The 144,179-nt window shown below is 44.3% G+C and overlaps 2 protein-coding genes across 2 annotated transcripts in view; both read left to right on the top strand.

The window, feature by feature from the left end:
* Nucleotides 1-29,405: 29,405 nt before the first annotated feature.
* Nucleotides 29,406-87,394, top strand: mogat2 (monoacylglycerol O-acyltransferase 2). Its single transcript, XM_060826898.1, has 6 exons — nucleotides 29,406-29,499; nucleotides 38,706-38,884; nucleotides 77,625-77,829; nucleotides 79,674-79,848; nucleotides 84,842-85,041; nucleotides 87,240-87,394. The coding sequence occupies exons 1-6, from the start codon at nucleotides 29,406-29,408 to the stop codon at nucleotides 87,392-87,394; spliced, it is 1,008 nt and encodes a 335-aa protein (XP_060682881.1).
* Nucleotides 87,395-102,417: 15,023 nt separating this feature from the next.
* The window catches only part of dgat2 (diacylglycerol O-acyltransferase 2), a 64,587-nt gene continuing 22,825 nt past the window's right edge, over nucleotides 102,418-144,179 (top strand). Inside the window, exons 1-4 of the mRNA XM_060826325.1 lie at nucleotides 102,418-102,554; nucleotides 120,354-120,482; nucleotides 123,398-123,505; nucleotides 126,658-126,728. Coding sequence (XP_060682308.1) covers nucleotides 102,515-102,554; nucleotides 120,354-120,482; nucleotides 123,398-123,505; nucleotides 126,658-126,728 — 348 coding nt within the window. The 5' untranslated portion in view covers nucleotides 102,418-102,514. The remainder of the gene's footprint in view (nucleotides 102,555-120,353; nucleotides 120,483-123,397; nucleotides 123,506-126,657; nucleotides 126,729-144,179) is intronic.

Consider the following 144,179-nt stretch of genomic DNA (forward strand, 5'->3'; position numbering starts at 1 on the left):
ATTTGGAAGATCTGAAAATAGATAAGACCCCTGGGTTGGATGGGATTTATCCTCGGATTCTCTGGAAAGCCAGGGAGAAGATTGCAGACCCTCTGTCTTCAATGTCATCATTGTGTTCAGGAGTAGTGCCAGAAGACTGGAGGATAGCAAATGTTGTTCCCTTGTTTAAGAAGGGGAATCGGGATAATCCTGGTAATTCTAGGCCAGTGAGCCTCACTTCGGGTGTGGGTAAGGTGTTGTACAGATAGGATGTATAATCATCTGGGAAGGAATAATTTGATTAGGGATAGTCAACACGGTTTTGTGAAAGGTAGGTTGTACCTCACTAACCTTATTGAATTCTTCGAAAAGGTGACAAAACAGATGGATGGAGGTAAAGCGGTTGATGTGGTGTATATGCATTTCAGTAAGGCATTTGATAAGGGCTAATGCACAAAATATGGACTTTCGAAATTGAAGGTAATGTAGTGGTTTGGACCAGCAATTGGCTAGCTGAAAGAAGACAGAGGGTGGTAGTTGATGGAAATGGAGCTCAGTTACCAGTGGTGTGCCGCAAGGATCTGTTTTAGGGCCTCTGCTGTTTGTCATTCTTATAAATGATCTGAATGTGGGAATAGAAGGATGGGTTAGTAAATTTGCGGATGACACTAAGGTAGGCAGAGTTATGGATAGTGCCTAAGGATGTTGTGGGTTACAGAGGGACATAGATAAGATGCAGAGCTGGGCTGAGAAGTGGCAAATGGAATTTAACGTAGAAAAGTGTGAGGTAGTTCACTTCAGAAAAAGTAACAGGAATGCAGCATACTGGGCTAAAGGTAAAATTCTTGGCAGCGTGGATGAACAGAGAAATCTCCGTGTCTTGGTGCATAAATCCCTGAAAGTTGCCACCCGGGTTGATAGCGTTGTTAAGAAGGCATATGGTGTGTTGGCATTTATTGGTCAAGGAATTGAGTTTCGGAGCCACGAGATAATGTTTCAGCTGTACACGACACTGGTAATGCCGCACCTGGAGTATTGCATACAGTTCTGGTCACCACATTATAGAAGGATCTGGAAGCTTTGGAAAGGTTCAGAAGAGATTGACTAGGATGTTGCCGGATATAGAAGGAAGGAATTATGAGGAAAGGCTGAGGGAACTGAGGCTGTTTTCATTGAAGAGAAGGAGGTTGAGAGGTGAATTAATCAAGACGTATAAGATAATCAGAGGGTTAGATAGGGTGGACAGTGAGAGCCTTTTTCCTCGGATGGTGAAGGCTGACATGAGAGGACTTAGCTTTAAATTGAGGGGTGATAAATTTAGGACAGATATCAGGGGTAGTATCTTTACTCAGAGAGTAGTCGGGGCTTCGAAAGGCCTGCCTTTAACAGTAGTAGACTTGCCAACGTTAAGGATATTTAAATGGGCGTTGGATATACAACTGGATAATAATGGGATGGTGTAGGTTAGATGGACGTCAGATTATTTCCACAGGTCGGCACGACATTGAGGGCCGAAGGGCCTGTACTGCGCTGTAACATTTTATGTTCTATAACTTCAGGGCAAAAGTAAGGACTGCAGATGCTGGATATCAGAGTCTAGATTAGGATGGGGCTGGAAAAGCACAACATGTCAGGCAGCATCCGAGGAACTGAAAAATCAATGTTACGGGCAAAAGCCCTTCATCAGGAATTTCATCAGCCCTTGTATGACTTCAACCAGGAATCAAACCCATAATGTTAGCGTCACTCTGGATTGTGGAGTGGGCATTCACCCAACTGAGCACCAAAGCTGCACATCCAACACGTTTCAAACACAAACTGGGGTGTTGTCCTAAATATTCCAGTCAATATTTACCCCTCAACTCATATATAAACACATTACCTGGTTATTATCACATTGCTGTTTTTGGGAACTTGCTGTGCTCGAATTTACTGTTATTTCCCACAATTACAACAGTGGCAATACTTCAAAAAGTAGTTCTGAAGTAGTACTCGAAACGTTAATTCTGCTTTCTCTTCGCAGAAAATGCCAGACCTGCTGAGTTTTTCCAGCCATTCCTGTTTTTATTTCAGATTTCCAGCACCCTTGGTTCTTTGTTCCATTCATGTAGTATTTCATTCACTATAAAGTATTTTGGGACACCCTGGGATTGTGAATAAAACTATATAAATGCAATTTACAGTACAGTCCACCCTGGATGTGCAGGAGGGGATTTTAACAGAATCTTTGCACATTCTGGAAATGGAAGAAGGTGACTTGCAAATGCCTTGCCTCATGGTAAATAGCTTTTATATTTTCTGGGTTTAGGCAAATAGGATGTCTCTCTCCAGGGAGATACAGCATACTGCATTTCAGGCAAGCATTAAGCCTACTTAAGTGGATTTCTGAGTCCAATGGTTTCGGGGGTTCTTGAAACTGGCTGTGTTTATTCAGACTGCTCCCAGGAGAATTCCAATTACACTCATCACTCACATTCAGCTGTCACCCCTAGCAACGTGTGGCAACGATTAGCTCAGGGAAAAATAATTCCCCGTTAATTATTTGTTTTCCATCTGCTGCAGGCTGGATTGAGTGAGGTGAGGAAGGGGACTCTGACTTTCCAAGTCCCAAAACAGCTGCTCTCGTGTGCTTTAATTGTGTGTGAGAGAAAGATAAATGGGAGTGTGTGCCTGTGTGTGTAAGTGTATCCACGTGCATGCATGTGTGTCTGTCTTTGAGAACATGTATTCCTGTGTCTGTGTGTAAGTCGGAATGTGTGTATGAGAACATGCGTGTGTGTGTCACACATGAATTGGGTTAGCGTGCATACGTGTGCGTCAATAGTGGCGTTTCTGTGAGTGGGCATGTGTGAAAACGTGAGTGTTTGCATGTGAGTGAGTGCTAGTGTGAGTGTGTGTGTGTGTGTGTGCGACTGTGAAAATATGCAACTATTGTTTCTGTCTGGTAGCCTGCAGTCCCACCTGTTTCCTTTTCGTTTTCATTCTCTTTACAATGCCTGATTTTTCCCAACTCCTCCTTTCTAATCACTTTATATATTTCTTTACCTCAAATGTTTGATTTTCTCAATACTTTTGTCTCTCTCCTGCTTAATGTATCATATGTGTATATTTCTGGCTCTGTCTTTTGAACGGAGCCACATAAGGAGTTTTTAGGAGATAAGACTAAAGTTTACAGTGAGATTTAAGAGAGAGAGAGAAAGAGGAGGGATACGTAGAAACTAAGGTGTGGTCCAGCAGTAATGATAGATGGCACTAGTGGACTGACTGAAATCAGGGAAGAATTGAGGAAGTGCAAAGATCTCAATCTGAGAGAGTTGTTGGAGTAAAGGTGATAACCGAGATAAAGAGAAGTGAAGTTGCAGAGATATTTGGGTGTCGAATGATGCTTTTAAAGCAAGGGTATTCCTGTACGAGGAACCAATGTAGGTCAATGTGTGGAGTGAATGGTTTATCTCTTATAAGTTTCGGACCGAGGTTAGTTTATGCGCATAGTTGGGTTTTTCTTTATAATTTCTTCCACTTCACAGAACATCTACACTCTCTCTCCAAAAAAGACCCGGAGCTTCCAGTTGTCTGCCACTTTAACACCCCACCCTGCTTCCCTGGCCAACATCTCTGTCTCAGGTTTGCTGCAAGGGTCTAGTGCAGCTCAGCACAAGCTGGAAGAATAATGCTTCATTTTCCACTTGGGAATTCTACAGCCTTCTGGACTCAGTATTGAGTTCAACCATTTTAGGGCTTGAGAACCTTCTCCATGTCCTTACCCTAACCCTCACATGCCAGGCCTTGTTATCACATGGGGTGGGAGGATTCGAAAGAGAAATTGTTAAGGGTGAGGACCAGTTCAGCCAAATGAATGAGAGTGTCGGTGGAAGGGTACTGTTGGGGACGTCGGGAGTTGAAGAAACGGAGGGCTTGGAGGCCCTGGTCATGGCAGATGGAGGTGTAGGGGGATTGGAAGTCCATGGTGAAGATGAAATGTTAGGGGCCGGGGAAATGGAAGTCTTGGAGGTGGTGGAGGGCATGGGTGGTGTCTCGTACATATGTGGGGAGTTCCTGGACTTGGGGGGGATAGGACAGTATTGAGGTAGGAAGAGATGAGTTCGGTGGGACTGGAGCAGGCTGAGACAATGGGTCGGCCGGGGTGGTCAGGTTTGTGGATCTTGAGAAGGAAGCAGAATCAGGCAGTATGAGGTTCCCAGTCCTGATGAAGGACTTTTGCCTGAAACATCGACTTTCCTGCTCCTCGGATGCTGCCTGACCTGCTGTGCTTTTCCAGCACCACTCTAATCTAGACTCTGATTTCCAGCATCTGCAGTCCCCACTTCTGCTTTGTTATCACATGGTCTGCTATTACACACAAATTAGTGAGTAAAAAATGAGGTCTGCAGATGCTGGAGATCACAGCTGAAAATGTGTTGCTGGTTAAAGCACAGCAGGTTAGGCAGCATCTCAGGAATAGGGAATTCGACGTTTCGAGCATAAGCCCTTCATCAGGAATGAGAGAGAGTAGCCAAGCAGGCTAAGATAAAAGGTAGGGAGGACTGAAATCCTTGTAGAGGGAGGAAGAGAGCTTCTTCAAGGAAGGCATCCTTGCAAGAGGATTCGCAGTAGGTTAAAATCTTCGAGTAAAAAATGAGGTCTGCAGATGCTGGAGATCACAGCTGAAAATGTGTTGCTGGTTTCCCCCCAGACGTGATCGACGATGCCCTCCACCGCATCTCCTCCACTTCCCGCTCCTCTGCCCTTGAGCCCCGCTCCTCCAACTGCCACCAAGACAGAACCCCACTGGTTCTCACCTACCACCCCACCAACCTCCGCATACAACTCATCATCCGCCGTCATTTCCGCCACCTCCAAACGGACCCCACCACCAAGGATATATTTCCCTCCCCTCCCCTATCAGCGTTCCGCAAGGACCACTCCCTTTGTGACTCCCTCGTCAGATCCACACACCCCACCAACCCAACCTCTATCTCCGGCACCTTCCCCTGCAACCGCAGGAAATGTAAAACTTGTGCCCACACCTCCACACTCACTTCCCTCCAAGGCCCCAAGGGATCCTTCCATATCCGCCACAAGTTCACCTGTACCTCCACACACATCATCTATTGCATCCGCTGCACCCGATGTGGCCTCCTCTATATTGGGGAGACAGGCCGCTTTCTTGCGGAACGCTTCAGAGAACACCTCTGGGCCGCCCGGATCAACCAACCCAACCACCCCGTGGCTCAACACTTTAACTCTCCCTCCCACTCCACCGAGGACATGCAGGTCCTTGGACTCCTCCACCGGCAGAACATAACAACACGACGGCTGGAGGAGGAGCGCCTCATCTTCCGCCTGGGAACCCTCCAACCACAAGGTATGAATTCAGATTTCTCCAGTTTCCTCATTTCCCCTCCCCCACCTTGTCTCAGTCGGTTCCCTCAACTCAGCACCACCCTCCTAACCTGCAATCCTCTTCCTGACCTCTCCGCCCCCACCCCACTCCGGCCTATCACCCTCACCTTGACCTCCTTCCACCTATCCCACCTCCATCGCCCCTCCCCCAAGTTCCTCCTCCCTACCTTTTATCTTAGCCTGCTTGGCTACTCTCTCTCATTCCTGATGAAGGGCTTATGCTCGAAACGTCGAATTCCCTATTCCTGAGATGCTGCCTAACCTGCTGTGCTTTAACCATGCAACACATTTTCAGCTATTACACACAAATTGTTTGACACTAATAGTTCCCATTAGCTATTCACTCTTCCAGGCTGACCGTGATCCACTCCTTTGTCTGTCCAACTGTTCCTCTCTCTCTTTGGGCTCCATCTCCATCTATCAGTTACCCCTTACCCTCTTCACCCACCCTATCTTCTGCATAAAAAAACAACTTTTTCTAAGCTACCATCAGTTCTGGAAGAGTCACTGGACTCAAAATGTTAACTCTGATTTGACATAGAAACATAGAAGATAGGAGCAAGAGGAGGTCATTCAGCCCTTCGAACCTGGTCCGCCATTCATCACAATCATGGTTAATCATCCAATTCAATAGCCCAATCCTGCTTTCTCCCCATAACCTTTGATCCCAATCCCCCCCAAATGCTATACCTAGCCGCCTCTTGAATACATTCAATGTTTTGGCATCAACTACTTCCTGTGGTAATGAAATCTACAGGCTCATCACTCTCTGGGTGAACATCTGTCTCTCATCTCCATCCTAAATGGTCCACGCTGAATCCTTAGACTGTGATCCCTGGTTCTGGATACACCTATCATCAGGAACAATCTACCCTGCCTAGTCCTGTTAGAATTTTATGAGCCTCTATGAGATCCCGCCTCATTCATCTGAACTCCAGCGAAAATGATCCTAACCTAGCCAATCTCTCCTCATATGTTAGTCCCGCTATCCCTGGAATCAGCCTGGTATACCCTCACTGCGCTCCCTCAATAGCAAGAGTATCCTTCCTCAGAAAAAGAGACCAAAACTGCACCCAATGTTCTAGGTGTGGCCTCAGCAGGCCCCAATATAACTACAACAACACATCCCTGCTCCTGTACTCAAAACATCTCACAATGAAGGCCAACATTCCATTTGCCTTCTTTACCCAGATGCTGCCAGACCTGCAGAGTTTCTCCAGCAATTTCTAGTTTTGTTTCTGAATGCTGACATCTACAAGAAAATCTAACACAAAATGGGAGCTTCTTCCAAATAAGGACTCATCACGGCACAAGGCAAGCGTAGGGGGACTCCAGTCCTTGGGTTACAAGAATCCACTTGACTTCTGTTCTCCCAATCTACAAGATGTAAATGCTCAATCACAAAGCCTATGGTTGCTTGTGCTCATGGTGTTCCTGCACTGGCAGATCTCTATCATCATCCCTTAAACATTCTGCAGTTTGCCAATCCAAACAAGCACTGGACCGTTTTGACTCTCCAATTTACTTCCCCATTCAGTGAGATTGCGGCTGATGTGATTGTGGCTTCAACTCCATATTTGCCGGTAAATCAGTGCAGAAGGAGGCCATTTGGCTCATTTGGTAAGCACCAACCCTCCAACGAGGATCCCACCCAGATTGAGACCACTACTGTATCTCTGTAGCCCCACATTTACAATAATAAATCCACTTAGCTACACATCCCTGGTCATTATTGACAACTTGGGGAATTGAAGAACATTCCAGTTGGCTTAGGAATGCATGAAGATGGAAACAGCACCATACCAATGGTAGGAGTTGGAGGGTGGGCTGGTTTTGAGGGTATATGATGAAACCATCATTTGGGTACAGCACTGAAGGAGGCCAATCATCCCATCAGGGTCTTGCAGACTTCCCAAGGACCAGTCTTAGAGAGCTGAGTGGCCGACTATTTGACCAATCACTTGTTTGTATGTGTCAGTGATCCAGTCAATCCCAATCCCTGTTCCACACACCCTGTCCCCCTTGAACACCAGAGACCCTTCAAGTTGGTTCTCTTGAAAATATCCATAGAGGGAGATGATGGCCTGGTGATATTAATGCTGGACTGTTAATCCAGAAACCCAGAGAAATTTCTGGGGAGCCAGGTTCAATACCTGTCATGGCAGAAGATGGAATTTGAATTCAATAATTTTTTAAAAACCTTAAATTAATAGTCTAACGTTGACCATGAATTCATTGTTGATTGTTGGAAAAGCCCATCTGGTTCGCTAATGCACTTAAGGGAAGGAAACCGCCATCCTTACCTGGTCTGGTCTACGTTGACTCCAGATCCCCAGCAATGCGTTTGTCTCTTAACTACCCTCTGGGCAATAAATGCTGACCTAGCCAGTGATGTCCTCATCCCATGAATGAATAATAAAAAAAAATTATAATTATTAGGCAGTTAAGTCCTTCTTCCCTAGTGGGCTGTGAGTGGATGAAGTTAGACTTGTGAATCAATATGCCCCTACTCTACTGCCAATATCTTGATAAGGAATAAACGGAAAAATGTTTAAAAAAAAACAATTCCGTTCAATGATTCAATGGGTTTCAGTCACAGTAGAGCCCTGGAGATTAGTCTTTGACTCCTGGAGTCTTCAGGGTGTTCCTGGAGATGTTGGGAACCTGATCCTTTGGGAAATAGTGGAGACTTGCCCTAACCCAGGTGGCGCCAGGTCTCTGGATTCTGATTAACCTCCCACCTCTAATTCCAATGGGAGACCAGGAAAATGTCAATGGCTTGATGCTGGAATGAGATACCATTACCCCAATGCATAACACATCACAGCATAACACCGAATTCAGAATCTCCACTGAAGAATCCAACAAGAGGAATAACTATGTAGGAATACAATTGAGCAAATGCCAAAATGACTAAAGCACAGCAACTACAACTATAGGAACACAAGACCTAGGAGCACAAGTAGACCATTTGGCCCCTTGAGCATGCTACACCATTTAATGTAATATTTAAACATGCCATTTATCACATGCATTTGTTGTCTGTATCTGTTTTGGTTTGTACTCAGTACAATTCCAGTTAGTACAGAATTGCCCCTGGTTTCAAACTGCTATATCAGAGGAGATGGAAGAGGATTTACAAATATATAAGACAGATATCAGAGGCAGGTTCTTTACACAGAGAGTGGTAAGGGCGTGGAATGCCCTACCTGCTAGTGTGGTCAACTCAGCCACATTAGCGAGATTTAAACAATCCTTAGATAAGCACATGGATGATTTTGGGATAGTGTTGGGGGAACGAGCTGAGAATAGTTCACAGGACGGTGCAACATCGAGGGCCGAAGGGCCTGTTCTGCGCTGTATTGTTCTATGTTCCATGTTCTATAACATGGTGGGATCATATTTTTCCATGGCATCACCCCTCTCTATTTTGCCATTATCAGTCATGTCAGGCAGGTGCTGAGTTGGCAGTGCAGTATACAATCTAGAAGATGCCCTGACAATAAATATGTCTCAACTGACATCCAAAAAAACATAATCTGGTCATTAAGTTGTTGCTATTTCATGTGGGATCTTGCTGTGTGCACATTCATCATTGTGTTTCCTGCATCTCAGCAATTTCTACACTTCAAACAAACACTTCATTGGTCATCGAGCATCTTGAGATGTCCAGAAGTGTGGAAAGCATAACATAACTGCATTATTTATTTAATTAGCCCTCTCCAATGCCTTAATCCTCAAAATATTTGCCTCGTGAGCATCACCAGTTTCAGTCTCACCAACACTGATGGACAGGCCATTGGCCTCTAACATTCCGAAGGACAAGAGCAGCAGATACATGGGAACACCACCCCTTTCAAGATCCCCCCCAAGCCACTCACCATCCTGACTTGGAAATACAGGTATATCATTTTCCTTTAGAGTCATGCAACTCAGAAACAGACCATTCAGTCCAACTTGCCCATGCTAACTAGGTTACCCAAACTAGACTAGTCCCATTTACCTGCATTTGGCCCATATCCGTTTAAACCTTTCCTATTCATGTACATGTCCAAATGTCTTTTAAATGTTGTGACTGTACCTGCGTTTGGCTAAGTCCAAAATTATAGTACTCCCTCCACGTCAGGAGTTCCTATACTATAAAGAACTGCGATGGTTCAAGAATGCAGCTCATTTTCTCAAGGGCAGCTATGGATGGGCAATAAATGCATAAGATAGAGAGATTTAGAGAAGGAATTCAGGAATTTAGGTTCTTGCAACATTCCATGAACAATTTTTTTTCAAAAACTGATTGCACGTTGGAAATTGCTGTTGTTGTTAAGACTTCCTACTGGCGTGAATCCGAGATGCCATAAGGCCATTAGAGTTCCTGCACGAATGCAATTTCTTTCTTTCTTATCGAACCACTCATCACTCGTTTCTCATTGTCGCCTCTCCAGCTTTCCCAATGCATTTTCAAGTATTTTCCACTCCCTTGAGCACAGTGTCGTGTCACCCCCTGCTTCCGACCTGCCCTGACATCTCGTTGCTGAATTATTCAACTGCATCTGTTCCAGCCAGCGAGCATTCAGTGACAGGTTTTCTCCTAGACTATTCATTTTATGGTTCTGGTTTGACAAGATTCCCCACCCTCCCCTAGCACATGTTCTGCTAATGCAGTAGTAACACTTCAAGAAGTGTCAGGCAGACACTGCATTCAGTTCCCTGCTTTAAATAAGATGAAATGAAAGTAAAGGTTTTGAAGACAATTTCGTTTCAACTTTCCTGTTCCTCGTACATTATTAGATGAGCTATTAAACTCACAAACTTCAGTGAGAAAAGAGAATGTGATACTCAATCAGAATAAGATGGTGAGGAGAGAGTGATGGATCCCGCTGCTGGACAGGAAGTTCGGTCACTCATGCAATATGGGCTTCACCGGACTAGCAATTATTGCCCGTCCCTAGTTGCCCCTTGAGAAAATGGTGGTGAGCACCCTTCTTGAACCGCTGCAGTCCATGTGCTGTCGGTTGACCCACAATGCCCTTGGGGCGGGAATTCCATGATACAACCCAGCACCACTGAAGGAACAACAATATATTTCCAAGTCAGGATGGTGAGTGATTTGGAGGGAACTGGGAGGTGACTTAGTTCCCATGTGTCTGCTCCCTTTGTCCTTCTAGATGGAAGTGGTTGCTGGTTTGCAAGGTGCTGTCTGAAGATCTTCAGTGAATTTTTGCAGTGCGTCTTGTAGATGGTACACACTGCTGCTACTGAGCAGTGGTGGAGGGAGTGTATGTTCAAGGTGGTCAATAAGATGTTTATGAGAACAGTTTGTTTCAATTGAATAAGTTAGGGAAAATCAGAGATCTAAATGTTATAAAAGCAAAACACTACAGATGCTGGACGTTTGAAACAAACACAGAGGATGCTGAAGAAACTCAGCAGGTCAGGCAGCATTTGTGTAGAGAGAAACAGAGTTAATTTTTCAAATCTGGCATGACTCTTCTTCAGAACTGAGTTGACATGACAACAAATCAAGTTGTTTTCTCCAGTAGCATAAATTGTTGAGATTAGTTGAAACTTGACGTTCTTGAATTTGCCTTGATGTTAATCAGTACAGAAGTTAATCATTCCTGTCTGGTGCCCTGTGGAGCTATTTTGAAGTTTTGCTGTGTAGATCACGATTTGCTTTTGTTTATAATTACGCTCAGCAATAACTGTTTCCAAAATAGCCAGCAGGGATTGCAAGATCAGGGCCTGAGTATTCTCTTTTGATAAATCAAGCAACCAGCCCCCTCCAGTGGTTGAGTTTGATAAAGCAGCAAAAAAAGGATAAAAATTTAAGTAGGGCCTTTCACAAGTTCAGAAATGTGTGTTACTGCCAATGATATACTTTTGAAGTTTAGGCACTATTGTCATATCAAAGGTGCCGGTAATTTGTGTAAAGCAAGTTCCCTGGTTTATATTAATGATCTGGATCCGGGGGGGAAGGGGACAATTTCAAAGTTTGCAGATGAATCAAAATTTGGAAGAATTATAAACTGTGAAGATGACAGTGTGGAACTCGGGGAAAAAAAACATTGACAAGTTGGTGGTGTGGGCAGACAGCAGATGGGGTTCAATGCAGAGACATGAGGTGAAGCCCCTTGGAAGGAAGAATAGTGAAAGGCAAAATAAAATGGGAAGTACAATTTTATAGGGACTGCAAGTGCAATGGAACCTGGATGTATATGTGAACAGATCATTGGCAGGACAGGTAGAGAGCAATTATTACAACGTACAATATTCTCAACTTTATTGATAGGGGCGTTCAGTACAAGGGCAGGGACATGATGTTGAACCTGTGCAAGATCCGTGTTAGGCCTCAGCTGGAGTATTGTGTGCAGCTGTGGGCATTACATTCTAGGAAAGATGGGAAACCTCAGTTAGAAAGTTAGGTTGAAGGAGTTAGGACTGATCTCATTGGAGAGATGTGATAGAGGTTTTCAAAATCACAAGTGGGCTGGATAGAGTAGATCGGGGAAGCAAGAGCTTTATCTGCTCGAAAAGGAACAGGAACAAGAGGGCGTAGATTTGAGGCGTTGAGCCCAATGAAACAAGGGTGAAGGGAAGAAAAACTTTTTCACCCAGCGAGTAGTTAGGATCTGGAATGCACTCCTAAAAATTTGGTGGACGCCAGTTCAAGTGAAGCTTTCAAGAGGGGCATTGGACAGAGGGGCATTTAAATAAAAATAACGAGCAAGGGTGTAGGGGAAAGCAGGAGATTGGCACAAGGTAATGATGTTCGTTTGAAGAGTGTGTGCCAAAACAATAGGCCAATTGACCTTCAGCATTGTATCACTTCAATGATTCGGTGAACTTATTACAAAGAGAAATGATAAGATAACCTGTTTCTTTTGACAATGTAGTTTGGAGGGTAAATATTGTTTGAAATTTGGCACTCTTAAGTTTGTTCCGATGAGTGCAGAATGAAAAGATTCACGGCACATTGGGCTTTTGTTCTGGAAAGCAGAAGTGAATCGCTGCCTGATATCTTTTGAGTGTGCATGACCCAAAGGATAATTTTCCTTTTCTTCTTCAGAATAGAGCCATTGGGCCTTTTATGTAACCTGAGAGAGGCGGAGTGGGACATCAAGCAGGGTCTTGATTTAATAGTACATCCAGAAACAGCACCACTGATCATGTAGCTGTCCCCTCAGTACTGTACCTGACCAACTGACCCACAGCAGAGACTAAGATCCCAGAATGGGGTTCGTCATAGCTCATATTGAATAGCACTACTGAGGATCACATAATTCAACTCAAGCAGTTTGATCTAAGCAGGGAATAAAGCAAGCAAGATTCCTCTCATTGACCAGTGCCAATGATAAACTCTCTTTGATAGATATCTAGGTGAAAATGTCAGGGATGCATGATGTCAGGTTTAGCTGCTCCATTGACAAATTAGGCAGGCAGGAGGCTGGAAGAACACAGCAAACCAAGCAGTATCAGGAGGTAGGTGGCAACTGAAATTCAGCTACTTTGACCTGTGCTTGTGATAGTTGTCTCTCAATCCAGACACTCCATCTCAATGTCCTCTGAGGTGAAACAAATTTCTGCCTTCATGCTCTTTCAACCAAACTCAAAGATTTATGGGAAAATCAGATCAATATTTTCAAAATCATGAAGGATTCAGGCATAGTGGGGAGAGAGAAATTGTTCCCATAAGTGGATGAGAGACTACAATGAGATCACTGATATGTGAAAACTGCAAAGTGAACCCAACTCTGATTTCTCTCGACAGATGCTGCCAGACCTGTTGAGACTTTCCAGCAATTTCTGTGTTTGTTTCAGATTTCCAACATCTGCAGGTTTTTTAATCTCTTTCCTAAACTAATATTCATCTGTGTATAGTTGACTTGCTGACCAACAGATTGACTAGCTTTCTGCTTGCTGGCAGAATTATTAGCTGCCTAACCAAGTAACAACAGCAAAATTCAGAAGTTATATATTGCTATGACATGGCAGGAAACTCCTCTGCTAATTAAACCAATCCCACAGAAAAGCTCGCCTTACCTCATAATCTGTTAAAGTATGAGTGACAGCGATCTACCCAAATTCCACTATGTAAAGATAAAATGACAATTTTATTCTTTAACTTCAAAAGTGAACATTAAACAACAACTATTTACACTCCAAGCCTATTTTCTCTTTAAAAATTGTTATCTACCTCTCAATCTACTGACCAATAAAGCCCCTATTACATTTACTTAATGTCTTCAAAACCAGACAGTGGCTGTTGTCTCCAGTGTCAATCTCCCTCTGTTTGTACATCTCCCTGGGTCGTCTTCGGTCTTCTGCTGCAAATTAGTTTTCATTTGAAGAAAAGTACTTTTTACAGAGTACCTTGAATAGCAGTCTTCTGTTGGCAGAAGGTGCTCTTTGTCTGGCTAACTGTCCAAAATGCCGGCTTTTTATACCCCAATCATCTGATCATCTCATTGGTTCAATGTTGTCAAAACAGTAAAATTCAACTTTGATTAGCTTTAAGTAGGTTGGGACATAAGTTAAACTGATTGGTTCAATTCAAACTGCTGAGAAAACAACTCAAGTATCGAGGTTACAGCCCAAATGTTACATCTTCAAATTGTCCAGTACACTTCATGCCTGCTGGTCAGTCACATGACAGGTGTTTGCCAGCTTTTCAGCTCTCACTCTCTCTTAAAGGTACAGTGCACACCGTCAAATTCATAACACCACTTCAGTTAAGAAAAACTGAACCCTTATAATGAAAAGCTGGCTTCATTTATTTTTCTATTTCTTAACCCCATCACCATAAAATACAGAGGACATTAATCTAAATTCATACTAACGTTTGCACACTGTATATATATATATACACACACACACACACAAATATATATATATAAAAAACATTGTTATCTGTTCAATCTTATCTCTACTTTATCCATTAAATCCACAAAAACTCATCTGCTATCACATTCTTATGAGCCGCAACATGTACTATTTGTAAAGTAAAAGTCTGTAACATAAGACTCCAATGAAATAGTCTCATATTCTTATCTTAAAATCATTCCAAGAACATAACAGGACTGTGATCTGTGTACACAACCATCTCCAACACATTGTTCGTGACATAAACATGAAAATGTTGGAAGGCCAGTTGCAAACTCAATAATTCCTTTTCAATTGTAGAGTATTTTCTCTGGGGGATGTTGAGTTTCTTTGAAAAGTAGCCAACTGGCAGTTCAATTCCATCATCATTGTCCTGTAGCAATACAGCTCCAACTCCTATGTCGCTAGCATCGATTGTATCTTTGAAGGGTTTCAAAAAGTTTGATGTAGCTAAAACTGGTGCCGTGGTTGATAAATGCTTTTAAATTGTTAAATGCCTCCTGGTGTAGTTCTGTCCAATGACATTTTGTGTTCTTTTTTGGCAAATCTATTAATAGAACATAGAATGTTACAGCGGAGTACAGGTCCTTCAATCCTCGATGTTGCTCCAATTTGTGGAACCAATCTGAAGCCCATCTATCCTACACTATCCCATTCTCATCCATATGCCTATCCAATGACCATTTAAATGCCCTTAAAGTTAGTGAGTCTACAACTGTTGCAGGCAGTACGTTCCACGCCCATACTACTCTGTGAGTAAAAACACTACCTCTGACATCTGTTCTATATCTATCACCCCTCAATTTAAGGCAATGTTTACTCCTGCTAACCATCACCATCCAAGGAAAAAGGTTCTCCCTGTCCACCCTATCTAACCCTCTGATTATTTTGTATGTCTCTATTAAGTCACGTCTCAACCTTCTTCTCTCTAACAAAAACAGCCTCAAGTCCCTCAGCCTTTCCCCATAAGACCTTCCCTCCATACCAGGCAATATCCTAGTAAATCTTCTCTGAACCTTTCCAAAGCTTCCACATCCTTCCTACAGTGCAGTGACCAGAACTGCACACAATACCCCAAGTGCAGCCGCACCAGAGTTTTGTATAGCTGCAGCATGATCTTGTGGATCCGAAACTCAATCCTCAACTAATCAAAGCTAATACACCATATGCCTTCTTAACAACCCCATCAACCTGGATGGTAACTTTCAGGGATATATGTACATGGACACCGAGATCTGTCTGCTCATCTACACTATCAAGAATCTTACCATTAGCCCAGTACTCTGCATTCCTGCTACTCCTTCCAAAGTGAATCACCTCACACTTTTCTGCATTAAACTCCATTTGCCTCTCAGCCCAGCTCTGCAGCTTACCTATGTCCCTCCGTAACCTGCAACATCCTTCAGCACTATCCACAACTCCACCAGCCTTAGCGTCATCTACAAATTTGTCAACCAATCCTTCTACACTCTGATCCAGGTCATTTATAAAAATGACAAACAGCAGTGGACCCAAAACAGATCTTTGCGGTACACCACAAGTAACTGAACTCCAGGATGAACATTTCCCATTAATCACCACCCTCTGTCTTTTTACAGCTAGCCAATTTCAGATCCAAACCGCTAACTCACCCTCAATCCCATGTCTCTGTATATTGTGCAACAGCCTACCATGGGGAACCTTAACAAATGCCTTACTGAAATCCATATACACCACATCAATCACTTTGCCCTCATTCACCTGTTTGGTCACCTTCTCAAAGAACTCAATAAGGTTTGTGAGGCATGACCTACCCTTCACGAAGCCGTGTTGACTATCCCTAATCAACTTCTTCCTCTCTAGATGATTATATTTGTGTTACAAACACAGAAGTTCTTTTGCTTTCTCTGTTAAAGATATCTGCCAAGAACCACAAAGTAAGTCAACTGTGTGATGTAACTGGCTTGTTCAACATTCTGTACACAGTCCTGCAATCTTGGTATTGGGTATGAGTCTGATTTCATTATGGCGTTGGCCTTCCGATAGTCCACACAAAATCGTTGAGTCCCATCAGGTTTGGGAGCTAACATGATCGGCGAACTCGACTTGCCCTGACTTGGTTCGATGATATCTTTATTGAGCATCGCATCCACATCTTTCAGGATCTGTGTGACTTTGAAAGGATTAAGCCTGTAGGGGTGTTGTTTTATCAGAATAGCATTCCCTACTTCTACCTCATGTGCAATAGTATTAGCCCTCCCCATCTTATTCCTGCATATATCCTGCTGCAACAACATTTCAAGTGTGTTCTTTGCTCCTAAGATGGATAGTTTACTAACCTATCCCACTCCTCAATGACATTCTCATTGCTAGTGTATTTTGAGGCACATCAAACTTCACAGCATCTGGATTTGATTCCTCATTCTGCGGGGCAGTAACTAACATCTGTTTCTCCAGTTTCTTTACTCTATTGTAATAAGTTTCAACATATTCACATGACAAACTCAGTATAGTTTTTTCTTCTATCCAGCATATTTACCAGATAGTTTACCTGACAACTTTTTCTCAATTTGATATGTACCACTAAACATAGCTTTAAAGGGATCTCCTACCACTGGTAACAATACTAATACATCATCCCTATTGGAAAATCTCCAAATTTCGGAGTTTTTATCTGCCATCTACTTCATTCCATGCTGTGCACTCTTCAGGTGCTGTTTAGCTAACTCACCTACCCAATTTAATCTCTCCCTCACCTCCAATACATAGTCCAAGTGAGCGATTTCCAACTTCAGTCCTGTCAATTTCTCTTTAATTAATTTCAAAGGCCCTCTACCTCATGTTTGAATATTAACTCAAAGGGAGTGAACTGAGTAGATTTGTTTGGGACATCTCTAATGGCAAACAATACGAATGGACTACCTTTATCCCAATCATTCGGCTATTCCTGACAGAACGCTCTTAACATGGTCTTCAGGGTCTGATGCCACCTTTCTAAAGCTCCCTGGGATTCAGGGTGATAAGCACTGGATTTAAAGTGCCATATACCTAAGCTATCCATGACTTCCTTAACAGCCTAGCAGTAAAATTAGACTCTTGGGCTGACTGAATCTCTTTGGGTAGCCCATACTGTGTGAAGAAAGCTGTTACCACCTCTACCACCGTTTTTACCTTAATACTCCGTAATGGAATTGCCTTCAGAAATCTGGTAGACACATTCATCAAGAGTAGCAAGTACAGATTCCTTGGGCTTCTCCACAACAATGGGTGTCACTCCCACCTTGGATCCTGCTATATCGTTCCAGGAGCAAACTGTATTCCTGGAACTGACACTTTGTCAATCACTCCCACTGTTACTTCCCTAGTCTTGAGTTGGCACTCCAACCTGATCTTACATAGGGAAACGCTAAATATCTGTCCATCTATCCCACAAGTTACCACACTCTTGGGTAATAGGTCAGAAAGTGTGCAAATACATAAACCTCTTACTATTGGACACTGGTTAGATCCTGTATCTCTCAAAATTATAACTTCTTGCCCTTCTCCCCCTGTTCTTTCCGAGTAAACTTTACCCACAGAGGTGAATTCTTTGTAGAGATCAGGTACTAACTCCATCCCCAGCCCCCGCCTAGGCTGTGAACTCTCCTGCAACTCCTTGACTTTTCTTGTGGTTTCCTTTATTACTTTCACTAATGCCACTGGCTTAGCTTCTTTTACCACACCTTTTCCCACAATGCCTTTTTTCAATGACCAGCAACTGTGACTTTGTGTGTCCCACTTTACCCCAGTGAAAACATAGAATATGGAACATAGAAAAGTACAGCACAGAACAGGCCCTATGGCCCACGATGCTGTGCAGAGACTTAATCTGAATGTAAAATATAGAAACTTAACCTACGCACCCCTCAACTCACTGCTATCCATGTGCATGTCCAGCAGTCGCTTAAATGTCCCCAATTACTCTGCTTCCAGCACCTCAGCTTGCAATGCATTCCATGCATTCACAACTCTCTGTGTAAAGAACCTACCTCTGATGTCTCCTTTATATCTTCCTCCTAATATCTTCAAACTATGACATCTTGTACCAGTCAATCCTGCCCTGGGGAAAAGTCTCTGGCTATTGACTCTATCAATTCCTCTCATTATTTTGTACCCCTCGATCAGGTCTCCACTCTTGCTCCTCCTCTCCAGAAAGAAAAGTCCGAGCTTATTCAACCTTTCTTCATTAGGCAAGCCCTCCAGGCCAGGCAGCATCCTGGTTAACCTTCTTTGCACCCTCTCCAAAGCCTCTGTACCTTTCTTATAGTAGGGCGACCAGAACTGGGCACAATATTCCAAGTGTGGTCTCACCAGGGTCTTGTAGAGCTCTAGCCAAATCTCGCAGCTCTTAAACCCGAGCCCCCTGTTAATGAAAGTCAAAACACCATATGCTTTCTTAACAACCCTATCCACTTGGTGGCAACTTTGAAGGATTTATGTACTTGCACACCCAGATCCCTCTGTTCCTCCACACTGCCAAGAATCCTGTGTTTAATCCTATATTCAGCATTCGAGTTCGACCTTCCAAAATGTATCACTTCGCATTTATCCAGGTTGAACTCCATTTGCCATTTCTCAGCCTAACTCTGCATCCTGTCTATGTCGTGCTGCAGCCTACAGTAACCTTCTATACTATCGATGACACCTCCAACCTTTGTGTCATCTGCAAATTTACTAACCTCCTCATCCAAGTCATTTATAAAAACTACAAAGCACTGAGGACCAAGAACAGAGCCCTGCAGAATGCCACTCAATACTGATCACGAGGCAGAATACTTTCCATCTACAACCACTCTCTGCCTTCTGTCAGCCAGCCAATTCTGAATCCAGATAGCCAAATCTCCCTGTATCCCATATTTCCTGACTTTATGAATGAGCCCACCATGGGGAACCCTGTCAAATGCCTTGCTGAGATCCATATACACCACATCCACTGCTCGACCGTCTTGACACCTCCTCAAAGAACTCAATAAGATTTGTGAGGCATGACCTGCCCCTCACAAAGCCATGCTGACTGCCTTTAATCACACTATGCTTTGCCAAATAGTCATAAATCCTATCCCTCACGATTCTTTCCAAAACTTTGCTGACCACAGACGTAAGACTGACACCTGAGGCCTTTCACCTCCTTTCCATCGTCTTGGGCTTCTTTTTAACCAATGGTAAACAATCACCAGTGCTCTCTGCAATTTGTTTCATTGTGTGGGAACTCTCCTTCTCCCAATTTCTATCCCTCACAGGATGAAATTATGGCCAGAAGCTAAACTTTGCCTTTTGCACCAAAGCAGATTCATCTACCATCTCTGCTGCTCTTCTCACTTCTTGAACGTTCTGCTCTTCCACATCATAGAGTAATAGAGTCATAGAGATGTACTGAACGGAAACACCACCCATGCCCTCCACCTCCTCCAAGACTTCCGTTTCCCCGGCCCCCAACGCCTCATCTTCACCATGGATATCCAATCCCTCTACACCTCCATCTGCCATGACCAGGGCCTCCAAGCCCTCCACTTTTTCCTCTCCCAATGTCCCCAACAGTACCCTTCCACTGACACTTTCATTCATTTGGCTGAACTGGTCCTCACCCTTAACAATTTCTCCTTCGAATCCTCCCACTTCCTCCAAACCAAAGGGGTAACCATGGGCACCCGTATGGGCCCCAGCTATGCCTGTCTCTTTGTTGGCCACGTAGAACAGTCAATCTTCCGTAATTACACCGGCACCACTCCCCACCTCTTCCTCTGCTACATTGATGATTGCATTGGCGCCACCTCGTGCTCCTGCGAGGAGGTTGAGCAATTCATCAACTTCACCAACACATTCCACCCTGACCTTAAATTTATCTGGACCATCTCTGACACTTCCTTCCCCTTCCTGGATCTCTCCAGCTCCATTAATGACGACCGACTTGACACAGACATTTTTTACAAACCCACCGACTCCCACAGCTACCTGGATTACACCTCTTCCCACCCTACCTCCTGCAAAAATGTCAAACCATATTCCCAATTCCTCCACCTCCACCATATCTGCTCCCAGGAGGACCAGTTGGATCACAGAACACACTAGATGGCCTCCTTCTTTAGAGACTGCAATTTCCCTTCCCACGTGGTTAAGGATGCCCTCCAACGCATCACGACCATATCCCGCACCTCCGCCCTCAGACCCCACCCCTCAAACCGTAACAAGGACAGAACCCCCCTGGTGCTCACCTTCCACCCTACCAACCTTCGCATAAACCAAATCACCCGCAGACATTTATGTCACCTCCAAAAAGACCCCACCACCAGGGATACATTTTCCTCCCCACCCCTTTCCGCCTTCCACAAAGACGGTTCCCTCCGTGACTACCTGGTCAGGTCCACGCCCTCCAATAACCCACCCTCCCATCCTGGCACCTTCCCCTGCCACTGCAGGAATTGCAAAACCTGCGCCCACATCTCCTCCCTCACCTCCATCCAAGGCCCCAAAGGAGCCTTCCACATCCATTAAAGTTTTACCTGCACATCCACTAATATCATTTACTATATCCGTTGCTCCCGATGCGGTCTCTTCTACATTGGGGAGACTGGGCGCCTCCTAGCAGAGCGCTTTAGGGAACATCTCCGAGACACCTGCACCAATCAACCACACCGCCCCGTGGCTCAACATTTCAACTCCCCCTCCCACTCTGCCAAGGACATGGAGGTCCTGGGTCTCCTTCACCGCCACTCCCTCACCACCAGACACCTGGAGGAAGAACGCCTCAACTTCCGCCTCGGAACACTTCAACCCCAGGGCATCAATGTGGATTTCACCAGTTTCCTCATTTCCCCTTCCTCACCTCACCCCAGTTCCAACCTTCCAGCTCAGCACCATCCTCATGACCTGTCCTACCTGCCTATCTTCCTTTCCACCTATCCACTCCACCTACCTCTCTGACCTATCACCTTCATCCCCTCCCCCATTCACCCATTGTACTCTTTACTACCTTCCCCCACCCTCCTCCCTGACCTATCAGCTCCAGCTCCATCCCCACCCCCACTCACCTATTGTACTCTATGCTACTTTTTCCCTACCCTCACCCTCCTCTCATTTATCTCTCCACCGTTCAGGCACACTGTCTCTATTCCTGATGAAGGGCTTTTGCCGGAAACGTCGATTTTCCTGCTCCTCGGATGCTGCCTGAACTGCTGTGCTTTTCCAGCACCACTCTAATTGAGGATCTGGTTTCCAGCATCTGCAGTCATTGTTTTTATCTGTATGGAAACAAACACTTCGGTCCAACCCGTCCATGTCAACCAGAAATCCCAACCCAATCTAGTCCCACCTGCCAGCACCTGGCCCATATCCCTCCAAACCCTTCCTATTCATAAACCCATCCAAATGTCTCTTAAATGTTGCAATTGTACATGCCTCACCACTTCCTCTGGCAGCTCATTCCAAACACATACTACCCTTTGTGTGAAAACGTTGCTCCTTAGGTCTCTTTTATATCTTTCCCCTCTCACCCTAAACCTATGCCCTCTAGTTCTGGAGTCCCCCACCCCAGGGAAAAGACTTTGTCTATTTATCCTATCCATGCTCCTCATCATTTTGTAAACCTCAATAAGGTCACCCCTCAGCCTCCGACGCTCCAGGGAAAATAGCCCTTGCCTATTCAACCTCTCCCTATAGCTCAAATCCTCCAACCTTGTAAATCTTTTCTAAACCCTTTCAAGTTTCACAACATCTTTCCGATAGGAAGGAGACCAGAATTGCACACAATATTCCAACAGTGGCCTAACCAATGTTGGGAATTTGTGTTGCAGACGTTTCGTCCCCTGTCTAGGTGACATCCTCAGTGCTTAGGAGCCTCCTGTGAAGCGCGTCTGTGATGTTTCCTCTGGCATTTATAGTGGTTTGTCTCTGCTGCTTCCGGTTGTCAGTTCCAGCTGTCCGCTGCAGTGGCCGGTATATTGGGTCCAGGTCGATGTGTTTGTTGATAGAATCAGTGGATGAGTGCCATGCCTCTAGGAATTCCCTGGCTGTCCTCTGTTTGGCTTGTCCTATAATAGTAGTGTTGTCCCAGTCGAATTCATGTTGCTTGTCATCTGCGTGTGTGGCTACTAAGGATAGCTTAGATTCTATGGTCTACCTAAAGTGCACAAACGAGACATCCCACTCAGACCCATAGTATCACTACCAGGGACACCTTCACACAAACTGGCTAAAGAACTACAGCAGAAACTGAAACACCTGATCAGCGGATCCAGACACTCTATACAGTTAACACAGGAATTCTTGGACATCATCAGAAATATATACATAGACAAGGAAGAAACTATGGTCTCATTCGATGTAACGGCACTGTTCACCTCTATCAACAAAACCCCAGTCAGAGAAACAATAGCCAACCTGCTGGACATACAGAACAGACAACAAGACGGGAAACCTATCAACAAAGACGGCATACTCAAACTACTGGACCTGTGCCTCACAACACACTTCACATTCAACAACCAAATATATGAACAAATCAACGGCACACCCATGGGCTCACCCATCTCTGGACTCATAGCAGAAGCAGTAATGCAAAGGTTAGAACAAACTGTCTTACCGCAAATTCAACTCAAACTCTGGGTCAGATATGTGGATGACACCTTTGTAATCATTAAAAACACAGAAATAGAGAACACACACCGCATCATCAACACCACACTCACAGGAATCCGATTCACTAGAGAGGAAGAAAAGGACAACAAGCTCCCATTCCTAGACGTGATGGTACAGAGAACATCGAACGGAGAATTCACCACAAAGGTATACAGGAAAGCCACACACACAGACCAAGTCCTAAACTACGAAAGCAACCACCCCAACACACACAAAAGAAGTTGCATCAAGACACTGTTCAAAAGGGCCACAACGCACTGCAGTACACCAGAACTGCAAAAAGAGGAAGAAGAACACCTCTACAATGTATTCGCCAAAAACGGAAACCCACGCAATTTCATCAACAGATGCCGAAGGGAAAGACAACGGAACGAGGACATGCCGCAACCCAAAGGACTAGCCACACTACCATACATCAGGAGCATTTCCGAACTGACAGCCAGACTACTGCGACCACTAGAACTCATAACAGCACACAAACCAACAGCCACTCTCAGACAACAACTCACCAGGACGAAGGACCCAATACCCAGCATGATCAAAACCAATGTAGTGTACAAAATCCCATGCAAGGACTGCACAAAACACTACATAGAACAAACAGGAAGACAGTTAACGATCCGCATCCATGAACACCAACTAATCACGAAACGACACAACCAGCTATCCTTAGTAGCCACACACGCAGATGACAAGGAACATGAGTTTGATTGGGACAACACTACTATAATAGGACAAGCGAAACAGAGAACAGCCAGGGAATTCCTAGAGGCATGGCACTCATCCACAGATTCAATCAATCAGCACATTGACCTGGACCCAATATACCAGCCACTGCAGTGGACAGCTGGAACTGACAACCAGAAGCAGCAGAGACAAACCACTATAAATTCCGGAGGAAACATCACGGAAGCGCTTCACAGGAGACTCCCAAGCACTGAGGATGTCACCTAGACAGGGGATAAAACGTCTGCAACACAAATTCCCAGCTCGGCGAACAGAACCACAACAACGAGCACCCGAGATACAAATCTTCTCCCAAACTTTTAACCAATGTCCTGTACAATCACAACATGACCTCTCAACTCCTGTACTCAATACTCTGACCAGTAAAAGAAAGTATACCAAACACCTTCTTCTCTATTCTATCTACCTGCGACTTCACTTTCAAGGAGCTATGAACCTGCACTCCAAGGTCTCTTTATTCAGCAACACTCCCTAGGACCTTACCATTAAGTGCATAAGTCCTGCTAAGATTTGCTTTCCTAAAATGCAGCACCTCGCATTTATCTGAATTAAACTCCATCTGCCACACTCAGCCCATTGGCCCATCTAGAAAAGCGCAGCAGGTCAGGCAGCATCCAAAGAGCAGGAGAATCGACGTTTTGGGCATGAGCCCTTCTTCAGGAATGAAGCCTTCCCTGAAGAAGGGCTCATACCCGAAAAGTCGATTCTCTTGCTCTTTGGATGCTGCCTGACCTGCTGCGCTTTTCCAGCAACACATTTTCAGCTCTGATCTTCAGCATCTGCAGTCCTCACTTTCTCCTCATTGGCTCATCTGGTCAAGATCCTGTTGTAATCTGAGGTAATCCTCTTCGCTGTCCACTACACCTCCAATTTTGGTGTCATCTGTAAACTTACTAACTGTACCTCTTATGCTCGCATCCAAATCACTTATATAAATGACAAAAATTAGAGGACCCAGCTCCGATCCTTGTGGCACTCCACTGGTCACAGGCCTCCAGTCTGAAAAACAACCCTCCACCACCACCCTCTGTCTTTTACCTTTGAGCCAGTTCTGTAAACAAATGGCTAGTTGTCCCTTTATTTTCTGAGGTCTAACCTCGCTAATCAGTCTCCCATGGGGAACCTTGTCGAACACCTTACTGAAGTCCATATAGAGCACATCTAATGCTTTGCCTTCATCAATCCTCTTTGTTACTTCTTCAAAAAACTCAATCAAGTTTGTGAGACATGAGTTTCCACGCACAAAGCCATGTTTACTATCCCTAATCAGTCGTTGCCTTTCCAAATAAAATACATAGGAGAAAGTAAGGACTGCAGATGCTGGAGATCAGAGCTGAAAATGTGTTGTTGGAAAAGCGCAGCAGGTCAGGCAGCATCCAAGGAGCAGGAGAATCAACATTTCGGGCATGAGCCCTTCTTCAGGAATTCATGAAGAAGGGCTCATGCCCGAAACATCGATTCTCCTGCTCCTTGGATGTTTCCAAATACATGTATATCCTGTCCCTCAGGATTCCCTCCAACAACTTGCCCACCACTGACATCAGGCTCACTGGTCTATAGTTCCCTGGCTTGTCCTTACCACCCTTCTTAAACAGTGGCACCAGGTTTTCCAACCTCCGGTCTGCCAGCACCTTAGCTGTGACTATCGATGATACAAATATCTCAGCAAGAGGCCCAGCAATCACTTCTCTATCTTCCCACAGAGTTCTAGCCTGTACCTGATCAGGTCCTGGGGAATTATCCTCCTCTATGCGTTTCAAGACACCTAGCACATCCTCCTCTGTAACATGGACATTTTACAAGATGTCACCATCTATTTCCCTACAGACTATATCTTCCATATCCTTTTCCACAGTAAATACTGATGCAAAATATTCATTTAGTATCTCCCCCATTTTCTGCGGCTCCACACAAAGGCCGCCTTGCTGATCTTTGAGGGCCCTATTCTCTCCCTAGTTACCCTTTTGTCTTAATATAGTTGTAGAAACCCTTTGGATTCTCCTTAATTCTATTTGCCAAAGCTATCTCATGTCCCCTTTTTGCCCTCCTGATTTCCCTCTTAATTATACTCCTACTGCCTTTATACTCTTTCTCGATCTATCCTGTCCATACCTGACATATGCTTCCTTCTTTTTCTTAACCAAACCCTCAATTTCTTTAGTCATCCAGCATTCCCTATACCTACCAGCCATCCCTTTCACCCTGATAAGAATATACTTTCTCTGTGCTGTCATTATCTCATTTCTGAAGGCTTCCCATTTTCCAGCCGTCCCTTTACCTGCGAATGTCTGCTCCCAATCGGCTTTCGAAAGTTCTTGCTTAATAGCGTCAAAATTGGCCCTTCTCCATTTTAGAATTTCAACTTTTAGATCTGGTCTATCCTTTTCCATCATTATTTTAAATCTAATAGAATTATGGTCGCGGGCCCCAAAGTGCTCCCCCACTGACACCTCAGTCACCTGCCCTGCCTTATTTCCCAAGAGTAAGACAAGTTTTGCACATTTTCTAGTAAGTACATCCACATACTGAATCAGAAAATTGTCTTGTACACACTTAACAAATTCCTCTCCATCTAAACACTATGGCAGTCCCAGTCTATGTTTGGAAAGTTAAAATCCCCTACCATAGCCACCCTATTTTTCTTACAGATAGCTGAGATCTCCTTACAAGTTAGTTTCTCAATTTCTCTCTGACTATTAGGGGGTCTATAATACAATCCCAATAAGGTTATCATCCCTGTCTTGTTTCTCATTTCCACCCAAATAAGTTCCCTAGGTGTATTTCCAGGAATATCCTCCCTCAGCACAGCTGTAATGCTATCCCTTATCAAAAATGCCACCCCCCCTCCTCTCTTTCCTCCCTTTCTATCCTTCCTGTAGCACTTGTATCCTGGAACATTAAGCTGCAAGTCCTGCCCATTCCTGAGCCATGTTTCTGTAATTGCTATGATATCCCAGTCCAATGTTCCTAACCATGCCCTGAATTCATCTGCCTTCCCTGTTAGGCCTTTTGCATTGAAATAAATGCAGTTTAATTTATTGTCCTACCTTGTCCCTGCCTGTCCTGACTGTTGACTCACTTCTGTTCTCAACTGTACCAGTCTCAGATCGATCTCTTTCCTCACTATCTCCCTGGGTCCTCCCCCCCCCACCTTACTAGTTTAAATCCTCCTGAGCAGCTCTCGCAAATTTCCACAGCCAGTATATTTCCAATTTAGGTGCAATCCGTCCTTCTTGTACAGGTCACTTCTACCCCAAAAGAGATTCCAATGATCCAAAAATGTGAATCGTTCCCCCATACACCAGCTCCTCAGCCATGCATTCACCTGCTCTATCCTCCTATTCCTGCCCTCACTAGCTCGTAGCATTGGATGTGATCCAGATATTACTACTCTCGAGGACCTCCTTTTTAAATTTCTGCCTAACTCTCTGTAATTTCCTTTCAGAATCTCAACCTTTTCCTTTCCTCTGTCATTGGTTCCAATGTGGACAATGACCTCCTGCTGGCCCCTCTCCCCCGTGAGAACATTCTGCATCCTCTCTGAGACATCCTTGATCCTGGCACCAGGGAAGCAACACACCATTCTGCTTTTTCACTGCTGGTCACAGAAACGTCTATCTGTACCTCGAACTAGAGAATCCCCTAACACAATTGATCTCTTGGAAGCCGACATACCCCTCGTTGCATTAGAGCCAGTCTCAATACCAGAAACTTGGCTGTTCGTGCTATGGTCCTTTGAGAATCCATCGATCCCTACATTTTCCAAAACAGCATACCTGTTTGAAATGGGTATATCCACAAAAGAGCCCTGCCCTAGGTGCCTACCCCTTTTACCCTTCCTGGAGTTAACCCATCTATGTGACTGTATCTGAGACTTTCCCCCCTTCCTATAACTGCTATCCATCACGTACCGTTGCTGTTGCAAATTCCTCATTGCTTCTAACTGTCTCTCCAACTGATCCATTCAATCTGATAAGATTTGCAGCCAGCAGCATTTATGGCAGATATAATCCCCAGTAACCCTTAAACTCTCTTTAAACTCCCACATCCGACAAGAAGTACATTCTCACTCTATTAAAGGCCATTTTTGCTCCTTCACAATCCACAAATCCAGAAAATAACACAGTCTTATTCCTCTACAAACACTGCCCCAGATTAAATGAATAGTTATGGCTTATATTTTAAGTTTAATCAAGAGACATATCTCCAAAAACATATAATCAAGAAAGAACCTACTCTACTCACTACTGCAGATTCTCTGTAGGCCATACTTAAAACAATGATTAACTTATCTGATTCTGTGCTGTGAACATCATCCAACAGTTCCTCCAAGATTTGTTGTGAATTTCACTGTTTATTGATTTTCCCAGATGTACTCCGATGTCCAGCGATACACAAATTCAAACATCAAAGGCAGTAACTGTGCAGATTCTCTCCCTCTCTCTCTCCTGCACTGACCTCACCATTTGCTTCCTTTGTCTGTTCTTCTCCCTTTTAAAACTGCTGTTGTTTTGACTTTTATTTTCCAAAGTTCCAAAACAATGCAACAGCATATAAAACAGTAATTGCTGGTCCTGCAATTTGAGGAAATCACCTCCAGCACCTAAAATACCTAAAAAAAAGCACCCATCATCTCTGCAAGTTAGTTTTTGAACTCTTCCAGCCAAATAATCTCTCTTAGACCCTCATAGGTCTTATCTATTTTTTAAGGCCCGCACTATGACTATGTCTAATTCTTTCAAACTCACAATGTTAAGCTTGACCTGGTTCCTTCTTTATGTTTCTGAACCACTGTCCATACACTTCTGGTACCAATTCATAAGCACTCAAAATAGCCTGCATAACCTCTTCATATTCTCTTAACCCCTCATCTCACAGTGTGGCAAATACCTCACTAGCTCTGCCTACCAGTTTAGTCTGAACTAGCATTACCCATATATCCTCAGACCACTCCATCTAACTAGCCAATTTTTCAAATGCAATAAAGAAGGCTTCAGAAAATCACCTTTATCATCAAAATGTAGCAGTTTTTTCCCATATTTGTATAGACAGCTGCCTCTTTTTTTCATCTCCATCCTGTTATCTTGACTTTGCTGACTAATTTGCAACTTCTGAAGTTCAAATTCTCTCTCTTTTTCTCTCTCTCTTTGTCTTTCTTCTCTCTATCCCTGCTCAGCTAAGACCTTCTCTCTTTCCTTTTCCTCACTCTCTCTCCCTTTCTTTTTCCTCTCGAGGCTGGAATCGATCCTGGGGTCCCTTTGGCTCTGGAAAAGTTCTGAATATTGCTACAATGTCAATGTAATACCTGTATTTAAAAAGGGAGAGAGGTTCCATGTTTGCAAGCTTGTGAGTAGATGTACCCAAAGCCCAATAGAATCCAGTGGTTGAAGGCAGCACACTACCACCTTTCCCAGGGCAATAATTGCTGGTCTAGCCAGCAATACCCGTATCCCAGAAGTGAATAAAGTTTTATGAAGAATGCAGCCATTGGAATGATTAGAATCCATTCCACACTCTGGCATTGATCTTTATCAATGAAGCAAAGTAAACTCTGCCCTTTGACTCCCTCCCCTCCCCCTCTACATAACAATGAAAGACGCTATCTACTGTTGCTCTTTTGCAACAAGTAACAATCCTTGTTTAAAGTGCACATGGTGAAAGAAGACTTTGCACTGTGACCTAACGCAGTCTCACTGATTTCCTTCTGAGATTCTGTGTTTTGAAGGGAACTCCTTGGGGGTGCCAGGATGCTCATCGATTTCGCCCCATTGAGGTTGCCATTGTATCGCCGGGCTCAGACAGCAGCTGTCCTCCAGTGGGTGTTCTCCTTCCTCGCCCTCGGTAAGTGAGTTTTGACTTCCGTAGCCCTCATCCTGCCTTCCCTCTTCCGTTTCATGTTAACTAGACACTTAGTGTATGTAACCTCATGATCTGTCAGTCCAAACTTCTTCATTCATTCCCTGCATTGATGCAAACTCAAAACATAAAACTTACTCCAGGTACACACCGAATTAACAGTGTGACTACAGCCTTAGGTGTGGTATTTGCAAACAAGCCCTGGTTTATTAAATAACTAAACCTTAGTGATATTACACTCTAAGCACTTCACTCTCCATTTATCGGTGAATCGCTGGTTTTGCCAATGCTGCACCGACATATGGCCCTCAGCTTGGGATTATTGCAAATATCTCATTGCCAAATGATAGTCAATAACTTGTAATCTGTTTGCCTCCAGAGAAGAGGTCAGTTATCAGAGGGCATAGATTGAAGTGATTGGTGGAAGGGTCGTAAATCTATGGAATTCTTTACCACCAGAAGGCTAAGTCATTCCTGCTGAGATGGACAGATTATTAATCAGAGAAGGACTCAAGGATTATGGGGAAAAAGCAGGAAAGTAGAGAGCATTTCAGATCAGCCATGATCTCACTGAATGGCAGAGTCACCAACCATTTTAATTCCCCTTCCCACTCCCTTTTCCGACATGACCATCTTTGGCCTCCTCCATTGCCACAATGAACCACACTGCAAATTGGAGGAACAACACCTCACCTTCCACCCGAGTGGCCTACACTCCAGAGGACTCAACATTGACTCAAAACGTTAGCTCTTTTCTCTCCTTACAGATGCTGCCAGACCTGCTGAGATTTTCCAGCATTTTCTCTTTTGGACTCAACATTGAGTTCTCCGATTTCAAATAACCTCTCTTCCCATTCCTTTGAATCCCTTCCCAGCTGATCCACATTCTTTCCACTGCCTCCTGCCACCAACTGGATTTATTCCTCCCATTGACCAACCAGGTCATGCCGTCTACTTGTCTTCACCTATCTCCACTTCACCATCCTACCCCCGCCACCCCCTTTATCTGCAGCTCCCCCCACCCCAAGTCCTGAAGAAGGTTTATACCTGAACTGTCGACTTCGCTACCTCCTGATGCTGCCTGGCCTGCTGTGTTCTTCCAGCTTCCAGCCTATCTAGAGCAGACTCTATGGGCTGATTGGGCTACTTCTGCTCTTATGGTGTTATGGATTAGGGGATATGAGGAAACCTATTTTCATCCAGGAGGCAGTGGGTGTCTGGAACTCATTACCCAGTTTAAGGGTTGAGGGGGAAACCCCAAACTCATTTAAAAGGAACGTGCATCTGCACCTGAAGCACTAAAACCTGCCAGGCTACAGACCAGGGGCTGGAACGTGGGATTACAATGGGTGGCTAGCATAAGCAGCTAGTACAGGCAAGATGGGCTGAATGGCTGCTTTCTGCACCGTAGCTTTTCCACGATTCCATGGGCATTTATGTGGCACCTTTCACATCCTCAGTACATACCAAAGAAGCCAACTTTTTGGAGTAGAGTCATAGCTGTAATTCAAAGAGATTAGACAGTAAATTGGTGCAGAGAAAGCACCCACAAACAGCAATGTGTGAATGCCGAGATATACCATGTCCATGGGTCTGCAGTAAGCTCATGTACCACAGGAAACTTCAGTAGGAGTCAGCCAAGGCCATTCAGGCCCCAAGCCTGTCCTAATACTAAATTAGATCAAAGGCTGATCGGTGCCTCAATCCCATTTTACCCATCTCAGCTCCATGTCCCTTGAGACTGTTTGGTCTCATCAATCTAACAACATCGATTGCATTCAAATAACCTCTGAAAGAACGTCCCAAATCAATTTACAGCAGTGTTTGTTAAGCCATATTTGACAGAGATAGGGCAAATAGGCAGAAACATTTCATCTTTTTAGAGATGTCAATAACTAAGAGACACAGATTTAAAGTAAGAGTCTCGAAAATTTGAAGACAACTTGAGGAAGTAATATTTGACCCAGAGGTTAAAAATCAGGAACTCACTTCAGAAGGCATGGTCTTTGGGGGAATCACACTATTATTAAGAACTATTTAGACAATCACTTGAAATGTCAGAATACATAGAGCTGTGAGCTCAGTGCTGGGATTTGTATAGACAGGTGCTTGAGAACGATATGGACATTCTATGCTGTTACATTCTGTGAAAAAATATCCCCTCCCTCCACCATTGACACTCAGTTGCAGCTTTGTGCACTATCTCCAAAGTCTCACTGCAGATATTCAACAAGGCTCCTCAGACAGCAGCTTCCAAACCCATGACCATTTCCATCTAGGACAAGGACAACAGATACATGGGAACACCACATCCCGCACATTCCCTTCTAAGCACTTACTATCCTGATTTTCAAATATATCGCTCTTCCTTCAGCGTCACTGGATCCTGGAATTCCCTCCCAAGAGCTTTAGAGTCACAGAGTCATAGATGTTTACAGCGTGGAAACAGACCCTTCGGGCCAACTTACTCATGCCGTCCAGTTTTCACAGTTAATCTCTTCCCATTTGCTTGCGTTGGGTCCATTTCCCTGCATTCCTATCCCATCCATATACCTGTCCAAATGTTTCTTAAATGATGAACTTATAGCTGCCTCTACCACTACCTCTGGCAGTCTATTCCAGACACTCACCACACTCTGTGTGAAAGAAAATACTCCTCCGGACTCTTTAGTCTGTCTCCCCTCTCATCTGAAACTTATACCCTCTAGTTTTAAGCTACCTTCCATGTTGGCTATCTACCCTTATACCTGAAATGTTGACTTCTCCACCTCCTGATGCTGCCTGGCTTGCTGTTCTTTTCCAACTTCCTGCTTGTCTACTTTGGTTTCCAGCATCTGCTGTGTTTTTGTCTCTACCTTATCTAAACCTCTCATGATTTCTTACACCTCTCCAGGGGAAAAAAATCCCTGCCTATCCAACCTCTCCTTGTAACTCAAACCTTCCAGTCCAGCTAGCATCCTAGTAAATATTTTCTGCACTCTTTCTAGTTTAATAATATCCTTCTATAGTAGGGCAACCAGAACTGCATGCAGTGCTCCAAGTGTGGTCTCACCAACTTCTTGTCAAGCTGCATCAAGACATCCCAACTCCTATACCCAGTGCTCTGGTCAATGAAAGCCGACAAGCCAAAAGCTTTCTTCACCATCTGTCTGCCTGTGACTCCACTTTTAAGGAGCTACAAACTTCTACTCCTAGACCTCTTTGTTCCATAACATATCTCACGGCTCTATTGTTGACTGTGCCCTGGTTTGACCCACCAAAATGCAACACCTTGCGTTCATCTTAATTAAACTCCATTTGCCATTCCTCAGCCCAATGGTCCAGTTGATCAAGATCTCACTGTATTCCCAGATAACCTTCTTCACTGTCCACTTGATGTGGGGGGGGGAGGGCATTGTAGGGGTACGCACATCGCAAAGGAATACACAACTATCTTTAGCCACAGGTGCCGAGTGGATGATTCATCTTGGCCACCTCCAGTGGTCTCCAGCATCACGGACAGCAGTCTTCAGCTAATTCAATTCACTCCATGTGATATGAGTAAAGGGTTGGAGACACTGGACCATCAGTAAAGTGATGGAAGGTGTCATCAACAGTGCTATCAGGCAGTACCTGCTCAGTAATAACCTGCTCAGTGACAAACCAATCTGGGTTCCGCCAGCACCACTCAACTCCTGATCTCATTATAGCCTCAATTCAAAGAAAAAAGAACATAGAACAATGAAAATTTACAGCCCCAGAACAGGCCCTTCAACCCTTCAAGCCTGTGCTGATCCAAATCCACTGCCTAAACCTGTCACCCAGCTCCTAAGTATCTGTATCCCTCTGCTCCCCATCTACTCAAGTATCTGCCCAGATGCATCTTAAATTAATCTACTGTACCTGCCTCTACCACCTCTGCTGGCAATGCATTCCAGGCACCCACCACCCTCTGTGTGAAGTACTTGCCACGTGTTTCCTCTTAAACCTATAACCTCTCACCTTGAAAGCGTGACCTATTGTTATTGAATCCTTCACCCTGGGAAAAAGCTTATCTCTATCTACCCTGTCTATACCCTTCATGATTTTTGCAAGGTTTGTGAAGGTTTGTAGCTCAGGTTGAGGTTTAGGGTGTAGGTTTGCTCGCTGAGCTGTAGGTTTGATATCCAAATGTTTCATTACCTGGCTAGGTAACATCATCAGTGGCGACCTCCAAGTGAAGCGAAGCTGTTGTCTCCTGCTTTCTATTTATATATTTGTCCTGGATGGGGTTCCTGAAGTTTGTGGTGATGTCATTTCCTGTTCATTTTCTGAGGGGTTGATAGATGGTATCTATATCTATGCGTTTGTTTATGGCGTTGTGGTTGGAGTGCCAGGCCTCTAGGAATTCTCTGGCATGTCTTTGCTCAGCCTGTTCCAGGATAGATGTGTTGCCCCAGTTGAAATGGGGGTTTTTTTTCATCCATGTGTAGGGCTACGAGGGAGAGAGGGTCATGTCTTTTTCTGGCTAGCTGGTGTTCGTGTATCCTGGTGGCTAACTTTCTTCCTGTTTGTCCTACGTAGTGTTTGTGGCAGTCCTTGCATGGAACTTAAAAGACCCAGTACAATCCATGGACAAAACCAAAGTCATCTACAAAATTCCATGCAAGGACTGCCGCAAACACTATGTAGGACAAACAGGAAGAAAGTTAGCCACCAGGATACACGAACACCAGCTAACCACAAAAAGACATGACTCTCTATCTCGTAGCCCTACACATGGATGAAAAAAAACACCATTTCGACTGGGACAACACATCTATCCTGGGACAGGCTAAGCAAAGACATGCCAGAGAATTCCTAGAGGCCTGGCACTCCAACCACAATGCCATAAACAAACGCATAGATATAGATACCATCTATCAACCCCTCAGAAAACGAACAGGAAATGACATCACCACAAACTTCAGGAACCCTATCCAGGACAAACATATAAATAGAAAGCAGGAGACAACAGCTTCGCTTCACTTGGAGGTCGCCACTGATGATGTTACCTCGCCAGGTAATGAAACATCTGGATATCAAACCTACAGCTCAGCGAACAAATCTACACCCTAACCCTTCATTATTTTGTAGATCTCAGTCAGGTCCCCGCTTAATCTCCTTTTTCCAAATGAAAATAATCCTAATCTACTCAACCTCTCTTCATAGCTAGCACCTTCCATACCAGGCAACATCCTCATAGACCTTCTCTGCACCCTCTCCAAAGCGTCCACATCCTTTTGGCAATATGGCAACCAGAACTGTACGCAGCATTCTAAATGCGGCTGAACCAATGTCTTGTACAATTTTAACATGACCTGCCAGCTCTGATACTCAATACCCCGTCCAATGAAGGCAAGCATACCATATGCCTTCTTGAACATTCTATCCACCAGTGCAGCAACCTTCAGGGTACAATGGACCTGCACTCCCAGGTCTCTCTGCCCATCAACTTTTCCCAAGGCTCTTCCATTTACTGTATAATTCGCTCTAGAATTAGACTTCCCAAGATGCATCATCTCAGATTTGCCTGGATTGAACTGCATCACCACTTCTCCGCCCAACTCTCCAGTCTATCTATATCCTCCTGTATTCTCTGACAGTCCCCTATGCTTTCTGCTACTCCACCAACCTTACTGTCATCTGCAAACTTACTGATCATACAAACAGTGCCCTCTTCCAGATCATTTATGTATATTACAAACAACAGTGGCCCCAGCACTGATCCCTGTGGAACACCACTGGTCACCTTTCTCCATTTTGAGAAACTCCCTTCAACTATTACTCTCCGTCTCCTGTTGCTCAACCAGTTCTTTATCCACCCTGCACACCATGTGACTTCACTTTCTCCATTAGTCTACCATGGGGAATCTTACCAAACGCCTTATTAAAGTCCATGTATATGACATCTACAGGCCTTCCTTCATCTATCAACTTGGTCACTTCCTCAAAGAACTCTATTAAGTCCATTCTTTTCCAAATATAAATAGATTTTATCCCTCAGTACCTTCTCCAGCAACTTTTCCACCCCTGACATTGGGCTCACTGGTCTGTAGTTACCCAGAATATCCCTACTACCCTTTTTGTACAAGGGGCAACATGAGCAACCCTCCAGTCCTCCAGCACCTCACCTAGGTTTAAGGATGCTGTCAGGGCCCCAGCTATTTCCTCTCTCACCTCCCTCAGCAACCTGGGATAGATCCCATCCAGTCCTGGGGATTTGTCCACCTTAATAACCTCTAGCCTACCCAACACATCCTACTTATGTCAACGTGATCCAGAGTAATCAAACTTCTATTTCTAATCTCAAGATTCATCATGTTACTCTCCTCAGTGAACACTGATGCAAAGTAATCATTCAGAATCTCACCCATTTTCTTAAGTTCGATACACAGCCTTCCTTCCCTATCCTTTAGTGGGCCAATCATTTCTCTAGTTACCCACTTGCTTCTTATATAAGAATAAAAGGCTTTGGGATTCTCCTTAATTCTGCTCGCTAAAGCTTTTAGCCCACTTGATTCCTTGTTTAAGACTAGTCCTACTCTCTCAATATTTCTCCAGGGCCCATTCTGTTCTTAGCTGCCTAGACCTTAGCTTCCTTTTTCCTCTTGGCTAGTCGTACGATTTCTCCTATCATCCACGGTTCACAAATATTGACTTTCCTATCCTTTGCTTTCAGCGGGACATGCCAATCCTGCACTATCTTTAACCTATCTTTGAAAGCCTCCCACATATCAAATGTGGACTTCACTTCAAATAGCTGTGTCCAATTCACATTTCCCAGCTCCTGCCTACTTTTGATATAATTGGCCTTGGTCCAGTTTAGTACTCTTCCCTGAGGACCACTCTCATCTTTGTCTACAAGTATTCTAAAACTTACACAATTGTGGTCACAGTTCCCAAAGAAAATCCCCCACCGCAACTTCTACCACCTGGCCTGGCTCGTTCCACAACACCAGGTCTAATATGGCCCCTTTCCTCATTGGACTATTGACATACTGCTCGAGAAAACTCTCCTGGACGCTTGTTACAAATTCTACCCCATCCAGACCTCTGACACTAAGTGTATCCCAGTCAACTTTGGGAAAATTAAAGCCTACCATCATCACTGCCTTGTTGTTTCTACATCTGTCCATAATCTGTTAACCTACTTGCTCTTCTACCTCTCTCTCACTATTGGGAGCCCTGTAATACACCACCAACAATGTAACTGCACCCTTCTTATTTCTCAGCTCCACCCATAATGCCTCACTACTCAAGCCCTCCATAGTGTCCTCCATTAGCACAGCTGTGATATCATCCCTGACCAGCAATGCAACCCCCCCCCCCCCACCACCCCCCCCATTTTACTTCCCTCCCTGTCCTGTCTGAAGTGTCTATATCCTGGAATAATTAGTTACCAATCATGCACTTCCTTCAACCAAGTCTTTGTGATTGCAATAACGTCATAGTCTCAGGCACCAATCCAAGCCCTAAGTTCATCTGCCTTGCCTACTATATTCCTTGCATTAAAGTATACGCACTTCACGTTACCGGAACTTTTGCATCCATCTGCTTTCTGCCTACTCTTTTCATATTAATGCTAACTTCACGATTCCTAGTCTTCAGTTTCCACCTCGCTATCTACTTGTCTCCTCTTTTGGTTCCCAGCCCCCTACCACTTTAGTTTAAAACCTCCCCATTCAAACATGGCTCAAAGAGGTGACTTCCAGGGGTGAGGTGAGAGTACAGCTCTTGACATCAAGGCTGCATTCAACCAAGTGTGACATTACAGGGCCCGAGCAAAACCAGAATCGATGTATATCCAGGGGCAAACACCCTACTCTTTGAAGTCATACCTGGCCCATAGGAAGATGGTTGTGGTTGATGGAGGTCAGTCATCTCAGCTCCAGGACATCTCTGCAGGAGTTCCTCAGGGTAGTGTCCTCGGCCCAACCATCTTCAGCTGCTGCATCAATGACCTTCCCTCCATCATAAGGTCAGAAGTGGGGATGTTCACTGACGATTGCAAATGTTCAGCACTATTCATGATTCCTCAGACACTGAAGCAGTCCTTGGTCAAATGCAATAAGATCTGGGCAATATTCAGACAAGTGGCAAGTAACATTTGTGCCTCACAAATACCAGGCAATGACCTTCTCCAATAAGAGACAATCTAGCCATCACCACTTGACATTCAATGGCACTACCATCACTGAATCATTCAACTATCAACATCTTGGGGTTTACCACTGACCAGAAACCCAACTGGACTGATCATATGAAAACTGTGGCCATAACAGCAGTTCAGAGATGAGGAATACTGCGGCCAGTAACTCCCCAAAGCCTGTCCATCATCTACAAGGCCCAAGTCAGGAGTGTGATGGATTACTCCCCACTTGCAGCCCCAACAACACACAAGAAACTTGACAATATCCAGGACAGAGCAACCTGCTTGGTTGACACCAAATATACAAACATCCACTCCCTCCACCACCGACGCTCAGTAGCAGTAGTGTGTACCATCTATAGGATGCACTGAAGAAATTCACCCAAAATCCTCAGACAGCACCTTCCGAACCAATGACCACTTCCATCTAAAAGGACATGGGCAGCAGATACACGGGACACCATCACCGTGCAAGTTTCCCTCCAAGCCCCTCATCATCCTGACTTGGAAATATATTGCTGTTCCTTCAGTGTCGCTGGGTCAAAATCCTGAAAATCTCTCCCTAACAACATCGTGGGTCTACCCAAAGCACATGGACTGCAGTGGTTCAAGAAGCAGCTCATCATCACCTTCTCAAGGGGCAACTAGGGATGAACGATAATTGCCTGTCCAGCTAGTAACACCCACATCCCATGAATACACACCTCTCTGAACCGCACTGTAAGTATTCCTTAAGTTCTGTTCAGAACAAAAGTGAAGATTTTAATCAGGAGCAACTACCTTCAAGCTCAGGTGATGTGGCCAACAAACCCTTGAGTGTGACCTGAAGCTGGAGCTTCTGAATTAGTGTCAGAGATCCATTGAGCTACAAGACCCCCATGTTGCTGAAGGTTCTCTCTCAATACTGTCACCAACATGTCTAGAAAAACCTTACCACCCACCTACGGCCTCCATTGATTACAATTTACTTGCTCCTGGGATTGATTTCTGGGGAGTGTTTTGCCGGTGAGTTACAGTCAGGGTTTCTTTCCTCATTCCACAGCTCAGTGCTGCATTGCCCTCTTTGTCTTCCTCCTCTTCACCCGTTTGTGGTTTGTGTCTGTGCTCTACGCAACATGGTGGTACTGGGATCGCAACACGCCTTATCGAGGAGGCCGGAGCTTTCGCTTCCTCCGGAGGTTGAGGTTGTGGAACTACTTTCGGGACTACTTTCCAATTCATGTAAGTATCATTGATTCTAGCCATGTTGTGTCTTTTTTTCTCTGTTTTCCATGGCTAAGAGTTATCATATTCAAGCTGTATTATCCCACTGGGAAAACAGTGTGATAATTTAATACATTTTTGGTTGGGTCCCAGCTGAAGCATTCATCATTATCAACATCATCATTATCATCAGCAGTCCCTCACAGACAAGGATGGACTCTCTCCCACTCCCAATGAGACTGTAGGTAGCTGTACAGACCAATGCTGCTACCACAGACTCTGTCAGACTTAGGACAGGTGATGGTCACAGGGAGGGGTAGATGGGGCGTTGATTTTGGAGCGTGCTTCTTCCGTTGTTTCCCCCCAGCTTCTGCTTTTTCCCAACGGCAAGTCTCGAGGTGCTACATGTCTTCCTTAATGCTCCTCCTCCACTTTGGACGGCCTGGGCCCAGTAATTCCCAGGTGGGAATGTTAACTTCCCCAGTGAGGCCTTGAGGGTATCCCTGAAGCACTTCGTCTGTCCCACCTGGGGCTCACCTGCCGTTTCGGAGCTGGGAGGAGAGCACCTGCTTGGGTCGGTCATGGGGACAACGTGCCCAGCCCATCACAGCCACTCGCGAGTGGGGGTCAATGCCTCAATGTTGGGGATGTTGGCCCGGTGGAGGACACTGGTATTGGTGCGTCTGTCTTCCCAGGAGATTCACAGGGATTGCACAGGCAGCATTGGTGGGACTGCTCAAGCGCCTTGAGGTGTCTGCTATGGATAGTCAACATCTCAGAGCCACAGAGCAGGGCAGGAACCACCACAGCTCTGTGTACCATGAGCTTGTTGTTGGATCTGATGTTGTTGTCCTTGTACAGCCTTCTCCTCAGGCGGCCGACCTTACACACGCCTTCAACACCATCTGCCGGGAAGTACTCTGCAGCATCCTTTTCTGATTTAAAGTGTTACAGCCAACTCTGGATGCCCTCTTTTGGGAAAGATAGGAATGTGTTTGAAGTGTAGAGGTGATTTGCTGAAATGTACCAGGGAAAGACTGAAGAAGTTGGGATTGTTCTGCTGAGAGAAAAGAATGATCAAGGGGAGATTTGTTAGCCATTGTAACCTGATAAATATTTCAAGTCCAGAATTTATTTGCACTTGGGTAAAGTACATGGGAGTGTTCTCTGAAAACAAAAGGACAGATCTGAGTCCTGCATTCTCCTGGAGCTTGGAGAGCCTAAAGTATAGTCCACAGCATTCACGGAATCCCAGATAACTTCCAAAGGAATCAACACTCTTGCTTTCTGCAGTATAAATTGTTGTGATTGTTTTGGAACAACAATCAACAGAATTTACATTGCCTTTTAATCCTAGGTTTTATTGAATTCAAACTTCAAACTTGTGGTTGGATTTGATCCTGTACCTCCATCTGGATACCAGTAACCAGACCAGTAACATTACCATTACTCCACCATGTCCCCTTGGTCCATTACCAATACCTCTGGTGCATTATTCCTGTAATAAAACCATCATGCTACCAAATCCACAGGGACTCTTGGTAGAGGGACACCTAACTGTTCGAGGAAAAAGTGAGGTCTGCAGATGCTGGAGATCAGAGCTGAAAATGTGTTGCTGGTTAAAGCGCAGCAGGTCAGGCAGCATCCAAGGAACAGGAAATTCGGCGTTTCGGGCATAAGCCCTTCAGGTTGAATTTCCTGTTCCTTGGATGCTGCCTGACCTGCTGCGCTTTAACCAGCAACACATTTTCAGCAGCGGACACCTAACTGTATCTAACATATTGTTCATCAAAACCCAGTCTGTCAAACATAGAAACATTAATAAAAAAACAATGAGTTCCTTTTCTCTGGAAATAAAAGTTGAAAACTCTTAGAGGTTTTCAAAATCATGAGTGGGCTGGATAGGACCACAAACATCTAATTTCTCCACCACGGACACCCAGTAGCAGCAGTCTACCTTCCACAAGATGCACTGCAGAAATTCAACAAAGATCCTTAGACAACACCTTCCAAACCCACGACCACTTCCATCTAGAAGGATAAGGGCAGCAGATACATGGGAACACCATGTCCTGCAAGTTCCCCTCCAAGTCACCCACCATCCTGACAGGAAAATATATCACCGTTCCTTCAATGTGTCACTGGGTCACAATCCTGGAATTCCCCTCCCTAACAACATTGCGGGTCAACCCACAGCAGGTGGACTGCCCCGGTTTAAGAAGGCGGCTTGCCCCCATCTTCTCAAGAGACAACTAGGGACGGGCAATAAATGCTCACCCAGCTAGCGCCGCTGGCATAACACAATTTAATACATTTTTTTAAAAAATGGTAGGGAGAAGCTATTCCCACTTGTAAAAGGAACAAGAATGAGAGGGCACAGAGTTAAAGTGATGTGCATACAAAGCAAGGACCATGTGAAAAGAAAGTTTTTCCGCATGAGTGGTTAAGGTCTGGAATGCACTGCCTGGAAATGTGGTGGAAACAGGTTCAACTGAGGTATTCAAGAGGGGCTTTGGATGGTTATTTGTTTTGAAATGGTGTGGAGGGATATGAGGAATAGGCAGGAAATTGGCTCTAGATAATAGAACCAGTGCAGATACAATGGGCTGAATGGCCTCCTTCTGTGTCACAACAATTCCGTGATTATTGGATCAAAGTCTAATTAAGAACATCTTTATTTATTTGAGAAGTATTTAGCTGAGCAGTTGAAATGCCATGGGCCAAAGGCTATGGATCAGGTGCTAGAAAATGGGATTAGACTACATGAATACTTGATGCCAGGTGCGGAGGGGATGGACCCTTTAAAAACATGGAAAACCATCAGCTTCAGATGGATGTCACCTGACCCCTAGTGGTACCATCTGCATAGTGCAAGTAGATTCTCAGTCAACATCATCCCCACTGTTTTTTTGTAAGATTAGATTACTTACAGTGTGAAAACAGGCCCTTCAGCCCAACAAGTCCACACTGACCCTCTGATGAGCAACCCACCCAGACCCATTCCCCTACACCTAACACTACGAGCAATTTATAATGGCCAATTCACCTAACCTGCACATCTTTGGACTGTGGGAGGAAACCGGAGCACTCGAAGGAAACCAAAGCAGAGAATGTGCAAACTCCACACAGACAGTTGCCTGAGGCAGGGAATTGAACCCAGGTCTCTAGCGCTGTGAGGCAACAGTGCTAACCACTGTGCCACCATGCTTTTTATTCCCTGTAATGCCTAGATCGAGCAATATTAAGGCAGGCAGAATTTTCAAGGAGACAGTGTTCAAGGAAATCATACTTTCAGAAATTAAACTCTCTTGACTAATCCAACACACCCCAGCTAGCCTGTCCATAAAGACTCTCACAAATGTTAATAGATGCACCGTAGAAAACATTCTATCTGTATGTATCATGGCTTGGTCTGACAACTACTCTGCCCAGGACCATAAGAAACTATGGGGAGTTGTGAACACAGCCTAGTCAATCACATAAGCCAACCTCCCATCCATGGACTCCATCTACACTTGCCCCTGCCTCGGGAAAGCAGCCAACATCATCAAAGACCCCTCCCACCCTGATAATAGTCTCTTCCACCCTCTTTCAATGGGCAGAGGATACAAAAGCTTAAACACTCGTACCAATAGATTCAAGAACAGCTACTTCCCTGCTGTTATTAGATGTGTGAATAGACATCTCAAATTTTGGGATGGCACAGTGCCTAGCACTGTTGCCTTGCAGTGCCAGGGACCCAGGTTTGATTTCATCTTTGGGCGACTGTGTGGAGTTTGCACATTCTCTCTGTGTCTGCGTGGGTTTCCTCCAACAGCCCAAAGATGTGTGGGTCAGGTGAATTGGCCATGCTAAATTGCCCATAGGGAGTAGGTGAATGAGTCTGGGTGGATTACTCTTCAGAGGGTTGGTGTGGACTTGTTGGGCCGAAAGGCCTGTTTCCACACTGTAGTGAATCTAATTTAATCTTTCAATTTAATATTGATCTCTGTGCACCTTCTCTACAGCCGTAACATTGTATTCCTTGCTCTGTTCTATTACACAAATGCATTTTGTATCCATGATCTGCCTGTACAGCACTCAAAACAAAACTTTTCACTGTACCTAGGTACACGGGACAATAACAAATCAAATCAAATCTGCTAATGCCCCGCATTCTACTCTCTGGAAGCTGGAGGTTGCCAGTAACATTACTAACTATATATTAACTCCAAGACTTATTTCCTGTGCTCACTGATCTACACTGGCTCCTGATCAACCAGTTACTTGATTTTAAAATTCTCATCTGTTTTCAAATCTCCTTATGGCCTCAGTCCCTTTCAATCTCTGACATCTCCTCCAGCTCCACAATGTCCCCAGATATCTCAAATTCCGACCACCTGGGAATGTCTACCTTTAATTGCTCCACTTTTGGTTGCTGTACCTTCAATTGCCTGGGCACTAAGTTCTGGAAGTACCTCTAGACAGATCATCAGCTCCTTATCTCTCTCCACCATTGAGGGTCCTCCCTAAAATCAATTGGTGCCACACTTAATTGTTTACTTCTTAAAAATTAGCAGGATGTGGGTAATCCTGTACTGGCTGCCCTGCAAATGTAGGAAAACAATAAGATGGTGCAGTGCAGTAGGAGGCCATTCAGCTGACTGAGTCTGAGAGAGTGCAGTGGAGGTTCATTACACTGACAGCAGGAATAGTAGGACTGTCTTATGAGGAGAGATTGGTTTGGTTATGGGGAGAGGTTGGATAGGCAGGGACTGTTTTTACTAGAATGTCAGAGGTTGAGAGGTTAGCTTATAGAGGTTTATAAAATCATGAGAAGTATAGATAAGCAGGTGTCTTTCCTCTAGCTTTCCCCACCTTTTCCTCATTTTCGTTGATGACTGCATCGACACCACCTCGTGCTCTCTCAAGGACATTGAACAGTTCATCAACTTCACCAACACATTCCACCCCAACCTCAAGTTCACCTGGACCATCTTGGACACCTCCCTCCCCTTCCTGGACCCTTCCATCTCCATCAATGGTGACAGACTCCACACAGACATCTTCCTCAAACCCACCAACTCCCACAGCTACCTGGACTACATTGTCTCCCACCCTGCCTCCTGTAAAATGTTATCCTTTATTCCTAATTCCTCAGCTTCTGCTGCATCTGTGCTCAGGAGGGCCAGTTCCACCAAAGAACACACCAAATGGCCTCCTTCTTCAAAGACTGCAATTTCCCCTCCCACTCAGTTGATGATGTCCTCCAGCACATCTCATCCACTTGCCCACCTCTATCCTCAAACCTCACCCCTCCAATCACAACAAGGACAGAATCCCCCTGATCCTCATCTTCCATCCCACCAACCTCCGTATACATTGCATCATCCTCTGCCATTTCCGCCACCTACAAATGGACCCCACCACCAGAGACATATTTCCCTCCCCACCCCTATAAGCATTCCATAAAGACCATTCTCTCCTCGACTCCCTTGTCAGGTCTATGCTCTCCCACCAACCCACCATCCCCTTCCGGCATCTTCCCCTGCCTCTGCAGGAATTGCAAAACTCCCTCACCTCCGTCCAAGGCCCCAAAGAAGCCTTCCATGTCCATCAGAGCTTTACCTGCACTTCTACATGTCATTTGCTGTATCTGATTCCCCCAACGTGGTCTCCTCTACATTGGGGAGACAGGGCACCTACTTGCAGAATGCTTCAGAGAACATCTGTGGGACACCCGCACCAACCAAACCCATCGCCCCGTTGCCGAACGCTTCAACTCCCTCTCCCACTCCGCCAAGCACATGCAGGTCCTGGGTGTCTGCCATCGACAAACCCTTACCACATGACGCCTTGATGAAGAACGCCTCATATTCCACTTTGGGACCCTCCAACACACAGCATCAATGTGGATTTCACCAGTTTCCTCATTTCCCCTCCCCCCACTTTATCCCAGATCCAACCTTCCAACTCAGCATCACCCTCTTGACTTGTCCATCTTCCTTCCCATCTATCAGTTCCGCCCTCCTCTCTGACCTATCACTATCACCCCCATCCACCTATCACACACTCAGCTACCTTCCCTCCCAGTCTCACTCCCCTCACATTTATCTCACCACCCCCTCGGCTCACAAGTCCTGATGAAGGGCTTTTGCCCAAAGCGTCAATTCTCCTGCTCCTCGGATGCTGCCTGACCTGCTGTGCTTGTCCAGCACCACACTCTCAACTCTAATCTCCAGCATCCGCAGTCCCCACTTTCTTCTCGTTGATTGGAAGGGGAGCCAACGGGGTCAATGGTGGAGCAGCAATGGTCAGAGTTTCTGGGGGTAATTCAGGAGGCACAGCAAAAATTCATCTCAAGGAAGGAAAAGAAGCAAAGGAGAGGATGGGGCAACTGTAGCTGACAACAAAAGTTACAATGGCATAAAAGCAATAGAAAGATCAATGTGGTGAAGATGAATGGGAAGCCTGAGGACTGGGAATCCTTGAACAACCAGCAGAAGGCAGCTAAGCAAGGCAATAAAGGGGAGAAGATATAATATGAGAGTTCGTAATACAAAAGAAAATTGAAAGATTTATTTTAGACATATGCAAGTTAAGAGAGCTACAAAAGTGGACATTGGACTGCTGGAAAGTGAAAAAGAGTTAATGAAGAACAACAAAATAGTGTTGTTAGAACTTTGCATCAGTTTTCACAGTGAATGATACCAGCAGCATACCACAGTCATCGAAACCTTACAGTGTGGAAGCAGGCCATTCAGCCCATCAAATCCACACCAGCCCTCCAAAAAGCAGCCCACCCAAACCCAACCCCTACCCTATCCCTGTAACCCTGAAGGTGAGGGACATCATCAAATATTTTAGTAAAGTCCATGCCACCTTACCGTTGTGTTCGATTGTTCTGGTTTTGATTATGAGTTTGATAAATGATCTAAACTTTCTGGTACTTGATTGGTTAGATTGGGTATGAACTCCGAGCAAAGTGAACAGACACTGTAGAAGCTACAAGAAGCAGGGCTGTAGTCAATGATGCAGATGTTTTGTGATTGCAGGAAAATGTTCAAACTTTTGTCAATAAAGTTGTGGCACATTTTGTCATAGTTATGTATGTATATTCACCAGTGTAATCTGTAGATTATAAAGCACCAATGCCATGCAATTTCTCCTGATTTTGGAACCTCTGTCAGAATGGGAAAATTGCAGCTTTTAATAAATATTTAACTTATGTTCCTAAATCAATCTGCTCAGAAATGTTATTGCACATTTTTGTAGCAGGTGGGACATTGAGCCCTGGCCTCCTGGTCCAGGGATAGGGACACTACATCTGCACCATGTGGACAGCACTGATGAGGATCAACTAGGCGAGAGTGAGGACTGCAGATGCTGGAGATTAGAATCAAGAGTGTGGTGCTGGAAAAGCCCAGCAGATCAGGCAGCATCCGAGGAACAGGAGAATCGATGTTTCAGGCATAAGTCCTTCATCAGGAATCTTGATGAAGGGTTTTTTGCCCGAAATGTTGATTTTCCTGCTCCTCGGATGCTGCCTGACCTGCTGTGCTTTTCCAGCACCACACTCTCAACATCACTGGTGAGGCCAGCACAGATTGCCCATAGGACACTTAAGCGCCAAATGACATTGCTGGTGGTCTGGAGTCACATATAGGTCAGATTGGGTACGGAAGGCAGATTTCCTCCGTGGAGGCATTAGTGAACCAGATGGGTTTTTTTTCCAGCAATTGTTACATAATCTCCATTTAGCCAGCTCTCTATTCTATTCCATGTTTCCATTCTCCAATCCAAATCTCACCATGATGGAGTTGTATAAGATGATGAGGGACATGGATAGGGTGAATAGAAAGCAGCTGTTTCCCTTATTTGAAGGATAAATAATGAGGTGGAATAATTATAAGGTGAAAACCAGGAGGTTTAGAGGGGATTTGAGAAGAAACATTTTGACGTAGATGGTGATGGGAGTCTGGAATGCACTGCCTGGGAGGGTAGTTGAGACAGGAAACCTCACAACCTTTGAAAGGTACTCAGATGAGCACTTGAAATATCCTAACATTGAAAGCTATGGGCCTAGGGTTGGGTGGCTCAGTTGTTAGCATTACTGTCTCACAGCACAAGGGTCCCATGTTCAATCCTGGCCTTGGTAGACTGCCTGTATGGAACTTGCACCTTCCCCCTTTGTCTGCATGATTGTGGTCCAGTTTCTTCCCACAGTCCAAAGATGTGTAGGTTAGATGGAATGGCCCTAGACAATGCAGGGATTGGTGCATCTGAGTGGGATGCTCTTTGGAGATTCAGTGTGGACTGAATGGTCTGCTCCCTACTGTAAGGGTTCTATGAAAGTGGGGCTAGCGTAGATTTTGAGTAGGCTCTTTTGTCTGTGCGGACTCAATAGGTTGAAGTGCCTGCCCTGTACTCTATGATTTTGTGAGCAGACACAAGGCAACTGAGGTTGGATAAATGGGTTAAAAGAGAAAGGCAATATCAATTTCCGTTTCTCTCTGTGGTCCTTTCAATAAACAAAAACGATTTGCAATGACCTTGCATCCCTAGGTCTCTTGTTTACTTAGATTGTCTTTACAAGGCTCCCTTCTGAATCTGTTTGGGGGAAGGGTTGAGTGATCTCATTGCGCTCTGGCAAAGATCAAGGATCTGAAAACAAAATAATTTAACTATCGATATGTAAACTAAACAAATGCACATTCAGGCCAGAGATGGGTAGCCACTGAAAATTGAGGGATATAACGTGATGTGTGTGTCCACATTAAAGGTACACACACACAATTACAAAGGAAAAGCTTTTCACAAAACAAAGTGAATAACTAACAAATACAGATAGCAGCATCACAGTACTGGAATATATAACACAGAGCAGTACAGCACAGGAGTAGGCCCTTCAGCCCACCATGCCTGTGCTGACCATGATGCCATTCCTAACTAATCCCATCTCCTGCACATGGTCCTTATCTCCCTCTTCCTGCCTATTCATGAATGTGTCTAAATGCCTCTTCAACATTGCTATCATATCTGCTTCAACCACCTCCCCTGGCATCACATTCCAGGTACTGACTCTCTGTGTAAAAAACTTTCCTCATCATCTCCATTAAACATTTCCCGTCTTACCTATGCCCCCTAGTATTTGATAATTGCACCTTGGGAAAAAGACTCCAACTATCCACCCTAATCATACGGCCCATAGTTTTACATATTTCTATCAGGTTCTATCCATGCTCTCAGATGAATGTAAATAAAAATTCCGTCAAATTGTTTTAAAGGGGCTGTTCCGCTGAGTGATATAAACGAGAAAAGTAAGCTAACTTTTAAGCTTACAGGAATGATCATATGGCCATTAAAGTGCTTACTGGTTTTTCCTTTGTTCATTCATTGGATGTGGACATTTATTTAGGAAGCATTTATTACTCAAATGGCAGTTAAGAATCAACCACATTGCTGTGGGTCTGGAGTCACATGTAGGCCAGATCAGGTAAGGATGGCAGATTCCTTCCCTAAACAGATATGAGTGAACCAAATGGGTTTTGCCTGACAATTGCTTCAGGGTCACCATTAGACTCTTAATTCCAGGTTTTGTTTTTTTTTGTTGACTTCAAATTCCACCATCTGCCATGGTGGGTTTCAAACAAAGTACCGTTGTGTCTCTGGATTAACACCCAGTGATAATGTCACTAGGCCATCACCTCCTACCATCACCTACAAGGAGATTAAAACTAATAACTAAATATTCGAGGTATATGACTTCACTAAAGGAAGGGCAGGAATGAAAGTGTGGAGGAAGGGGGTGCAGCATTGGTGACAGGGGGTGGAATAAATACAAAAATAAGGAATGATCTTGAATTGGAAGAATGTGGAGTCAGTATAGTGGAGATAAGATATGTAAGGTGTAAGAAGTAATCTGTAGGCCCCTACCAGTAGGTATGTGGTGGGATAGAAAATAAATCAGGAGATAATGAGGACATGTAACAAAGACAGTACATTAACCATGTGTAACTTTAATCTTCATGTAAATTGGATTAGTTACAATGGCAGACTTGGCCATGAGGAATAATTCAAAGTGTTTCCTGGAATAGTACATATGGATTTAACCAGGGATCACAGCTGCAAATGTGTTGCTGGTCAAAGCACAGCAGGCCAGGCAGCATCTCAGGAATAGAGAATTCGACGTTTCGAGCATAAGCCCTTCATCAGGAATCAACCAGGGATCAGACTATTTTGAATCTGGTGATGTGTAATGAGGCAGGTTTAATTGATGATGTCAGAGTAAAAGATCTCTTAGGAAACAGTGACCATAACATGCTATGACTCAGTTGAGAGTCATAGAGCCTTAAGCATGGAAACAGACCCTCTGGTCCAACCAGTCCATGTCGTACTTAATTCCAAACTAAAATAGCTCCACCTGCCTGCCATTGTCCCATATCCCTCCAAACCTTTCCTATTCATGTACTTCGGAGAAAGTGAGGACTCCTTATACATCGTATCATCCGTCGTCATTTCTGCCACCTCCAAACAGACCCCACCACCAAGGATATATTTCCCTCCCCACCCCTATCAGCATTCCGAAAAGACTACTCCCTCCGTGACTCCCTCGTCAGGTCCACACACCCCTCCAACCCAACCTCCATTCCCGGTACCTTCCCCTGCAACCGCAAGAAATGCAAAACTTGCGACCACACCTCCCCCCTTACTTCCCTCCAAGACCCCAAGGGATCCTTCCATATCCGCCACAAATTCACCTGCACCTCCCCACGCATCATTTACTGCATCTGCTGCACCTAATGTGTCCTCCTCTATATTGGGGAGACAGGCCGCCTAATTGCAACACCCGGACCAACCATCCCAACCATCCCGTGGCTCAACACTTCAACTCCCCCTCCCACTCCACCAAGGACATGCAAGTCCTTGGACTCCTCCATCGCCAGACTATAGCAACACGCTGGCTGGAGGAAGAGCGCCTCCTCTTCCGCCTAGGAACCCTCCAACCACACTGGATGAATGTAGATTTCTCCAGTTTCCTCATTTCCCCTCCCCCACCTTGTCTCAGTCCCAACCCTTGAACTTAGCACCACCTTCCTAACCTGCAATCTTCTTCCTGACCTCTCCGCCCCCACCCCCACTCCAGCCTATCACCTCACCTTATCACCCTCACCTTAACCTCCTTCCACCTATCGCATCTCCAATGCCCCTCCCCCAAGTCCCTCCTCCCTACTTTTTATCTTAGCCTGCTTGGCACACTTTCCTCATTCCTGAAGAAGGGCTTGTGCCCGAAACATCGATTCTCCTGCTCCTTGGATGCTGCCTGACCTGCTGCGCTTTTCCAGCAACACATTTTTGGCTATTCATGTACTTAGCCAAATGTATTTTAAATGTTGTAATTGTACCCGCATCCACCCACTTCCTCAGGAATTTCATTCCAAACGCAAACCACCCTCTGTGTAAAAAACATGCCTCTCATGTCTTTTTTCAAATCACTCTCTTCTCACCTTCAAAGTGTGCCCCCCGTCTTGAATATTCCCATCCTAGGGAGAACTAGCATTAACTCTATCTGTATCCCTCATTATTTTATAAACTTCTCTGAGATCACTTTCAACCTTCAATGCTCCAGCGAAAAAAATGCCCCAGTCTATCCGGCCTTTCGTTATAACTCAAAGCTTCCATACCCAGCAACATCCTGGCAAATCCCTTCTGAACCCTTCTCCAGCTTAATAATATCCTTCCTATAACTGGGCGACCAGAACTGGACACAGTATTCTAGAAGAGACCTCACCAATGTCCTGTACAACCTCAGCATAATGTCCCGACTCCTATACTCAAAGGACTGAGCAATGAAGGCAAGCGTATCAACTTGAAACAACTGTGCTAAGCTTAAATCAGGGTAATTAATTAGTTGGAGTGACTGAGGAACATGATTGAAGAAAATTTGCAGATATTTAAGAAATAGTTCATGGCTCACAGCTAAGACATATTCCAGCGAGGAAGAAGAATTTTAGGAAAGACATAAGCTAACCATGGTTATCAGGGAAGTTAAAGTTAGCATCAAATTGAAAATAAAATATGTGGCAAAGATCAGCGAATTCGGAAAGTTTTAAAACCCAACAAAAGATGACCAAAATGATAATAAAAAGGAAGAAGATAAATTCTGATGGTGAACTTGAAAATGATATTAAGTGGGACAGTAAGAGTTTCTTTAAATATATAAAAAGGAAGAGTGAAGTCAAAATAAACATAGACCCCTGACAGAATGAGACTGGGCAATTAAAATTAGGAAACCAGGAGTTGAATAAATGCTTTACAGCAGTCTTCACAGTAGAATACATTAATTGAATTCCAAAACTGCTAGATAGTCAAGAGACAAAAGGAGGTGAGTGCATAGATGCAAAATCTATCATTCAGGAAGTGTTACTCGAGAAACTCATGGGGCTAACAACTGATAGTCCCCTGGACCAGATGGAATGATTCCTAGGATATTGAAGTAACTTCAGAGATAGTGGATGCACTGGTAATAATCTTTCAAGAATTTTTAGATTGTGGAAAATTCTCAGAGGATTAGAAACCTGCAAATTTACCATTTCTATTTAAAAAGAGAAGGAGACAAAACAACAGGTAAGTTTAGGCCAGTTGGCTTCATGTCCATTACTGGCAAAATAGTAGGGCCCATTATAATTAGCGGAGCATTTAAAAATACATAATATGATCATGCAGAGTCAAGTCATTTCAAGAGGGCTGGAATACAAGAGCAGAAATGCACAGCTGAGGCTGCATAAGGCTGTGGGCAGACCACATTTGGAATACTGTGAGCAGTTTTGGGCTCCATATCTAAGGAAGATGAGCTGGATTGGTGGGAGTCCAGAGGAGGTTTACAAGAATGATCATAGAATCACAGAATCAGTACAGTGCAGAACAAATGCAGAACATTTAGCCCATCGGGTATGTACCATCTCTCTGAACAGCATCTCACCCAGACCTACATCCATACTCCATTCCCATAACCCTGATTTTACCATGTCTAACCTTCCTAGCTTGCACATCCTTGGACACTGCAGGACAATCTTTAGCATGTCCAATCCATCTAACCTGCACATCTTTGGATTGTGGGAGGAAACTGGAGCATGCAGAGGAAACTCACACAGACACAGGGAAAATGAGCAAACGCCACATAGACCGTCACCTGAGGCTGATCCCAGGAATGAAGGATTTGACATATGAGGATAAGGTGGTAAAGAAGGCTGAGGTATACTTTGCCTTCATTGGTTGGGGCATTGAGTACACAAATTGGCAAGTCATATTGCAGGTGTATAAGACTTTAGTTTGGCTACATGTGGAATATTTTGAGCAGTTCTGGTCACCATTCTATAGGAAGGATAAGGTGACTTTGGTTAGGATGTAAAAGAGGGTTAACAAGATGCTGTCTGGATTGGAGTGTATTATCTATGAGTAGAAGTTGGATAAACTTGGATTGATTTAGCCAGAGTGTCAGAGGCTGATAGGACTATATAAAATTATGAGACATATGGATAGGATGGATAGTTGGAGTCTTTTTCCCAAGGTGAATATGTGAATACTAGGGGGCATTGGTTTAAGGTGAGAGGAGCTAAGTATAAAGGAGATGTGTGAGGAAAGTATTTTACACAGAGGGTGGTAGGTGCCTGGAACACACTGCCAGAGGAGTTGGGAGAAGCAGATACGATAGCATTGTTTAAGGGGCATTCAGACACATGGACAGGCAGGGAATAGAGTGATATAGACCATACACAAGCAAATGGGATTATTTTGGAATGGTATCTTGTTCGGCACAGAAATAGTGGGCCAAAGGGCCTGATCCTATGCTGGACTGTTCTGTGTTCTAAGAACTTGATGGAGGGTTTATGCCTGAAACATTGATTCTCATGCTCCTCAGATGCTGCCTGACCTGCTGTGCTTTTCCAGCACCACACTCTCGATTCTGACCTCCAGCATCTGCAATCCTCACTTTCTCCCTGTTCTATGTAGTAAATCATCCCATAACATTTCACAAGAACCGCAGTAGACAGAATTTGATGCTGAACAAAATTAGAATTTATTAAGATAGGTCAATATTACATTTCCTGTAGGAACTGTTAAATCAAAAGATTGTACTAATCAGCCTATATATAAAGAAATTACTTGATATGATTTCATTGTTTTGTAATTTTTACTTCTACATGAATCAGAATCAATATGTTAATCATAAATTAATATTCAAATCATTATTTTTATGAACTATAATTTACATGGGGAATAGCAGATATACTTCGTGAAGTGCTTGGGCAGTCTGCACACAGTCCATTCAGTCCCAAACTTTCCTTGGATCAAATCGCAGGTCCCATCTTTCAAGAGTTCATGGCTTGTAGCAACGTTCCTAACTGTAGTGTTCCAACCCTATAATGTTCGACATGATTGGAAGATATTTTCCCAGACCCTTCTCAAACCTCATTCCCCCCTCAGTTGTCGTGGTGTGTATCCATCTGTACCACCTTTATGTTCATGTGGCATGGTCAATTCTGGCCTTCAATCACAAAAACAAGTGTAGTACTTCAGAAATGAGCTAATGAGAATCCAGAGAAAGTATATTCCTGTCAGGGTGAAAGGGAAGGCTGGTAGGTGTAGGGAATGCTGGATGACTAGAGAAATTAGAGGGCGGCACGGTGGCAGAGTGGTTAGCACTGCTGCCTCACAGCGCCAGGGACCTGGGTTCAATTCCCGCCTCAGGCAACTGACTGTGTGGAGTTTGCACGTTCTCCCCGTGTCTGCGTGGGTTTCCTCCAGGTGCTCTGGTTTCCTTCCACAGTCCAAAGATGTGCGGGTCAGGTGAATTGGCCATGCTAAAATTGCCCATAGTGTTAGGTAAGGGGTATATGTAGGGGTATAGGTGGGTTGCGCTTCGGCGGGTCGGTGTGGACTTGTTGGGCCGAAGGGCCTGTTTCCAGACTGTAAGTAATCTAATCTAATCTAAAAAAAAAATTGAGGGTTTGGTTAAGAAAAAGAAGGAAGCATATGTCAGGTATGCACAGGATAGATCGAGTGAATCCTTAAAAGAGTATAAAGGCAGTAGGAGTAGACTTAAAAGGGAAATCAGGAGGGCAAAAAGGGGGCATGAGATAGCTTTGGCAAATAGAGTTAAGGAGAATCCAAAAGGTTTTTACAAATACATTAAGCACAACAGGGTAACTAGGGAGAGAATAGGGCCCCTCAAAGATTAATAAGGCAGCCTTTGTGTGGAGCCGCTGGAGATGATGGAGATACAAAACGAGTATTTTACATCAGTGTTTACTGTGGAAAAGGATGTGGAATATATAGAATGGAAGGAAATAGATAGTGACATCTTGAAAAATGTCCATATTACAGAAGAAGAAGTGTTGGATGTCTTGAAGCACGTAAAATTGGATAAATTCCCCAGGACCTGATCAGGTGTACCCTAGAACCATGTGGGAAGCAAGGAAAGTGATTGCTTGGCCGTTTGCTGAGATATTTGTGTCATTGAGAGTCACAGGTGAGGTGCCAGAAGACTGGAGATTGGCAAACGTGGTACCACTGTTTAAGAAAGGTGATAAGGTCAAACCAGGGAACTACTGACCAGTGAGCCTGACGTCAGTGGTCGACAAGTTGTTGGAGGGAATCCTGAGGGACAGAATGTACATGTATTTGGAAAGGCAAGGACTGATTAGGGATAGTCAACATGGCTTTGTGTGTGGGAAATCATGTCTCACAAACTTGATTGAGTTATTTAAGGAAGTAACAAAGAGGATTGATGAGGGCAGAGTGGTGGATGTGATCTATGTGGTCTTCAATAAGGCATTCAACAAGGTTCCCCATAGGAGACTGGTTGGTAAGGTTAGATCTCATGGAATACAGGGAGAACTCGCCATTTGGATACAGAATTGGCTCAGATATATAAAACAGAGGGTGGTGTTGGAGGGTTGTTTTTCAGAGTGGAGGCTTGTGACCAGGTAGGTACGATAGTGAAGAAGACATTTGGTATGCCTTTCTTTATTGGTCAGAGTACTAAGTACAGGAGTTGGGAGGTTATGTTGTACAGGGCATTGGTTAGGCCACTGTTGGAATATTATGTGCAATTCTGGTCTCCTTCCTATTGGAAGGATGTTGTGAAACTTGAAAGAATTCAGAAAAGACTTACAAGGATGTTGCCAGGGTTGGAGGATTTGAGCTATAGGGAGAGGTTGGATAGGCTGGGGCTGTTTTCCCTGGAGCGTCGGAGGCTGAGGGGTGACCTTATAAAGGTTTATAAAATGATGAGGGGCATGGATAGGATAAATAGACAAAGTCTCTTTCCTTGGGGTGGGGGAGCCCAGAACTAGAGGGCACAGGTTTAGGGTGAGAGGGGAAAGATATAAAAGAGATCTAAGGGGCAATTTTTTCACACAGACGGTGTAAGTGTATGGAATGAGCTGCCGGGGAAAGTGGTCAAGGCTAGTGCAAATGCAACATTTAAAAGGCATCTGGATGGGATTATGAATAGGATGGGTTCGGAGAGATATGGGCCGGGTGCTGGCAGGTGGTCAGCATGGACGAGTTGGACCGAAGGGTCTGTTTCTGTGCTGTACATCTGTCTGACTCGATGACTAATCATAAATATGCTTTTGGAATTCTCAAGGATCCTACTCTGCCACCAGACATGTTGATTCTCTCTTTTCTTTCTTCATTGGTTGCTTACCTGGTGACCTGCTTCCAGGTCAGGGGTTTCCAAATCACATAACCTATCTTAAAGTGGTTACAAATTTTGCTTACTGTTATTCCATCAGGATCAAACATTGCTGCAGTGAGTAAAAGTTGATGAAAGTGGCAGCTGTAAAGAAACTTTTTTAAGCAGACACAGCTCCAGAATGGAGATGTTAAGACATGGAATTCTAGAGCGAAGGGACCAGGAAGCTGAAGGTTGGGTTGATGGGACCTAGAAGAATTATAGAATCATAGACTCCTTCAATATGGGAGAAACCCTTTGGCCCATCAAGTCTCTACCATCAAAAATATACTACCAGCTACACTAGTCCCACTTTCCTGGACTAGACCCATGGTCTTGGATGTTATGCTGCTGCAGTTGCTCATCCAAGTACTTTTTAAAGGTTTTGATATTTCATACATCTACCATCCTCCAGGCAGTGCTTTCCAGACCCCCACCACCCTGCAAATCCTCTCTAAACCTCCAACCTTCACTTTAAAATAATGTCCCCTTGTTAATGACCCTTCAACTAAAGGGAGCAACTTCTTTCTATTCATCCTGTCCATGCCTCTCATCATCTTATCAGGTGCCCCCTCAGGTCTCTGCTCTAAAGAAAACACCCCAAAGGTATCCAGCCTCACTTCATCACTGAAATGCTCCATCCCTGGCAGCATCCTGGTGAATCTCCTCTGCACCCCCTTCAGTGCAATCACATCCTTCCTATAGTGTGGATACCTGAACTGCACACAAGACAGCTGTGGCCTCACCTGTACAGCTCCTACCTAACTTCCCTACTCTTATAATCTGTGCCACGATTAATAAAGGCATGTGTCTCATACACGGCTGCAAATGTGTTGCTGGTCAAAGCACAGCAGGTTAGGCAGCATCTCAGGAATAGAGAATTCGACGTTTCGAGCATAAGCCCTTCATCAGGAATAAGAGAGAGAGAGCCAAGCAGGCTGAGATAAAAGGTAGGGAGGAGGGACTAGGGGGAGGGGCGATGGAGGTGGGATAGGTGGAAGGAGGTCAAGGTGAGGGTGATAGGCCGGAGTGGGGTGGGGGCGGAGAGGTCAGGAAGAGGATTGCAGGTTGTGTCTCATACACCTTGTTAACTGCTCTATTAACCTGTCCTGCCATCTCAGGGATCTGTGGACAAACACCATAAGATCCCTCTGCTCCTCTGAGCTTCCTAGTGTCCTGCCCTTCATTGAGAACTCCCTTATTTTGCTTGTCAAAAAATGTTAACTCTGTTCCTCTCTCCACAGATACTGCCAGACCTGCTGAGTTTCTCAAGGACTTTGGAGATGACACAGTGGCTCAGTGGATTGCACTGTTGCCTCATAGCACCAGGGACCCGGGTTCAATGTACAGAGATGTACAGCATGGAAACAGACCCTTCGGTCCAACCCATCCATGCCGACCAGATATCCCAACCCAATCTAGTCCCACCTGCCAGCACCCGGCCCATATCTCTCCAAACCCTTCCTATTCATATACCCATCCAAATGCCTCTTAAATGTTGCAACTCTGCTTTGTTCCTGCCTGCCCATACTATTTGACTCACTTCCTTTCCCAACTGTACCAGTCTCAGATTGATTTCTTTTCTCACTATCTTGCTGGATCCCACTCCCCCACCATACTGGTTTAAATCCTCCCGAGCAGTACTAACAAGTCTCCCTGCCAGTATATTAGTCCCCTTCCAATGCAGGTGCAATCCATCCTTCTTGTACATGTCACTTCTACCCCAGAAGAGATGCCAATAATCCAAAAATGTGTATCCTTCTCCCCTGCATCGGCTCCTCAGTCATGCATTTATCTGCTCTGTCCTCCTATTCCTACCCTCACTAGCTCGTAGCACCGTGAGTTGTAATCCAGATATTACTACCCTCGAGGAACTCCTTTTTCAATTCCTGCCTAACTGTCTAAATTCTCCCTTCAGAATCTCATCCTTTTCCCTTCTTATGTCATTAATTCCAATGTGTACAATGACCTCCCGTTGGTCCCTCTCCACTTTCTGCCCCACTCCAAGCTATCCTTGATCTTGGCACCATGGAGGCAATACACCATTCTGATTTTTCACTGCTAGCCGCAGAAATGTCTCTCTGTGCCTCTGACTGCAGAGCCCCCTAAACACAATTGATCACTTGGAACCCGTTGTCCCCCTCACTGCATTAGAACTAGTCTCGATGCTAGAAACTTGGCTGTTTGTGCTACATTCCTCTGAGAGTCTATCACCCCCTACATTTTCCAAAACTGCACACTTGTTTGAAATGGGGATAGCTACAGAAGACCCCTGCACTATCTGCCCACGCCATCTACCTTTCCTGGAGTTAACCCATCTGCCTGACTATATCTGCGGCTTTTCATCTTTCCTCTAACTGCCATCCATCACCCCCCCCCCCCTCGCTCTTGTGAATTCATCATTGCCTGTAATTGCCATTCCAATTGATCTATGTGATCAGATGTGGTTCGCAACCAAAGACATTTCCTGCAGACATAATAATCCATAACATGGAAACTCTCCCTAAACTCCCACATCCGACAGGAAGAGTACATCACTCTAATAAAGGCCATCTTTGCTCCTTCACAATCTACAGACCCAGAAAATAGCACGGCCTTTTTGCTCTGAAAAAGTGATCTAGGCTAACTTAGTACTTATGGTTTATATTTTTAAAATTTAATCAAGAGACAGATCTCAATAAAACATATAATCAAGAACCACTCTACTTGCTACTGTAGACTTACAGCAAGGCTACATGTTAAAAACTATGCATTTATCTGTTCCTGTGCTGTGAGATCTCCCACACAGATTTCTCCAAGTCAGCTGTGAATCTCGTTGCTTGTTAACTTTTCCTCGATGCATTCCAAAATACAGAAATAGATGAACTCAAACAGCAAAGGCAGTAACGCTGCAGATTCACAGCAGTCAGTAAGCAGCATAGGTTTCTTTCACTCACTCCTTCACTGACTGTGTGCTCACTGCCTTTTGTCTGTCTTTGTACTTTAAAAATACCATTGTTTTGATCGTCTTTCCCAAAAGTTCCAAAACAATGTAACAGCTTATAAAACAGTAATTGCTGCTCCTGGAATTTGAGGAAATCATGAATCTTATCTCTAGCATATGCAGTCCTCACTTTCCCCTTTCAATAGATAACGTGGAACTTGATGGGCTGAAGGGCCTCTTCTGTACTGTATGACTCTATGTCTCTATGTACCTGCATTTACACAGACTAAAGGTCCACCATGCTGCATCCAGGTGGTTTGATCTATATAATCAAACAAACCCAGAGAATGCTGGAGAAACTCAGCAGGTCTGGCAGCATCTGTGGAAAGAAAAGCAGAGTTAATGTTTCGAGTCCAGTGTGACCCTTCTTCAGTTCTACAGAAATTTGTAGTTTTATTTGTTTCGGATCTCCAGAGGTCCCCTTTCTTTTATTTTCCTGCTCTGAAGAAAATTAACAATAGATTTTGCAATACTTAACACAGGAGGAACCTCAAATGTGTGACAATTCAACTGTTTGTTCTCCCTCAGACTTCCCATGAATAGGTTGGTTGTTCCAGTTTGCAATGTGTTTACTTCAATTTCCAAGTGCAGCTAATTAGAAATTTGTCCTACATTTTCATTCAGAAATAAACAATTGAATAAATGGTTGTTTTCGTAGAGGTTAAGAAGTTACACCCTCATGGTATGTAATCCTCACTAACTTTCACTTATATTGTGCCTTTATCATAGTAAAACACCTCCGATACAGGAATGTCTTCTGAGGTATTGTTGGCACCCAAGTGCCCTGTAAATGGTCTTCCACTCTTTCTAATCATAACAACAACAGAGGCACTGGGAATCGGTTTAGCTGGGTTGCTGGTTTGCAGAACAGTGTGATGTGAACAGTGTGGGTTCAATTCCCATCACATGTTTGAGGTATCCACAAAGGACTTTCCTTCTCAACCACTTCCCTCACCTGAGCTCTGGTGGCCTTTAGGCTAAGTCACCTCTCTCTCTCTCTCTCACTAACAAGAGAGCAGCCCCTGTGGTTTGGTAAGACTATGATGACACAACAACAAGGATGAACCTTTTGTTGGAAGTTCCATATAACACAATATTGTGTTAATAAAAACAATAGCAGAAATTCTGGCACTCTCTGGGGAGTTAATGTTTTAGGTCCAGTCACCTTTCTTCAGAACTGGATGCAACCAGACCTGCTAAGTTCCTCCAGCAATTTCTGTGTTTGGTTCAGATTTCCAGCATCCGCAGTTCTTTGCTTTATGTTTGGACGTTCTTCCTGTGTCTGCGTGGGTTTCCTCCGGGTGCTCCGGTTTCCTCCCACAGTCCAAAGATGTGCGGGTCAGGTGAATTGACCATGCTAAATTGCCCGTAGTGTTAGGTAAGGGGCAAATGTAGGGGTATGGGTGGGTTGCACTTCAGCGGGTTGGTGTGGACTTGTTGGGCCAAAGGGCCTGTTTCCACACTGTAAGTAATCTAATCTAATCTAATTTGCTCCCTTCCCGAACTGCAAAAGGAAAAATTAAACCAGGTAATGAGGAGAAGGCAGTGGAATGACTCTAAATGTATTGTTCCTTCAACTAAGACCATGATGGTGGTGATATCACTAGCCTAGGAATTTGGAGGCGCAGACTAATATGTGGGGGTGGGGATGGTGTTATCAGTTCAAATAGCAGCTCGTAGAATTTAACTTCAATTAAATAAAACTTGGAATTCTAATCTAATCTCAGGTTTTCTTTGGTTGATTATTCTTTCAGGGGATATGGGCAATACCGGTATTTATTGTCCATCCCTGGTTACACTTGAACTGAGTGACTTTCTGGGTCATTTCAGAGGGAGGGTAAGAGTCAACTGCATTGCTCTGGGTCCAGAGTTACATATGGGTCAGACCAGGTAAGGAAGGCAGATTTCCGTCCCTAAAAGGCATTGTGAACCAGGTGGGCTTTACATGGCAGTTTAGATAATCTCATGGCACTTATTATCAACAACAGATTTATCAATAGAATTTATGTTTCACCATCTGTTCCAATGGGATTTGAGCCCAGTCCCCAGAACATTAGACTGGGTTTCTGGTCCAGTGATATTACTACAATGTCACCATTCTCCCTCCTCAGTAAGCATGCATTGAAATAATTCTATTAGTTCTAGACGATTCAGATCCAAAAATGCTGATGTGGATTTCTGCCTTACCATAAAAACAAAGGAATATGGAACAAGAGTAGGCCATTCTGCCCTTCGAGCCTGTTACTGTTTAATAAGATCATGAATGATCTCAATTCTACATTCCTGCATATCCCTGATATTGGTCATGAAGAATCTGATTGATTGATCAATGAAGACACTCTCTCCCCTCCTTTCACCATGAACACTGAACCTGGAGAGATCTGTGTTTGTGCTGTCAAGGGTTAAGTCAGATGGTGTGCATGGGTAACTTTCCATCAATATCTCACCCAATCCAACTTCAATGTTTCCATCCTGTTCCTGACACAGTGGGATTAACATGCATTGAGTAAACACAGGGTTCAGAGTGTGTCACAGCAAAGGACAAGGGACAATCATTAACCCAGGCACTGCATTTTGGGTTTCTCAATTTATTCATGCAAAGGAAAGTAACTATTCCAATGTTTGTTCAGGATCGGATGTGATAACAAGCCACATGTGTGTTAATCTAATCTAATTGAATTCAGGATTACCAATCCAAAGACTTTGATGAATAAAACATAAATTCAAACATTTGAGAGATTTTATGTTCAGCTTGTCTGAAATTAGGACCACACTCAGGCACGGCTTTCAAGGTTACATAGCCTACCAGGCGAAGAGCTGGCGAAGAACAGTCCCCACCAATCACAACAGTTCCCCAGCCACTTAATGGGCTTAAAACAAAGCTTGTGCCCTTCCCTCGGGTAGCGTCGCCATGTCAGTGAGCTGGTGGCCAATGTCCTAATCCCAGTGACACTAGCGGCCAAGGCTAGAATTAAAAACAGTCCCCAGACTCTACATCCTGAAATCTTGGGCCAGATCCACGTGGGGCAGAGAAGGGGAAGGCTCAGAGTAGGAAGGGGTTGGTGAGCCCTGGAGGAGTACGGCAGGGATGTTGGGTGTAAGGGGGTTGGTGGAAGGAAATTGGCCACAGTCTGAGGATCTGAGGGGGGGGCATAGGTCATTTGGGGACTGAGATGAGGAGAAATGTCTTCACTCAGAGAGTGGGGAGCCCGTGGAATTCTCTGCCACAGAAAGTGGTTGAGGTCAAAACATTGAATGTTTTCAAGGAAGAATTCAGTATAATTCTTAAAGCTAAAGGGATCAAAAGGATATTGGGAGAAAGTGGGAACAGGGCACTGAGTTGGGTGATCAGCCAGTGGATATCAATGATCTTGTGGCAAAAGTTTGAAGAAGGGTTCTCCTGATGACCTTGGATTCCAGAACCAGGGGTCACAAGTTAAGAATTTAGAGTAGAACATTTAGGACTGAGATGAGGAGAAAGGTCTTCACCCAGAGAATGGGGAACCTGTGGAATTCTCTGCCACAGAAAGTTGAAGACAAAACATTGAATGTTTTCAAGAAGGAGTTAGGTATAGTTCTTAGGGCTACAGGGATCAAAGGGTATTGGGGGAAAGCGGGAAAAGGGGATTGAGTTGAATTTTTAAAAATTCATTTGTGGAATGTGGGTGTCACTGGCTGGGCCAGCATTTATTGCCCGTCCCTAATTACCCTTGATGTGGGGGTGAGAATGATCAGGAGAAAATGAGGACTGCAGATGCTGGAGATCAGAGTTGAGAGGGTGGTGCTAGAAAAGCACAGCAGGTCAGGCAACATCCGACGAGCAGGAGAGTCAATGTTTCAGACAAAAGCCCTTCATCAGGAATCGAGAATGATCAGCCATGGTCATATTGAATGGCAGAGCAGATTCGAAGGGCCAAATGGCCTTTTCCTGCTCTTATGTTTCTGTATGTCTTGGGGAGACTGTGATTGCTGAACTCCTTGAAGTCTTAGCTATGTGATCTTTAGGGATTCCATCTTGCCCTTGAACACCTCCCATGGTATCAACTATGAGGCCAGGCAGAAAGTGGCCATTAGGTAGTCAATAAATGAACATTTAAGAACATGAATTTGGGTGAGGACTGACAGGACTAAGTACTGTGCCCTCAGAGCCCTGTTGAATAGTTTGAACCTAAAATTGATCTAGAAGCACTGGAAGAAACAGTAACAGAACTGAGTATGTTTGCCCACCAGAGAGGATTGAACAGATTAGTGCTCTTTTTCGAGGACAGAGAGGATTGTGGGAAGGGGCCACTATTCTGATAGAGATTTTAAAGGTTATGTAAAGGCTTTAGTGGAAAGGTTTGTCCACCCACTGGACCAGAACCAGGAGCAGTAAATGTTCACCAGTTACTAACACACCCAACAAAGAATTCAGGCATAACACCTTTACAAAGTAACATGGTAAGAACCTGGTGCATTTCATGGTTCTGAGATAAACATATGAAGGAGAAAGGAATGGAGGAATATGTTGAGTGGGTGAGATGAAGACTTTCACAGGAGGCTCGACTGGAGCTTGGACATTGCGTGTTCAGCCGAATTGGCTAATTACATTCTGTAAGGCCTTTGTAACAACTTGTAAAATCCCACCTTCACATCTGCAAAACATTTGTGTTTTAAAAGTAACTGCAAATTAAAACACTGGCATTGGTGTCAGTGACCATGAATCTCTCTGATCCTGGGAATCAGCATCTTCTTTGCTGTTCCCGGAAAGGGGACTCTTTGATGACTGGAACACCTGCAAAGACCTTGCAGAAACCCTGAAACCATGCCACCTCAGATTCAACCCTCCAACTTGGCACCTCCCACTGTCCTACCTGTCCACCTTCCTTCCTACCTATCCGCTCCACCCTCCTCTCTGACCTATCGCCATCAGCCCCCACTTCCATCTGCCTATCACGCTCCCAGCTACCTTTCCCCCAGCCCCACCCCCTAACCCATTAATCTCTCAGCCCCATTAGGTCCCCACCCCTGCATTCCTGATGAAGGGCTTATGCTTGAAACACCGACTCTCCTGCTCCTCGGATGCTGCCTGACCGGCTGTGCTTTTCCAGTGCCACACGCTTTGACTCTGGTCATGCCTGAGACCCCAATTTGAAAAGAGGATGAACTCTTATTGAAGAAATTTTTTTCATTGTTATTGTAACTCAAGAGAGCACTGGATTGTCCTTTAGGGAAGGAAAATAGAACATAGAACATAGAACATAGAACAATACAGCACAGAACAGGCCCTTCGGCCCACGATGTTGTGCCGAACATCTATCCTAGATTAAGCACCCATCCATGTACCTATCCAATTGCCGCTTAAAGGTCGCCAATGATTCTGACTCTACCACTCCCACGGGCAGCGCATTCCATGCCCCCACCACTCTCTGGGTAAAGAACCCACCCCTGACATCTCCCCTATACCTTCCACCCTTCACCTTAAATTTATGTCCCCTTGTAACACTCTGTTGTACCCGGGGGAAAAGTTTCTGACTGCCTACTCTATCTATTCCCCTGATCATCTTATAAACCTCTATCAAGTCACCCCTCATCCTTCGCCGTTCCAACGAGAAAAGGCCGAGAACTCTCAACCTATCCTCGTACGACCTATTCTCCATTCCAGGCAACATCCTGGTAAATCTTCTCTGCACCCTCTCCAAAGCTTCCACATCTTTTCTAAAGTGAGGCAACCAGAACTGCACACAGTACTCCAAATGTGGCCTAACCAAAGTCCTGTACAGCTGCAGCATCACTTCACGACTCTTGAATTCAATCCCTCTGCTAATGAACGCTAATACACCATAGGCCTTCTTACAAGCTCTATCCACCTGAGTGGCAACTTTCAAAGATCTATGTACATAGACCCCAAGATCCCTCTGTTCCTCCACCTGACTAAGAACCCTACCGTTAACCCTGTATTCCGCATTCTTATTTGTTCTTCCAAAATGGACAACCTCACACTTGGCAGGGTTGAACTCCATCTGCCACTCCTCAGCCCAGCTCTGCATCATATCTAAGTCCCTTTGCAGCCGACAACAGCCCTCCTCACTGTCCACAACTCCACCAATCTTCGTATCATCTGCAAATTTACTGACCCACCCTTCGACTCCCTCATCCAAGTCATTAATAAAAATTACAAACAGCAGAGGACCCAGAACTGATCCCTGCGGAACTCCACTTGTAACTGGGCTCCAGGCTGAATATTTACCATCTACCACCACTCTCTGACTTCGACCGGTTAGCCAGTTTTCTATCCAATTGGCCAAATTTCCCTCTATCCCATGCCTCCTGACTTGCCGCATAAGCCTACCATGGGGAACCTTATCAAATGCCTTACTAAAATCCATGTACACTACATCCACTGCTCTACCCTCATCCACATGCTTGGTCACCTCCTCAAAGAATTCAATAAGACTTGTAAGGCAAGACCTACCCTTCACAAATCTGTGCTGGCTGTCCCTAATCAAGCAGTGTCTTTCCAGATACTCATAAATCCTATCCCTCAGTACCCTTTCCATTACTTTGCCTACCACAGAAGTAAGACTAACTGGCCTGTAATTCCCGGGGTTATCCCTATTCCCTTTTTTGAACAGGGGCACAACATTCGCTACTCTCCAGTCCCCGGTACCACCCCCGTTGACAGTGAAGACGAAAAGATCATTGCCAACGGCTCTGCAATTTCCTCTCTTGCTTCCCACATAATCCTAGGATATATTCCGTCAGGCCCGGGGGACTTGTCTCTCCTCAAGTTGTTCAAAATGTCCAACACATCTTCCTTCCTAATAAGTATCTCTTCTAGCTTACCAGTCCGCTTCACACTCTCCTCTTCAACAATACGGTCCCTCTCGTCGTAAATACTGAAGAAAAGTACTCATTCAAGACCTCTCCTATCTCTTCCGACTCAATACACAATCTCCCACTACTGTCCTTGATCGGACCTACCCTCGTTCTCGTCATTCTCATGTTTCTCACATACGCATAAAATGCCTTGGGGTTATCCTTGATCCTATCCGCCAAGGATTTTTCATGCCCTCTCTTAGCTCTCCTAATCCCTTTCTTCAGGTCCCTTCTGGCTATCCTGTATCCCTCCAACACTCTGTCTGAACCCTGTTTCCTCAACCTTATGTAAGCCTCCTTCTTCCTCTTTACTAGACATTCAACCTCCCTCGTTAACCAAGGTTCCCTCACATGACCATTTCTTTCCTGCCTGATAGGTACATACATATCAAGGACACGTCGTATCTGCTCCTTGAAAAAGTTCCACATTTCCACCACATCCTTCCCTGACAGCCTATGCTCCCAACTTATGCTCCTCAAATCCTGTCTTACAGCATCGTAATTTCCCTTTCCCCAATTGTAAAATCTACCCTGTTGTGCGCACCTATCTCTCTCCATAACCATGGTGAAAGTCACAGAATTGTGGTCACCATCACCAAAATGTTCACCCACTAACAAGCCCATCACTTGTCCCGGTTCATTACCAAGTACCAAATCCAATATGGCCTCCCCTCTGGTTGGACAATCTACATACTGAGTTAGAAAAGCTTCCTGGACACACTGCACAAACACCGCCCCATCCAATCTACTTGATCTAAAGAGCTTCCAGTCAATATTTGGGAAGTTGAAGTCGCCCATGACTACGACCCTGTGGCTTCTGCACCTTTCCAAAATCTGTTTCCCAATCTGTTTCTCCACATCTCTGCTGCTATTGGGGGGCCTATAGTAAACACCCAACAAGGTGACTGCACCTTTCCTATTTCTGACTTCAGCCCATACTACCTCCAAAGGCAGATCCCCCTCAAACTTCCTTTCTGCAGCTGTTATACCATTTCTAATTAGCAATGCCACTCCCCCTCCTTTTTTACCACCTTCCCTAATCTTACTGAAACATCTGTAACCAGGAACCTCCAACAACCATTCCTGTCCCTCATCTATCCACGTTTCCGTGATGGCCACAACATCGTAGTCCCAGGTACCGATCCACGCCTTAAGTTCACCCACCTTATTTCTGATACTCCTTGCGTTGAAGTATACGCACTTGAACCCATCTCTGTGTCCGCAAGTATTCCCTGTCAGTGCTACCTTCTCCACAGCCTCCCTACATTCTTGGACATCCTGACAAACAGCTAGCTTACTTGCTGGACTACAAGTCCGGATCCCATCCCCCTGCCAAATTAGTTTAAACCCCCCTGAAGAGTGCTAGCAAACCTACCCCCCAGGATATTGGTGCCCTTCTGGTTCAGGTGCAACCGGTCCTGTTTGTACAGGTCCCACCTTCCCCAGAATGCAGTCCAATTGTCCAAATACCTGAAGCCCTCCCTCCTACACCATCCTTGCAGCCACGTGTTCAACTGCACTCTCTCCCTATTCCTTGCCTCACTGTCATGTGGCACCAGCAACAACCCAGAGATGACGACTCTGTATGTCCTAGCTTTTAGCTTCCAGCCTAACTCCCTGAGCTCTTGAATGACCTCCCCACCCCTCTTCCTACCTATGTCGTTGGTGCCAATGTGTACCACGACTTCTGGCTGCACACCCTCCCCCTTAAGGATTCTGAAGACACGGTCCAAGACGTCTCGGACCCTGGCACCCGGGAGGCAACAAACCATCCGAGAGTCTCGCCCATGTCCACAGAACCGCCTGTCCGTCCCTCTAACGAGAGAGTCACCTATAACTAGCGCTCTCCTCCTCTCCCCCTTTCCCTTCTGAGTCTCAGAGCCAGACCTCACGCCACAGACCCTGTCACTGCAGCTTACACCTGCAAGGCTATCCCCCCCAACAATTTCCAAAGCTGTATACTTATTGTTTAGGGGAACGACCACAGGGGAACCCTGCACTGCCTGCTTCTTCCCCTTCCCACCTCTAACTGTTACCCAGCTACCTCTGTTCTCCGGCGTAACTATGTCCCTGTAGCTTCTATCAATCACCCTCTCAGCCTCTCGAATAATCCTCAGTTCATCCAACTCCAGTTCCAGTTCCCTAACTCGTTCGGTGAGGAGCAGGATCTGACTGCATTTCCTGCAGACGAAGTCGGCAGGAGTATCGGTGGTCACCCCACCTCAAACATCCTGCAGGAGGAACATTCCACTGCCTGCGCTGCCATGACTGTACACTTTGTCTCCAAAACAAGAACACTGAGTCAATAACACTGAGTCGCTTACCTGTGGACTCTAAAGTTAGGTTAGAGGAGGAGGATGGGAGGGAGGCCCTACGAAGTAAGGCCTGGGGTCTAGAACACACCCACTCAAATACCAATCACTTACCTTCCCGACCAGCTCTGCGCTCCAACCTCACTTCCGCCCAGCTCGCGCCGCTCTCTGAAAACTGCCATCCTTACCTGGTCTGGCTTACGTGTGACTCCAGTCCTATAGCAAAGTGGTTGACTCATAACCGTACAGTAAACTAGTTTAGCAAGCTATTCACTTTTATCATCACCTCCCCCATGGCAGTCTAAGAATGGGTATTAAATTCCACATGAAAGCTAGATCATGGTGTGTTGGATCAGACTTTGTCATTCAAACACACAAAATAGGAGCAGACATTGACTATCAAACCTCTTCATTGGATCTCCATCACAGATCCTTCTCTGGATCTTCTCTATCACACAACAGGATCAAGACTTCAAGTTTTGAATTCCACATCCCCATCTATGCTGCACCACTCTCAGTTCCCTGCCCAATCAATCTACCTCGGTGTTGAAAATATTCAATAGCTCCACTCCTGTCACTTTCTGAGGCACAGGGCTCCAAGGTCACACCAACCTCTGAGAGAAAAAAAAATCTCCTTATCTCTGTTCTGAAAGGGAAATCCCTGATCTGCAAACAATAGCCCCCTAGTTCTGGGCTGATCCACAAAGGGAGATACCCTTTCCGCATCCACCTTGCCAAGACTGTTCAGGGTTTTATACCCTTCAATCCAGACACCCTTCCACCTCCTAAACACCAGCAGCTACATGCCCAGTCCATATGATGCTTCCTCACAAGACAATCCAGGTATCAATCTAGTAATTTGGGAATCACCTCCAATGCATTTATATCCTTCCTTAAATCAGGAAGTATTTGAGATGTGGCCTCACCAATGCTCTCTATAACTGAAGCATGACATCCTCATTTTAATATTCAATTCCTCTTGTAATAAAGGAGAATATTCAATTTGCCTTCCTAGTTAAGGGCTGTAACCCCATACTCACCTTTTGTGACTCAATCGCCAAAACATGTAAATCTCTCTGCACCTCAGAATACCAAAGTCATTGTGTCAAAGTAATACTTTATTTTCCTTCCTGTCAAAGTGAACAATTTCATGATTTCCCACATTATACTCCATCTGCCAGATTTTTGCTCACTCAGTCAATTTATCAGCATCCATTGTAAACTTCTTCACAAAATACTTTTCAACCCAACTTGATTTTGTCTACAAACATAACTACAATGCCTTCACTCTCCTCATGTGGGAGACAATGGCCTAGTGGTATTGTCTCTGGACTGTGAATCCAGCGACCCAGGAAGTGTTCTGGATGCCTCAGTTCAAATCAGCAGATGGTGGAATTTGAATTCAATTAGAAGTCTGGAATTAGAAGCCTCACAATGACCATAACCATTGTCAGAGAAACTGATCTGGTTCACTAATGTACTTCAGGGAAGGAAACTGACATCCTTACCTGGACTGACCTACATGTGACTCCAGACCCACAGCAATGAGGTTGACTCTTAACTGCCCTGTGGGCAATAAATGCTGACTGAGCCAGTGACGCTCTCATCCTGTAAATAAAGAATAAATAAAGAAAAGAGTAAGCCCAGTCATTGATGTAAACTGTAAAGAGCTAAAGCTCCAGCACAGACCTCTGAAGGACTGTTCTTGTCCAATCCTGCCTATCAGCTGAAGACTCCTTTATTCATACTCTCTGGTTTTTGCCAGCCAGCCAATCCTCTCTGCACTGAGCTTTTACTGTTCACAATAACCCTTGACGTAGCATCTTATCAAATCTCTTCTGGAAATCAGAGTAGAGTACATCTATGTCTTCCCTTTTATTCATAGCAAGCATTATCCCTCCAGAGAACTCCAATTAATTGGTTGAACATCATTTTCTGCTGACAAAACCAAACTGATTTTTCCTAACTGTATTGTGTTTTTCTAAGTGTGCAGCTATAGTCGCTTTAATGATCAATTCTAATGTATTTCCCATGACAGATATCAACCCTACTGGCCTGTAGTTTCCTGTTTTCTATCCTCTCCCTTCTTGAATAGAGGCATTGTATTTGCTACTTTCTGGTCTGATTGAACCTCTTCTGATCCTAGGGAATTTTGCAAAGTTAACACCAACCCATTTGGTACCTCAATTGCAACCTCCCTTAAGATACTAGGGTGTAACTAGGGGGTGGCATGGTGGCTCAGTAGTTAGCACTGCTGCCTCACAGTGCCAAGAACTTGGACTGGGTGACTGCGTGGAGTTTGCATGTTCTCCCTATGTTTCCTCCGGTACTCTGGTTTCCTGCCTTAGTCCAAAAATGTGCAGGTTAGGTGGATTGTAATAGGAAATGGAGGGACATAGGGTTGGCCTGGGTCTGGGTGGGATGCTGTTCAAAGGATATGTATGATCTCGTTGGGCTGAAAGGCCTGCTTCTATACTGTAGGGATTCTATGAAATCCATCAGGACTCAAAGACTGCTCAGCCCATAGCTCCACTAATTTACTCAGTATCACTTCCTTCATGATTAAAACTTCTCTATATTCCTCTCGCTTCCACCTCCTGATTTATAACTGTCTGTGAGATGCTTTTTTGTGTCCTCAGAAGAAGATAGAAGAAAAACATTAGCTTACTTCACCTGCTATTTCCTTATTATCTACTGTTAACTCCCCATTCTCCCTCTCTAGCAAACTGACGTTCACATTATTTACTTTTTCAAGTCCCTGTAGAAACTCTTCCAACCTAAACCGAACTCAGTTGGGTTACTCTCGGTCAGGATCTTCAGAGGCAATGGTCAAAGGTGAATGGTTTACTCGGCCACGGGAAACAGAAGCTACAGATAATGGGGCTAGATTGTTGACTAGATTCCTCAAAGCCCTGCAATGTAATCTCACCAGTTTCAATTTACTTGTTGGAGTAATAGGACAGGAGGAGGCCATTCTGTCTCTCCATCCTTTCCACTTTGTAGTTCGATATACCTCACAGTTGGTTTGGTAAACATTAGTCCTTTTAGCAAACAAAGAATCTCTTCAACCGCAGTCTTGAAAGCCAGATGTGAAACTCAGGCCTTAACAGTGTTTTCAGGGATTGAGTTCCAGTGGCACAGTGGTTAGCACTGCTGCCTCACAGCGCCTGAGACCCGGGTTCAATTCCTGACTCAGGCGACTGACTGAGTGGAGTTTGCACGTTCTCCCCGCGTCAGCGTGGGTTTCCTCCGGGTGCTCTGGTTTCCTCCCACAGAGATGTGCGGGTCAGGTGAATTGGCCATGCTAAATTGCCCGTAGTGTTAGGTAAGGGGTAATTGTAGGGGTATGGGTGGGTTTCGCTTCGGCGGGTCGGTGTTGACTTGTTGGGCCGAAGGGCCTGTTTCCACACTGTAAGTCTAATCTAATCTTGTCTGTTTACGTGAAAAGTTGCTTCTTCACATCATCCCTGAGCGTCTTGGCTTGACTTTCAAGATTCCACTCCCTGGTTCTGATGGCAGTCCCCACCACCAAGGCTTCCCCCACCCCCTCAACCATTCCTCCAGTGGGCGGAATTTTACCCAGGAGGAAGTGAGGGCTGCAGATGCTGGAGATCAGAGTCAAAACGTGTGGCGTTGGAAAAGCACAGTCAGTAAGGCAGCATCCGAGGAGCAGGAGAGTTGACGTTTTTAGCATCAGCTCTTCAGCAGGAATTTTATCGTCTTGTTTAAAGTGTGGGGTGAATGTGTTTGTCGATGCCTAACATGACCTGCCCCTCAACCTGGCAGACCTGACCCCCTGCTAATCAGCTCGTTAAGAGCTAGCAGGCAGGCTTTGCTGTTGTGTGGTATCTCACCATACCACAGACCAATAAAGCTTCAGGGGTACAGTGAGGTCTGCAGATGCCGGAGATCAGAGTTGAGGGCGTGTTGCTGGAAAAGCACAGCAGGTCAGGCAGCATCTGAGGAGCAGGAAAATCAACATTTTGGGGCCGGAGTCCATCATCAGGAATGAGTTTTTTTACTGGTGGGGACATCAAGAGAGGATGAAGTGGAGGGCTTGGAGACCCTAGTCATGGCAGATGGAGGTCAGAGGGACTGGATGTCCATGATGAAGATGAGGCATTAGGGGCCGGGGAAACAAAAGTCTTGAAGGAGGTGGAGGGCGTGGGTGGTGGCCTGAACGTATGTGGGCAGTGCCTGGACCAGGGAGGAATAGGATAGTATCGAGATAGGTGGAGGTGAGTTCGGTCGTAGCAGGAGCAGGCTGAGACAATACATCGGCCGGGGTAGTTAGGCTTGTGATTCTTGGGTAGGAGGTAGAATTGGGTGGTATGGGGTTCCCGAACAATGAGGTTGGAAGCTGTGGGTAGGAGGTGGTGAGGTTGTGGATAGTTTGGGAGATGATGGTTTGGTGATTGGGGGGTGAGGTCATGGTTGAGGGGGGAGTAGGAGGAGGTGTCTGTGCGTTGCCACCTGGCTTCAGCAGTGTAGAGGTCAGTGTGCCAAACTGCCACTGCACCCCACTTATCCATTGGTTTGATTGTGAGATTGTGGTTAGAGCGGAGGGAGTGGAGGGACTACACGTTGTGACGGCAAGAGGTTAGAGTGGGTGGGGGGGGGTGTGTGGTGGGTCACCACATTGAAGCGGTTGATGTCATGGCAGCAGTTTGAAATGAAGAGGTCAAGGGCAGGTAGTAGGCCAACATGGGATGTCCAGGTGGATGGGGTGTATTGGAGGCGGGAGAAGGGGTCCTTGCTGGGAGGGCGGGTGTCTTGGTTGTAAAAGTAGGCACAGAGATGGAGGAGTGGGAGAAATGTTCAAGGTTGCAGCGTGTGTCGAATTCATTAATCTGAGACCATAGAAGGATAAAGGTGAGGCATTTGTTGAGGACTAAATGTTAGCCCTCAGTGAGGGGGAAGTCTGGGGAATGGTGACGACACCGCAGGGATGGGAGCTAGAACCTGGAGTGGGGTAGGAGTTCAAGGTGGGACGGGAGCTCGGACCTGGAGTGGGGCTGGAGATCAAATTGGGATGGGAACTAGGACCGGAGGTGGGGCTGGAGTTCGAGGTGGGGACGGAGTCAGTGGTTTGAGTGGGCATGACTATGGGGTCAGTATTGACGCCACCAAAGGAGATGATGCTTACAAAGGAGGCGGAAGTGGTGCTTATGGTTAAGTTCACGGGGGTGGAATTCCTGATGAAGGGCTCCGGCCCAAAATATCGATTTTCCTGCTCCGCGGATGCTGCCTGACCTGCTGTGCTTTTCCAGCAACACACTCTCAACACCAAAGCTTCAAGTCTATCAGAGAATTACTCAAAGTCTACTCCAGGGCAACCCGATGGCTCAGTGGTTCACACTTTTACCCCATGGGACCTGAGTTCAATTCCAGTCTCGGGAGACTGTATGGAGTTTGCATGTTCTCCCCATGACCTCATGGAGTTACAGCTGGGTTCTTTGATTTCCTCCCAGAGCCCAGAGAAGTGCAGGTTAGGTTTCTTTTCATTCATTAAGGGGATGTAAGCATTATTGTCTGGATCAGCATTTATTACCCGTCCCTAATTGCCCAGATGGCTGTTAACAGTTAGCCACATTGCTGTGGGTCTGCAGATACATGTAGGCCAGACCAGGTAAGAATAGCAGTTTCCTTCCTTAAAGGACATTAGTGAACCAGATGGGTTTTTCCCAACAATTGACAATGGATTCATAACCATCATCAATTCAAACTTTTACTCAATTCCACCATCTGCTGTGGTAGGATTTGAACCTGGATCCCACAACAAAACCATATTCAATACCAAAATCACTCTACTCCTCTCCTCCTAACTCCTTCTGCTCCACCCCCAGTTCTACAACCGTGTTTATTTATTTATTGAACAATTAATCTGTTAAAGATTAATTTACAGCCTTTAAAACTGTAGCAGTGCACTCGATGTCCAAGGTCACTGTTCCACATGACCTTCACTTTTCAAATCACTTCCAAGATGTGCGTTTTGTTTATAAAAATAAATCTTTGGAAATTCTGACAGGATGGGATACAATTGACCAAGGTCAGTTTTGTATGTTGTACATTTGGATGAGAATCCAGAGGCAGCATTTTTCACACGGTAACTGAAGAAGGCCATGGGGGAAACATCCGAGAAGCAGGAGAGTCAACGTGTCAGGCATAAGCCCTTCATCACGAATGAGCCTCATTTCTGATTGTTGAAGAAAACTCTCAGACTCAGACCTTGTGAACTGATTAGTTTCTTACACGATATATCATGGGGAACTAACTGTGGCTCGGTGTTATTCCAAAGTACATCAGGATTATATAGAGAAAACAGCTAGGAGCTGACCGTTAATTACACAGTTTGGCATGCTTACAAGTTGGTACTAAATTAGAGATTAGTCATTAAGTTCAAAACTAAAGCACTATTATGCATGCCACAAGTGGACAGATCAATTGGTATCACCACCTGCTCTAGTTACACAGGTTGCTAATCCTAAGCAGAGATATCCCTAATTGGCTGAATGACCATGAAAAGGCAATAACTAGAGAAGGAAGGGGGATTATATCAGCTTGACTGGTTCTACAGCCTGCACTGATCATTCAGCAAAGGGAAAAGACACTATCTTGAGAAGGAAGATAAGGATCAATCTTTCACATTACCTCATAGTAAGGAATGCATAGCCAGCAAGTTCTGGCTGGGAATGCAAAATGGAACTCTTAGCTGAATCAGGAAAATGGCTTCCAGGCAAATAATGTTAACTTTCCCCCAATACTGATGAAGGGCTTATGTCTGAAACGTCAACTCTTCTGCTCCTTGGATGCTGCCTGATTGGCTGTGCAATTCCAGCACCACACTCTTCAACTGATCTCCATCATCTGCAGTCCTCACTTTCTCCTAGATATGGGGGAACAGGCGATATGGTGGAGTTGAGACCACAATCGCATCAAACATGATCATATTGAATTGTTTTCAATGACATCCCATCTCATTCTTCTAAACCCCAACGCCTATACCTCCAATCAATCCAATTTGTCAAGGTTGCCATGCCAGGAATCAATCTGGTGAATTCACACTGTACTCCCTCAATGGCAGGATTTTTAAAATTCATTCACTGAATGTGGGTGTCAGCATTTATTGCCCATCACTAAATAACCAAAGGGCAGTAAAGAGAGCTGGAGTCACATGTAGGCCAGACCAGGTAAGGATGGCAGCTTCCTTCCCTAAATGACATTACTGAACCAGATGGATTTTCTCAACAGTTGGCAATAGATTCACATAGTCATCCTGAGACTCTTAATTCCACACATGTATTGAATTCAAATTGCATCACCTACCACGGAAGGATTTGCACCCAGGTCCCCAGAACATTATCATTGTCTCTGGATTAACAGTCCAGTGATAATACCACCAGGCCATCACTTCATCTACAGTAGATGGTTTCTTGGCTAAGAAGACTAAAACTGCACACAATACTCTGCAGTGAAACAGTCTCACTCCTATCCGCAAACTGGAGACAAAGGACTGACTAAGTGCAGAGACTGGGGAAACTGGGTTCATTCTCAAAAAGGCAGAAGTGGGTACTGCAGATGCTGGAAATTAGAGTCAAGATTAGAGTGGTGCTGGAAAAGCACAGCAGGTCAGGCAGCATCTGAGGAGCAGGAAAATCGACATTTTTGGGCATCTCCATCATTCATGATTCAAGTACAGTATGAATGCTTCACTCACCCTTTCAGAAAATGAATGTCAGATCATTATGCTGTGTAATACTTTTCCTTCTTATTCCTCCATTGCTTTAAAAAAAAGGCTCATTAATGGAATGTGTGTCTTACTGGCTAGGTCTGTATTTATTGTCCATCTCGAATTGCACTCGAGCTACTTTTGCCAATTACTGTTACTCTGTATACATTCTTTATTAGTTCATTTGTGATGAGTGTATCGGACAGACAAGACCAGCCAATACTGCCACCACTGACCCTTGTGCCAAAGGTAATAGTTTCTTTGTGTTCAAAATCAAAACTGCTCGATCAAAAACCACTATCAAAACCACTCATTATTTTGAAGTTAAAAATCACACAACACCAGGTTATAATCCAACAGGTTTATTTGGAAACACTAGCTTTCGGAGTGTCGCCCCTTCATCAGGTGGTTGTGGAGTATAAGATCACAACTACCTAATGAAGAAGTGCTGCTCCGAAAGCTAGTGTTTCCAAATAAACCTGTTGGATTCTAACCTGGAGTTGTGTGATGTTAGTGTTGCCCACCCCAGTCCAACAATGGCATTTCCAAATCATGATTTTGAACACTTCCATCAAATACTGTCTTAAACATTTGGCCTTTTTGAGAATGAATCAAGATTAGAGTGGTGATGGAGATGCCCAAAAATGTCGATTTTCCTGCTCCTCAGATGCTGCCTGACCTGCTGTGCTTTTCCAGCACCACTCTAATCTTGATTCATTCTCAAAAAGGCCAAATGTTTAAGACAGTATTTGATGGAAGTGTTCAAAATCATGATTTGGAAATGCCATTGTTGGACTGGGGTGGGCAACACTAACATCACACAACTCCAGGTTAGAATCCAACAGGTTTATTTGGAAACACTAGCTTTCGGAGCAGCACTTCTTCATTAGGTAGTTGTGATCTTATACTCCACAACCACCTGATGAAGGGGCGACACTCCGAAAGCTAGTGTTTCCAAATAAACCTGTTGGATTATAACCTGGTGTTGTGTGATTTTTAACTTCAAAATAATGAGTGGTTTTGATAGTGGTTTTTGATCGAGCAGTTTTGATTTTGAACACAAAGAAACTATTACCTTTGGCACAAGGGTCAGTGGTGGCAGTATTGGCTGGTCTTGTCTGTCCGATACACTCATCACAAATGAACTAATAAAGAATGTATACAGAGTAACAGTAATTGGCAAAAGTAGCTCGAGTGCAATTCGAGATGGACAATAAATACAGACCTAGCCAGTAAGACACACATTCCATTAATGAGCCTTTTTTTTAAAGCAATGGAGGAATAAGAAGGAAAAGTATTACACAGCATAATGATCTGACATTCATTTTCTGAAAGGGTGAGTGAAGCATTCATACTGTACTTGAATCATTAGCTCAGTTTCTTTCTCCACAAATGCTGCCAGAACTATTGAGTTTCTCCAGTAATCTCTGCGCGAGTCTCTGGATATGTTTTTACTTATTCATTCACACAATGTGGGTGTTGTCGTATTTCCTTTAGTCCTGATGAACGGCTTTTGCCCGAAACGTCGATTTTGCTGCTCCTCAGATGCTGCCTGAACTGCTGTGCTCTTCCAGCACCACTGATCCAGAATCTGGTTTTCAGCATCTGCAGTCATTGCTTTTACCTGGTATTTAATAGCCACCCTTAGCTGCCCTTGAGAAGGTGACGGTGAGCTGCCTTCTTGAACTGGCGCAGTTCATGTGCTGTAGGAATTCCAGAAATTCTCTTAGGGAGGGAACCCAGTGACACTGAAGGGACGGCAATATATTTTCAAGTCAGTTTGGTGAGAGGCTTGGATGGGAACTTGCAGGGGCTGGTGTTCCCATGTATCTGTTGCCCTTGTCTTTCTCGATGGAAGTGGTCATGGGTTTGGAAGATGCTGTCTGAGGATCTTTGGTGAACTTCCGCAGTGCCACTTGCAGATGGTACACAATGTTGATACTGAGTGTTAGTGGTGAACGGAGTGGATGTTGAAGGTGGTGGATGTCTTGCATATTGTCCATGTGAATGCAAAATATAGTCAAATGAGAAAAGACCAAGTGATTGGGAGTAAACAGTGGTCTCCTTCTCTGGTTCACAGATTCACTATTGGGAAAACTCTCATGCTTCCATTCATCTGAAGGCTGACAGTTTTTTACCACAATGTTCTCTTGCAGCTTATTAAGACTGCAGACCTGGATCCCAAGAAGAATTATATCTTTGGTTTCCATCCACATGGCGTATTGGTAGCTGGAGCCTTTGGAAACTTCTGCACTGAGGTGACAGGGTTCAGGGAAATGTACCCCGGGCTGAAGCCACATCTGCTGATGCTACCTCTCTGGTTCAGGATACCATTCTTCCGGGACTATATTATGAGTGGAGGTAGGTAACATGCTTGGGAAGGCAATCGTGCTGTGATAATATGACTGCACTAGTAATCCAGATTCTGGAAATATGGGTTCCTAATCCCAACATGGAAGTGGGTGGAATTTGTATTGAATAAAATGTCTGAAAGACTAAAGCTAGTTTTGGGGGCGAGCGATGTTTGTACCAAATGATGGGTTACATCTTAAAAGGACAGGTATTGCTACTGGAGAGGGAATGGGTTAGCAGTGAGGCCAGTTATCCAGAGACTCGTGTGATGATCTGGGACATATGTACAAATGGCAGATGATGGAATTTCAATTCAATGAGAATCTGGAATTAATGGGACAATTGTCTGGGGTTAAAAACTCACTGGGTTCCTAATGCTTTTCAGGGAAGGAAATCTGCCTTCCTTACCTGGTCTGGCCAATATATGACCCTAGACCCACAGCAATGTTCTTGACTCTTAACTGCCCTCTAGAATGGCTGAGCAAGCCGTGCTGTTGTACTCGAGGGCAACTAGAGATGGGCAATAAAAGCTGGCCTAGACAATGATGCTTACATTCTGTAAATGAACTTTAAAAACCTCACCAGGAGGTTTGATGAGGGGTTGGTTTAAACTTTGGTGAAATGAAGTGGAAAAGCTGCAAGGGAGACTCGAAGGTGGGAGAAACATAGGTGAGCATCGAGTGTAACTTGAATGTGGAGTAATATCAAAAAGACAATGTTAAGTTCACTCTACCTGAATGCACACAACATTCACAACACAATGATCTAAAGGCACAAACAGGGCATGGTCTAACTACCATTCCACAAACATGATGTGGCGATGCCGGTGTTGGACTGGGGTGTACAAAATTAAAAATCACACAACACCAGGTTATAGTCCAACAGGTTTATTTGAAAATACAGGCTTTCAGAGTGCTGCTCCTTCATCAGGTAGCTAGTGAGGCAGGATCATAAGAGGTGGAGTTGCACTGGTAATACAATGTGGGATTAATACTTCAATAAGGGAGTAGTTCAGATTCGCCAATTTGCCCAGAACCCCTCCCCTCCCCTGTTGCTGGCCTTCCCATGTCGGCTGTGACCCCTGACATCTCCACAAAATTCCCCCTGAAATATGTAGTGAAGACAGAGCAAGTGACACCACAGAGGAATTTAACAGATATGAATTTTCACATTTGCTGGATGAGGAGCCAATGTAGATCAGCAAGGTACATAGGCAATGGGAGAACGGATTTTGTTGCAAGTAAGGATTTAAGAGCCAGTGGTTTGAATGAACTCAAGATCACTATCATTTTATGATAGGTAGTATTCACACCAAAATGTGTACCAGCCATGCCTTCAATAGCAGCACCAATACTGTGTCTTTCTATTTTCATGTACTTTTAATTATGGACTGAAGAGAGAGAAAAACATTACAAAATGTGGAGATTGATATACAGCAAAGTGCTTGGATATTTTTAAGATGCAGATGGATAGATTCCTGGCAAGTGAAGGAATGAAAAGGTTACTGGGAGTTGTGCAGAAAATTGTAATCATAAGTTCAGCCAAGATGCTACTGAATGACAGAACACGCTAGGGTAGCTGATTGGTCTACTCTTGCTCCTACTTCATACGATTATACACCCGAATTCTTTAGGAAGTCCTCATGTCTGAAGAGCTTTGACATGTCTTGAAGGTGCTACATTTGTGCATGTGATTTCTGATCTCTCTGGCTCTTGGTTAGTGTCAAGAGTGTGATGCTGGAAAAGCACAGTAGGTCAGGCAGCATCTGAGGAGCAGGAGAATTGACATTTCGGGCATAGGCCCTTCATCAGGTTCATGGTTGGTTTCCACCACACATGCTTCCCATGTTCCAGGTCTGGTGCCATCAGCCAAGGAGAGCGCACAGTATTTACTGAAGAGAGCAGAAGGTGGCAATGTCGCTGTCATTGTCATTGGAGGTGCTCCAGAAGCTCTGGATGCTAGACCAGGAGCATTAACACTGCTGCTGAAGAACAGAAAAGGATTTGTCAAACTTGCTCTCCAGTACGGGTAAGTGATACACCTGGATAACATTAACCTCTGGCTACAGAGATATTCACATTGTGTGAATGAATTTGATAAAATGTTCCCACCCAACCCAGTTACCAATCCAACTGTTCACTCCTCAATGTATCCACCATCCCAAGCAGTCGACATGCCACACACAGTAACACATTGTATCCCAGCTGAAGGCAGTGTGGTACTGATGCATCTCCATTACCCCTTTCCTCCCCATGTTCCTCTATCTCCCTGATCCCTCCTTACATGTTGTTCCTCGCTCTTCACAGATGTCACACCCTCTTCATCCTAGCATGCTGCCTTCAATGCCCACAATTGAGTTCCTCAACTTTCCCTGTAGGAATGGTCCCTTATAACACACTCTCCCCAACCCTGCCATTGACTGTTTGTAGTCAAAACCCCAGGACTGACCGTGGAGCAGCCCCTTGACTGACTTGGGCAAACAGTCCCTGACTGATATCTGTGCATTCTCTCCGACAAGCATAGCACAATCCCCAGACTGTTACCCTGGACATACCGGGCTGACCAAGGCTCTATCACCAGACTGGAGTGATACAGGCCCTCTGACAATGACCACCTACAAGTGACCGACTGACTGTGCCCCAACCCCCAGGCAGATATCAAATGCTGCCCATGACTTCCAGTGCTGGCTCCCTTGACTTGACTGAGGACCGATCCGTTTAGGATTCGAGGCAAGGCACTTTGTTTAAGTCACATAGAGTCATACTGTCACACAACACGGAAACAGACTCTTTGGTCCAACTAACCCACGCCGACCATGTTCCCACTTGCCTGCATTTGGCCCATATCCCTCCAAACCTTTCTGATTCATAAACTTATCCAAATATATGTTAAACATTGTAACTGCACCTGCATCTACTGTTTCCTCTGGCAGTTCATTCCACATATGATTTCTGCGTAAAAAAGTTGCCCCCGTGTTATTTTTAAATCTTTCTTCTCTCATCTTAAAAATATGCCCTCTAGTTTTGTACTCCCCCCCCCCCTCCCCCCAAGGGGAAAAACCTTTGCTATTTATCTTATCTATGCCCCACATGATTTTATAAATCTCTCAAAGGTCACCCCTCAACCTCTGATGCTCAGCGAAAAATGTCCAAGCTGATCCAGCTTATCTTTACAACTCAATCCCTCCAGTCCTGCCAACATCCTGGGAAATCTTTTCTGAATGCTCTCCAATTTAATAATATCTTTCCGATAATAGGGTGTTCAGAACTGCACACAGTACTCATATAGTGTGTATACTGCAGAGAGGTAAATATGTGATGCAGATAAGAGATTGTTGCCATATTGGATAAAGGGGTCAGTTAGCTCAGTTGGCTGGATGGCTGGCTTGTAAGATAGAGTGACACCAACAGCAGGATTCAGTTTCTGCACTGGTTGAGGTTACCATGAAAGACTCGCCCTCTCCCCTCACCTGAGGCATGGTGATCCACTGGTTAAACCACCACCAGTTGTCTCTAATGAGGGAACAGCCATTTAGAATCAGAGAATCCATACAGTCCTAAAGTAGACCCATCGCGTCCGTACTGACCCTTCGCAGAGCAATCCACCCAGATGCACCCACCTTACCTATCTCCTTAACTTGCATTTCCCATAGTTAATGCACCTAGCCTGCACTTCCCTGGATACTATAGGGAAATTTCTCATGGCCCATCCACCTAACCCGCAGACCTTTGGATTATGGGAAGAAACCGGAGCACCCGGAGGAAACCCACACAGACACGGGGGGAGTATGCAAACTCCACACAGACGATCGCTTGAGGGTGGAATCAAACCTAGATGTCTGGTACTGTGAGGTAACAGTGCTAACCACTGAGCCACCATGGTGCCCATGATGTGGTCTGGTAAGACTTGGGTGACTTTACCTTCTAGTGTAATACAGCTACATGTCCACCCATGTGACTGCTGACATCCATGATGAACTGCCCAGCTTTTTGTCTGCTGCTAAAAGTCAAGGCAAGGTGGAAATATCGTACACCCTTAAGGCGCAGCTGAGGGGGCAAAGTGTATAAAGGCAAAACGGGGATTCTGTGAGCATCCAAGTTGGAGCAGGGTGAATGAGCACCAAGAGAGCAAGTGGTGAGTCCTTGAGATGTGGCCAGGTATAATCCATGAACTGGGTCCCGTCCCTGGGCACAGGGTGTCTTGTACTGCAATGCTGAATGCCAGTGCACTCCAAGATGCAGAGCCTTGTTGTGATTGGTTTGGAGATATACCAGTGAGGCTGGTACATATCTCATGCCAATGTCTAATGGTCAGGGCCTGGGCAGGCAGTCGCCCTGAGACGTTGGTGACCAGTAGCCAAGGCTCACAGAACACTTGGTGAGCTGAAGCCTACGAGTGCCCACTTTAGGGGGACCTGTTTGAGGTTTAGAAAGATCTAAGGGACATAGACAGGGTAGAGGGAGAAGCAATTCTCCTTTGCAGAGGAGTCAATAAGCAGCAGACACGGTGACAGATTTAGCGTAAGGAGTAGGAGATTTAGAGGATTTTTGAGGCATTATCTTCAGAGCCAGAGGGTGGTGGGTATCTGGAACACACTGCCTGTAAAGGTAGGAGAGACTGAAACCCTCAAATATAGAAGAATTATTTAGATGAAAAGATGAACAGCACATAAGGCAGCACCGCCCTCCTAACCTGCAATCCTCTTCCTGACCTCTCCGCCCCCACCCCACTCCGGCCTATCACCCTCACCTTGACCTCCTTCCACCTATCCCACCTCCATCGCCCCTCCCCCTAGTCCCTCCTCCCTACCTTTTATCTTAGCCTGCTTGGCTCTCTCTCTCTTATTCCTGATGAAGGGCTTATGCTCGAAACGTCGAATTCTCTATTCCTGAGATGCTGCCTGGCCTGCTGTGCTTTGACCAGCAACACATTTGCAGCTGTGATCTCCAGCATCTGCAGACCTCATTTTTTACCCTATACATAAGGCTATGAACCAAGCGCTGCAAAATGAAATTAGGATAGATGGATGTTTGATTGCATGATGGGCCAAATGACTTCCTTCTATGTTGTAAAATTTCTATGGCCTTTTGACTTTGAATTGTCACTGGGAATCTCATATGGTGAGGCAAGGTCAAGTAATAGATAATGTCACTATAATCCTACCAGACCATAGGGCTGCTCCCTCATTAAAGAGAGACAGAGAGAGAGATGACTGGTGGCAAATTAACCTGAGAGTCACCACACTCTAAGTGGGGGGAGAGGGTGAGAAGGAGAATCCCTTTATGGCAACCTCAGCTGATGCAGGAATTGAATCCACACTCAAATGAATGGATGAATCCAACAAAAGGTGGGGCGTGGAGGTTGGAGGAACGGTGGCTCAACAGTTATCACTATTGCCTCACAGCACCAGGATCTGGATTCAATTCCAGCCAAGAGCGACTGTCTGGGTGGAGTTGTACATCCGGCCTGCGTCTGTGCAGGGTTCCTCCCACAGACCAAAGATGTGCAGGCTGGGTAGATTGGCCATGGGCAATGCAGGGTTAAAGGGAGGGGATGGGTCTGGGTGGACTCAATGGGCTGGATGGCCTGCTCCCACACTGTAGGGATTCTCTGATTCTTGGAATCATTAGCCAACTGAGCCAAACAACCCCAATCAAACAAACGCAAGTACTTCTCCTGCCTCTTCCTAGCAAGGTTCTTGTCTCACTCTTCAGAGGTTGGTTGCTGAAGCAGTCTCTTTTCTCTTAACATCAGGGATCTCATTTCTGCCAATCCCACCTTACTTTCCCAATTGACTCATCAAAGGTGGTCTGCGTTTGGAAAGGTCCTACCTCTCACCTTAGTAATGATAACTGTGAAGCTGTGATCAATTGTTGTAAAAACCCATAAGGCTCTCTAATGTCCTTTAGACCATAAGGCATTGGAATTGAAATTAGGCCATTAAGCCCATCAAGTCTGCTTCAGCATTCGATCATGGCTCTGGATCAGTGGTGCCGGAAGAGCACAGCAGTTCAGGCAGCATCCAACGAGCAGCGAAATCGATGTGGGGGAGGCCCATTGTACTCTATGCTACTCTCTCCCCACCCCACCCCCCTCTAGCTTATCTCTCCATGCTTCCAGCTCACTGCCTTTATTCCTGATGAAGGGCTTTTGCCCGAAACATCGATTTCGCTGCTCTTTGGATGCTGCCTGAACTGCTGTGCTCTTCCAGCACCACTGATCCAGAATCTGGTTTCCAGCAAGTGCAGTCATTGTTTTTACCTATTTGATCATGGCTGATAAGTTTCTCAACCCCATTTTCCCACTTTCTCCCCATGACAATCAAGAACCTACCTATCTCAGTCTTTAATACACTTCATGACCTGGCCTCCTCAGCCTTTTGCAGCAATGAATTCCATAGATTCCCCACTCTCTGGCTGAAGAAGTATCTCCTTATTTCTGTTGTAAAAGATCTTTCTTTTATTCTTTAGGGAAAGAATTTTGCAGTCCACATTCCAATCAGCACTCTTTCCCATCAAGCATAAAAACATTGTCCCACCTTTACTCTGGTATTCTTGTAAATGATCCTGATAGAATGCATGGTGGCTCAGTGGTTAGCACTGCCGCCTCGCAGCACCAGGGACCCGGGTTTAATTCCAGCCTCGGGCGACTGTCAGCATGAAGTTTGCACATTCTCCCCGTGGCTGCGTGGGTTTCCTCCAGGTGCTCCGGTTTCTTCCCACAGTCCAAAGATGTGCAGGTTAGGTGAATTGGCCATGCTAAATTGCCCATAGTGTTAGGTGCATGAGTAGGTGAATGGGTCTGGGTGGATTACTCTTCAGAGGGTCGGTGTGAACTTGTTGGGCCGAAGGGCCTGTTTCCGCACTGTAGGGAATCTAATCTAAGATGAACAGCTTTGACAAAGTAGGTATTTTTCAGCAATTGTCAAGTTATGCACTACCAAACAAAAAGTAAACGTTATAATCTGACTGAAAGATTCCTTTCAAAATTAAAAGCTTGTGTTTGATTTTTTTCCCCCAAGGGCGTCCCTAGTTCCAGTATTTTCCTTTGGTGAGAATGAGGTATTTGATCAGGTGAACAATCCAAAGGGTTCACTGTTAAGAAAGATCCAGGAACGTTTGCAGAAGGTGATGGGAATATCACTCCCCCTTTTCCATGCCCGTGGTGTATTCCAGTATAGCTTTGGCCTCTTACCATACAGGAAGCCCATTTACACGGTGGGTAAGTAACACAATCATATTTGAAAGCATGATTTGGAAGTGCCAGTGTTGGACTGGGGTGGACAAAGTTAAAAAGCATACAACACCAGGTTATAGTCCAATAGGTTTATCTGGAAGCTAGCTTTCAGAGCGCTACTCCCTCATCAGGTGGTTGCGGCACCTGACACCCACCCAATGAAGGACCAGCGCTTCAAAAGCTAGTACTTCCAAATAAACCTGTTGGACTATCATCTGGTGTTGTGTGATTTTTACATTTGAAGGCATGTGTCACATGCTTGACAAAGATCATCTGCCAAAGTCAAGGTTTCTCAATGAGTAAATTCATCACCAATTCACTTCAGAAGACCAGAACGGGAGAATGACAGTGGGAAAAATACTCAAGAACTGACATTTCATGGACAGATACAAAACATAATCAGAAAGGCTGGTGGACTGTTGATGTTAACCACAAGGTGAAGGGGTAAAAGTTAAGTTCTAGCTGTACAAAGCTCCAATCAAAGTGGAATAACGTGTGTTCTGTTCTGGGCCTTTGGAGGTGGTACAGTTTATACTCAACTAGATGGTACCCAGGATAAAAAAGGTTAAGTTGGTGAGGACAGGTCTCATTGATGTGACTTATACACCTGTAAGTTTAAAACATTGAGGGGTGATCGAATTAAAATATTTAAGATGACATATTTGAGAAGTGTTAGATTGAGCAAAGACCTTCTGTTCCTCACCTTCTGTACATAACCATTCAATTGTGTTTGTGATGTCAATTTTAAAGTGACCCCCAGCAAACTTTCTTGAAAGAGTTACCCAGTGATGAATAGTAAACCCAAAAATGTAGCTATCTGACTGAGAGTCCAGTGAGAGGAAATTTGTTGCAGTTAGATATTAATGTCCATGAAATGTTTGGGAGCTGAAGGGAGTAATTCTAGAGATTCCTGAATGTAAGCAATGACACAGCAAGGTGATGTTTGGAGTCAGAGGACATGTTTACTTTCCAGGCAAATGCAAAGTCCCACTGGAAAGAGGATTCATAAGATCCAGGAACAGGACTAGGTCATTCTGCCCTTCCAGCCTGCTCCGCTAGTCGATATGATCCTGGTCGATCTCATCTCAACGTCAACTTCCCCTTCCTGAATCGCTCTCCATAACCGTTTAACCTGTTACTAATTAACAATCTGTCTATCTCCTCCTTAAATATACTCAGAGTCCTGGCGTTTTGAGGTGTTTTAAACATTACATTCTTCAGACACAGGTGTTAGCTTGCTTTCTGTTGCTGGATTTATTGTAGACTGACTCAAGGATTCAGAAGTTGTGGTTAAAATCCTTTAAAATTCAGAGGTACTTTGATCATGAGGTGAGGAAGTAGAGTGTTGAAATAATCTCTTGCATTGCTCGTGTCATGTGAACATGATAGAATTGGTCGTTAGAGGCATAGTCACCCTACTCTGACAGTACCAAGGGGACACAGTTATACAATTCAAGCCAGGACATTCAGGGGTGACATCACAAAAAAGGGAGCGAAAATCTGAAACTCTCTTCTTGGAAAGGCTGTCAGAATGATATCGATGTATTTCTATTGGCAGATCCTCTGCTCCAAGAGGGTTCTGTTTCTAGATCTTAAAGTCTGACCTTAGGGTTCAGGACCAGAGGGCAAAACCTCAGAGTTGGGGATGCTCATTTAAGACAGAGATTGAGGAGGAAGGTCTTCTCTGTTTCAAAAAAAAACTTGGGGAGATGGTAAATGGTGAGCGTTAGATTATGGAGGACATAGATGGGTGAATGGGCTGATCAGTGACAAAAGGAATTCAATCCAGTTAAGTGTAACATGCTGCACTTGGGCAGGACCAGGCAAGGTGAACAGCACTGTGTAGACATGGTGGGCCAAATGGCCTTCTTCTATGGACTGACAGCTGTGATGGGTTGCCTGAAGGGCTGGAGGAAGCAGTTTCTGTGGGGAGCCAGAGAAACAATGGAGGGGGACAAAAATATGACAAAAAGCTCATGGGGCAAGAGAACAAGGCAGCCGGGACAGTGCATGTCCTGAGACACAATTTGCATGTCCCTACCAAAACAGTCAGAACAAGAACAGAGGGCTGAATGGCCTCCTTCTGTGCAACATTGTTCGACAATTCTTATGGTTCCATTTGACAAAACCATTTGTTTCACACTGTCAAGCAGCTAACAAGTAAATCTTCCTTTCACTTTCAGTTGGCAAATCCATAGACATGGAGAAGGAAGAAAATCCAACACAGCAGGAAATTGATGAAATTCATCAGAAATACATCGAGGAACTCATCAAACTCTTTGAGGAGCACAAACCAAAATATAAGCTGGCTGAGGATAAGCACCTAACTTTTATCTGAGGTCCGTCTTCTTAACTGCACTCTTGATTTCACTTCCCATCTGCCATTCCATGTGTATGAAGTGACTGACTAGGAGTTGGTGCTGGATGGAAGGAGTTGCTGAGCAGGATGCTCAGTGTTTCAGAGAACATATCAAAAGGCATCCAATTTGGACACTCAGTGAACCGAATAAAAATGATAGCCTGCGTGATATTGCTTTTCTCTTTGTTATTTTCCACTATACACTGAGATCACAGTTATCAAGCTGTTACAGTAGGACATATATAAACACAGTTGCCACTTCTCCTCAGTAACCATAGAAACACATAAATGGTCCAAAATTGGGATACCACTACATAGAAAGCTGGTTCCCTGAAACCATGCCTCTGCCTTGAGTAGTGTGAGAGCACAAATTTTAAGATATTAAACAAAAACAAAATCAAAGATGGATGCTTGAAGTTAGAAATAAAAACAGAAATTACTGGAAATTCAGCAGGTCTGGCAGATCTGTGGAGAGAGAAACAGAGTTAACGTTTTGGGTCCAGTAACCCTTCTACAAAACCATTCAAAGAGTCAGAACCGAGGGAGTGCTGCACTGTCAGTAAGCCAGTGCTGAGGGAGTGTTATATTGTCGGACAGTCAGTGGTGATGGAGTGACACACTATTGGAGGGTCAGTGCTGAGGGAGTGCTGCAATGTCAGACGGTCAGAGGTGAGGGAGTGCTGCAATGTCAGAGGGTCAGAGGTGAGGGAGTGTTGCACTGTTTGCTGGTCAGTACTGAAGGAATGCCACACTGTCAGAGGGTCAGTACTGAGGGACCACTGCGCTGTCAGAAGTTCAGTGCTGAGGGAGTGCTGCACCATAGGAGGGTCAGTGCTAAGGGAGTGCTGCACTGTCAGAGGGTCAGTGCTGAGGGAGTGCTGCAGTGCTGGAGGATCAATGCTGAGGGAGTACCGCACTATTGAAGGGTCAGTGCTGAGGGAGTGCCGCACTGCTGGATGGTCAGTGCTGAGGGAGTGCCACACTGTCGGAGGGTCAGTGCTGAGGGAGTGCCGCACTGTCAGAGGGTCAGAGCTGAGGGAGTGCTGCACTGTCAGAGGCGTCAGTGCTGAGGGAGTGCCGCACTGTTGGAGGGGTCGATGCTGAGGGAGTGCCGCACTGTCAGAGGGTCAGAGCTGAGGGAGGGCCGCACTGTCAGAGGGTCAGAGCTGAGGGAGTGCTGCACTGTCAGAGGGTCATTATTGAGGGAGTGCTGCCCCCACTCCTATTTTCTATTATTTTTAGATCCCTTCTCCAAACAAATTTATTTTGCCAAATCATCTGTAACTAATCCTTTTAACTGTTCAATCACCTCCAACAGATTGTGTATCAATCTTCTCCATTGAAGAAGACACTGGAGAGATCAATTCAACTGTCCTCCCCCTCAGCTTTTTTGGCCTAGTCAATCTTGTGAATTTGCACTGTGCCCTCTCTCAGGCCAGAATGCGTTTTGGATGAGATTGATAGATTTAACTCATCACCAAAATCAAGCACCATGTGAACATACATCAGGCTATTCGGCCCCTTAATCCTGTTTTACCATCCAATGCCATCAAGACTAATCTGATTAGGTCACATTCCTGCCTACCTCCATTAACCGTTTATCTCTTCTCTTTTTAGGAATCTCTCTCCCTTTTGCCTTAACAATATTCAAGGACTCTACTTCCAAACCTGGTGAGAAACAAAAATCCCAAAGACTCTTCCCCCTTGCGGGGGGGGAAGAAATTTTGTTAATCTCTGTTTCAAATAGACTACCTTTTTCTTTTGTTCAGTGACTTCCTGGTTCTAGATTTTCCCCACAAGAGGAAACATGCTGCTCACATCCACCTCCATCCCCACATCCCGATCAGAACCCTTCAGAATTACTATTGTTTCAATTAAGTTGACTCAGATTATTTTAGACTCCAGTAGATACAAGTCTAGTCTGCCCAACCTTGCCTCATAAGACAATATGCCCTTTTCAGATATTGATCTAATAAATATTCATAGAATTGCATCCTATGCATTCCATTCTTCTTTAGATAAGGTGACCAATAACGCCCTATATAACTGAAGCATAACCTTCCTACTCCTGCATTCTATTCCGTGCATTTGTGGATTCTAGCACGTGTAAGTAAACTACTTGATAATCTCACATTGCTTGTTAATTTTAATGTTGGAACACTTAGGATTGTACCAAGTGTATATCATTCACGGAATCTTGTCCAACATCAGACATTGTGTCATAAGTTTTTCAAGCTGAGACTGGGTAACATAGAACGTAGAACAATACAGTGCAGAACAGGCCCTTCGGCCCTCGATGTTGCGCCGACCTGTGAACTATTCTTAGCTCGTCCCCCGACACTATCGCAAAAACATCCATTTAAGTACACTCAATGATGCCAAATTGAAAACTTCAACAGTAAGATTGAGATTCTGAGATGGAACAATGCTCATCCTAACCGAACAACTATCTGAGAGCCCCAGGCAAAACGGCAAGACAGAAGATCTAGAGGTCCAGATATTAGATACGATGCTAAAGCCAGTCATCTGAGAAGAAACAAACTAAAAGTTCAGACTAATAAACATAAATGTTTCAGAAGAGATTTCGAGTGTTTTACAATTGACATGGACCAACAAGCAGATAAACAATCAGCGTGAGGGAGAAGGCAAGACTGCAAAGGAAACGTGATGCCAAAGTCAAAAGTGAAAAGGTTGCCTTGAAGGACACAACTATGGTATCTCCAAGTGGTATCTCCAGCAATAGCACAAGACTGCAGAGACAGCTCAGAAGTGACAGAGCACAATTGTTCCAACCAGCTGACATCAGAGAAACAGCATGTCCATTCTCACAAAGCCCAAACATTTTAAGCACAGAAACATAGGTGCAGGAGTAGACAATTCAGCCCTTTGAGCCTGCTCTGTCATTCAACACGAGCACTGCTGATCATCCAACTCAATACCCTGTTCCCATTTTCTCCGCATACCCTTCAATCCCTTTAGTCCTAGGTTTGAGATATAAAGAAAGGCTGGATGAGCTGGAACTTTTTTCCACTGGAGCGTAGGAGGGTGGGTGGCAACTTGATAGAAGTTTATAAAATAATGAGAGGTATGGATTGAGTTGATGGTAGGTGTCTTTTCTCAAGGATGGGGGATTTCAAATTTGAGGGCACATTTTTAAGGTGAGAGGAGAGAGATTTAGAAAAGACATGGGGGCAAATCTTTTACACAGAGGGTGGTTCGCGTGTGGAATACCTTCCTGAGAAATTGGTGGATGTGGGTACAATTACAACATTTAAGACATTTTGAGAAGTATATGAATAGGAAAGGTTTGGACCAGGAGCACATGGGCCAGGAGCAGGTAGGTGGGACTAGTTTAGTTTGGGATTATGTTTGGCATGGACTGGTTGGACCAAAGGGTCTGTTTCCATGCTGTATGATTCTATGACTCTATGACTATAGCTACACATAACTCGGACTTGAAAACATTCAATGTTTTAACCTCTGCAGCAGAGAATTCCACAGACCCATCACTCTCTAGATGAAGAAATTTCTTCTCATGTCAATCCTACTCCATATCATTAAAATGTGTCCATGATCATGTGTGTAAATAAACAGGCAATTGCAGGACCAGCTAGCTGTTGTTAATGCATGGGAACTGTTTTTGGTATCAGTGTGCAAATGTGTTTTTTTTTGTCCATTGTGAAAAGGGGATGTTTGGATTGATGTGTAATCTGCACAAATGTCATTCCTGGGCTGTTGGGACACTTCCTTGGTTGTAAATCAATTAGTGAGAGTGTGGGACTGGGAAAGCACAGCAAGTCAGGCAGCATCCGAGGAGCAGGAGAATCGATGCTTTGGGCATAAGCCATTCATCAGGGGTTCGGAATGTCCCCATAGGGTCTGAGCTTACTGTGCAGGACTGATCTCAGAGCAGAGCAAAGTGTGCTGATTGAAATGCCTCCAGTGGATGACAATATGATCCACACTCGCATCTGTCAGTCTTGAGCAATGACAGCACAATCTTTCATCTCCTCTAAGCAAAAGATGCAAGTAAATTGTGATCAGGGTATAGTGACAGTGCATCCATCAGGCTTCAAAGAGAAGGCTATTAGAAATGTAGAAAGTAGGAACAGGAGAAGGTCATTTACCCCAATGAGATCACTCTGCCATTTAGCATCATCATGTCTATCTTCTATAACAATGCCACCCTCCTGCTCTTTCTCCAAGCTCCTTGATGCCATTAACCTCTAGATATCTATCTCTTTCTTTCTTAAGTAAGTTCAGTGACGCAGCCTCCAATACTTTGTGCAGTAGAAAATTTCACAGGTTCTAAGAGAAGAATCAAAGAATTGGAGAATTTAGGAATACTAAAAATGTATGCGTGGAATTGAAGGAAATCAGTATTAGTAAATAAATGGTGCTGGGGCAATTAATGGGGTTAAAGGCTAATAAATCCCCAGGGCCTGATAATGTATATCCCAGAATACAAAAGGAAGGTGCCTTGGAGATACTGGATGCATTGATGGTCATCCTTCCAAAATTCAATAAATGCTGTAGCCAATCTTACAGTCTGGAGGGTGGCAAAAATAAAGCCACTGTTTAGAAAAGGGAGGAAGAGAAATAAAAAGACAGAACATTACAGACCTGTTAGCCTAACATCAGTATTGGGGGACAATGCTAAAGTCTATTGTAAAAGATGTGACAATAGAACATTTGGAATGCGATAATGGGATTCGTCAAACCCAAAATGGATTTAAGAAGGCAATTCATGCTTAATAAAACAACTAGAGTTTTATTTGATTTTGGTTTGATTTATTGTAATTACGTGTACCTAATTACAGTGAAGGGTTTTGTTCTGTGAGCAGTACAGGTAGATCATAGCAAACAAGGACATACAGATTATTGTTGAAAAATGTGGTGCTGGAAAGACACAGCAGGTCGGGTAGCACCCGGCGCAGATCCCTCCAAACCCTTCCTATTCATATACCCATCCAAATGCCTCTTAAATGTCGCAATTGTACCAGCCTCCACTACTTCCTCTGACAGCTTATTCCATACACGTACCACCCTCTGTGTGAAAATGTTGCCCCTTAGGTCTCTTTTATATCTTTCCTCTCTCACCCTAAACTTATGCGCTCTCGTTCTGGACTTCCCGACCCCAGGGAAAAGGCTTTGTCTATTTATCCTATCCATGCCCATCATAATTTTGTAAACCTCTATAAGTTCAACCCTCAGCCTCCGACGCTCCAGGGAAAACAGTCCCAGCCTGTTCAGCCTCTCCCTATAGCTCAAATCCTCCAACCCTGACAACATCCTTGTAAATCTTTTCTGAACCCTTGCAAGTTTCACAATATCTTTCCGATAGGAAGGAGACCAGAATTGCACACAATACTCCAACAGCGGCCTGACCAATGTCCTGTACAGCCATGACATGACATCCTAACTCCTGTACTCAATACTCTGACCAATAAAGGAAAGCATATCAAACACCTCCTTCCCTATCCTATCTACCTGCAACTCCACTTTCAAGGAGCTATGAACCTGCATTCCAAGGTCTTTTTGTTCAGCAACACTCCCTAGGACCTTATCATTAAGTGTTTAGGTCCTGCTAAGATTTGCTTTCATAAAATGCAGCACCTCGCATTTATATGAATTAAACTCCATCTGCCACTTCTTAGCCCATTGGACCATCTGGTCCAGATCCTGTTATAATCTGAGGTAACCCTCTTCGCTGTCCACTACACCTCCAATTTTGGTGTCATCTGTCAAACTTATTAACTGTACTTCTTATGCTTGCATCCAAATCATTTATGTAAATGACAAAAAGTGGAGGACCCAGCATCGATCCTCGTGGCACTCCACTGGTCACAGGCCTCCAATCTGAAAAACAACCCTCCAACACCACCCCCTGTCTTCTACGTTTGAGCCAGTTCTGTATCCAAATGGCTAGTTCTCCCAGTATTCCATGAGATCTAACCTTGCTAATCAGTCTCCCATGGGGAACCTTGTCGAACACCTTACTGAAGTGCATATAGATCACATCTACTGCTCTGCCCTCATCAATCTTCTTTGTTACTTCTTCAAAAAACTCAATTAAGTTTGTGAGACATGATTTCCCACGCACAAAGCCGTGTTGACTATTCCGAATCAGTCCTTGGTTTTCCAAATACATGCACATCCTGTCCCTCAGGATTCCCTCCAACAACTTGCCCACCACCGAGGTCAGGCTCACCGGTCTATAGTTCCCTGGCTTGTCTTTACCACCCTTCTTAAACAGTGGCACCACATTTGCCAACCTCCAGTCTTCCGGCACCACACCTGTGACTACTATATTGACATGGATTGAGAAATGGTTAACAGACAAGAAACCGGGCATGGGATTAAATGGATTTGTTTGAGTACCAGGCTCAGGCTATTGGGATACAACATGAATCAGTGCTAGGACCTATCTATTTGTGATATGTATAAATAACCTGGACAAGGCAACTACGTTCAACATTTGCAGTACAACATGCCTAGCTGTGCAGTTATACAGATTACTGCAGATGCTGGAATCTGTACTGAAAACAACAAATGCTGGAGATTGCAGACGGTCATGCAGCATCCGTGGAGAGAGAGCAAGCTAATGTTTCGAGTCTAGATTACTCATCATCAGAGCTGGAGTCATCTAGACTCAAAATACTAGCTTGGTCTCTCTCTCTCTCTATGGATACTGCCTGACCAACTGCGAATAGATTAGAATCCCTACAGTGTGTAAAACAGGCCCATTTCAACCCTTTGAAGAGTAACCCACACAGACTCATTCCCCTACTTTTACTCCTGACAAATACATCTAACACTATGCACAACTTTAGCATAGCCAATTCACCTGACCTGCACATCTTCAGATTGTGGGAGGAATCCCACACAGACACAGAAAGAATATGCAAACTCCACCCAGACAGTCGCCCATGGCAGGAATTGAACATGGGACGCTGGCGCTGTGAGACAGCAGTGCTAACCACTGAGCCACCATGCCATCCACCAGATCCTCAGCACTTTTTGTGTTCTGTGCGGTTATACATTTTGGTGTGAGAAATAGAAAGGAAGAGTATTATTTAAATGGTGATATATTGGGAAGTGTGAATGTACAAAGGGATCTGAGTGCCTTCGTACACCAATTAATGAAACCCGATGGATGGGTTCAGCAAGCAATGTGGAATGCAAAGGATAAATTAGCTTTCATTGTGGGAGGAGTTGAGTTCAGAAGTAGGGATGTCCTACTGCAGTTACACAAAGCCTTGTTGGGGCCTCATCTGGAATATTGCAAGCAGATTTGGGCTCCCTAACTGAGAAGATATATATATATATCTATCCTGGATAGTGTGCAGCCGAGGTTCACAAGGAGTGGAAGGATAGGCTATTATTCCTATTTACCTGGTCCATTGGGATTACTCTGGATATCAATATACAAGACAGTTCCAACAATGGAGCAAAATAAGTAAACAGTGACCACAATGAGGAAACGTTTTTAGGAAGGTGGGGCTAAAGAGATCAAAGGGTATGGGGAGAAAGCAAAGATCAGGGGACTGAGTTGGAGGATCCACCATGATCATATTGAATGGTGGAGCAGGCTCGAAGGGCTGAATGGTCTAATATTGCCCCTGTTTTCTATGTTTCATTGTTACTTTTTCACAATAGGATTCAAAGCAATTTGCAACACTCAACCCAAGAAGGCTGTGGACATAGTGACAAATGGAGCTTAATTCTGCGACAAATGGAGCTTTCAAAACTGTGAAGAATAAATTACGGGAGATTTAATAAATGGCCCAACACAAATCAGGACAAGGATATGCTCATCCAATGGCCAGCAGGGGTCACTGCATTGCAATCAGAGCTGAACTTGTTGATGTCTTTAGTCTAATCCCAGCTACAATCAGTCAAGCAGTACTAGCTGAACACACCCTTATTTTTATTTACCAAAAAGTCCAGCACTAATTTATGTTATGGGGTCACACATCATCCCCGCTTAGTGGTAGCACACTCTGCCTCCCCCAGAATCAGAGGACAGTGAGCGCCTGACTGAGTGGAATGTGCGTTGAAAATTGAACATTTTTCAGAGAAACAAAATGTTCCATTTATCCAGCTCCTTTCAGAACAATCCCAAACACACTCTTGTCGATGAAGTACGGTTATGCTGAAAATGGGATTGCAAAAGATAGCAGCAAGTGTAGGCCATTTGGCCCAACAAGCCTGCTCAACCATTCAACCAGATCACAGCTCATCATCTCCCTTGGTGCCATTTTCCCACTATCCCCATATCTCTTAATGCCATTAATATCCAGAACTCTATTGATCTCTGCCTTGAACATACACAATGTTTGAAGTTGCTCAGCCCTCTGGGTCAATGTTCCCTCCAAACTCTGTGGCTGCCCTAAAATTCCATTCATGGCAAGTGGTATCAGCACGCCAATTGTGACATTGACCTCCAATTCCTCGGGTCCCTATATCGCGTCGAACTCCAAGGTCAACACAGCTGGAAAGAAAATTTGAGGGAACGCTGCTCTGAGGCAGAGAATTCCAAAGATTCACCACATTGTGAGTGAACAGGTTCGTCTTCAACCCAGTCCTAATGGTCTGTCCCTTATCATGAGACTGTGTCCCCTAGTTCCAGAATCACCATCCTTCCTGAATCCACTCAGTTGAGCTCTAAAAGTTTAATGAGATTACCTCTCATCCTTCAAATCTCTGGGCAGTACAGATCCACTTCCCCCAGTATAAGACAATCCTGCTTTCCCAAAAGTTTTTCTGGCAAAACTCAACTGCATCCCCCAAATGACAGGTATATCCTTTCTCAGATAAGGAGACCAAAACTCTCACTAAGGCTAAAAATCACGCAACACCAGTTTTTGACCAACAGGTTTATTTGGAAGCACTAGCTTTCAGAGCATGCTCCTTCAGGTGGTTGTGGAGAATAAAATTGCAAGACATGGAAATTACAGCAAAAGTTTACAGTGTGATGTAACTGAAATTATATATTGAAAAAGGCCTGGATTGTTTGTTAAGTCTCTCATCTTTTAGAATGACCATGTAGGTTTCAATTCTTTCAATTGTTAATTGCAGAACTTTTGTAAAGTTACATTCTCAAGTGAACTTTAACAATAGGCGTCATGCCCGCCCAGAAAACATGGCATCTCCAAATTCTCCAGGTAAAAAGTGAGGTCTGCAGATGCTGGAGATCACAGTTGAAAATGTGTTGCTGGTTAAAGCACAGCAGGTTGTACTTCCTATTCCTTGGATGCTGCCTAACCTGCTGTGCTTTAACCAGCAACACATTTTCATCTCCAAATTCTCACTGAGGCTGTGCACAATAGGAGCCAGACATCTGAGGGAATAAACAGCAGCTAATTTGTACTCAGTGAACTCCTATAAATGATAACACAATAATGACCAAGCAAACTGTTTACCTGGAAACAAATTTCCGTCGGTGCACCATGACTCCCATTCTGATATTACAGACAGTGACAAAGTCAGACGTCACATGACTTAATTGCAATAGTCCAACAGACTGAATTGAAATCACAAGCTTTCAGAATGCTGCCCCTTCATAAAGGGAACTGGGGGGAAGTACTTCCTTTAATTTCACCTAACGAATGAGCACTGCTCTGAAAGCTTGTTATTTCAAACAAACCTGTTGGACTATAACCTGGTGTCGTGTGACTTTGGATTTTGCCCACTCTGGTCCAACACCAACACCTCCATATTCAGATTGTGAGCCTGCAGGTTTTTACAGCGACTGGAGAGCGCAGACTAGGCCATGGTTTAACATCAGAAAAACAGTACTCCATTTGACAGTGCTCCATTCCTCAATACTGCACTGGAGTGCCAACAAGACGTCTATGCTCAAGTTTCGAGAACATGTTCAATAATCATAACCTTCAATTTCAGATATAGCAACAATACACAGGAAATAAACATTTTCTCATTGTAGAACACGTTTTTGGAGAAGTATTTTTTCCCCTAATTCGTTCACTGAATGTGAGGGTCACTGGCCGGGTCAACATTTGTTGCTCACCCCCAATATCCTTTGAGAAGGTGGTGTTGAATTTATTCCGGAATCGCTGCAGTCCATAGGTGCACTATCCTATTAGGGAAGGAATTCCAGACGTTTGAGCTTCTGAAGGAATGGTGATATAGTTCCAAGTCAGGATGATGAGTGGCTCAGAGGGGAACTTGCAGCTGGTGGTTTTCCCATGTACCCGCTGCCCTTGTCCTTCTAGATGGAAGTGGCCATGAGTTTGGAAGATGCTGTCTAAGGAGCCTTGGTGAATGTCTACAGTGCACCTTGTAGATGGTACACACTGATGCTACTGAGCATTGGTGGTGGAGGGAGTGAATGTTGAAGGAGATGTGTGGGATGCCAATTGAGAGATGAAATTCTGTTTGAAGTACTTGAACAACAAGCTTTTCAACAGAATTAGCATCAATGCAGTTCCACAAAATGAAGCACTATTTTCCATGAAGTTCAGTCTCTTTTACTTATGATTTGGAGGAGCTGGTGTTGGACTGGGGTGTACAAAGTTAAAAATCACACAACACCAGGTTATAGTCCAACAGGTTTATTTGGAAGCACTAGCTCTTGGAGCACTGCTCCTTCATCGGGTAGTTGTGGAGTAGAAGGTCGTAGGACACAGAATTTATAGCAAAAGCTTACAGTGTGATGTAATTGAAATTATATATTTAAAAAGACCTGGATTGTTTGTTAAGTATCTCATCCTTTAGGATGACCATATTGGTTTCAGTTCCAGAACTTTCTTAAGGTTACATTCTCAAGTGAAATTTAACAATAGTTGTCATGTTGGCCCAGATAATGCATTGAAGGTGTGAGGTGCCCTGTGTGAGGCTGTCTGTGTCCCAACAGTCAGACTGATTCTAATTTTTAAAAAAAGGGATTTACAAAATCTTACATGGATTCATGCAGTTTTTGAGCAAAATGAAATGTAATTCTGCAAGTACAAATTCACACCATGTGTGAATGTGTGCATGTGAGTGTGTGTTGTGCGTGTGTGTGTGTGCGCACGCACGTGGGGTGTGTGCACGTGGCATGTGTGCGGGGGTGGGGTTGTATAGGTCTGTGAGAGGACTCAGGTGGGAGTGTATGTGCGAGCATATGAGAGCCAGTCTGCATGAGTGTATGTGTATGTGTATGTCTGTGTGTGTATGTGTGTGTCTGTAAATCCCCTTTTTAGATTAGAATCAATCTGAACATTGGGGCACAGACATCCTCACATAGGGCACCTCCCACCTTCAATGCATTATCTGGGCCAACATGGCACCTTTTGGTAAAGTTCAGTTGAGAATATAACTTTAAGAAAGTTCTGAAATTTACTTATGAAAGAACTGAAACCAACATGGTCATTCTAAAAGGTGAGAGACTTAACAAACAATCCAGGTATTTTTCAATATATCATTTCAGTTATATCACTCTGTAACTGTTGCTATAAATTCTGCGTCCTACAATCTTTTACTCCACAACCACCTGATAAAGGAGCAGCACTCCAAACATGAGTGCTTCCTAATAAAGCTATTGAACTATAACCAGGTGTTGTGTCATTTTTAACTCTTTTATTTAGTTGTTGTTGCCTCTGGACAGGAGGAAACCTCAAGAATGTTGAACAAATTGATTCTATCATGTTTGACCTGAACTTCAATGCCATCTAATTGGCCTAGTTACATAATGATTAACACCAATACACATCAAAAAATTGATTCAACTTCAGCTCCTAATTGACACTAAGCCTCAACCCTGTTCGGAGGCTGAGTCTCAGATTTCCAATTTCCTTTGTTTTTCTTTATTCTTTCATAGGGTTTGGGTATCACTGGTGGCCCAACATTTATTTCCCATCTGTTAATCACTCTTGAACTGAGTGACTTGCTCATCCATTTCAGAGAGGCAATTAAGAGTCATACGTAGGCCAGACCAGGTAAGGATTGCAGATTTCCTTCCCTAAAGAACATTCTTATGATCGTTGATGGTTGTTTAATGGTCATCATCACTGAGTCTAAACTTTTATTCCCGGTATTATTGAATGAATATACATTCCACTAGTGCAACAGTGGGATTTGAACCCATATTCTCAGGGTATTTTCTTGGGTTAACATTTTGAATCCGGTGTACCTCCACCAGAAGAAATCTGAAGAAGGGTCACTGCACTCAAAATGTTAACTCTGTTTCTCTCTCCACAGATGCTGCCAGACCTGCTGAGTTTCAGCAGCAACTTCTGCTTCATGTATGCCAGCATTTGCAGTTTGATTAAATTCCCCACGCTGTGGAAACAGGCCCTTCAGCCCAAACCAACCTTCCAAAGAGTAACACCCAGACCCATTTCCCTCCAACTAAATTGGGGGTTTAGCATGGCCAATTCACCTGACCTGCACATCTGATGAAACCAGAGCACCCAGAGGAAACCCACACAGACACAGCGAGAATGTGCAACCTCCACACAGACAGTCACCCGAGGCTGGAATTGAACCAGGGACACTTGTGCTCTGAGACATCAGTACTAACCACTGTGCCACCCTTGGTTTTATTTTCTTGAGCTTCTGAATTACTAGTCTAGTTAGCCATACAGCTTCAGTTAAGGGTATGGGAACCAACACAAATCAATTATTTCAGGAACAGTGTCAATTTGGGGTAACAGAGAGTGTGCTGTGGTAATTCACCAGACTATAATCCAGTGGCTCCGATTAATGGTGCAGAGACACTGAGTACATGTGACAATAAAGCTAATTCTGATTCTAATTCAAATCCCAGCAAAACTAAGTTTTTTTTCTTTTAAATCTGGAATCCAAAGATAGACAGATATGATTGTCATAAAAACCCATCTGCTTCACTAAGAATTTATAAGAAAGTACATCTGCCCAGTGTGGCCAAGATGTGACTCCAAACCCACAGCAATATATCTGTTAACTGAAATGCCAAATAATTCACTCAGTTCAAGGAGAAATAAACCCTGGTTTTGCCAGCAATGATCACATCCAATTAAATAACAATGAAAAATCTCTGGCTCAGTGGTTAGCACTGCTGACCCACAGTGCCAGGAACCTGGGTTCAATTACTGCCTCGGTGACTGTCTGTTTGGAGTTTGCACCTTCTTCCCGTATCTGCATGGGTTTCCTCCGGGTGCTCCAGTTTCCTCCCATAGTTCATAGATCTGCAGGTTAAGTGGATTGGCCATGCTAAGTTTAACCATAGTGTCCAGGGATGTGCAGGTTAGGTGGATTGGCCATGCTAAACTTCTCTGTTGTGTCCAGGGATGTGCAGGTTAGGGTGAATGGCCTTGCTAAATTTCCCATAGTATACAGGGATGTGCAGGTTAGGGTGGATTGGCCTTGCTAAATTTCCCATAGTATGCAGGGATGTACAGTTAAGGGTTGATTGGTCATGTTCATTTTCCCATAGTGTGCAGGGATATACAGGTTAGTATGGATCAATCAGGATAAATGTCAGGTTAGAGATAGGATGAGGGAGCTGGGTCTGGGTGGGATGGACTTCACAGGGTCAGTGCAGACTTGATGGGTTAAATGGCGTCTTTCTATGCTACAATATTATTGTCTCCAAATCTGAAGGTTGCAGGTTCAGTTCCAACTCCAGTGTCCATAAGAGTCCAGACCGACACAGTTGTGGTGCTGTCCTTCAGATGTAATGATAATTGAAAGCCCTGCCTGCCCTTTCCAGTGGATACATAAATCCTGTGATGCTATTTTGAAGAACAGGGGTTCTATCCCTGGTGTTCTATCCAACATTTCTGCTTTATTTAACATCACCAAAAAAAAAGATTATCTGTCCATGAACAGATTTGCTATTTGTGGGAGTTTGCTGTGCACCAATTTTCTGCTGTCTTTCTAAATGCCAATCATAGAACCTTTACAGAGTGAAAATAGGCCATTTGGTCCATCAAGTCAACACTGATGTACCCTATCACCCTGCGTTACCCAGCACTAATCCACCCAGCCAGCACATCTTTGGACTGTGGGATGAAACCGGTGCACCTGGAGGAAACCCACGCAGGCGCAGGGAGAATGTGCAAACTTCACTCAGACAGACCCCCTGGGTCCCTGCTGTGAGGCAGAGTGCTAACCACTGAGCCATCATGTTGCCCTAACAGTGGTCACACATGAACAAGTGTTTCATTGGCCGTGAAGGGCTTTGGGCTGTCCTGAGGTCATGTAAGGTGCTACAAAAATGCAAGTCTTTCTATTCAAGTGCCAAATGTAGCACCTCAAACAGCAAAAAAAAGACACAACACTGGGAATTTGAGTTGCACTTTGGAAGCGCCTGCTCATTTTACAATGTAGCACTGGGGCAGAGTGAACAGGACCGCTCGGTTAGACATTGATATGTCCAGTCCTCGATCATTGAAGGATTATGGGGAAAGGACAGAAAAGTGGACCTGGAAATTCCACAATTCTATTGAATGATAGAGCAGGATGAAAGGGCTAAACAGCCAAATCAAATTCCTGCATGTTGTAGCCTTAAATAGGCCATTCAGCCCATCAAGTCTGCTCGACCATTCAATGAGACCATGCTGATTTGGTATTCCTCAACTCCACTTTCTTGTCTTTACCTCCCAATTCCCATCTCCTGCTCCTTTTTCTCATGGACTTATCCCTCTCTAACCCACATGCAAACCAATCTGAATTGAATAAAGGCAAAGGGAGGGGCGGGGCATGCAGACTGTGCCATTCCAACACCATCACAGGACGGAGTAATTTCAGAATTTTATGGACTGTACATTCCCTTTGCATAGCAAGTAAATCTTAAAAGTTATTGAAATCTGTAAAGAAATTATAACTTGCATTGTAAGGGTTTGATAGTGTAGTCTGGCGGCAGCTGGTTGAATTGTAGTTTAAAGTCTCCCCCTTTTTTAAACAATAGAATGGTTTTCCTCGGCTATTAAAGGAACGTGCGGTCCCAATGCTGGGGTCTCTCTTAACTTGAACATTTTATATTCTTCTCTTAAAACAAAAAGGTGCTGTAAAAAGAGAACCATATTTCTGTGCGATCTGCTGCATTGGAACGTAGAGGGATCTCCCCGACTCTTAATTTGATTCGGAAAACAGAAAATCAGAAGGAAAGGAATGAAGACAATTATTGCAGCCCATTCAGGCATCTTAAGAGGTAAAGGCAGATATACCTTTTGTCTACGTTTTTCTGTTCTCAGTTTTAAAAATACCTTCGATAAATGTCACAACAACTCGCACTGACATGCATTGCGATTTATTTAATACCTCTGATGCCTAAGGGTTAGGTTGGGGACAGTGATAACTGGGAACAGGGATGTTCAAAGTTTCAAAGTCGATTGAAAAGTTCGATCTGAATTTGGCATTCGTTTCAATTATTTAAACACCCGGCTTCCCCCTAACGCTCCCTCATAAATGTATTTGAGAGAGTAGTGGAGATGGAAACCATAGACTCTTTTAGAAATACATACACCTCGCGTGCTTTGTTCGCCAGGATACAGACTGTGGGATTAAAGGGGTGACTCGTTAATTGAACTCCTGCTGTTCCCTAAACTTTCTATGCTTCTGTGAAACTTGACAGCTAGAATTCAGATCAAAAATGTGTGTGTCAGTCATGCTAACTCTGCTCTGCACACGTGAAATGCTTGTTTATCTACTCCAATGTAAATATCAGCAAGGTACAACTGGCTAAAACTAGTTAGTAGATCTAACAGGATTACCCCTATCTCCTCTCCTCAGTGTTCTGACGGCTGTTCAAATTGTCTAAAACCTGTCATGCATTCCCATGTGGCAAAATTTTTAAAATATTGCCTCAGTTGTCATATCCCCAAGTCAAATTACCAAATGCCGTTAAAGGGCACAGAATCTGGTCTGAGACTTGTGGGACAGTTCTGTGGGAGTGCTGCACTGTCTGGAGGTGCCACCTTTCACATGAGGTGCTCCACTATGAGACCCTTCCACCCTGTCAGCTTGGTGTAAATGTTGCTGTGACAATATGGCATGTATTTTTCTTATTGTTCATGGGGTGTGTGAGAATTGTCGGTTGGAATCTGATTTATAGTGTCCTGCAAAAAGAGGTGGTGAGCCATCTTGTCGAACCACTGCAGTCCTTGGGGGTCTAGAGAGTGTTGTAAGGAAGTGAGTTCCAGGATTTTGAGCCAGTGACACTGCTGGAATAGCATTGCATTTCCAGGTCAGGGTGGTTAGTGGCTTGGAGGGCAACTTACAGCGGTGGTGTTCCCATGTATCTGCTGCCCTTGTCCTTCTGGATGGACATGGTTGTGGGTTTGAAGGCTGCTGTCTGAAGATGTTTGCTGATTCTTGCAGTACATCTTGTAGATAGTACACACTGCTGCTACTGAGCGTCGGTGGTCGTGGAAGTAGATGTGGTTCCAATCACTCAGGCTGCTTTGGCCTGGATGGTGTCAGGCATCTTTTAGTGTTGTTGGAGTTGCCTCCCTTAACTTCACCTGATGAAGGAGCAGCGTTCCAAAACCCTGTGGTTTCAAACCAAACTATTAGACTATAACCTGGTGTTGTGACTTCTGACTTTGTCCACTCCAGTCCAACGCCTGTACCTCAACGTCATCTTTTAAATATGGAAAATCAGGCAATATTAAGCACCAAAACTGCAGTGCCCAAGTATAGAGTCAAAGAGTCATAGACATGGACCGAAGGGTCTGTTTCCATGATGTACAATTTGTCTATGCCAACCAGTTATCCTAACCTAATCTAGTCCTATTTGCCAGCACTTGGCTCATATCTCTCAACTCTTCCGATTCGTATACCCATTCAGATGCTTTTTACATGCTGTAATTGTACCAGCCCTCACTACTTCCTCTGGCAGCGCAGTCCATACAAGCACCATCTTCTGTGTGAAACAGTTGCCTCTTAGGTCCCTTTTGTATCTTTCCCCTCTCTTCCTGAACATATACCGTCTCGGTCTGGAGTCTCCCACCCCAGGGAAAAGACCTTGTCTAATTACCCTATCCATGCCCCTCATAATTTTATAAAATCTCTGAGGTCACCCCTCAGCCTCCAACGCTCCAGGAAAAACAGCCCCAGCCTATTCAGCCTCTCCCTGTAGCTCAAATCCTCCAACCCTGGCAACATCCTTTTAAATCCTTTAAAGTTTAATTTATGAACCAATGTTTCTTAGGATTGCTTTTTCCGTTTATAACAAAAATACAGATGCGAGGATATAATATACTTAGCATCTTTCATATGTTGGAGTGTTTTTGGAAGGCGGTCACTTGGTAACAGAGGATCTGCAGCATTTATGCACAGCGCGATCCCAACAGCAGCCTGAGTTAAACTATTTCGGTCATGTTGTTTCAGGGATAAATGTAGGTCAGGATGCTGTATTGGGATTGTGGGGGGAGGAGGGATTTATTCATAGCGTTATCAAATGTTAGCTCTGGTTCAAAGTATTTGCCGTTAAATTTATTTTCAGTAAAACAAAATGTCTGCGCTAGGGGACAGGCATTGAATAGAAATATAGAGAGCAGGAGTAGACCATTCAGCCCCTTGAGCCTGCTCCTCCATTCAGTACGGTCATGGCTGATCATCCAATTCGGTCTCCTGTTCCCACATTCTCCCCATACTGTTTGATCTCTAAGAACAATATCTAAGTCCTCTCTTGAAATCGCCTTCCTCAGTCAGGGGTGTCAGGATGGTGGGGTTGACCTGCAATCATCTGATTCCAGAGAAAAGAGTTAACTCCAGAGCCACTGCTGACACCTTGTTATTTCCGATGAGACTAGTCATGTAGAAACTGACTTGTGCACCCTACTGTACTGAACAAGTATGGGTTTTGATTGCATGGAATTGTGTGGGAACTTGCCCAGGCTTTAGGAAAGCCATTCCCCAACCCTGTCCATACCCCTCTTAAAAACATATGCCAACACTATCAAGGCCTGTAAACCTTCCTCTGCTGGTTCGTTGCACAAGCAACAATACAGCTTAGAGTTCATACACAGATGATAATGTTGTGAGCGAAGTCCTGTGCAGGTGATCAGGATCCCTGCCTCTGAATCAGGAATCCTGAGTTCGAATCCAGCCACAGGATTTGATGGTTACGAAAGGGTGTGTTTGTAATGTGGCCAAAGCAGGTCGCCATCAACTTATAAACCCTTCCGATGATAAAATGTAGGAGCATAAATAGACAGAGCAGACCTGATGGGCTGAACGATCTCTCAATGAGATCATGATTGATCTGATGACTCTTGACTCCACTTTCCTGCCTTATCCCCATAGCCCCTGATTCCCTTCCTCATTAAAAATCTGTCTATCTCAACTGAATTAACTTAAGTCCAACCTCGACAGCTCTCTGAGATAAACAATTTGACGTATTCACTATACTAAGAGGAAATTTCTCATCTATCTTAAATGGGTGGTCCCTTATTCCAAAGTGATGCCCTCTGGTCCTAGACACTCCCGCAAGGGGAAACAACCTTTAGATCAGATTAGATTCCCTACAGTGTGGAAACAGGCCCTTCAACCCAACAAGTCCACACCGACCCTCCGAAGAGCAACCCATCCAAACCTATTCCCCTCTGTCTAATGCACCTAACATTGTGGGCAATTTAGCATGGCCAATTCACCTGACCTGAACATCTTTGGAGTGTTGGAGGAAACAGGATCACTCAGAGGAAACCCATGCAGACACTGGGAGAATGTGCAAACTCCACACACAGTCGCCCAAGTAACCCCTCCCAATCTACCCTGTCAAATCCTCCAAGAATCCTGTTGTTTACAAATATCACCCTCTTCTAAACTCCAAGAACACCTGATTCAACCTCTCCTCATCCCTCCATATCCAGAATCAGCCTGGTCAACCTTCTCTGGACTACCTCCAATGCTGGTATTTCTTTCTTTAGACAATTGTTCACAGTATTCCAGTTGTGGTCTGACTAGTCAGCTTGAGAGACAAAATGGCCCACTCCTGCTCCTACTTCTTGTGTTCTTATCAACCCATGACCTCAATCACCTAAGAGGACAAGGGCAGCAGACACATGGGAACACCACCCCCTGCAAGCTCCCCTCCAAGCCACTCACCATCCTGACTTGGAAGTATATAGCTATTCCTTTTGGTGGAACTGGCTCACCAAGCCTGGAATTCCCTCACTACTGGCATTCTGAGTGACTCTACATCCCAAGGACTGAAGCTGTTCAAGAAGGCACTCACCAACTCCTTCTCCAGAGAAACTAGTTGTGAGCAATAAAGTGTGTGACTCCTGATTTTTGTTTTAAACAGTAACCCCTTGTTCTAGATTAGACCATAAGAAATAGGAATAAGAATTGGCCATTCAGCCCCTTGAGCTCTTGCTGCCATTCAGTAGGATTATGATCCTCCCATAGAGACTATACCTACATCCCCCTCTGCCCCCCACCCTCACACAGAATCTTGCATCCTTCAATCAAGTTCCTCTTAATCTTCTAAACTCTGGTGGCTAGTCAAGTCTGTCCTTCCTTTCCATTATTGGTTGGTGTGTGTGGAGAGTGGGCGTACATGTGACTGTGTGGCTTTTGAAGGATGGTTTGAGGCCAACCCCTTGAGTGATAGCTAAAGACCTTTCTGATATCAGGATGAGGGTGACTGGCTGTAGTGAGGACATTTCTCCACAGGCTGACAATAAATCTGATTCTCCGACACAAACAAGCCATTGTTTCGAGATTCTCTTGAGCATCTATCTCCATTTATCATTGACTTTTGATGGTGTACCCAGTCTAAACTGAGACTGAAAGATCTGAGAGCAGGGTACCAGTGGCATAGTGTCTTGACTGTACCCCCACACTTTCTCCTTTTTTTAAGACATTGCTGACAATTTGCCACTTTGAGCAAGCAATTGGTCACTTGTCCTAATGTTTCCTCCTTTGGTTTAATGTCAATTAATATCTGAGGGCAGTGATGGTAGTATAGTGGTAATGTCAGTGGATTCATAATCCAGAACTCCAGACTACTGCTCTAAGAATGTGGTGAAATTTTAAATTCAATTAACTGATAAATCTGGAAAATGAAGATAGACTAAGTAATGTTGACCATGAAACTGTCACTAATGGCAAAAACCCATCTCGTTCACAGCCATCTTTATCTGACCTGGTTTACATGTGACTCTAAATCCCTAGTCATGTGGTTGACTCTTAGCTTCTATCGATGGTTGGACTGGAAGCCTGTGACCAGCGGTGTGCCACAAGGATCGGTACTGGGCCCACTGCTTTTCATCACTTGTATAAATGATTTGGATGTGAATATAGGAGGTGTGGTTAGTAAGTTTGCAGATGACCCCAAAATTGATGGAGTAGTGGACAGTGAAGGTTATCTCAGTATCAGAAGGGCCAATGAACCAAGAAGTGGCAGATGGAGTTTAATTTAGATAAATGAGGTGTTGCAAATCAGGGTAGCACTTTCACACTTAATCGTAGTGCATTGAGGAATATTGCTGAACAAACATCTTTGGGTGCAGGTTTAGAGTTCCTTGAAGATGGAGTCGCAGGTAGACAGGATAATGAAGAAGGCATTTGGTAAGCTTGCCTTTATTAGTCAGTGCATTGAGTATAGAAGTTAGGAAGTCATATTGCAACTGTATTGCTGAGGTCACTTTTGGAATACTGCATTCAATTCTGGGCTCCCTGCTACAGGAAAGATGTTGTTAAACTTGAAAGGGTGCAGAAAAGATGTTGCTAGGGTTGGAGGATTTAAGTGTAGGGTGAGGCTGAATAGGTTGGGACCATTTTCCCTAGAGGGTTGGAGGCTGAGGGGTGATCTTTAGAGAGGTTTATAAAATCATCAGGGGCATGGTTAGGATGAACAACCCAAGGTCTTTTCTTTAGGGTAGGGGAATCCAAAACTAGAGGGCATAAGTTTTAAGGTGAGAGGGGAAAGATATAAAAAGCGACTCAAGGGGCATTTTCATGTAACTAGTGCACGTATGGAATGAGCTGCCAGAGGAAGTGGTGGTGGATGCTGGTACAATTACACCATTTAAAAGGCATCTCGATGGGTACATAATTAGGAAGGGTTTGGAGGGAGAGGCAGCATCCGAGGAGCAGGATGCTGCCTGACTTGTGCTTTTCCAGCACCACTCTGATCTAAATGCTGGTTTCCAGCATATGCAGTCCTCCCTTTTGCCTAGGGTTTGGAGGGATATAGGCCAAATGCTGGCAAAAATGGGACTAGATCAGATTGGGATGTCTGGTCAGCAAGGACGAGTTGGACCGAAGGGTCTCTTTCTGTGTTGTTTGACTTTATGGTAGTTGGGGATGGTCTTTCATAAAGGACATAAGCTCATTATGGAAAAAGAAAACCGCAGTCCCTATGAAGGGTCTTGAGATGCCTTAGTATATTAAAGGCAGGTTTCTGGTTTGTAGCTGTGTGCTTCTGTTTGAAACCATAATTCACTCCAATTTTATTTTCACCAAAGCTCCATATTTCATGATTTCTCTTTCCTGTCAGGGGGGATTGTGAATTTTACTGGAACAGGATTGGTTCATTGACACGAGGTGCAATATGTTTGCCACTTCAGTGACTGTACTGAGGATTGCCAAGGAATCAAGTCCAGTTTGCCTTAGGTAGGGAAGGTGCAATGACTCTTTGTTTTGGTGCGCTTCCAAAACTCCGAAACTGACAGTGAGTTCATCAAAACCCCCTGGATTCTTTGTCAATTGACAGAAAATCCTTTGTGTCAGGATAATCAGAATTGTTGAATCGAAGCATGTCTTTGTTTTTAAAAAAAAAATAAATTAACTTCTTTTAAACCTTGCCATTTGCATGCAATGTATGAGCAGTGGATTCCAACAGGATTTACTCGTGTGTTTGAGTGTGTGTGTTACATAGTGTCTCAGGACAGAGTGAAAGAAGCCCATTGTGTCTATGACTGCTCACTGCAGAGCTCCTGATTAGTCCCACTGCTTCCAACACTTCACTCCATACTCCTGCAAATATTGTTTTTCCAAAACTGTTTTCTGATGTGGGTGTCACTGGCAAGATTTACATCTGTTTCCTATCCCTAATTACCCATGGGCAGTTCAGATTGCAGTTAAGAGTCAACCACGCTAAGACATTGAGTGTTTCCACGAAGGAGTTCAATATGGAATGCTTGTTCATGACTGCCACTGACTTGACAGGTCAAAGAGCTTATTTTTGTCTCTGCTATATAGTTCCTGCAGCTAATGGGATCAGATTGTATGGGGAAGAAGTGGGAACAGGAGACTGATCAACCATGATCATATGGGATAGTAGAGCAGGCCCAAATGGCCTACTTCTGCTTTTGTTTTGTGTTTCGGGTCTGGACTCGTGTAGAGCAGAGCATGTAAGAATGGCACGTATCCTTCCATAAACCAAGACTTTTCAACCAGAAGTGTTTTCATCAATACTGGCTCCTCTTTCCAGATTTACTCTTCTACTACCTGCCTCGGTGGGATTTGAACCCACGGCCCCACAGCATTAGCCTGGATTACTCATCCGATGACATTATCACTACACCACTGTCTCTCCTCCTGTTTTGAAATTCCAACTAGAACTGCACCAGCTACTCCTTCATCCAGGCAATGCATTCCAGATCATAACAGCATTTTATCTTGGTGCAGGAGTAGGCCATTCAGCCCCTTGTGCCTGCTCCACCATTCAAAATGATCGCCTCAGTGAGGGGTGACCTTTTTTATATAGGTTTTTCAAATCATGAGGTGTAGAGATAAGTTGAATGGCTGGTGTATTTCCCTTAGGGTGAGGGATTTCAAGACTAACGTGCATACTTTTAAGGTGGGAGGAGAGAGATTTAGAAACAACGTTTGTACGCAGGGTGGTTAGTGGTGTGGAAGTTGCTTCGTGTGTGGAATGAACTTCCAGAGAAAGTGGTGGATGCGGGTAAAGTTAGAACATTTAAAAGACATTTGGGGCAGTAAGCAAATAAATATTTGGAGGAATATGGGCTAAGCGCAGGCAGGTGGGACTGGTTTAGTTTGGGATTATGGTTGGCATGGACTGGTTGGACCGAAGGGTCTGTTTCGAACTGTGCAACTCTATAACTCCACTTTCTTGCCTGCTCCTCTGAACCCTTCAGCTCATTAATAATTAAAAATCTTGTCTATCACCTCCTCTTCTAAATTTACTGAATGTTCCAGTATCTTCTGCACACATTTGTGAATTCCAGTTGTCTTCCTTTGAGAAAAATGAGTTTTCCTCATCACTATTTTTAAATCTGCTACCTTTAGCTTATCCTAAAACTATGACCTCTCGTTCTGGATTATGCCACATGAGAAAACATCCTTTCTACCTCTACTTTGTCAATCCCCTTTAGTCTCCTAATTACCTCAATTAGATTTCCTCTCATACTTTGATGTTGTATGATGTGGAGTTGCCAGTGTTGGACTGGGGTGGACAAAGTTAAAAATCGCACAAAGTCAGGTTATGGTCCAATAGGTTTATTTGAGAGCAATAGCTTTCCTAAAAATAAGCTTGTACTCCCAAATAAACTTGTTGGCCTATAATCTGGTATTGTACATATTGAAAGTATAATTTGGTCGAGGAATTGAGGTCAAATTCTGTATTAGTAATTTAGCATTAAGTCTCACTTTGCATCTTGTTCTGAACTGTTCTACAAACAGCTGGAGGTTGGCTAACTTTGTGCTAAGGTGGTAAGGACAAATCTGGGAACTCTAGGTCAGTGAGCCTGACATCAGTGGTGGGCAAGTTGTTGGAGGGAATCCTGAGGGACAGGATGTGCATGTATGTGGAAAGGCAAGGACTGATTAGGGATAGTCAACATAGCTTTGTGTGTGGGAAATCGTGTCTATCAAACTTGATTGAATTGTTTGAAGAACTAACAAAGAGGATTGAGGGCAGAGCTGTGGACGTGATTTATATGGACTTCAGCAAGGCGTTCGACAAGGTTCCTCATTAGAGACTAGTTATCAAGGTTAGATCTCACAGAATGCAGAGGGAACTAGCCATTTGGATACAGAACTGGCTCAAAGGTAAAAGACAGAGGGTGGTGGGGGGGGCATGTTTTTCAGATTGGAAGCCTGTGACCAGTGGAGTGCCACAAGGATCGGTGCTGGGTGCACTACTTTTTGGCATTTATATAAATGATTTGGATGTGAGCATAAGAAATATAGTTAGTAAGTTTGCAAACGATACCAAAATTGGAGGTGCAGTGGACAGTGAAGAAGGTTACATCCAATTACAATGGGACCTTGATCAGATGAGTTAATGGGCTGAGGAGTGGCAGATGGAGTTTAATTTAGATAAATGCGAGGTGCTGCATTTTGGGAAAGCAAATCTTAACAGGACTTATACACTTAGTGGTAAGGTCCGAGGGAGTGTTGCTGAGCAAAGACCTAAGAATGCAGGTCCATAGTTCCTTGAAAGTGGAGTTGCAGGTAGACGGGATAGTGAAGAAGGTGTTTGGTATGCTTTCCTTTATTGGTCAGAGTATTGAGTACTAGAAGTTGGGAGGTTATGTCACGGCTGTACAGGACATTGGTTAGGCGGCTTTTGGAATATTGCGTGTAATTCTGGTTTCCTTCCTATCGGAAGAATGTTGTGGAACTTGAAAGGGTTCAGAAAAGATTTACAAGAATGTTGCCAGGGTTGGAGGATTTGAGCTTTAAGGAGAGGTTGAATAGGCTAGGGCAGTTTTCCCTGGAGTATCAGAGGCTGAGGGATGACTTTATAAATCAAAAGTCCTTCCTATTCATATACCCATCCAAATGCCTTTTTAAATGCTGTAATTGTACCAGCCTCCACCACTTCCCCTGGTAGCTCATTCCATAGACACACCATCCCCTGCATGAAAATGTTGGCTTTTGGTTCCCTTATAAATCTTTACCTTCTCTCCTTAAATCTATGCCCTCTAGTTTTGGATCCCCCTACTCCTGGGGAAACAGACCCTGGCTATTCATCTTATCAATGCCTGTCATGATCTTGTAAAATCAAATAAGGTCACCCCTCAATCTCTAATGCTCCAGGGAAAACAGCCCCAGCCTATTCAACCTCTCTCTGTAACTCAAACCCTCCAACCCTGGCAACATCTTTGTAAATCTTTTCTGAGCCCTTTCAAGTTTTTCAACACTTTTGTTGATTAGTCTTTCCAAATCTCTCACTCCACTCGAGGGAGTGGACTTAGGAACAGACAGAGACCATTCAGCCTGGAAGTTTTAGATTAGATTAGATTTACAGTGTGGAAACAGGCCCTTCGGCCCAACAAGTCCACACCGACCCGCCGAAGCGAAACCCACCCATACCCCTACATTTACCCCTTACCTAACACTATGGGCAATTTAGCATGGTCAATTCACCTGACCTGCACATCTTTGGACTGTGGGAGGAAACCGGAGCACCCGGAGGAAACCCACGCAGACACGGGGAGAACGTGCAAACTCCACACAGTCAGTCGCCTGAGTCGGGAATTGAACCCGGGTCTCCGGCGCTGTGAGGCAGCAGTGCTAACCACTGTGCCACCGTGCCGCCCGTAAAGTTATTTTGCTATTCAATAATATCATGGCTTGTCAGTATCCATCTGCCTGATTCACTTTGTCCTTTAATATCATTGGCCAACAAAAAAAATCCATCCATTTTCTGTTGAAATTTCAGTACTGGGATGAATGGGCTCAAGCTGCTTGGATTTGGAAAACCAGTCTAAGAGTAGGCCATTCAGCCCATCCACTCTACTGTACCATTGTTAGGTCATGGTTGATTGTCTGGCTTGGAGCCATATTCCCACACCATCCAGTATCCTTTGTTGTCATTAGATTACCAAAAGAGTGCACCAACTGGCTTGAGCAAATGTCTGCAGAATCAAGATCGCTAAACCATCAATGGAGGCCATTCAGCTCACCATCCTGAGCTGGCTGTCTGAGTGATTAATGTCATTCCCCTCTCATTCTTGACTCTTTTCCCAGAGCTCTGTACAGACTACATACTTGGAATCATAGAATCCTTACAGTGTGGAAACAGGCCATTTGATCCATCAAGCCCACACTGACCGTCCAAACAGCATTTCCTGTGGCTAATCCATCTAACCTGCATGTCTTCAGACTGAGAGGAAACCAGGTCACCTGGAAGAAACCCGCACAAACACAGGAAGAATGTGCAAATTCCACATAGACAGTTGCGTGAGGGTGGAATTGAACCTGGATCCCTGGTGCTGTGAGGCAGCAGTGCCAACCACTGTGTTGCCCCCAGGTCACCATTACCATTTTTCTTCAAAGCAAGAGCTTAGTGGAGATGACAGCAAACTATTCAATTGATTAGCAACAATGTTTACAACCAGACAATCTAGATCCACAGTAAACAAGTCCAAAAATTCCCTCTGGCTGTTGTGAGAATCCCAGAGACACTCTCATTATCATCTACAATCCTGATCACTTGCATTCTGGGTGTGACATTCCCTGATGCACAACATGGGGTATAGCTAGTATTCTGAAATAATACACTCCTTTCACGCTGCCTGTAAAAACATAACTTAATGAGCAGGATTGAATTTTCTAGATACTGGTTTGATCCTTTCATAAGGCACCTACCAAGAATAAAACACTTATTGTCTGTAACCCCTGTAGACTGGGCTGTTGCGAGAGGACTGGAGAATTGCGAATGTTAAAACCTTTTTTCAAAAAAAAGAAGTGAAGTTAAATCCAGTGACTAGAGGCCAGTCACATTAAACTCTATGGTGAAAGGATTTTTAAAAGTGATAAATTATGAGGGTGTGCAACTTTGGAACTCTCTGCATCGGATGACAGTTGGGGGCAGGATCAGTGAATATTTAAAAACAACAAATCTGGAATCCGAGTCTAATGATGACGATGAACACATTACTAATTGTTGGAAAAACCCATCTGGTTCACTAATTCCCTTTAGGGAACGAAACTGCAGTCCTTACATAGTCTGGCCTACATGTGACTCTGGACCCACAGCAATGTGTTTGACTCTTAACTGCAATTTGGGTAATTAGGGATGGGCAATAAATACTGACCTAGCCAGTTATGCCCTCATCAATGCAAATTTAATTTTTTAAAAGAAATTTCAGACTGAAAAGGATGAATTTCAGTTGGAAAGGGGACTGGAGTGTTTGAGGATTGATGGGAACGTGGAATCAAAATGCAAACCCATCAACCATGACCTTATTGCATGGCAGGGCAGACTCGAGGGAACGTAGTGGGCCATTCAGCCCCTTGAACCAGTTCCACTATTCAGTGAGATCATGGCTGATTTGTGGTCTATCTCCAAATACTTGTTCAGATCAAATGGTCTATTCCTTTTCCCACGTTACATGGTTGTAAAATTGATACTCATTAGGGCAAAAGCAGGTTAATTAAGTAAAACCAGCAAAGATTTGTTAAGGGCAAATCCGGTTTAACTAACTAACTTGAGCTTTTCAATGAGATACTACAAAGGACTGTTAACAACATATAAAAGATACTTGCTTCAGTGCCACACAATAAACATAAGCAGAGTTAGACCTCATGAAATAAAAGGAACAGTGCCAACATGGATACAAAATTGCTGAATTACTACAAACAGGATGATGCTTATTTACCACACTGGAGGTAGGCTAATAGTGACGGAGTTGGTGTACGGGACCCCTGCTCGTCCAGATATGTATTAGTGATCTAGATCTAGCTGGGCACCATTTCAAAATGTGTGGATTATATGAAACTTGGAAGTACTGAGCCATATGAACCATTCCCTCTGAATTAAAGGCTAGTATTTCATTCACTTCCGATTATCCAATGAACTGGAATGGTAGCATTTTGTGATTCATACACAAGGATTCTCCAATCCCTCTAAAGTAGTTTTCTACAGACTTTCACCATTTAAAAAAACCATTACCTTTCTATTCGTCTACCCCAAAGTGCATTATCTCTCATTTCCCTACATTATGTTCCCTCTGTCAGGTTTTTCCCACTTGCTATATCCTTCTGTAGAGTTTTGTCATCCTCACCACTCCATTTAGCACCTTTTTGTTTTTGTCATCTGCAAACTTGGCAGTAGTAGGTTCACGTCATTCCTCCAAGAAATTAACTTAAATAAAACCAAGAACTGTGAACACTGAAGGTCAGGAGGGAGCACAGAGGATCAGTGGTTCACACTGTGACCAGGTTTCAAATTGTCGTAGCACTTTTTGGTTGTGGTTTCCTCCCACAGTCCAAAGATGTTGTGCAGGCTAGACGGGCTGACCATGGCAAAGGTAGGGTTACATGGGATAGGCTAGGAGTTTGGTCTGGGTGGGATGCTGTTTTGGAAGGTTGGTGTGGTCTCAGTGGGCCAGATGGTTTGCACCCACACTGATTCTACATAAAACACACACAACACAAATTGCTGGAGAAACTCAGCAGGTCTGACAGCATCTGTGGAGAGACAGCAGAGTAAACATTTTTTGAGTCCAGTGACCCTCCTTCAGAAATCATTAACTGCCCAGTCATACAGTAGGAAAATTACCAATGAGGCTTCAGACTATGATTTAAGTTAGCAAGTCTGGAAGTTTTGGAACAAATTTTATTGCTGATACAGGATTTAGTGATATCAAACTCCTAAAGGTCATCCAAAAAAAGTCTATTCATGCTAATCTTACCTTAGGTAAACTTTGTAAGTCTACTTCATACGTATTTAAATAAACATTTGCAGCAATATTTTGTTAAATATCCATGTACTTTTGGGGGGAAAAAAGCAGAGATAGAAACAGATAATGTATATTTACTTATTAAAACTCAAACTGTATTCTTCCAAATGCAGAATCTTGCCAAACATTTCCAGCTCTGACTGGTCCTCTGCCCTGGTCAAATCTTAGACGTAGCTCTTGCCAAATATGATTGTTCAATTTGCTCTGTTTTCTTCACAGACTTTACATATAAGAAACATGCTAGCCAATCATCCACTTAGATAGGCCAGGACGGTGGGTAAAGAAGTGACAGATGGAGTACAACATGAAAAATTGAGATTTTGCACTTTGGTACGAAGATTAGAGGCACAGACTATTTTCGAATTGGGGAAAGCCTTCAGAAATTTGAAGCACAAATAGTATTGGGAGTCCAAGTTCAGGATTCTCTTGAGATTAACATGCAGGTTCCTAATTGCCAACTGAGCACCAATGCAAATGTTATATTCATTTCAAGAGGCCTGGAGTACAAGAGCAGAGATGTTTGGCTGAGGCCGTTTAAGACTCTGGTTAGACTGCATTTGGAATATTTTGTGAGCAATTTCAGGCCCCGTATCTAAGGATGTGCTGTGGGTGGAGGGACTCTAGAGTGATTTTGGAGATAAAGTGCTCACGAGGAATGATTTGGACACTCCGTTCTGTATCTAGGGTCATAGAGTCCTTCAGCACAGAGAGAGACCCTTTGTCCCAAATTGGTCCATGCTGACCAAAATGTCCATTCACACTAACCCCCTTACCCTGCTCTTGGCTCACATCCTTCTAAACCTTTCCTATCCAAAGCCAATGGAAGTTAGAAAGATATATTGGGGGATCTGAGTGAAACTTAGAATGCTGAGTGGCATAGAAAGAGTGGATGTAGAGAAGATATTTCCATAAGGACGAGAGACTAGGACCTGAGGACACTGCCTCAATGAAGGAATGACCCTTTTTAGAACTGAGATGAAGAGGAATTCTTTTTCAGCCAGAGGGTTTTGAATCTGTGGAGGCAAAGTCATCAAGTGTATTTAAACAGATTCATGATTAGTAAGGGCATCAAGGATTATGGGGGGATGGGAGGAGCATGGAGTTGAGAACCATATCAGCCATGATCAAATGGTGGAGTAGATGTGATAGAGCAGAATTAGGTCATTCAGTCGATCTTATGGTCTAAAATACCACTTGTAAATGTACATATGGTTTTGAATGGTGCTTTGTAACCATTTCCTCTCCCTTCATGTGACATCTGAAACAATTAATGTATGTATCAATGACCCTGATTATGTCAGACTCCATGGTTCCTGTTTGTGTTGAAGTTAATCAGTTTTGAAATGCATATTAAATGATTAGATGCATGTACTGTAAAATCTGAATATTGCAGACTCAACTAGTGCACATTTACAAAAGCCAGTGAATTGTCTGGAATAATCACATTGGACAGCACTTGCAGAACCACTCGGTATGCTCTAATAATAAAAAAAACGATTGAAGATCATCAATTATACTTATAATGTGGATTATTTACATTCACAGGTAAGTGATGGACCTTTTGTACATAGGGACAAATTTTGATTTGATTAATTGTTGTTGCATGTACCTAAGTACAATGAAAAGCTTTGTTTTACGAGCAGAATAGGCAGATTATAACACAAGGACATACAGACCATAGGGCGCTTAGGCAGAGCGAGGCATACAAGGGTACAGCTGATCAGAAGGTGCACAAAGCAAGATCAACATTAGATTTGAAATTAGTGATCTATTCAGAAGTCTAATGACAGCAAGGAAGAAACTATTCCTGAACCTGTTTGTTTGTGTGTGTGTGTGTGTGTGTGTGTGTGTGTGCGCAAGCACTTTTAAGCTTTTGTATCATCTGCCTGACAGAAGAGGTTGATAAGTCCATAGAATCCCTACAGCCCTTTAATTTGACAAGTCCACACCGACCCTCTGAAGAGTAACCCATCCAGACCCATTCTGTACCACTATTACTCTACGTTCTAATGCACCTGACCTACACATCCCTGAACACTATGGGCAATTTAGCATGACCAATTCCCCTAACCTGCACATCTTTGGATTGTGGGAGGAAACCAGAGCACCCGGAGGAAACCCACACAGACACTGGGAGAATATGCAAACTCCACACAAAGTTGCCCGAGGCTGGAATCAAACCTGGGTTTAAGGTGAGAGGGGAAGAGATTTAAGTGATCTAAGGGACAACTTTTATGTGCAGAGGGTGGTGCATGTTTGGAACGAACTGCCAGAGGAAGTGGTGGAGGCTGGTACAATTAAAAGACATTTGGTAGCATTTAAAAGACATCTGGATGGCTACATGAATAGGAAGGGGTTAGAGAGATATGGGGTAAATGCTGGCAAAATGAGACTAGATTAATGTAGAATGTCCGGTTGGCATGAAGGAGTTGGACCAAAGGGTCTATTTCCATACTGTACAGCTCTGACTCTCTTTGAGTGAAAAACTTTGCCAATATGTCAGTTTTTCCCAGCTGGTCACAGCTTGAGAAATGCAAACTTTCAGAATGCAGTGGGATAACTAGGAAAACAATTGAGCAGATGATGGGGATAGAGCAGGGGAGTGGAACTAACTGGATACCTCATTTAAAGGGGCAGTGCAGGCCATTCAATAAGCAGTGTAAGGAGCAACTTGAAGGCACAGTATAAAATGATGGGTGTTCACAGGATGGATGAGAAATCTGGAAACTGGGACATAATCTAGAATGTGAACTAAACTGTGAAAAGTTAAGCTGGTGTAAAAGTACACGCAAAGTGCTACGACAATTTGAAACCAGGTGAATATTGAGGTATTGATATCAAATTATATCTTTCAGAAAATCACAGAATGGTTACAGCACAGAATGAGCTGAAAATGTGTTGCTGGTTAAAGCGCAGCAGGTCAGGCATCATCCAAGGAACAGGAAATTCGACGTTTCGGGCATAAGCCCTTCATCACATTCCCGAAACGTCGAATTTCCTGTTCCTTGGATGCTGCCTGACCTGCTGCACTTTAACCAGCAACACAGTTTCAGCTCTGATCTCCAGCATCTGCAGACCTCACTTTTTTTACAGCACAGAATGAGCCTATTCAGCCCATGTCTGCACTGGATCTTCAGGCATCAGTTTAACCCACTGTCAATCTCCTGCTTTATTCACATACCCTTACACATCATTTCTTTAAACTGACAAAGGTTTCAGCTGGAAACGTTGACTTGCCTGCTCCTCGGATGCTGTCTGACCTGCTGTGCTTTCCCAGCTCCACATCTATTGACTCTGACTTCCAGCATCTGCAGTCCTTACTGTCTCCAACCTTCTTGAATGCCTCCGTTGAACCTGCTGAAAATGTGTTGCTGGAAAAGCGCAGCAGGTCAGGCAGCATCCAAGGATCATGAAATTTGACGTTTCGGGCATAAGCCCTTCATCAGGAATGTGATGAAGGGCTTATGCCCGAAACGTCGAATTTCATGATCCTTGGGTGCTGCCTGACCTGCTGCGCTTTTCCAGCAACACATTTTCAGCTCTGATCTCCAGCATCTGCAGACCTCACTTTTTCCTCAGTTGAACCTGCCCCCATCACACTTCCATACAGTACATTCCAGATCTTAACTACCTGCTGTGGGAAGGTTTTTTTTTGTTTTCCCCCCCCCCCCCCTCCTCCCATCACCCTTGATTCTTTTACAAATCACTTGTGATCCACACCCTCTTGTTCCTTTTACGAACAGGAATGGTTTCCATCATAATGACTCCATCCTGCCTGCTAATAGTTTTGAAAATCCCTGTCTGGTCTACTCTCTGTAGTCTTCCATCTAAGGCCAACAGTCTCGGTTCCTTCAATCTATCCTCCTGACTGAAGTTGCTTCTCCTTGGGACATTCTTGTAAATCACTTCTGCACAGAGGCTAACATCAGAAACCGGATCAGAAGTAGGCCATTCGGTCCTTTTGAGGAGAAAGTGAGGACTGCAGATGCTGGAGATCAGAGCTGAAAATGTGTTGATGGAAAAGCGCAGCAGATCAGGCAGCATCCAAGGAGCAGGAGAATCGACGTTTCTGGCATGAGCCCTTCTTCATCCCTGAAGAAGGGCTCATGCCTGAAACGTCGATTCTCCTGCTCATTGGATGCTGTCTGACCTGCATTCGGTCCTTTCGAGCCAACTCCACCACTTTGGAACATTCTGTGGCCATGAAAAAGTGTAGAAAGGGAAAATCTCACAGCAAGGGATTCTGGCAATTTTCCACAGCACACATAGTAAAATGTCAGGAGCAATTACTACACTTGCAACAAAGATGGACTTACCTTATCTGTTTCATCTTTGTCTAGGAGCTGGTGCAAGTATTCTCTCAGCCTTGAGTAACCTACCATCTTTTCCTTGGCTGGCAAGGTCCAAGGTGGAACGACATTTGCAAATGATTTCTGTCTATCAGTGGGTTATCACTTTTCTAATTATGGGTAAGTTCACACCTTCCTTCAAAGTTTTTTTTTCATTTTTAGTTGAAGACTGGAGACTGTTCCTTTTCTAATGTTTTTTGTTAAGCAGTTGTGTATGTTGAAGTGCAGATGAGATTTGTGTATGCCTAAAAGAATAGAATAAAAACAATAGATATTTGATCATAACGACAATGGAGGAGTTTGGTTTACCCAAATGTTTTGATAAATATGGTAAAAACAATGACAGCAGATGCTGGAAACCAGATTCTGGATCAGTGGTGCTGGAAGAGCACAGCAGTTCAGGCACTATCCAACGAGCAGTGAAATCGACGTTTCGGGCAAAAGCCATTCATCAGGAATAAAGGCAGTGAGCCTGAAGCGTGGAGAGATACGCTAGAGGAGTCTCCACGCTTCAGGCTCACTGCCCCTTTATTCCTGATGAAGGGCTTTTGCCCGAAACGCCGCTTTCGCTGCTCGTTGGATGCTGCCTGAACTGCTGTGCTCTTCCAGCACCACTGATCCAGTTTTGATAAATATGCAGAGACTCACTTTAAGTGGTCAAGTTGAGAACAGGAATGACCATTCCGCCTCAAACCTGTACTAATATTAGGTTAGATTACTGCTCATCTGGCTCCTGAATTCCTGGATTCTTCATGCTGTTTTAAAAAAACCACAAATTTAAGGTGCCAAGCACTTTTTTTCTTTATTTGGTACAGCTTTTATTAGTCATTCTTGTATTACTACCTAGATTCTCAGTCTCTCGAGTAAGAGAAAGTGAGGACTGCAGATGCTGGAGATCAGAGCTGAAAATGTGTTGCTGGAAAAGCGCAGTAGGTCAGGCAGCATCCGAGCGGGCAGGAGAATCGACATTTCTGGCATAAGCCCTTCATTAGGAATGAGGCTTGTGGGCCGGGGGAGCTGAGATAAATGGGAAGGTGGGTGGGGCTGTGGGGAAGGTAACTGGGAATACGATGGGTAGATAGAGGTCGGGGTGAAGATGATAGGGTGGAGCGGATAGGTGGGAAGGAAGATGGACAGATCAAGAGGGCGGTGCCAAGTTGGAGGCTTGGGACTGGGATAAGGTAGGGGGAGGGGGAAATGAGGAAACACTTTAACTCCCCCTCCCAATCCTTCAAGGACATGTAGGTCCTGGGCCGCCTCCATTGCCAAACCCTTACCCCTTGACATCTGGACGAAGAAAGCCCCATCATCCGCCTTGGGACCCTGCAACCCCGTGGGATCAATGTGGATTTCAACAGCTTCCTCATTCCCCTCCCCCCCACCTTATCCTAGATCCAACCTTCCAACTTGGCACCACCCCTCTTGAACTGTCCTACCTGTCCATCTTCCTTCCCAGCTATCCACTCCACTCCCTCCTCTCTGATCTTTCATCATCTCCTTCACCTCCATATATTTATCACATTCCCAGCTACCTTCCCCCACCCCCAACTCCCCCCTTTTTATCTCTCAGACCCCTGGCCCACAAGCCTCATTCCTGATGAAAGGCTTTTTCCTGAAACGTCGACTCTCCTGCTCCTTGAATGCTGCCTGACCTCCTGCGCTTTTCCAGCACCACACTCTCAACTCTAAGTCTCAAACTTTCTCAATGGTTCCTAGTCAGTTAATGCTGAACTAAACTTTTTTTTTTAGTTTGGCTCTAAACTCTAAACAGGGCAAAAGTGAGGACTGCAGATACTGGAAACCAAAGTTTTTAGATTAGAGTGGTGCTGGAAAAGCACAGTAGGTCAGGCAGCATCCGAGGAGCAGGAAAATCGATATTTCGGGCAAAAGCCCTTCACCAGGAATCTAAACTCTAAACAAGCTCTGGTCAGCTTTCGGAATGATGACACTCTCTTCACTAAAGGAAGGAAATACATACAACACAAGAGGAGGCCCTTCGGCCCTCCATGCCTGCTCCACAACATTTTGCCCTTCCATACTAAAACTGTCTTCCCTTACAGGATCCATATCCCCCTATTCCCTTCCCATTCATGGATTCATTTTAGGTGTTTCTTGAATGTTGCTATTTTGTCTGCTTCCACCACCATCTCTGGCAGCACGCTCCAGGGTGTAACCACCCTTTAGGTTTTCAAAATAAAAAGTGCGCACATCTCCTTTAGGCCCCACACCACCCTGTCTCCCCTAGTAACTGCTCCTCCTCCCTGGGAAAAGCCTCCTACTTTCCACTCCAACGTTACCATTCACAATGTTTTAAACTTCTATCGCCCCTCAACCTCCTGCATTCCAGTGAAAACAAACCCAGTCTATCCAACCTTTCTCCATACCCCCATACCAAGCAATATCCTGATAAACCTGTTCTGTACCATCTCCTTCTGGTAGTGTGGTGACCAGAACTGTACACAATATTCCAACTGTGGCCTCATCAAATATCTGTAGGCTTTACCTGATGGAGTGCAAAGACCAGCTGGATGAATGTTCTGGGGCATGTATTGAAATTCCACCATGGTGACTGGGAATTTATATTCAAACAATTGCTTAGTTGTGCACAGCTTTTCAAGGGGCAATTAGGGGAGGGGTAATGCTAGGTCAGCCAGCAATACCCATCTCCCAAGAATGAAAAAGAAATTAAATAGTATTCAGCTTGATGGGATTAGTAAAATAATCTTAACAAACTATAGTGCTGTTCGCCTATTAGGGAGATGCCTTAGTGGTGGTTTAACCTGAGGGTCACCACACCTCAGTTGAGGGGAGAGGTTGAGAAGGAGAGACCTTCATGGTAATCTCAGCTGGTGCAGGAATTGAACCCACTCTGACATCACTCTGCATCACAAACCAGCTAACCAACCCCCTCACTGGAAATGAGAATTCCTGAAGTGCTATGAGTGTAAGCGTGTTCTGTTCTTCACCATTGTAGTGTCTTTTAATTTTGGTTTTGGGTTCCTCTCCATAACTGTGCTTCTGATTTCACGTTACAGGGATCACATGCACTATGGTCTTGTGCTACATGTTCTTCACTAAACTGTGGCCCGTTGCAGCTTTATACTTTTCCTGGCTAGTCATCGATTGGAATACGCCGAACCAAGGTTAGAAACTGGGCAAGGAGTGCACCCGGTTAAGTTGCAGTGGAATTTGATCAAGGAGCCTAACAGCTGATCTTGTGGAGTCTTTTTTTCTTTATTTTGTCTCTTCAAGAGTCCTTCATTTGTCAGCTTAGCCACCACAGGAAAGCTTCAGGACAAAGCAGTCTGTTCGATCTGCAGAAACTTAAACGTCTATGCTGTTGGTCAAGGGTATTAAAGGGGCAGCAGTGTGTACCACTTACAAGATGCATTGCAACAACTTGCCAGTGTCATTTCCACAGCATCTTCCAGTAGTCACAGAGGAACCCTGTCAATTGCATTCTGACTTGGAATTGTAACACTAGGTTCAAAATCCTTTCCTCCTGGCACTGAGTCTGTTAATGTGGAATTGCTAGTGTTGGACTGGGGTGGACAAGGTCAGAAGTCACACGACACCAGGTTTTTTGAAATCAAGCTTTTGGAGTGTTGTTCCTTCATCAATTGAGGATGACCAGCACATCATTTGTTGCCCATCCCTAATCATCTTTGTAAAGACGAGCCATCTTGAACCACTGCAGTCTATGTTGCGTATGTATACTCATTGTCAGAGTCACAATAACAGGTTTGTTTGAAATCAGAACCTTTTGAAGCACTGCTCCTTTGTCAGATGAAGTTGTACATCTCTATGACTCTATGACTTCACCTGACGAAGAAGCAGTGCTTCAAAACGTTCTGATTTCAAACAAACCTGTTATTGTGACTTCTGGCAATGAGTATACATACGCGACATAGACTGCAGTGGTTCAAGATGGTTCATCTTTTCAAAGATGATTAGGGATGGGCAACAAATGATACGCTTGTCATTCAAGCAATGAAATTACTAAACAGTAAATAGGAGTTAGTTCAACCTAAGAAATAGAAAGTGGAGTGGAGTGGTCCAGTCTGTTACACCTTATCCCATTACAATATCATAGAGATGTACAGCACAGAGACAGACTTGTTGGTCCAATCCTTCCATGCCAACCAGATATCCTAAATTAATCTAGTCCTATTTGCCAGCACTTGGCCAATATCCCTCTAAACCCTTCCTATTCATGCACCTAGACGCCTTTTTAAATGTTATAATTGTATCAGCCTCCACCACTTCCTCTGGCAGGTTGGTACTGTCTACAATATACTTAATGACTCGATATCCACAGGTCTTTCGTGCATGAAATTCCAAAGTTCTCTTTTAATCCATTCATAGAGTGTGGACACTATCTAGGCCAGCATTTATTGCCCATCCCTAATTGACTTGAGAGCAGTTAAAAGTCAACCACATTGCTATGGGTCTAGATCCAGACCAGGTAAGGACAGAAGATTTCCTTCCCTAAAGGAAACTTTCTTTCCCAGATGTTTTATTGAATTAAATTCCACCACGTGCCATGGTGGAATTTGGACACATTTCCTGAGCACGTTAACCTGCGGTACTGGCTTATTAATTATCGACATTATCATTACAGGTGATGGTGGCATCTCAGTAATGTCACTAGACTAGTGCTAGTAATCTGAGACCTAAGCTAATGCTTTGGTGACATGGGTTAGAATCCAGTGAGTCCTTATTGTAATTTACATCCAATAAATAGATCTGCAAATGAAATTGTCTCCATTCTCATGGTCACCACCACATCTCAGCAACTCAGCTATCAACATAAGTCATAAAAACCCAATGGTCCTTTTTTATTTGGTCTGGCCTACATGTGACTGCAGACCCACAGCAATGTAGTTGACTCTTAACTGCCCTCTGAAATGACTGAGCTAATCACTCAGTTCAAGGGGGCAATTAGGGATTGGCAACAAGGTCTGGTCTTGCCAGCAAAGTCCACATCTTTTTTGAAAGAATTAAAGGAAAAAGGAATTCTCCTTATCTCTGTCCTTCGAGCAACCTTTCAGACACTGTTCTGAGTTTCGGATTCATTACCAAGGAAGCATTTTAGGTTAGATTCCCTACAGTGTGGAAACAGGCCCTTCGGCCCAACAAGTCCACACCGACCCTCTGAAGAGCAACCCACCCAGACCCATTCCCCTACATTTACCCCTGACTAATCCACCTAACTCTACAGGGAAATTGGCATGGCCAGTTCACCTAACCTGCACATCTTTGGGAGGAACCAGAGCACCCGGAAAAAACCCACGCAGAGAGTGTACAAACAGTTGCCCGAGGCTGGCATTGAACTTGGGTCCCTGGTGCTGTGAGGCAGCAGTGCTAACACTGAGCCACAGTACCACCAGCAATTATCATGCCAGGCACCTTTTAGATGTTGATTATAGCTCAGTCACTCAACTCTCCTGCTTGTAAACACCAGCAAATGTGGGCCTGGTCTACTCAAACATGTCAGTGAAATTAACTTTAAGGAATTGAGCAGCGGTGACATAAAAAATCTTTTTCTTTAATGCGGAAATGCTTGAGTTGCCATTAGTGGATGTCCTGCAATTTCCCAATACCCGTATAGGTGGGTGTTGCCCACGATGTCTCTTGCCGTAGAACAGCCCAGCAAACACTTGCTGCTGAGGCTGCTGTGTAATTGATAGCTGCGATTGGCATATGGGGTCCTTGGCTGCTTCATTAGAGGAGTAAACTAATCAAATGAAATTGTTGGCAAACGTTGGTAAATCACTGGCGAGACCCCACCTGGAGTGTTGTGCTCTGTTCTGGAAGGCATGTTTTGGGAAAGATGTGAAGGCCTGGGAGAGGGTGCAGAGGAGATCTCCCAGAATAGTTTGTCCTTAAATTCAGTGGAAAATCTGCAGCTGCTGATCTTCAGACGAGGGGAGGGGGACTAAAAGGTTGAGGGAAAATAGGAGATGGGGTTTTTATCGGAATGTTGATGAGAACTTTTTCCCCACCATGAAGGGTGTAGTGTGGTTAACCAGAAGGTGCACAAATTCAGGATAATTGGCAGAAGGAAAGGGATGAGGGAGAGGAGAAACTTGTTACACAGCAACTTCTGATCTGGAACCTGCTGCCTGAATCTACATTGCCAGTGAATTCAGTAAGTACTTTTCAAAAGATGAATTGGATAAATATTAAACGGAGGAATTTTCAGGACTAGGAGAAAATAACAAGGGGGAGTAACATGTACTTGCAAGTCACGCCATGGCGGATTTCTTTAAAAAAATTAAAATATCTTTTACAGGTGGACGGAGGTCAGAATGGGTTCGGAACTGGGCTGTGTGGAGATACTTCCGAGAGTACTTCCCTGTCCGAGTGAGTACGTTAAGACGACCAAGTAGTGATTTGTATTTTCTTGGGATTGAGGACTTGCTGTATGAAATGCCCCTTTTTCAAATCCATTATGGTGTGTTTAAATAACTTCAGGAAGGGCACAGTGATAGTCAGGTGACTAGCTTTATGTTCCAGAGGTGTGTCATAACATCTGAGCTGGTTAACAAGCAGATATCTTAAATGATTCCAGTGTACCATTTTGCTTTTCTAACCTCCCTTCAGCATGTCAAATCCTTCCGTAATGCTCTCCAGTGTCATAGTTTGGAAATGCTGGCGTTGTACTGAGGTGTACAAAGTTAAAAATCACACAACACCAGGTTATAGTCCAACAGGTTTAATTGGAAGCACTAGCTTTTGGAGCACCATTCCTTCATCAGGTGGTTGTGGAGTATAATGACAACAACGGCGTCAGTAGTCCACAGCCATCTGATAAAGGAGCAGCGCTCCGAAAGTTCGTGCTTCCAATTAAACCTGTTGGACTATAACCTGGTGTTGTGTGATTTTTAAGTATCATAGACATTAGTGTCATGCCCTCTAGTGGCCAGAGGCCCGGTTCCCACTCCCAGAACCTGGGGTCAAAATCCACGCTGACCCTCCTCCACTGAGCAGTGCCATACATAGCGTGTGCTGCGTGACTGAAGGTGCCTTTTTTTTTAAAAAATAAAAACATAAAATTAGGGCCCAGACTGTCCTTTTAAGTGGCATGCAAAAAGTCCCATGACAGTATTTAGAATGGGGGAGGAGGGGACGGTGGTGTAGTGATAGTGTCACTGGGCTGGTAACCCAGGCAAACAGGGTTCACTGGTTCAGATCCCACCAGGAAAGTGTAGGGAGCGAATGAGAGCTGCACGAATAAAATTCTGGCCCAGTTTCCTTTGTCTAATGGGCATTTAAAGAACCATGTCACCATCACTTCTTTTTCCTTTATAAATTCCAGATTGTATTATTGAACTTAAATTCCACAAGCTCCTGTAGTAGGATTTGTACTCGTGTCCCCACAGCATTCACCTGGAGCTCTGGTTTGTTAGGTCAGTGACTTTACCACTACGCCACGGAGTCCCTTTGAAGGTCATTGAGAAGTTGAAGGTGCTTTATAAATGCAAAATGTTAGTATTTTTTTAAATAAACAAAATTCCAGTTGACGAGTATCAGTTTTTTGTTTTGCGCAGTATTGGTAAGTTTTTGATCAGGATGTTGTGGTTTGATGCTTTTAAGAACAGTTAAGTCATGCGACCAGTTAACCCGATTCCAGTGAATGTCCTATTTGAGATTGCTATGTGTTTAAAATTTGAATTCACAGTGAGTTAGAGGCAGTGACGTTTTGGTCAAGCTTCCCTTTTGTTGGGAAATACCCCATGATCTTATTTTGTACATGGAGGAGGGTTCTCCTATTCTGGAACCAACATTTATCCCTTACCAACATGATCAAAATCATATAATACGGGCATTGTCATACTGCTGTTTGGTTGTGACCTTCTGAGTAAGTGAGCTGCTCTATTCCCCACCTACTCAAACATCTGCACTGTGTGGGGGTGGGGTTGGGGTCGAAACAGTCGCACATCTCCTTTTTAGAATGTGGCTTTGCAAAGAAAGTCTGGAGAGACATGCAGTGTTTTTTGTTGAGATTCGTCCCAATCACCTCTGTTCCGCGATCACACACTGAGACAGACATCAACTGTGTCTGGAGGACCATCAACTCGGTGAAAGGCACTCTTTTTGGTCTGACTGAAACATGCTGGTCTTCCAGAGTAATGGGTCGCCCCTGACCAAGTGTTGCAGACTGGTACATTCCAAGGTCCAGGATGATGTGCTGAGGGACACACAAAAGCTTAGGGCAGCTTCTGCCAAAGTGTAGTCAGGAAAGACCACTGCCTGAGGCCTTCCTGCCAAAGCACAATGGGGGTCTGTTCAGTTATCAGACCCTCCTGGTGCCTCAAAAGTATGTAAATGTGATCTTCAATAAGTAAGAAATGCTTGGGGCTCTTTGCAACTACAGGGAATGTCAAATTCCAATGTTTGCTTCTTATTCATATGCAAAGAGTATGCAGAAATGCTTCAGTAACTGTGTACATACATATTTGTTTTTCTACTTTTTATATTTTTGCAGTTAAAAATAAACTGCACTTTCCATGATCTGCTAGCTATCAAACGGTTTGGGGCGGTCCCTGCATCCTCCTGGATGAGCAAATCATCCACATATGCCCGAAACATCGACTCTTTTGCTCCTCCTCTGATGCTGCCTGACCAGCTATAATTTCAGTGCCAATCTCTTTGACACTAAAACAAAACCAAGACCTGTGGATACTGGAGTTCTGACACCAGCAAAAGAATTGCTGGCGAAGCTCAGCAGGTCTTGCATCATCTGGAGACAGAAACAGGGTTAACAGGGTCCAGAGACCCTCCTTCAGAACTGATTAGTAACCGGGTAAAGGTGGTATTTATTCTGAGGGGTGGGATAGAAAAGGAGTGAATGGGTAGTGGAGACAGCTAAGAAAGAAAGGAAAGTGGACAATGGAATGGTTGATAGAAAACTAGGGAGATAAAAAACTGATATTGGGACATTGAGATGGTGGAAATAGGTGAAAGAGCGTGGCTCTGGAAAAGCCCATCCAGTCAGGCAGCATCCGAGGAGCAGGAGAGTCGACGGTTCAGGCATAAGCTCTTCATCAGGAAATGGTGAAAATGGATTGGCTGTGCTGGAAGCTTATGCCCGAAACATTGACTCTCCAGCTCCTCTGATGCTGTGCTTTTCCAGCACCACACTTTTCAACTAATCTGCAGTCCTCCCTTTCTCCTCTGCTAAAAGCAGACCATGTCATCACAGTGCCTGAGATTAGAGTGGGTAAAGGATATGGAAAAAAAGACTTCAAGATTCAACTCTGTATTGCAACCTTCCAAAAAGGCCCACCACAAGATAGAAGAATGGTCTATATAACCATTGAGTAAAAAATGAGGTCTGCAGATGCTGGAGATCACAGCTGCAAATGTGTTGCTGGTCAAAGCACAGCAGGTTAGGCAGCATCTCAGGAATAGAGAATTCGACGTTTCGAGCATAAGCCCTTCATCAGGAATAAGAGAGAGAGAGCCAAGCAGGCTGAGATAAAAGGTAGGGAGGAGGGACTAGGGGGAGGGGCGATGGAGGTGGGATAGGTGGAAGGAGGTCAAGGTGAGGGTGATAGGCCGGAGTGGGGTGGGGGCGGAGAGGTCAGGAAGAGGATTGCAGGTTAGGAGGGCGGTGCTGAGTTGAGGGAACCGACTGAGAAAGGTGGGGGGAGGGGAAATGAGGAAGCTGGAGAAATCTGAATTCATACCTTGTGGTTGGAGGGTTCCCAGGTGGAAGATGAGGCGCTCCTCCTCCAGCCGTCGTGTAGTTGTGTTCTGCCGGTGGAGGAGTCCAAGGACTTGCATGTCCTCGGTGGAGTGGGAGGGGGAGTTAAAGTGTTGAGCCACGGGGTGATTGGGTTGGTTGGTTCGGGCGGCCCAGAGGTGTTCTCTGAAGCGTTCCGCAAGTAAGCGCCTGTCTCACCAATATAGAGGAGGCCACATCGGGTGCAGCGGATGCAATAGATGATGTGTGTGGAGGTACAGGTGAACTTGTGGCGGATATGGAAGGATCCCTTGGGGCCTGGCGGATATGGAAGGATCCCTTGGGGCCTGGCGGATATGGAAGGCCCCAAGGGATCCTTCCATATCCGCCACAAGTTCACCTGTACCTCCACACACATCATCTATTGCATCCGCTGCACCCGATGTGGCCTCCTCTATATTGGTGAGACAGGCCGCTTACTTGCGGAACGCTTCAGAGAACACCTCTGGGCCGCCCGAACCAACCAACCCAATCACCCCGTGGCTCAACACTTTAACTCCCCCTCCCACTCCACCGAGGACATGCAAGTCCTTGGACTCCTCCACCGGCAGAACACAACTACACGACGGCTGGAGGAGGAGCGCCTCATCTTCCACCTGGGAACCCTCCAACCACAAGGTATGAATTCAGATTTCTCCAGTTTCCTCATTTCCCCTCCCCCCACCTTGTCTCAGTCGGTTCCCTCAACTCAGCACCGCCCTCCTAACCTGCAATCCTCTTCCTGACCTCTCCGCCCCCACCCCACTCCGGCCTATCACCCTCACCTTGACCTCCTTCCACCTATCCCACCTCCATCGCCCCTCCCCCTAGTCCCTCCTCCCTACCTTTTATCTCAGCCTGCTTGGCTCTCTCTCTCTTATTCCTGATGAAGGGCTTATGCTCGAAACGTCGAATTCTATATAACCATTCATGAGATGTGGGTGTTACTGGCTAGGCCAGCATTTATTTTCTATCATTAATTGCCCAGAGGGCAGCTGAGAAATACACATATTGATGTGGGTCTGGAGTCACATGTAGGCCAGGTAAGGATGGCAATTTCCTTACCTAAAGGACATCAGTGAACCAGATGTGTTTTTCCAAAAATCAGCAATGGTTTCACTGTTATCATTAAACTCTTAATTCCAGATTTTATTTTATTATTATTATTATTATTGAATTCAAATTCCACCACATGTCATGGTAGGATTTGAACCCAGATCTCTAGAGGTTTGCTTTGATCTCTAGATTAACAAACCAATGATACCACCAGGCTATCACTTCTTCTCTCATCTTCCGCTTGACGACCCTGCAGCCTTCTGGACTCAACAACACGGTGACTAGCCTCAGAATGCACTGCTCATTTGGAGTGCTAGCTGATATATGACAGGCTGAATGGCCTCCTTCTGTATTGTAACAATTCTTTGAGTGTCGAGATACTAAATGGGGGCAGCAGTTGGCCATTTGCTGAGTTTTACGACTGAGGGGGATAGCATCTTGACTAATGAATGGCAGAGATTATTGGGGACTGGTAAGAATATGGAGTGGAAGTCACCATGAAGTCAGTGATGGTGGTGGTCTTGAGTCTTAAGGAGTGTCAATCATGAGTGCCTGGATTGGGGCAACAGGGTAATGTCATGGGAGGTGAGAGCATGTGGGTGCCCAGGCAAAAAAAAATGATAATGCATTCTCTAAAAATTCTGTGTTCTTTCATCCTCTTCCATCTCCTTGCATTTTGGAAACACTTCCATGTTAGATAGTGCCTTTCATGCCTCGAAGGGATCCCCAAGCTTTGAGTACTCCCCAATGAAAGGGGAATTTAGTGAAGGGTGTAGTATTCGAGCGGACGTGACAAGGTGGATAGAATCTCCTTGTGGGAGACACTAGAACCAGAGGAAACTGGTTCATATTGAGACTTTCACTTCACACAGAGTCGTTGTTTATTTGAGTTTCATGAGTTTTTGGAACTTCCTTCCCCAGAGCACAGTGGAGGCAGGGTCATTGAATATTTTTAAGGGAGAGGTATTGGCTCCTTTTTTAGTCAAAAATCTCAGGTCAGTGGGGGAGTAGGTGGGATTGTAGAGTTGGCGTCACCATTCACTCAGCCATAACTGATGGATGTTCAGGGGCTGATTGGTCTTTTCCTCTCCGTCATATGCTTGAGTCATTACAGTAATGGCTCCCATCTCATGTGGCTGCAGACATTGTGATATTATTCTAAGTTCTTTGTGTTTTCCTATTTTCAATTTTTGGGTAAAGAGATGAGTGCGCTAAAAGCTCTAAGGGTTTAATGTTGCTTCAAGAGCTGTACTTGGCTCATGTACTGGGTAATGGTTGTCGGGCAAGTGAGGATTTACCATGGACTTGAGAAGTAGCATTGTGTTTTTTGAAGATGCCGAACACATCAGGTTACGTCCAACAGTTGTAGGCAGTATGTCTCAGGTTTACAAAGTTTAAATATTACACACCAGGTTATAGTCCAACAGATTTATTTGAATCACTAGCTTTCGGAACACTGCTCCATCAGGGCAACCATCTGACAATGGAGAAGTGCTCGGAAAGCTAGTGCTTCCAAATAAACCTGTTGGACTATAACCTGGTGTTGTGATTTTTGACTTTGTCCACGCCAGTCCAACACCAGCATCTCTAAATCATGACTCTGTGCAGCTAAACCAATCATTGGATTACCAGGGGGTACTAGTTGAGGGTTTATTTGTAAAACCAGACATGAAATTCCTTCACGCAACAAATGTAACCTTGATGTCAAGGGCTGTTACTCTCCCCTCCCCTCTGCAATTTAGCTCTTTTTATTTCTCCATGTTTGAACCAAGGCTATAATAAGGTCAGGAACTGAGTGGCCCTGGCGGAACCTAAACTGGGCATCACTGAGAGATTATTGCTGAGCAAGTGTTGCTTGATAATATTGTTGATGACACCTTCCATCACTTTTTACTGATGGTTTGAGAATAGACTGATGGGGCAGTAATTGGCCAGGTTGGATTTGTCCTGCTTTTTATGTACAGGACATATCTGGGCAATTTTCCACATTGTTGGGTAGATCTGTTACTGGAAGATCTTGGCGAGAGGATTGGCAAGTTCTGGAGCACAAATCTTCAGTATCATTGCCAGAATATTGCCAGAGCATGTAGTCTTTGCAGTATCTAGTGCTTCCAACCACTACTTGATATCACATGGAGTGAATGGAATTGGCTGAAGACTAGTGTCTGTTGCTGGGGTCCGCAGGAGGAGGCCAAGATGGATCATCCACTCGGCGCTTCCAGCTGAAGATTGCGTGAATGTGTCAGCCTTACCTTTTGCTCTGTGCTGGGCTGGGTACTTCCATCATTGAGGATGGGGATATTTGTGGAGCTGCTTCCTCCACTGAGTTGTTTAACTGTCTACTCCCATTCACAACTGGATGCGGCAGCACTGCAGAGCTTAGATCTGATCAGTTGTGTGATTGCTTACCTCTATCACCTTGCTGCTTATGCTGTTTGGGAAGTAGGCCTGCTTGGTGGCTTCACCAGGTTGACATCTCATCTTCCGGTATGCCTGGTACTGTTCCTGGCATGCCCTCCTGCACACACTATTGGATTGTTGGAAAGGTACCCTTATGGTTGACTGACCGAATGTGACTGAATTTTTCATTTATATTTGAAAGTGTAGTAGTTCAGTATGAAGCAAACGTGTTAAATTGAGACCATAAAACACAAATTAGCTGAACTGGATTAGGGGAATAGATTAAAATGCATAACTGTACACAGGCAATAGACAGTTCTATACAGAATTATTACGTGGCTTAGTGCAACTACATACCACTTTTAAATGAAAAAACTCTAAATTGTCAGTCAACCATGATTGACAGGATGTTAAAGATTGTAGATGATTTTAAAGGAAGTTGTCAGAAATGGTAATAAATCAGCATTGGGAATTTTTTAGAATTCAGCAAAGGACCAAGAAATAGGCAAAAAAGGCTGGAATAGGAATGCAATCTAGCAAAAACCAAAAATAAACTGTAAAAGCTTGTACAGGTACATTTAAAAAGGAAATGTTCAGCAAGGATGAATGTGGGTCCATTAAAAGGAGAGTTTTTTTAAATGTGGAGTAGAGAAATAACAGAGAAGCTAAATGTTTTATTGTTTTTTTTTCCTTTTGCTGAAGGAGATACAATGAATCTCCCAGAATTAGAGATCCAAGTGACTAGTGAGCTTGAGGAATTGAAGCAAATTAGCATTAATTAGAAGATTGTGCTAGAGAAATTTGAGACTGCAAGTTAAGTCCCTGGGATCTTGTATTCTACTTCCAGAGTGTTGAAGGATGGGGCTACATAGATGGTCAATGTACTAATGCTCATCTTCCAAAACACTCTAGATTCTGGAATGATTCCTGCAAATTGGAAGCTTGCAAATGTTACCTGCCACTTCAGAAAGGAACAAAGGGAATAAACCGGGAACTAGAGAGCCATTGGCTGTATGTCATTTGGAGAGGGAATGCTAGAATCTATTATAAACACATGATGGATGCTTGGATAAAAGTGATCTGATTGGACACAGTCAGTGCATTTTTGAAAAAGGAATATCTTGAGCATGAAGTCTTATCAGAGGCAATCCTGCAAGTCAGCTGTTAAGTTACTATAGTCAAAGTTACTCTACTTACCATGACCCATCTCCCTCTTCTTCCAAAGACTTTGTGCGGACAAGCTTTACAAGGATGTTGCCAGGGTTAGAGGGTTTAAGCTACAGGGAGAAGCTAAATAGACCGGGGCTGCTTTCCTGGAGCAACAGAAGCTGAAGGAATGGTCTTTAGAGGTTTATAAAATTATGCGGGGCATGGATAGGGTGAATAGCTGCGATCTCCTTTCCAGGTGGGGGAGTCAAGAATGAGAGGTTTAACAGGAAAGATTTAAAATGGACCTAAGGGGCAATTTTTTCATAAGGGTGCATATATGGAATGAGCTGCCAGAGGAAGTGGCGGAGGTTGGCTCAATTAGAGGGATATGGGCCAAATGCTGGCAAATGGGACTAGAATAATTTAGCATATCTGCTAGGCAAGGATGAGTTGGATCGAAGGATCTGTTTCCATGCTGTGCACCTCTATGACTCAGTAATATTCACCAATTGGTAACACTAACTTAGACAATCAGCAATAAGGAATTTGGGTTGCAGTAGCACTTTAGATGTTCCAGTGAAACATGGCTATATATACCATGTTGACCAAGGGATGATTACAAATTCTATCTCCTATTTCAAAATTCCCAAAATTGTGTACATCTAGTAGTGTAATTGAAGTGTAATTTCTGTTGGAAGGTAGGAAACATGACAGCCAATTTATATAGTGCAAAATCAGCAATATATGAATTTTTAAGGACATAATTTGAGGGATAAAAATTGGTCAAGAGTTAAGGCTTTGAACTTAATCGAAGGCATGGAACATAGGGCATGTCAGATCAAAGGACAAAACCTTGCATTTGGTTTGCTTTTCAATCTGATGAATGTTCACATCTGATTGCCCTGATCCATAGCAATCTTTGAGTTCACTTCATAATTTTAATCAGGTAAATTGTAGGGAAAATGTTCCCACTTGTTGTTGGGGTGGAGAGATGTCCAAGTAATTAAGGACAGTCATGAATAAAATCAAATCATAGAAAATTTCAGAAGAAATCTTTTTATCCAGAGTGGGGAGAATGTTGAGGTTCCTCATTGTCAGGGAGAGGTTATGATGTCCGCAGTGATGGAATGGGAACAGGAGAGGAGATGATTGAGTTATGATTCACCAGGATAAGAGGATGTGGAGCATAAGAGCTAGTCCAGACCAGTTGGACCCATTTCTCTGCTGCAAAATCTATGCATTTCTCCTGTCAATTAGTTTTGAGATGGTCACGGCCATCCAGGGACATGCACGTCATAGCCTATCATCCTGAAACACTCCTACTTTTTCACCAAGGGAGGAAAATGATTGTGATAATCTATATGTCATGTTTGTGAGTTAACTTGTGATAGTCAATGTAATCTTTGCATGAGCTGTATCCGGACTTTAAACTTGCAGCAAAACACTTTTTTTTTCTTTCTATTTGATTGTCTCTAACTTTTTTATCTTTGCACTGATGACTAACTGAACCGCAGATTTATGTTGTACTTGCTTCTCCTGATTCTTAGCATGAGGCTGTCTTGCTGGGAACAGACCCCGTATGGAAAATAACTTCTACACTCTAATTCATTAGAATCCCTATTGTGTGGAGACAGGCCCTTCAGCCTAACAAGTTCATGCTAACCCAGAGTGAATAACCCAGACCCATTCCCCTCCCCTATTACTCTGCATTTACCTCTGACTGATGCACCTAACCTACACATCTCTGAACACTATGGGCAATTTAGCATAGCCAATTCACCTAACCTGCACATCTTTGGACTGTGGGAGGAAACCCATGCAAATACAGGAAGAATGTGCAAACTCCACACAGACAGTTGCCAGAGGCTGGAATCAAATCCAGGTCCCTGGCACAGTGAAGTAGCAGTGCTAATCACTGAGCCACCACATTTAACTTAATTCTAAATATCCTGTTTGCAAGAGTTTGGCTTGGGGGAAAAAATGTTTTCCTTGCATTTCACTTGAAGTGATCAATTTTTTTTGTGTAGGTTTGCTGTAGATATTTGTACTGAAAATGTGTTGCTGGAAAAGCGCAGCAGGTCAGGCAGCATCCATGGAACAGGAGATTCGATGTTTCAGGCATAATATGCCGGAAACGTTGAATCTCCTATTCCTTGGATGCTGCCTGACCTGCTGCGCTTTTCCAGCAACACATTTTCAGCTCTGATCTCCAGCATCTGCAGACCTCACTTTCTCCTTGTAGATATTTGTAGTCATTTATAAATTATTTTTGAATGTTTAGTATTCCTTCAAATACTAACCAGTGTAATTTTCTTGACTTCTGCAGTTGGTGTTTGCATTTTGAGTGTACAATAGATACAAATTTATCTGAAACCGAAAGAACTGCGGACACTGTAAGTCAGAAACTAAAACAGAAATTGCTGGAAAAGCTCAGTAGGTCTGGCACATCTCTGGAGAAAAATCTGAATCGAGGAACGGTAACTCGATCCTTAACTTGGATTTCTCTCCACTGTTGTTGCCAGACCTGCTGAGCTTTTCCAGCAATTTCTGTTTTTGTGCAAGTCTCCCTGAACTTTTCTAGGGTGAGTGAGGGGATGGTGATGAAATAATGCATTAAGGAAAAAGTTTTTTGAGGAAATTGTAGAGGAACGAGATGTGCAAGGCAGTAATCATACAGATTCACAGAATGAGAGACATATGCCTAATGACGAAAGGTTAAAGACAAATTTGTAGGCGCTGGAATCCAAGGTAGACCAGCAGGAGGCTGGGAGAACACAGCAAGCCAGGCAGCATCAGGAGGGACAGGCAGGAGGCTGGGGGACACAGCAAGGCAGGCAGCATCAGGAGGTGGAGAAGTCAATGTTTCAAGTCTAACCCTTCTTGGGTTACACTCAAAACGTTGACTTCTCCACCTCCTGATGCTGCCTGGCTTGCTGTGTTCTTCCAGCCTCCTGCTTGTCGAATGACTAAAGGTGCCAGGAGTGAGCAGAGAACATATTTAACATTGTCACTTCGTCCATTTGATCTCATTTCTGTAATCAAATCCGTAAACTGTCTCCGTTTGAAGTCAGCTTTCACTAGATGGTTTTGAAGGTAAAATTATTCTTTGGGCCGATTGGGAGCAATTACAGGGGCCTTTTTTTTGTTGAAAGTTGGATTGGATCAAAAGCCACTTTGTGTCTCTTTCCCCTGAGCCCCACATCCCTCGACGGAATTCTGAATGAATCCACTTTTTCTGTGCCCTTCTAGCGATCCGTGCAGCAGCAATAGGTCCCCAGGAAGTGAAAGGTGATGGTCTATATCTGTATGATCTGGTCGACTGATGCTGATCCTTGGAGTCATTGTCCTACAGCACAGAAAAGAGACTTTGGTCCAGCCAGTCCATGCCAAATGTAATATGAAATTAAACTTGACCCATTTTGCTGCTCCTGGTCCCTATCCCTCCAAATATTCCCTACTCATGTATTTATCCAAATTGTAATTGTACAGTGTAATTGTACCCACATCCTCCACTTTCTCATGAAGTTTACTCCATGTAAAAACACCCTCGGGAATTACATTCCTGATGAAGAGCTTATGCTTGAAACGTTGACTCCTGCTCCTCTGCTGACTGATCAGCTGTGCTTTTCCAGCACCACACTTCTAACACTACCCAAGGCCCGACCATTAATTGTGTAAGCCCTACCCTTGTTTGCCGTACCAAAATGGAATACTTTGCATTTATCCAGCTGGAACTCCATATACCATTTTTTTAGCCCATTGGCCAATTTGATCAACATCCCATTATAATCTTAAAAAAACCTCCTTCATGTCCACTGCACCACCAATTTCAGGGTCAGCTGTAAACTTACTAACCATACCTTCTATACTCTCGTCCAAATCATTTATGTAAGGTATTTTTTTTAATTTGCTACCTTCCCGATGGTGTGTTCTAGATATAAACTGCTTGTGCACTTAAAGCTAATGTCCACTGCTCCCTTGATTAGGTGAATGGGAATCTCAATTCCTGACCAGACCAGCTTTCTGGGTGGGATTCCCTCTCCAGGGATGGGCAGAAGTCCCACTCCACGCTTGTGTGCTGCGGTGCAGATTCTTTTAATTCTGTCTCCCTTTTCATTTGGGCCATGAGCAGCCAGAACCCCCTTCCCTACACACCCTGCTCACCCTCCAGGAAAACGCAGACTTGAGTAGGAATACTGAGCTCATGCTGTATTGCAGTACTGAGGGAGTGTTGCACTGACTGAGGAGCTGCTTTTCAAATGAGGACCTAAATGAGGCACGTAAGGGATTCCACTCCAATTTTCGGAATAGACGGTTCTCACCCAGCCCAAATCCCGATGATCTGCCTGTGATCAATATCCTGTATGTTAATTGGCTGCTGTGATTTCCAGCATTGCAACAATGCTCGAATCAGCCAGCGAGCGCTTTGGGTAAGGGATAGATGCTATAAACGCAGGTTTGTTTTATTTCAGTGAGGGCAGGGAACAATTAATGCTGATCAAAGCTAATGCCACTCGTAAATGATCCTTATCAAGCTGCAGACAATCTGCAGATAATCACTTTGCCAGCTACACCAGAGTCATCGGCAACCACTGAAATAGCTTGGACTTTGTCTTAGTTACTGTTGAGCAATGCTGTGGAAAAATTGCAGCATGTTTGACAATTGCCTGCCTGACCATTTGAAATAAGCATGTGTGCTTCTCATCCAGGCACACAGTGTCTGTCTTATCTGCTGGTTTTACAATATTTGCTCAACAATTTGAACCGAAATGGCTGATATCAAGGTAGACATTCTGCTGCATTTTCACAAAACTCTGGCAAGGGTCCCAGTCATCAGCCTACATGTCTTTCACAATGAATTCAGGGCACTGGGTCAGTGAGGAGGATATAGTGAGCCCTGAGTTTTGAAATTTAGGGCAAGTTACGCTCTCTTTTTAAAGTTCCTTTAAATAAACCATTGAAAAATCTAACTTCTACCATAAGCTTTTCTTTTGATGAGCAAAGGATTTAAATTTAAAACGAAGGCATTTGAAACCACAAAGGGGATCTGTAGTTTCAGATTGGGAAGGTTGTCACCATAATCCCAGGGGAACCGTGTCCTCGCCAGCGAGACAACTGGTGGTGCTTTAACCTGAGGGTGCCCATGCCTCGGGCAAGGGGTGGGGTTGAGGAAATCCCATTCATGGTAACCTCAGCCAGTGTGAGAATCGAACCCATGTTGTTGACATAACTCTGCATTGTAAGCCAGCCATCCAGCCAACTGAGCACCACTCTGAGGAGGGCTCACTCGCTGAGAAATGTTAACTCTGATTTCTCTCCACAGATGCTGCCAGACCTGCTGAGCTTCTCTAGCAACTTCTGTTTTTGTTCCAGGATACTGGTTTTGTGACTAGTTTATCCTGAGAGGTTAAGTTTGGAAAACTGAAGGGGCAGGCGATAGCCTAGTGGTATTGTCACTGGGCTGTTAATCCAGAGACCTGGGTAATGTTCCACAGTCCTGGGTTCAAATCCTGCCAGGTCCACAGTAAAGAGTGGAATCTGATTTTAATACAAAAACAAGACTCTAATACTGACTATTGTCAGGGGGGTGGGGAGAGGAGGAATCCTGTCTGGTTTTTCTGCTGCCCTTTAGGGAAAGAAACTGTTGTCCTTACCTGTTGTGTGACTCGAGAGAAAGTGAGGACTGCAGATGCTGGAGATCAGAGTCGAGAATGTGGCGCTGGAGAAGCATAGCAGGTCGAGGAGCAGGAGGGTCAACATTTTGAGCATAAGCTCATCAGGAACGTGTGATGAAGAGCTTCTGCTCGAAACGTCAACTCTCCTGCTCCTCGGATGCTGCCTGACCGGTTGTGCTTTTCCAGCAGCACACGTTTTGACTCTGTTCTGTGATTCAGTATGACATGTGATGTCAGATTCACCTTTAACTGCCCTCTGAGCAGTTAGGGATGGGCAATAAATGCTGACCCAGCCAGTGATGTCCACATCCTGTAGATGAATACACAAGCCTTATTGAAACATCTAAGATTCAGAGGGAGCTGATTAGGTGGATACCAGCGTTTCCTGTTGTGGGAGAGACTGAAACAAGGGGGACACTGTTTTAAGAACTAGTAATCAAGACAGAGGGTGATGGTGGAAAACTGTTGTTTGGACTGGAGGCCTGTGACCAGTCGTGTGCCATAAGGATCGGTGCAGGGTCCACTGTTTTTTGTCATTTACATAATTGATTTGGATTTAAATATAGGAGAAATAGTTGTACATTTGCCGATGATTCCAAAACCGGAGGTGTAATGGACAGCAAAGAAAGTTACCTCGCCGTACTATGGGACCTTGATCCAATGGGCTGAGGAGTGGCAGATGGAGTTTAATTTAGATAAATGTGAGGTGTTGTATTTTGGAAAGGCAGAATGGGGCAGGATTTATACACTTAATGGTAGGGCCCAAGCGAATGTTGCCAGGCAGAGCTTAGAATGCTGGTTCAACCTTCCCTGAAGGTGGAGTCTCAGGTAGACAGCATAGTGAAGAAGGAATTTGGTATGCTTGCCTTTATTGGTCAGTGCATTGCGTATAGGAGTTCAGAGGTCATGTGGCAGTTGCACAGGACATTGGTTAGGCCATTTTTTTTGGAATATTGCATTCAATTCTGGTCTCCCTGCTTCAGAAAGTATGTTGGGAAACTTGAAATGGTTCAGAAAGGATTTACAAGGATGTTGCCAGGATTGGAGGGTTTGAACTACAGGGAGAGGATGAATAGGCTGGGGCTGTTTTCCCTGAAGCGTTGGAGGCTGAGGGGTGACCTTATAGAGGTTTACAAAATCATGAGGGGCATGGATAGGATAGATAAATAAAGTCTTTTCCCCAAGATAGGGAGGTCCAATACTAGAGGGCATAGATTTAAGGTGAGAGGGGAAAGATTTAAAAGGGACCTAAGAGGCACCTTTTTCCTGCAGAGGGTGGTGCGTGTGTGGACTGAGTTGCCAGAGGAAGTGGTGGAGGCTGGTACAATTACAACACTTTGGATGAGTATATGAATCAGAAGCAGACAATGTTGCTGGAAAAGCGCAGCAGGTCAGGCAGCAAAACAAGGAACAGGAGAATCAATGTTTCGGGCATGAGCCCTTCTGCAGTCCTCACTTTCTCCTATGAATCAGAAGGGTTTCGAGGGATATGGACCGAATGCTGGCAAATGGGACTGGATTATTTCAGGATATATGGTTTGCATGGATGTGTTGGACCAAAGGATCTGTTTCCATGCTCTGACTCCATAATCCAGCAACTGAAATTAATGGTGAAATGTGAATTTGATTGATAAATATGGAATTGAAAGCTAGTCTAAAGAAGATGTTGAAATGTGTGTTGATATTTTGGAATACTCCTCCGGTTCATCAATGTCCTTCATAAAAGTGAATCTGCTATTCTTGGTCTGGTCTACATGTGATTCCAGACTCTCCCAGCAATGTGGTTACATCTTAACTTCCCCCCAAAATAGCCTAGCATGCTATCTGGTTCAAGGGTAATTGAGGACAAGGAGGTAAATAATATTGGCTGTACCAGTGATACCTACATCCCATGAAAGAATGAGTGAATAAGAAATTTTTAGTTTGACCAGGGGACACAGATCTCTTAGAGCAGAGGGCAAAGTGGAGGGTAGCAGAAAGAAATGTCAGCCTCTGTAATTGGATGACTGATCTTGCAGCATGGTTACAGATTACCTACAGTGGATGTGCCAGGTTGATAGATGAATGCAGCACTATCCTGGTAAGAGTAGCTACAAGAAATAGGGACGGTCTCAGTCTAAACCTGAGACCTCTCCCTCTGGGCTTCACTGCCAGATTCACCCTACCCAATCTGTCCAGAGCCCGCCTGCTAAACTTCGCAAATCTCCTGTCTACCCTCTGTCCAGCTCCTCCAGTCTGTTCACCCCTAACAAATTCTCACTTTCTCCTCTGTAGAGCCAGCTCCCCAATCTAACTGAACACAAAAATGTCATGTTTTTGTGAGCCTGGGGGAGGGGGGGGGAATGGGAGAAGGTCAGGGGGCATGGGTGGCCAAATGGCTACATTCTATACTGCAGAATGGTGCACCTTTGTTCCACTGCCTTTAAGGAAGTGGGAGTCTAGCAGGTGAAAGATTCAGCTTCTCTTGTGGAAGGTCACTTGTAGTTAAACCCTTTACCGTGGACCACGATGTCTCCTAGTCAAACAATGGTCTAGATTTTTAAAATTGTTTTTGGTTCCAATTCTCTTAATAGCCTTGTTCCCCTCTATATCTCTAATCCCCTCCAGTCCCACACCTCTCTCAAATCTGTGTTCCTCTTGTTACAATCTCTTGAGCATCCCATTGCTCCACCATTAGTGGCTGCAGTTGTCTGGGGCCTAAGCTCTGAAATATCCCTACACCTCTCCATCTCTCCACCTCACTTTCTCCCTTTCCTAGTCTGCTCTTATAGCCTATCTCATGGACCAAGCCTTTGGTCACCTTGGTTAATATTTCTTTGTCGTTCAGTGTCATCCTTTGCTTTATATTTGACCTGTGGGTCCCTTTGAGACATTGCATTATCCCATTTATGTAGTGACTTTACGAAAATACAAAACAAAGAATTGTGGATGCTGGAAATCTGAAACACAACCAAACTACTTGACAAACTCAGCAGGTCTGGAAAGCTCTTTGGAGAGAAAAACAACAGTTAATGTTTTGAGTCCAGTGAGTTTATAAATGCAACCTGTTCTGACTCAGAATCTACTGTAAATGCAGTTCATTTGAATTGGGTAGACTTTACATATCCACTATCTGGATCAGTGGTGCTGGAAGAGCACAGCAGTTCAGGCAGCATCTTGGATGTGCTCTTCCAGCACCACTGATCCAGAATCTGGTTTCCAGCATCTGCAGTCATTATTTTTACATATCCAGTACCCCAGCTAAGCGTTCCTTACCATCTTACCTTTGAATTGGGTGATGGGGAGCTCGACTTCTCCTGGATGAGGTGGTGGGGAGGTGAAGAAGGGCACCTCGTTGGTAATGGAAAATGACAGTAGAAAAAGATTAACCTCAATTCACTGCCCCTTGGCATGTATGTTTGTCAGTCTGTTTACATAGAAAATACAGTAACTAGCGCTGTCTGAAAGATTTATTCACCAGTTATGAAATCCTGGACAAACTACAATTCTTGGGAAATGGCTCAAATTGTGAAAATGGATTGCTGTTTGATTATACTTGTGATTGCAAAAATCCTGGAAAGGTTACAAGCTGCTGTTGTGTGGAGTTTGGCTCAGCTTCTGTTTGACAGCAAGTATCAGTTAATGTCCATCTTTTTTTCTCTCCCCCCTCTCTCTCTCTACCCCCTCTCTCTCCCTTTGTGGGAGCTATCCTTTATATGGAATCATAAAGCAGTTACAACATCAAGGGTGATTATATTCAGTCTGTAATATATTAAGTGTAGCTTTGCCACTTCCACTTCCCTTCATGTTTGTTGTAGCCACTTTTTA

This window comes from Hemiscyllium ocellatum, chromosome 6 (genome assembly GCF_020745735.1).
Source record: "Hemiscyllium ocellatum isolate sHemOce1 chromosome 6, sHemOce1.pat.X.cur, whole genome shotgun sequence".
NCBI lineage: Eukaryota > Metazoa > Chordata > Chondrichthyes > Orectolobiformes > Hemiscylliidae > Hemiscyllium > Hemiscyllium ocellatum.

Excerpts from the sequence above, each read along its gene's own strand:
- mogat2 (XM_060826898.1), top strand. The coding sequence starts at position 29,406 with ATGCTCATCGATTTCGCCCCATTGAGGTTGCCATTGTATCGCCGGGCT. Across the intron at positions 77,830-79,673 it reads GGACTATATTATGAGTGGAG|GTCTGGTGCCATCAGCCAAG; the intron begins GTAGGTAACATG and ends CCCATGTTCCAG. Across the intron at positions 85,042-87,239 it reads GAAGCCCATTTACACGGTGG|TTGGCAAATCCATAGACATG; the intron begins GTAAGTAACACA and ends TTTCACTTTCAG.